Genomic DNA, 140382 nt, shown 5'->3' on the forward strand with positions numbered 1-140382 from the left:
ATCTGAAATTCTTAGCAGATCACAAAATATAAACACATGTTCACGGTTATTAAATAGACAATAGAAGATTAAAAGACATCACGTTTAAACAAACTGAAGTTTAAAATATCACACACACAAATAATTTAAACATAACTCTCAGTCTTATTGTCATCTAAACTTCTAGTTATTCAATAATGTGTTCTGCCTTTATTGGATACAAGAGCTGTCCTAATACATATGGATTGAAAGCGGTTTACAATAATTTACACAAAGCTTACAAAGACTAACCCCCTCCCCCTTTTTACAAAACCAAGAAAGAGGTTTTAGTGTTGGCTGGCGGGCTGAATGCTCTGCGCTATTCCAGTGGTCATAGAATTGTCAGAGCAGCACCGACTGGCACTAAAAACCTCATACATGGTTTTGCAAAAGGGGGGGGGGGGAGGTAAATTAAGAACAAAGAGTAAGTAAGGACAAAAATCTAGAAATGAAAGGCAGCATTATAAGGCATTACGTGTTGAGCAAGGCCCATTTCTCACAGAAAAAACCAAAAAAGCTCTGTGGAGTGACGATGTTCCTAAATGGACTTTATTTGAAAGTGTCAAAGTTCCAAAGGTCCACTGAAATCATCCACATAAAATAATTCCATCCACATAAGAGCCTTAAAGGACCTAGTTCTCTAGGGATACAGGACCCAACACGGTCCGCGTTTCGACAAAAAGTCTTCTTCAGGGATCCCTGGGGGTCCTATAAAGGTGAATATGTGGGAAACAATTATGTGGTGAGCCGGAAGTGATGCACCTGGGCAGGAAAAACAAGGAGCACCAGAATACCTTATTTGATGCAACTTTGGGCAAAAGCGAACAAGAAAGGGACCTGGGGGTAATGATAGACAGGTCCCTGAAGCTGTCGGCTTAATGTGCAGCGGCGGCAAAAAAAGCAAACAGGATGTTTGGCATGATAAAGAAGGGTATCATGAGTAGATCTGAGGATGTAATAATGCCGTTATACAGAGCGATGGTGAGACCACACTTGGAATACTGTGTCCAACATTGGTCTCCCTATCTAAAGAAGGATATAATACTACTAGAGAGGGTGCAGAGGCGAGCGATGAAGCTAGTAAAAGGTATGGAGAATTTGAGCTACAAAGATCGCCTCAGAAAACTGGGGCTTTTCACCCTCGAGAAGAGGAGACTGCGAGGGGATCTGATCGAGATTTTTAAAATACTGAAAAGATTCGACAAAATAGAACAGGAAACACCTTTATTCACATTGTCGCAGGTGACTCGGATAAGAGGTCATGGACTGAAGCTGTGGGGAGACAGGGTCAGGACAAATGTCAGAAAGTTCTGCTTCACACAGCGAGTGGTGAATGCCTGGAACGCTCTCCCGGAAGAGGTTGTGGAGGAAACCACCATTCCAGGATTTAAGGGCAAGTTGGATGCATATCTTCTTGAAAGACACATTGAGTAACTAAGGTATTCGCCAGGGTAGACCTGGCTGGGCCTCCGCGTGTGCGGATTGACGGACTAGATGGACCCATGGTCTGATCCGGTGCAGGCATTTCTTATGTTTATGTTCACTGCTTGCATTTGCCTTTAAGGCTTTTATGTGGAACATCATCACTCCACAGAGTTTTTTTTGGTTTTCTCTGGATTTTCTTCTTTGTGGATATTTTGGGGTCAATTCCTTTTGTTTTTTGCCATTTCTCACAGAAGCAGGTTTTGAGCAATTTGTGAAAAGAGCAGTGAGTAGGACTAGATCTAATTCCAGCCGGTAGGTCATTCCAGATTTTAGCTCCCAAATAATCATAATGTCTTTTATATTTGACTTTTTTTAAAAGCTGGATATGAGCCTCATGGAGCCTGTGCTCACTTCTTGATCACTTTAAGTGTTCCTTTTACATACGTAGACAGAGGTCACAACAAAAGTCCTGAGGGTTAAGACCGAGACACTTAACACAGCAATTATTGGTGTCAGAGTCTGAAATGGTCCAATTATATTGAGTATATTTCTTGAAGCCGTTCGGCACCCTCTTTGCCATGGAGAGAAAAAGGTCCAACATGAAATCGAAAGGTTCGATGGCCCGGGAAGCTTGAGTGAAAAGTGTGCCAAAAACTGTTGATGCTCCCTGGAGCAACAAAGGTCACGAAGTGGCCTGATGGCTAAAAATGAAGAAAATTGAGCCAAATTTGAGGGAATGACTTAAAACCCAAGAAAAATGAAGACTTACAAAGAAAAGTACAATTAAATGAAAACGGAAAGACACATAAAGATTTGTGGAGAAACCGACGACAGCTTGTCGGCTCTGTGGAAAACTGAGAACTGATGGTCCAGTGGGCCGACTGGTTCCCAATGATAAACTTTGTTTTTGCCTTTAAGTTGTAGTACTAGGATTTGCCCTCTTATTTCTATACATATTTTCAATGGCTTCAGGGAATAGGGAGGCAGAGACTTTTTTAATTAAGCTTCCTTCTATTAAATCCATCAGGCAGTGTCTACATGGAATTCTCTTCCACTTTCTCTAAGACACATAAGGGGTCGAAATCTGAAAAAAAGGCTAAGTCATGGGCCAATTTTTTTTTTTTTTTTTTAGATACTTAGGGGGTCCTTTTATTAACCAATTTATCGCGCACCTTAATAAAAAGACCCCTTAGTCTTAGCAGAAGTATACAACCTCTCCAACCCCACACTGGCTCTGTGATGTAAACAAATATGAACCAAATATCTTCCAAAAATAATAAACTCTTCCTTATTTTAACAGGAATCGCCATCCAACAAATAACATGGAGTAGATTCAACTATAGTTTTTGGTGGAATTCAGTGTGTCATATTTATAAAATGGAAAGAACATTAGCTCTTCAGAAAGGAAATTTTAATAAATTTCAAGATGTGTGGGGGCCATTAACAAATTATTACAATGAATAAATATCATTTCCCTGGTTAGTACAAATGAAATAATAGGGAGGGGGGGGTAAGTTTTTTGAATTTTCACTAGGTGCTTTGAATAAAAGGAAAGCCTTTATTATATGATATGTGTGTTATGATATATTGAAGAGTTGGGAAGGAATAGGATAAAATATATTGAGTATGATTAATTATAGAATTTCAAGTGATATATTTAAGTAAAAATGATGTTACTTTTTGTTATACTTGATGCAACTTATAAAAATGAATAAAGAATTAAAAAAAACCAAAAAAACAAAACCAAAATAAATAAAAAAGGCTTTTCCTCTCTCTTTTAGGTCCTAGACAGGCATGGGGGTCAAATTTTGGATTAGGAAGTCTGTTCTGATTTTGTGTATTGAGGTGGGGGTGGATGAAAGGATATTGTGCATTATTATTCAATAATATAGCTGAAGGGGCCTGGGAGCAAGGGAGTAGGGGTGGGGATAAGGGCAGAGAAGGTTGCGAAGCATGCAGACCGGTGGGTGTTGAAATAATAAAAACTGCTCCCTGGAATGTGGGCCTCCTTGATCTCTCGCCTTCCCTTTAGGAAACCCCCCAAATAACTTTCCTCAGCTGCAGGTCTGCTTGGAACCTGACTCTGCAGGTTCACACGCGGCCTGCAGAGGATCGCTGGGTGACAGTAGCGGTCCTAGCAGGCCGCCGTAGCCTCAGCTGCCCGCTCCCTCTGGCTCGGTCCCGCCTGCACTCCCGTACGTCAGAGGAGGGGTGGGACCGCACTAGAGAGAGCGTGCAGCTGAGGATACGGCGGCCTGCAAGGATTGCTACTGCCGACCAGCGATCCTCTGCAGGCCGCGTGAACCTACAAATGATGCAGGGCTTGTACCGGCGGGCCAGCTTTGGGGAAGATTTTAAATGGGCCAAATTTCAATACCCCGCAGGCCAGAGTTTGACATGTCTGCTTTAAGACAAGAAACCAACTTATTTGTTTCAGAAATTGCTATTTTTTTATTTGGGAAATTTGTATTGTGAGTTATCTAGATATAGATTTTATAGAATTCCTGACGGTTATTCCGCTATCTTTTCTTGTTAGCCGCTTTGAACTCAAATTGGTTAAAGAAAAAAGAGAGAGAGAGAGAGATTAGGTTCTTACCTTCCTTGCTAATATCTTTTCTAGTAGAAAAATGTGTCATTCTGGACAAGTGGGCCATATCAAAGCACTTGCCATATTGGAACAGACCAAAGGTCCATCAAGCCCAGCATCCTGTACCAGGCAGAAACCCAAAGAGTAGCAACATTCCAGAGCTGAGATTGTGATGTCATAAAGCCTCATTCCACCAATGCCTAAGAGCCAATCTCAGCGGTGATGTCACAATGGCTTGATTTTTCCATACTTGGCTCTTATAAAAACTTAAGAGTTGCCATACTGGGATAGACCGAAGGTCCATCAAGCCCAGTATCATTTTTCAACCCAGGTCACAAGTACCAGACAGAAACCCAAAGAGTAGCAACATTCCAGAGCTGAGACTGTGATGTCATAATGCCTCATTCCGACATCACAATCTCAGCTCTGGAATGTTAAATAACATTTAAATAACACCACTTGCTCCAGTTTCTGCAGTTCTATAGATAAAAGTTCTCTGGCCACTGGGAAAGTGCTAGATCTGTTCATGTAAGCGCTTAACCCTTACTTTATGTAAATGCCACTGGACTCAATTTGCTTTTCTTGCTCTTCCTTTAATTAAAGCCTCAGCACTGAAGTTCTATCGCCTCTCCAGGATACTCTGGTCAATGGACCAGCAATATTCATGCAAATCTCTCTCCTGCATTGGCAACCCTGAAAACTGAGAGTGAAGACCAGGGGACTAGATGCCAAGTGTTGCAGTGGTTATATCTGGACAAATCTCCCCTCTTAATGGTTCCATGACCAGATGTTATCAGTGGTATTCATGAGATCTAACTGGTGATGACGTAGATACCAGTTTCATATGTGGAGACCTTTTGCCACCTTTATCAAAAGCATGGGGTTAAGGACCCTCTCCCCCTGATCAGATGCCCTTTGCAGGCTGTCTCTTGCCGTCTCCGACCCTCCCTTCTCTCCCAGTGCTACGGCCACCGACTCCCAGGGGTGCTCCGGGGCCCGAGAGCTCTCCCAGCCGGGCCTCGCGGTGCCCGGTAGGGTCAGCATGCGGACCCCTCCCCCGCCCCGGCTCTCTGCCGTCCCCCCGACGGCCTCGGCCGGGGCTGGGGGCGCTGCTTCCCCGCTCCCGAGCGCAGATGGTGGCAGCCCAGCCGCGGACGCTTCCATTGCGGCGGCCGGAGGAGGAGAAGGCGCTGCCGGGCTCCGAGAGGCTCCGATCCCGCTGATCGGCCGAGGTAAGGCGGCGGCAGGGCCCGGCCGGCGGGCCCCCCCCCCACCTCGCATGGGAGATCGGGCGGTTTTAGCACGCTAGAAGGGCCCAGCTGTTGGCAGATGTTCCCCTAAAGGGCACAGGAGGGCTGCAAGAGCCAGGCAAGGGATTGTTCTTTGGCTGGATGCCTTTTTCATGCTGTCCCCAATGAAATGCACTTGGCCAAGGAAGTGTAGACATGAAACTTTCAGATATTGCCACTCACTAGCCACCGGCTAAATGGACCATTGGTCTGACCTAGTAAGGCTAGTCTTAGCTTCTTATAGTTTGGGTAGCCCTTTCAGGACCAAGGGACATATTTGTCCCATAACTTTAAAATCCTATAAATTTTGATTGGGATAGTCTACAGTTCTAAATTTGATATGTACGGATTCCATAGGATACTGCCTTTATGTAAACAAACTGGTTCCGACATTCATTCATTAGCGTCGTTGCCAGATTGACGAGAAGATTCACTTGCCACACTGTCCATAAGCCCTTAAAAATAATGATATTTCACAAAAAAAAATCAATTTTTTGGCATCTGCAAGCCCTTTTTACCATAAAAATGTCGTCAAAACCACAAAAATTGGCCTACGATCCTTATGGTCCTGAAAGGGTTAAAGCAGTGTCTTGCAAACTAAACGCAGTGGCTGCGGCTTGAAGCATCCGGAAGTGCGTAGATGTCGACAAGATGATGTCATAAGCATGCATGACATCATCATCACATCAATGTCCGCACATGCGTGCCCCTGAGCCACCAGTGGGGGGTGCTGGAAGGGAAGGAGAGGCGCTTTCGCCGGCATCTCGCAGCACACAGTTTGCGATACACGGGGTTAAAGCTATGACTACGTCCTTCTGATGGGAAGGGGTAAAACGCGGACCTGACGGATCTAAAACCGCACGTTCTTAAAAATCTGAGGTCCGTGTCTGTACCACTCGTAGTTTCTGTCTCTTACAGACCTTGATGAGATTTTAGCGTTGACGGATCCGTCTCAGCATAGAGAGGGAAAAGTATTAGGATCCGTCATCGAGGTCTGTCAGAGCCAGAGGCTCGTGCTGGAGTTCGGAGACTTCTTTTCCATAGCGCACGTCCGAAACCTATGTCCCCGCTCTCTTGACTTCTGCTCTGCCGCTCCAGCACTAGTCTCTGGCTCTGACAGACCTCGATGAGATTTTAGCACTGACGGGTCCTAATACTTTTCCCTCCCTATGCTGAGATGGATCCGTCAGCGCTAAAATCTCATCGAGGTCTGTAAGAGACAGAAATTATGAGTGGCAGGGACACGGACCTCAGATTTTTAAGGACGTGCGGTTTTAGATCCGCGAGGTCCACGTTTTACCTCTTCCCCCTTCTGATTAACCTAAACTTAAAATAATGGAAAATCACATGCTCACCCCTTGAATGCATCCTGGCTATTGCTGAGAAATCTCACCTCTTGTCTGAGTCTTTCCTTAGCCCAACCTCTGAGGAGTAACACTGGCAATAAATATCTCCTGCTCCGATAATAATTCAAGTGGGCTTAACTCCGTGGTTTGAAGAGGAAGGGAAGCCCACAAAATTCAACCTCTTCCGTTTTTGCGTTTTCGAAGTCCAAACTTAAACTTAGGTCTTAGGCCAGGACTTGATGTACACAGCACTGTACAATGGTGATATGTATTCATGTGTACTCTAATTTTACGTTAAACATAGAAACATAGAAAAGTGACGGCAGAAAAGGGCCAAGGCCCATCAAGTCTGCCCACTCTATTGAACCTCCCTCCTAGCTACCCTTTGAGATATCGTGCTCTGATGACCCATCCCCTTAACTCTACCCTCCTAGAGATCCGACCTGGGCATCCCATCTGTTTTTTAAATCTGACACGCTGCTGGCCTCGATCACCTGAACTGGAAGCTCATTCCAATTGTCAACCACTCTTTCGGTGAAGAAATACTTCCTGATGTTGCCATGAAACTTCCCGCCCCTGATTTTTAGCGGATGCTCTCTTGAATCACCTTGGGTGAATCTCTTTCTTAATAAATCCCAAAAATCTCTCCCCCAAAAGCTTACAATCCTACATCCTCGTTTATCAAGCTGGCGTGGCAAATACACCTAAGCCCACAGGGATTGAAAGGGCTTCAGTGCATTTACCCAAATGGCTACCTGAGGTAGTGGGACATAAATTCTGTGACAGTGTAGGATTTGAACTCTGACTTTGCTGGTGCTCTAACCCAGTGGTTCCCAACCCTGTCCTGGAGGACCACCAGGCAAGTCAGGTTTTCAGGCTAGCCCTAATGAATATGCATGAGAGAGATCTGCATATAATAGAAGTGTCAGGCATGCAGATCTGCTTCATGCATATTCATTAGGGCTATCCTGAAAACCCGACTGGCCTGGTGATCCTCCAGGACAGGGTTGGGAACCACTGCTCTAACCAGTAGGCCACTTTCTCCTTTTTAAGGAGGCACCAAGAATCTCATGAAAAAGCCAGGAAGAGCCTAAGAGAAGGAAGAGAGAAAACGGAAAAGAACTGAAACCGAGATACATCTGGAGGAGAGAACAGAAAAGCACAAGGACAGATTCACACGGGGAGAGGGAGTAGAAACACATGAGCGAGAATATAAACAATCTTGAAGGTTGAGTTTCATTGTCAAGTTTTTGGGGGGAGGGGGCTAGGGACATGAAAGACAGCTGATTGCGATAGGCAAGAAGGAAGAGAGAGCAGGAGCAGACTCAGAAGGAAAAATAGACTGAAGAGAAGACACGGAAAAGCAGAAACATATGAGGGAGAGACAGAAGGGGGGAGGGGGACAGTGTCGGTTTAACCATTAATCTAATCTAATCCTTAGGTTTGTATACCGCATCATCTCCACGTTCGTAGAGCTCGACGTGATTTACAGTAGGCGAAATAGGAAGGAACTACAACAGAGGGTTAGAGGTAGAAGTGTGAAGAAAATTTAGAGGACTTGGGATGCCAAGAGATAAGAGTTTCCTTGATTCCTAAGTTGGAGGGAGACTTACATTTTTTGAGAAAAGCCAGGTTTTCAGATGTTTGCGGAAAACTTGGAGAGAGCTCAAGTTCCGAAGAGGGGAGGTAAGGTTGTTCCAGAGCTCAGTGATTTTGAAGATTAGGTAGACTAGGTGGATGTCTGGGGTAGCAAATCAAAGCAAAACAGTATTACTACTATGCACTACCAGACATACGCAGCGCTGTACAGTCACGAAGGAGACAGTCCCTGCTTGAAAGAGCTTACAATCTAAACAGACAAACAGGATGTCATGCATAGAGTTAAGGGGAAGGGTTAATCTTCTGGCTGGGTTGGAGGACAGAGGGGAGTACAGGACAATCAAGCCATTGTGACATCACTGATGAGGCTGGCTCTTATTGGTGGAATGAGGCATTATGACATCACAATCTCAGCTCTGCTTCCCAAAGACTGAATCTCTTCACACTACTACTACTACTACTACTACTACTACTATGAATTATTTCTATAGCACTACCAGATGTACGCAGCTCTGTACAGAGTCACAAAAAAGACAGTCCCTGCTCCAAAGAGCTTACAATTTAAACAGACAAGATAGACAAACAGGATGTCATGGATACAGTTAAGGGGAATTATTAATCTGCTGGCTGGGTTGGTGGGCAGTGAGGAGTAGGGTTATGGATTGAAGGTGGGATTTCAGTCTGCTTTTAAACAAGGGAAAGGAGATGTATAGAGGGAGAAGTGAGGGGAAAATAGCAGAGACATAAAACAGGGGATAGGACCCAGAGGGAGATAAGAGAAAGTAGATGAATTTATGAATAAAAACAGGAAAGACACAAGGTCACAGCAAGTGAACAGATACAATGGGATGTTTTTCTTTGAAATTACTAGACGAGACATGTAGTAAAAGTGTGTTGGGGGGGGGTGGGGGCTCAAGAGGAAGCATCAGTGGTAGGGTTTGAGGTCAGCGTGGGGTAAGAGAAAGCCAAATGGATGGAGTGGGTCCAGAGGAAGGCTACTAAAATGGAGTGTGGTCTCCATCATAAGGCATATGGGGACAGACTTAAAGATCTCAATCTGTAGACTTTGGAGGAAAGGCGAGAGAGGGGATATGATAGAGACGTTTAAATACCTACGTAATGTAAATGCACATGAGTTGAGTCTCTTTCATTTGAATGAGGGCATAGGATGAAGGTAAACTAAACTAAACCTTAAGTTTGTATACCCGCATCATCTCCATAAAGATAGAGCTCGGCACGGATTACAGGTAAATTCAATAAATGAGGGAAGGACATAATAAGAAATTAGAGGTTATGAAAAGGATAGCTAAGAGGTTAAGGCTAAGTTAAGAGGTGATAGGCTCTGGAGTAATCTAAGGGTGGTAGATGCATGGAACGATCTCCCGGAAGAGGTGGTGGAGACCGAGACTGTGTCTAAATTCAAAAGGGCCTGGGATAGGCACGTGGGATCTCGGAGAGAGAAAGAGATAATGGTTACTGCGGATGGGCAGACTGGATGGGCCATCATATTTCTATGTTTCTGGTTAACTTTCTGCAGCTGCAGCACTGCTGAGATATTTCTCGGGTTGCAAAGCCTCGATGAACTGTTACTGATGATAAAGGAAGCTTAAAGGAAAGCTTATGCTTGGCTCACACTTTTCACAAGTTGCTCTCCCACCAAGAAGTGCTGCTGTTCTGGCCAGGGTGGGATTTCATAATCTTAAACTGTCACAGAGAAACCAGGAGGGATGTAGGAAGGACTGCACCCCCAATTATCATTCCCCCCTGAAATATTGATAATGAAACATGTTATGGTGGTTATTATGTGTGCTATTTGTTTCTGGTTATCCAACCTAAGTCATGAATACAGGCAGGTTACAAGTAGCATTTTTTAATCCCCTCCCCTCCCCCACCTCCAAAAAAAAGACACCTGTTCTAAGCAGCATCAGTACTCCAAAATAACAAGCCTGCTCTAAACAGCATCTCCCTAAATATCTACCATTGTAATCATCAATGCATTCCCTGCCCTCTTTTCAAAGCAAATGTATTTCATGTGCAGCCTGCCATAGACATCATTAAACCCTCACCTCCCCCCCCCAAGTTCAGCTTCTTGGATTTGCTGTTGATGGAAATGCAACGTAACAGAGAGGGCGTGCCTTTGCCTTTACTGGAGATGAGTGACATGTTTATGACATCACTAGCAGCCAATCAGGGATCAGGTTTTATACCCAATGCCTCCGGATTTCCAAGGTATGGATTATGGAGCCCAATAACTGAGGGACTGGACCTGGGATATGCTTTGAGCCTTTTCTAGGAATCCCCCCTCTGAGAGGACCTCTCCCTCGATGTCTTCGTAAAACTGAACCCAATAGCAGCAGATGTGTCCTAAGGATGGAGGCACGTCCACCCTCCCTGAAGAAGATACTAGTTATCCCCTGGACAAATATTGACGAGGATTAGAGACCAGTTCCTATAAATAGCTCTGATTACTGTGCCAATGACAGTTGGTCCTTTAGCTGGCAGCTACACTAGATACTGTATATCATTAACAGCTGAAGTACACCGTCTCTTGTGTAATATTTATAGGATTAGTGAATTATGCCCAGAAACACAGGCCTGAACTCCTCCTCCTTGTCAGGTATGTCGGTTAGTCTAGCTCATGCCATGACCCTTCTTTACCTGTAACTCACTTCCCCTGTGGAACACACTATCAGTCGCATTACGTAATGCAGATGACATTGATGATTTTTGTAGGTTTCCGAAAACCTATTTATTTACAATTCCTTATTTTGATAGCCTTTATTTAATGCCCATCAGTTTTTTCTGAGTTTCTCTGTTATTATATTTTTGTGCATTGTAAATGTTTGCTTGTCCCTCGACCCATAGCAGTTTAGCAAGTTATAAGCTTTGTAAGTGCGTAAATAAATACATAACAAAACGAAACCTAATAACATCACATCACCTGATATTAGCAACAGCAAAAGTCAGTCCTGTTTGAACATTTGATATCTGGCAGATGGTCTTTCTTGCTGGTATTTCATCTTTTGACCAGTGTCTCCTTATGAAAGAGAAGCAGTTTGCAGATACTTCCTGTACGTATAGATAAATGGCATGATCTGAGACCATAGTCCTAAATTCATGAGTGCATTTTTATGCATAACAATTTTTCATCATGTTTTGTTTAATGAAAAGACAGGGCACATGAATTGAAGGACACAATGGAAAAGTAGTTATGTGATTAGCACAGAACACACCACAACCAAGGGCAGTCCTGCAACACTTATACTCGTTCCTGTCACAAAATAATGCACTGATTCTATTAGTTATAAAGAATTGCATGTGTAATAATGATGATATGTCCCTTCTCAATATATTATAGTTAGTTACATTGAGTGGATCAGCTGGTAATGCAATGTGTGGGTCCGTGATAGGTTCTGACCGGCACCCTTACTCAAAGGAATGAAATACTGTAAAAATATATATATATATCATTCACTTAAACAATTAGAAGCCAGGAGATGGTTGACCTGGTGACTACAGCAGACAGGGGAGGAGCCAAGAGAAACGGCTGCATCACACAGAAGACCAGAGGCTGGGGAGGATGAGCAAGGGACTGTAGCAGCCTAGGCAAAGGAGCCAAAGCAAGGGATGGGATTTGATATACCGCCTTTCTGTGCTTACAATGAAAGCAGTTTATATTATATAGATATAGGTGAATATATTTGGTACCTGGGGCAATAAAGAGTATAAGTGACTTGCCCAGAGTCACAAGTGGGAATTGCAGTAGGCAGTAGAAGCTGGAGAGGCCTCAGAGTTTTCTGGCGAACGACTTCTTTTTAAGGAAGTTACTCTTGGTTACTTCATTTGCCTCTGCAAATAGCCTCCTAATAAATTTAAAGTTTGTTTCATTAAACCGAACGTGCTGTTCCCCTGCCCTAAAATCCTGCGTCCCGATGTTCTAAACCTACCATGCATTTAATGATCGATGCTAAACCAGTTTACTGATTCAGTGTCAAAGTATTTTACCTACCAATGCACATAATGGCTTACTGCGGTCTTTTTCTGACTCTGCTATGTAAATGTAGTACAATGAGGTCATTAATATTAAAATGAGCACTGAGGGATGCTCTGACATCACCTGTTGCTGCACAAAATGAAGCGCTGACTTTTAACGCTTCAAAATTACTGGCTGGTCGGGGATGCCGGTAGTGTTAAAGAGGCGGCTTAACTGTGGGGAAGGGGTAAAACGCGGACCTCACGATTCTAAACCCGCACGTCCTTAAAATTCTGAGGTCCGTGCCGCTAGAAGTTAGTTTCTGGCTCTGACAGACCTCGGTGACAATTTAGCGCTGACGGATCCGTCTCAGCAAAGGGAGGGGAAAGTATTAGGATCCGTCAGTGCTAAATTGTCACCGAGGTCAGAACCGCGGATCTCAGATTTTTAAATTTACTGGGGCTGCAGGAAACCAGTTGAAAGGATTCGTTTTAGAGCCGCTCCAGCACTAGTCTCTGGCTCTGACAGACCTCGGTGACATTTTAGCGCTGACGGATCCTAATACTTTCCCTCCCTATGCTGAGACGGATCCGTCAGCGCTAAATTGTCACCGAGGTCTGTCAGAGCCAGAAACTAACTACAAGCGGCAAGGTCCTCAGATTTTTAAGGACGTGCGGGTTTAGATCCGCGAGGTCCGCATTTTACCTCTTCCCTTAAGGGTGCGTGTTGAAGGTGCGTCTGAGCCGCGTGTGTTGTGCATTGCACGTGAGGTAGAAATTCATCATTTTTTTTGTGTGTGGGGGGGGGAGCATTTGTCCCGCTGAAGCAGTGTAAAAAACTGTTTTCACATTTTGCCCCCTTCCCTCCCCTCATGACATGCGCCTATGATGCGCTCCTAAAGCACATATTCATGCCTCTTTCCGTGGCGTATTCTGCGTGGGTGTCTCCAGTGACTGATCGGATGGGATTTCCTCCGCAAACGCCAGAAGGGGGGAAGCCACAGGGGCCATGGCCTCCACCCCCAATTGGTGCCCTCCCACCCTTCCGTCTACTTCCAGGGGCAGGCCTGCTCATTGGCTGCCCAAATATGTAAAGGAGGTGCTGCAGGATTCGGCTAGGGCGGAGCTCCTGAGAGTCCCCCCCCCCCCCCCAAATCAAACAGAATTGGGCTGCCTATGGTTTGTGGTTTTCAAATCAGACAATTTACTGGGCGGGAATAATCGATTGCCTCAAGAGAAGCTACGCTGGCCTTTCACGTGCCGCTTGGGGGGCGGAGCCTCGCTCATTCATGAAAGCGCCGGCCTTTGGGCGCGTGCGCTCAGCCGGAGGGGCGGGGTCAGAGCTGGGCGGCGCCCTTCGGCTGGCTCCTGCCTGCGTGCGCGCGCCCGCACGCGTACGTCGGGAGCGCCGCGCCGCCGAATGTTGTGAATTCAAATGAGTCGTTCTGTCGGGCTCGGCCGCGGCCCTGCCGCTTCTTAAAGGGGCCGTAAGCGGGCTCGCAGGCCGGCCCTGCCGCACCGAGGAGCGGAGGGGGCAGGGCGAGAGACCCTGCCCCGGAGAGCTGAGTCCGGGCGGCCAGGTAAACGCGGGGCCGCACGTGCTGAGCGGCGGCCTTTGTTGTGGCTGGGCCTGCGCCCTCGCCTTTGTTGTCTCCCGCCCAGCACATGCCGGGCGGCGCTCGAGGCCTGGCGGGCGGCGCGCGCCAGCGGCTCGAGAACGTCTCGGCTCCGTGGGTGACGGCCAGTGGCATTGTGACGTCACGGGGCATTGTCAGAGGCGGCCCTGGGATTGGTCAGTGGCAACAATGGGCAGCGGACGTTCCAAAGCTCATTCCTGGCATGTGGGACTTGGAAGCATTTTGCTGGTGCTTTTTTGCACCTAGAATTTGTCAAGTTTTGCTCATTTTGGAGCATCTCGCGTTTGCGGTGTACATGTGGATCGCATTGATTGCTTTAACACAGGCGCTTTGCTTATTACCAATTTTTATTGTGGTTTGTTCTAACCCTTACAACTAATGGACCCCTGAAGAAGGCGTGTTCTCCGAAACACGGACCATGTCGGGTCACAGGTTTTGTAAAAAAAAGAGGGTGACAATAGTTACCGCATTTTATACTTGGTTTAATAAACACAGCCTGCAGTTTGCTCATTTTGGACACACTGAAGCCGCGTTAGGATTTTTCATCACCAGCTACTGCGGTAAAAGCTGAGAAGCTCATAGAATTGCTTTTACTGCGGCGGCCGGCGGTAAAAAATCCTAACGCAGCTTGATAAAAGGGGGCCTTAGTTGTATAACCGTAAATTCAATAACCCCCTCATTTACGAACGCATAGTGCGGCTTTTAGCGCGGGCAGAATTCCTATCAGCGTCAGAGCACTTACTGCCACTGCTATGTGTTCGTAAAAGGGGTATAAAAGGTCTCACTTAATAATCTTTTTTTGCTTTGGTTTTATTTCTATGTATTACCTTTATCTGCAGACTAATTCATCTGTACATTTGTTCAGAAACTGCATGCTGTTACCACCCGGAGCCCCCACACTGACATTATTTAGGTGATGTTTCTAAGATGGGGCACGGAGGTTTCTTATGGTAGAACCCCTGCGAGAGCCCTGTCTGCAAGCTCAGAAAGAGGGAAGTACACCCTCTAAGCTTCTCCTGCCTTTATTCTTTCTCTTTTCTGTTCTTTAACCACCCTTTACGGTGATTGTGGTGTGATGCACTGCCCCCTTACTTGGTGCCTCGTGGTATTAAGCAAATGCAACCCACATTTGTGTAGAGGGGTGAGTGGTTTGTAAGTCTAAAATAATAAAAAAAAAGCATTGTCAGGTAAAAGAGAATAAGGGGAGAAACTTGTTCTGAGCTAGAGATGCCCTAGGGCTGGCTACTCCAGGCCCAGATACCAGCTCGTCTTTGGAACTAGTAGGTTTGTGGGAGCTGGAACATCTTCTAAGATAAATGCAGCACTGGCATGGTTCTCCTGCAACGTCTTAGCTTCCCTGTGGGAAAGGGGCAGATAGCAAGAGGGTGATGTAAACTGCGGCTTCTGAGAAGTTAGTCTCTGTGGCTACTAGAATATCCTTATGATGGTAAGTAAGGCAGATGCTCCGCCAAACTCCCCCTCCCCCTTCCCCAATACAGAATGGCTGAGCTATGTGAAGAGAGGGTGACTGCTGGCCTCCCTCTTTCCACCACTGTGCCAAAAAGTGCTTGTCTGGGATTTGCTGGAGGGGAGGGCTGTACTTTGAGCTGCCTTCTGGCTGCTGGTGTCTGTCTGCTCCCTATCTTCAGTCTCATGTCTGCTCTAAATTCACAGTTATTGCTCGCTGGCTGACATGGACAAGAGCGCGCACATGAGCACAAGAGCTTCATGTCTCATTCCTCTGTGCAGTAACGTATCAGTTGGTAAATTGAACAGGTATGAGCTGAAGAGGCAGTAGGTGTGCACTGACCAGCCCGAAGTCTCCCAGGGCTCTCCCGAATCTTGCCAGAGAAGGAGATTAGGTCTCTCACAATAAGAGTGAATGAATGCACTATGGAGGAGGCAGTGTGGGAGGATCTGAGCTCCTCCCCCAGTTGAGAAATTGGGGCAGAAAAGATGCCGGGTGGAGTTCTGCAAGGAAATCACCAGTCTTGAAGAATGTGGACAAGTGTTCTCGGGTCCCCCAAAAACATGGAACAATTTTAGTTCTTTAGGGCAGACCCTAATGTCACCTCTCCCTCACTGTCACTGTGATATGGATTCAGGGCTGCATTTGAGAGTTGTAAGGAGCACTAGACAAGGCTGCCATGGTATAACTGCTGCCTGCGCTGTTCAGATGGCTTAATATTGGTGTTTTGCACACACAGGAATCGGAGGCTGCGCTTGTGGACTGCAGTGTCCAGCAAGGGGGTGTGGTGAGCAAAAAGGGATTGGCAGAGCCCTTGGTGCTTCGTTCAGGCCTGCTCTGTGTATCTGTGCATGTTGTGTTGTGCTTAGGGTCGTGTTCAGCTTTGGGACTGCTTCAGCTCTGTCTTGGGTTAGGGACTTGGTGGAACACTGCATCGGGTCTTCTGCTGCCAGTGGTGTGGCCACATGCCAGAAGGGTCAGATCCTTTTGGTCATCTGTGTTCATCCAGTTTGTTGTTCTGGAAACCCTACAGCTTGCAGCCAGGAGTAACTTCTTAGGCTGAAGGAAGTGGCCCAGTTCTGTGTAAGGTCTGTGTGGTTCACTCTGCCTGCTGTACAGTTCTTCTGAGTTGGAAGTGTTGAGGCTCCTGCCTTCTGGAGCCTGCTTGGCTAAAGCCAGCTAATGATGGCTCTTACCATCTAGGGTTGAGTTTCACTGGGTTTTGATTCTCAACAGAGCGAAGGCAGGCAGATCCGAAGTACCAGTGTCTGGTCTGTACTCGGAAGCTGAGGTCCAGCACCCCTCCGCCTCTCAGACGTCACCAATGCGACCATGGGAACTGGCAGTGAATAGGCGGCCTCCCTCAACTCCCTTTAACCAGCGGAGATTCTCAGGGGGACCCTGCAGCACCCCTGCACACCTCAGGCGAAGGTATGGAACCCTGCTTGGACCCCAGCTCCAAAAGATCATGGTGGATGAAGCAGTGTCCCCTTCTCCCACCCAGGGAAGCTGAGGGGCCGTGTTAGAGCAGGGGGGGGCAGACCTGGGGTTATAAAGGGCTTTTAGGATGGATCATCCCTGAATCTCCCCTGGTCCATAGTCTCCATCACCACATTCAGTGCTTGCGTGAATGTTCTCTCTTGTCTTCCCTCCATCTTTTTCCCTTCATGGTTGATCAGTGGTCTGACCAGTAGGCGACTGTTTTCAGCATCCTGACATAGCAGGTGGATAGGAAGTAGTGTATTCTCAGGGTGGTTTGGACCTATTTTAACACTCTGTTCTAAGGGAAGTGTGCATTTGGTTTACCCATCTCTGACCTTGCTGTCCTGCACCTCTGAAGCTAAGTAGCAGGGATGTGCACGTCTGCAAGGAAATTCAGACCCTGGGGAGCTCCTAGGATGTGTGTGCATGTTTGTTTTTCTTTCTGTTGTCAGATTGGTACTTGCTTGATCAGGATGATAGTTTTCATGAAATCATTTTCTGTCTCTTTCTGGCACGGTGCTGCAGCCCTCCCATAAGGCATCAGTGGGGACGACGGGACACACCTCTGCACAACCTGTTTGCCTCACAGAATGAGAGCTTTGCACACTTAGCCTTGATTCAGCAACACTTCCCAGTAGATGAACCTCGAGCTTTTCCACTGGGCAGCACACAGGCCCGAATGCTTCATCCGCCAGCACCACCTCCTCAGCAGAGTCCATTCATGGTTGACCTTCACGAGCAGGTAGGTGGGACAGAGCCAGTGCGAGGTCATACCTCTGAACACCAAGCTGGGGGTTAGTACAGGAGTGTCGTAGTGTTAAGGGCAGGATAGAGCTGGGTGTGGGGGGAAGGGGGGCTTGGTCTATTTGGCGGGGGAAGGGTTCATTTTTAGAATAGCAGGGGATGTTTCTGTGGAGTGTGCAGTGTCTAGGACAGTATATCAAATAAAAACAAAACTTGAATCATGGGGGGTGGGAGGGGTCTCGGCACACTCATAGCAGGGGATACTGCAGGGCAGGTGGGGCTCAGTACTGAAATAGAATGGGCTGCTTTTTAAGAACACCACCTGCCCTCCCTCAAAACTCCCACCTCATTGGAGCTGACTTGAAACAGGAAATGTCTTCAACACACTGACTGTATTATTCTCTGTTGAAGGTGCACCAGGGACCTGTCCCTTTTTCCTACACAGTTACCACGGTAACTACCCAAGGCTTCCCGATCCACACGGGCCAGCACATCCCGGGGTGCAGCACCCAGCAGCTCCCAGCATGCTCAGTAATGTTCAGCGGCCAGCACTATCCGCTCTGCTGCCTTCCTCCTCCGGTGAGTTGTTGCCCGTGTTTGTGCTGATGGGATGCACTCGCTTCGATGACAACCATGGGAGCTGATTACTGTTCTGTAGTTTGTAGACAGAATATCAGGAAGGAGTGTGCCTCCATTGTGCTGCTCTAAGCCTGGGGGGGGGGGGGGGTGCCGGTTGGTATATCCATCCATTCTTCCTGCCATTGGTAATGTGTACACTCTCCCCAAGTAGAGACAGGAGGAATTAATAATCTTCGTGCACCAAGGCCAGGACTTCTCACCTTGGTCCTCTGGACACACCCAGCCAGTCAGGTTTTCAGAATACCTACTATGAATATGCATGATAAGTTTGCATGCAGATCTGTCTAATGCATATTCTGTTCTTTAAAGGATGTTTTTCTTGGCTGTAACAGCCCCTTTCACTTTGCTTTTTAACCACATCAGCTCTCGTTTTCTCTTTTCACCTTTTTTAATACATGGAATACATCTGGTCTGGGCTTCCATGAAGGTATTTTTAAACAACATCCAAGCCTGGTTTACACTTCTGACCTTTACCAGACCCTTTTAGCTTCTTTTTAACCATTTTCCTCATTTTACTATGATAGGTATTCTGAAAACCTGACTGGCTGGGTGTTTTCCTGAGGACCAGGCTGAAAACACAGGTCTGAGCTAGCCTTTTCTGAGTGGATTTACGTTTTTCTTTTTTGTCTGTGAAATACTTGAGGTGCTTCTTACCTGTTGGAGTCTATGGTAGCATCACCCTGATATTTGCAGATCTTAATAAGGTTAGATACAAGGCTAAAAAGATCTTTAGAATCCACTGGCCCTGCAAGACAACAGATGCTCTGTAGGACATAGAAAAGTTGTAACTTGTGTCTCCTCTTTTGCAGTTGATTCAGGCGTGCAGCATGCACCAGCTTCCGGTCTCCTACCAGCCATTCACACCCCTTCTCTCCAGTGACCATTACATCCTTCATCCTCCACCCCCGCCAGGGCCCCCACACCAGCCACCTCACATGGCCCCCCTCAGCCAGTTTGTTCCCGTGCAGCCTCAGCACCCACGAATGGTGAGTGTAACAATGGTAGGGGATGCCCTGCTGTTAACATTCAGTCTTTCATCAAACAGTTTCATTACAATATGTGTAGAGTCTCTGTGTGAAGAAAGTCAGGCCTCAAAATTATAACTATAAACTTTTTTCCCCCCAAATATTTAATTCCATCCAAGCACTAACAATATAGCGTAAAATACAGTTTTTAGAGAATCCTGGTAGTAGCTAACCCTGACCCCTTTCCCTCTGTTCTGAGTGTTTGGTCAGACAGGCAAGTCAGAGTGAAGAGAGGCTGCACCCAAATCATCGGACCCTGCTCTCGAATTACTGCAGCAACCTGGGATAGGCTCTCTACCAGTACAATGCGAAACCAAGACAAGACTAGCTTTGGGCAGGTCTGTGGCTCTTTCATGGCTGTGTCCTCCTGAATTAGGAAGGGTGTTAAGCTTGGGGGTTTTCAGACCCCCAGGTGCAAGACTGATATTTGTGTACAACATATAGGCTGGAGGAAGGAGGTATGATTTGAGACGTAAATACCTCTGTGGCATAAATGCCAGTCGAAAGGAAGCTCTGGAATGAGGGGACATAGGATGAAAGTGAAAGAGGACAAGATTCGGGAGTAACTTGAGGAAATGCTTCTTCATGGAATGGCCTTGTTGCGGAGACAAAACTGTATCTGAATTCAGGAAAGCTTGGGAGATGTGCAGAGGGTCTCCAAGGGAGAGGAAGGGTTAGTGGATAGGCCATATAGTCTCTGCCTTCATTTTTGTTTTTATATGTGACTGGGAAGGAGATTTTTAAAAGCAGCAGCCCGTAGATTCCTAAATGTGAATATTTTATTTTCTATGCGTCTAAATCAATAGATAGCATTGAAGAAAAATGAACAGTTTTTGGAAACTAAGAGCCAAGGAGGGAGAAACTTAACAAGTGTCTTGCTGAGTTGGAGCAGAGGCCCATTGAGCCCACCATCTTGATCGTGGCCATTTCAGGTCACTGGGATGTGCCCAGAAGATGGTAGGGAGTGATCATTTCCTGATCCTGAAGTACGAGGCACTGAACCTTGTCTGCCTGACTAGCAGCTCTTAATACTCTGCTCTCTAGATATTGGTCTAAACCAGGGGTTTCAAAGTCCCTCCTTGAGGGCCGCAATCCAGTTGGGTGTTCAGGATTTCCCCAATGAATATGCATGAGATCTATGTGCATGCACTGCTTTCAATGCATATTCATTGGGGAAATCCTGAAACCCGACTGGACTGTGGCCTTCAAGGAGGGACTTTGAGATCTCTGGTCTAAACCCTTTCTAAACTTATTTTCGCCTCCATGCAGTGGATCAGTGTAAAGTTTGGGTGAGCCAATGGGGATCTTCCCAAGCCTCACCAGTTGAAAGCCTCCTTGAATGTGGCCAAGACTGTCGAATGTGGCTCCACAGTTGCCTGCTGTTTTCCTAAGTGCGCAATGCCGGCACATGGCAAGAAAAGAGAGCACGCACCAGGTGCTGGCAATGGATGGTTCAGGAAAGCTGCAAAGAACTGCAGTGTCGCATTAGGGAGTGTCTCGGTTGTTGATTGTCAGCTGCTATGGCTTGGGACTCTCAGCTGCAGAAAGAGTGCGCCACTGCTGGGGAAGACCGCTGCACATCCAGGTTTGGGTTTTTTGTGCGGGGGGGGGGGGGATAATTGTATTAACCATACTCAGGTGACTTCTATTAAATTCTTTATTTGTTTTTAAACTTTCATCAAGTGTACAGAAATCATAATAAACACTATCAATTAGATCACTTGAACATCTTATCATTGTACCTTATAAATATAAATGCAACCCTCCCTCTAAGCCCTCCCTCCCATTAAACCCTTCTCCTCTTTCATCACTAAGTGGTGTATAATTAATAGAAAAATGGCATTTAATCATGACAAAAAGATGTTAATGGCTCAGGTGACTTCTGATAAATTCAGACTACCATGTTTTGAAAGATAAAACAAATTTAGCAGCACATACTGGTAATTAATTTAATAAGGTCATGAGGTTAGGCAAAAGGGTTGGGTGTTTGCTTTGGAAGGGTCAGTAATGCTTTTACTTTATCTGCAGCACATAAAGGAGAACACTTTGTGGCCTCTCATCGGGGGAAGGGCAGGTGGCGCTGTTTTGGAGTAATAACCCTTTTTGAGGGTACGGGGGTGGTGTGTGTGTCAGCCTTGCTGATTTAAGACACACTTTCTGTTCATCTTGTGACCAACGGTTTTCAGTTTCTTAATCGGCCATGTTAGATTAGCGGGAAGTGTTTCATCCTGAATGATCCCTGAGAGTCCTCTACTTACCAGAATAGAAAATTCCTAGTTTTGGGGGGTTTTTTTCCTCTACTTAGAGCATGCCACATTGAAAGAAACAGATTTTTGTTTTTTAAGCTTTTTTATTTTCATACTATGATTTATAACAGCTCTTTACCCTCAAATTTCTGATGTCTCCCCCTCACTGTTTTTCAGCCTCTGCAAAGAATAGAGAATGAAGTGGATTTGCGAGGGGAACATAACCCTTTGGGGGGCTTCAGTCACCCTCATTCCCAACATGCCCCAGCCTTGGCCCCTGCTGTCCCTCTTCATTACCTCTCGCATGACCCCTTGCACCAAGACCTGCCATTTGGAGTGGTAAGTCATGAAATGTCACTTGGATAATGGGATGGCAGGGGCTTAGGCCCTCCATCTAGGGATGACCTGATCTACATTCCTTGCTTTTTTTGGTCTGTTGCAGCCATACCCACATATGATGCCACGACGTCTGAGCACGCAGAGGTATCGGCTGCAGCAGCCTTTGCCCCCACCACCTCCGCCACCCTATTATCCCAGTTTCCTGCCATACTTCCTGTGAGTAACCTAAGTCATCATTGCTTTGTGTCCAACTAAAATACGGTACTGTGAGCGGAAGGGATCGTTTTGCCCATGGAAGCCAAACGCCATAGATGCTAAATGTTTCAATGTCCTCTTTGTAGCTCCATGCTTCCTGTGTCTCCGACTGCTGTGGGGCCCACCATCAACCTCGATCTCGATGTGGAGGATGTCGAAATGGAGAATTATGAGGTACTCTAACCACGCTTGCAGACTCGATATGCGGCATATACATTTGTGTGTGTGCATACTGTACCTTTGTCTGTCCCTCATAAATTCCCTTTCCATCCCTCAAACCTGCTCCAGTTTCCAACAATCACAGTAACTTTTATAATCGTAGCAGAATCTATAACTCATCTATAGTAGTTGGAAAAACGGTACCTTGGTGTTTTAGTACTGGAATAATATCCGTATGATAGAGGATTAGATATTGTTTATACAGCTGAGTGCCTGTAGCTCATGAATTCAGATCCATGGAATCTTCTTATAAAGGCAGCTCCTGAGGGATTCGGCACACGGTGTTTGGGAAATGCTGAAAAATCCTGCATCAGTAAGAAATCGGTGGCTTTGTCAATTGAAGAAATGGGCAGCAGCATAAATCTTAAATTGTACATTGAAACAGTTGAAAGTCCACATAAAAGTAACATGAAGCCGCTAAACAGGAGCCCTTGGACCACCTAGATCACACTTAGAGACACTAAAACTCTTCCATCAGACAAAAAGGATTTGTACTACAATCCTACCAGTCCTGATTTCGGACACTGTTACGATCACATGATGGATCATATCGGAGGTTGCTGGGATATCGAGAGAGAATGTTGCCCCCTGTCAAAATCAATTAGAACGCAGGAGAGTCTATTATGATTGGCTCAAACATCATTTGGCACTATTTTCTCAGAATACCACTACTCGCATCGTGGCGCATGTGTCCCGGTTTGAGCACATTACGTCTGTTCTAAAAGAGCTACATTGGTTTCCCATCGGTGCTCGTATTGAATTTAAGATACTTTGGTTTAATATTTAAGCTATTGCATGATGATGGTCCCGAGATGGTGCGGTCGTTGCATATTTACCAACCGTCACGGAGGTTAAGCTCTAAGGATAAGTTATGTCTCGATGTGTCCTCTCTGACTGTACTTAAACTTTTGAGTTATCGCAAGGTGATGCTCTCTGTGCAGGGCCATATTTGTTGGAACAAGCTTTCTTTGGGTGTCGGCCAAGCTGCCTTGGTATTGCAGTTTAGAAACGGCTTAAAACTGTTTTGTTTGAGCACACTTTCTCCAAATGAAGCAGTAAGTGATGTGACAATGGTCATTTCTCAGGGAGAGAGAGGTTGAAGGGTTTTTTAACCTGTTCAGTATGATAAGGTTGTAATTTGTTAATTGTATGTTTTATTTTTATTGTACTCTGCATAGAATTGCAGGATATATACATTTTTAAAATAAATAAATAAACTATTGGTTCAAATGCTGTTGTTACTTGAACTCGATTACTGTAATTCTTTATACTTCCATTTAACATCAAAACTGGCTAAAAAATTACAGTTGCTTCAAAATTCTGCGGGGAGGATAATATTTGGTCAAAAAAAATATGAAAGTGTTGCTTTGGTGTAGAATAATCTTCACTGGTTATTGGTTGAGAGGCGAGTTTTGCTTTTTTCTCATTTGCATTCTTATTCCACCAGATTATGTGAACTGCTGGGCGCGATGGACCACTGGTCTGACCCAGCAGTGGCTATTCTTATTACGTTAGCCACAGATTTGAGGAGGATGGTAAAATCAACAATTTAACTTCTCTTTTGTTTAAGCTGTCATAACAATTTGGAACGATTTACCTGTTCAAATAAGGACGGAAGTTAATTACTTAAGGTTTTGGGGAAAAAAAATTGAAAACCTTTTTTATATGATTAATATTTACTGTACGATGATCTTTTAAGTATTGATGTATTTTCCTATAGAGGCTTTAGATATAAATCGCTTTGAACTTGTTTGGTACAGGGCGATTCATAAGTTCTGTATTTGATTAGAATGGAAAACCAAATTGAGTTTGATCAAGCCAACTGTGACAATCCAGCAAATCAACCAAATGGTTTTATATCAAATCTTAAATTATTTTATGTATTCCACAAATCCTGCCAATACCTATAGGCTGTTGCCAAATTGAAAAATCTTTACTTTTTATATATATATACACCATGGAACTCAAGTATCTGCTGGTGTCACCCTTAGAACTAGTCTCGGTGAACACCCACTCCGCAGACTTTCATTGATCCAATTGTCTATTTTATGAAATTCTAAAATTTTTCTTTTGTTAAATTTTCTTCTTGTTTATTTATAAATACATCCATAGATGGTAAATTATGTACAGTGTATTACGTAGCTTCTTAACCAGCTCAGGGTGGCTGGTTAAGAAGCAACATTAATAATTTACCATCTATGGATGTATGGCATCTATTGGCTTTTATGTATTTATAAACAATAAGAAAATTTAACAAACAAACAAAAAAATGAACAGAAATGAAGGAAGTTAGTCAATTTGGCAATATGATTCTTTTTTTTTTTTTAAATCTTTATTCCTTTTTATTTCTTTCAACAAGTGTACAGTATTATTACAATTAATCTACATAACACACTTGGCATTCTTAAATAATATTATTATACATGTTTTAATTCCCCCCCACCTCCCACCCTTTTCCATATCAATAAAATATTCCTTCCAAATTTATATATAATTATACATCCCTTTTTGATAATACAATTAATCTGACATGAAATCTGTCCCTCCCCCCATCCTTCTTCCTCAAACACTTTAAACATTTTATTATACCCAGTAATGCACAACAATAAATATCCCATCCTATTACATATATCTCCTTATTTTTCATAACAACATCTTTCCAATATTTTTCCCTCCCTATCCCTCCCATCCCATCCCATTTCTATATATTATCCCCTAAGGAAAAAGAATAAACTTTACTCGTTATAATATTCAATTAATGGCCTCCACACCTCTTGAAATCTTTTAAAATACCCCCTCTGTATCGCAAAAAATCTTTCCATCTTATACATATGACAAACTGAGTTCCACCAAAAATTACCGTATTTGCCGGCGTATAAGACGACTGGGCGTATAAGACGACCCCCCAACTTTTAGTTAAAATATAGAGTTTTGTTATATACTCGCCGTATAAGACTACCCCTTCTTCCGCACACCTTCTCTACCGCCCCGGGTGCAGCACAGCCGGCCAGGTCCCCTTACTTTTGTGGCACTTCCCCGACCGACCGATAACAGCCCAGGTCCGACAAACCTCCCTGCCCTTAACCGCGAATCTAAATTACCTTCTTACAGCTGCTGTAAGAAGGTAATTTAGATTCGCGGCTAAAGGGCAGGGAGGATTGTCGGACCCGGGCTGTTATCGGTCGGTCGGGGAAGTGCCACAAAAGTAAGGGAACCTGGCCGGCTGTGCTGCAACCGGGGCGGGGCGGGCCATTCCTCTCCTTTGGTAGCCACTCGAACCACGAGGCTACTCTCCTTCTCCTTATCTGCCCTGCCTGCAGCACAGAGCCGAACGAAAGTCTTCCCGACGTCAGCGCTGACGTCGGAGGGAGGGAGGGCTTTGTTTAAGCCCTCCCTCCCCTCCGACGTCAGCGCTGACGTCGGGAAGACTTCCGTTCGGCTCTGTGCTGCAAGCAGAGAAAGTAGGGAGAAGAAGAGCCGCGTACATCCAGAAGACTGAGTATCCTGAGAATTTTCCAAATGTATCTATGACCTTCAGTAGACATGGGATTGTTGTTTCCGGATTCCTCAAATGAAGCAAGATGTCATCTGCATAAGCAGATACTTTATATTCCACTCCAGCACATGGAATACCCTGTATGTCCTTTGCCTGTCGAATAGCTAATAATAAGGGTTCAAGAACTATATCAAAGAGCAAAGGAGATAATGGACAACCTTGTCTAACTCCCCTCTGCAACTTAAAAGCATCCGAAAAATTATTATTTATATATAAGCGAGCAGTTGGGGAGCTGTACAATGCTTGTATCATTTGTATAAATCCGGATCCAATACCAAACCATTCCATAGCTTGATACATGAAACTCCATTCTACACGATCAAAAGCCTTCTCAGCATCTAGTGAAACCGAAAAAGTCGGATCATTAATTTGTTTTGTTAAATAATACATCTGAAATGCCAGTCTAGTATTATTAGAAGAGTGTCTTTGAGCAACAAATCCAGTTTGATTCATTCCTATTATATGCGGAAGAGCTTTAGCCAATCTTAATGCTAAAATCTTAGCTAATAATTTACCATTTACATTTATTAAAGATATAGGCCTGTAGTTTGAAACCAATGTTGGATCTTTATTTGGCTTTGGCAAAACAATAGTTAAAGATTCTGCCATAGTGCCTGATATACAACCTTTATTCAGTTGATCCTGATATAATTTTAATAAATACGGTAATAGGAAAATTTGAAATTCTTTATAAAACTCTACTGTAAATCCATCTCCACATGGAGCGGTCCCAACTCTAAGGGATTTCAATGCCATTTGTAACTCTTTTAATGATATAGGTTTATCTAAACTTCTTTTTATATGATCAGGAACCTTAGGACCTTCAACTAAACTCAAAAAATCCATCCCATCTTTCTCTTTATTTAAATAAGACTCCGAAGAATACAATGACTTATAATATTTTAAAAATTGTTTTAATATATTTCCAATTTGAGAATGAGAATTTCCTAACTCATCTTTAATTATGCTTATTTTCTCCTTCCTTTTCTTTGCTTTTAAATAATTTGCCAATAATCTTCCAGCCTTATTTGCACTACCATAATACACCACCTGCTGAGCAAAAATATCTTTCCTTACTAACCCAGAGGAAATTTCATTATATTCACATTTTTTTTAAACAATATTTGAAATGTCTCCTGTTCCCATTTATTAACCAATTTTAATTCCAAATTCTTAATTTCTTTTTCCAAATTCACATATTGTTTTCTTAACAGTTTCTTTTTATATGCAGAATATGATATAATTTGTCCTCTCACAGTTGCTTTGAAAGCATCCCATAAAATTCCAATCGAAATTTCCTCTAAATCATTAAGTCTAAAATATTCATTTATTTTATTTTGAAATTCTGTGCAAAATTTAGAATCAGCAAGCAATGTATTATCAAACCTCCATACAGGTTTGGAATTATCTGGCTCTACTAAGTTAACTTCTATCCATATACCACCATGATCAGATATTACTATTGGTTCTATGTCAGCTTTTATAACTTGCTGTACCATCTGATCTGAAACAAAAATATAATCAATTCTTGAGAACGATTGATGAACATGTGAACAAAATGTAAATTCCCGATCATTAAAATGAAGAATACGCCATATATCTTTTAAATTACATACTTGTACCAAATTATCTAATCCCATTGATTTCATTATTCTACTAGGCTTTTTATCCATTATTGGATCTATAACAGCATTGAAATCTTGTCTGAACAAATATGCCAGGAAATGCTAGGGAGATGAAGTTCTTAGCTGGAATAAGTCTGATTCATGGAGTAGCTAATTCAGGATCTGAACTGACAAGAGGAAGAGCTAGATTAGATCTGATCTTTGGTGAAAAGTGGGAACAGTAGTCAAGACGTGAGCAAATTTGAGATAACTAGAGTGAATACCGAGGAAATCTATTGCATTGGCATCTAACTTCCAAAAGGGGCAAATTTGGTTTTAAAAAGAAATTGGCTGCAAGGAGCAGCAGTCAGAGGTAGGACTTTAAATCAGGGCAGGGCATTGTTTAAAAATACCACCTTGTATTCTAATCAAAAAAGAGGGTAGGAAGGTCCAGTGGCAGCTGGCATGGTTAAAACGTGAAGTGAACGAGGCTATTAGTGCCAAAAGGGAAAAGATATGAATGAAGAAACAGGCATACACATTAACAAGTTCGATGCAAAGCGTTGATGAGGCTAAAAGAGAATTTGAAAAGAAGCTTTTTGTTGAGGCAAAACTCATAGCAAAAGATTTGTAAATACAATGCATTACAAGTAGAAAGTCTGTAAGGGAATCGGTTGCACCATTTGGATTATCAAAGTGTTAAAGAGCACTTGGGGAGAGCTTGAATGAAATATTGCTTTTATCTTGACTGTGAAGAAGCTACCTGTGCCAGAAATGGTATTTTAGATGATGATATGGAGGAGCTGAAATTGCATTGACCCTGGAAGATTGTAGTAAACTAAATTGACAAGTTATAAAGTGCAGCAAATTACCTGGACCAGATGGTATACGCCCCAGGGTACTGAAAGGACTCAAAAATGAAATTGCAGATATACTGCTTCTAATCTATAACCTATCATTAAAATCATCCATGGTGTCTGAATATTGAATGGCAGCCAATGTAAAAAAGAATTCCAGGGATGATCCCAGAAACTACAGGGAGAATCTGGGGAGGGACTCGACCCTTCCGAGTGTGGCACTCCTAAGGTTGCTAGGATCCCCCCAAGCTCTGTCCGACAGCAAAGGGACAAGAAAGACTCACTAAATCACATCCAACAGGCCCAGACAAACCTCTGCACAGACTGCACAAAAACTTACCACTCCATCTGCTGGAGACTGAGAAAAGACTGATTGTAATAGGGACTGCACAGCCCACTTGAACTGTAGCCAAAAGTTAGTGTGTCAGTCTCCACCTGCTGGCAGAGGAGAGAAAACCCATCTGTTTCTGTGCCGGTCTGGAGGGATGCTAAAGAATGTATATTTTACGTAATGTGCCACTTTTCTTCCACTCATCCTACCCTGTCTTCCCTAGAAACACACAGAAGAGCTGCTGCTGGTGAATGCTACTAGATGTACACAGTTATGTACTTTCTCTGTCCCTTGTAGGCTCAATACATAACAGTTTCTCCCTCTGAATATTAGAGGGGCTTTGAGCCCAGGTGGCATAGGTCATTTAGTTGTACAGCTGGGACTCGTGTCCAGTCCCAGCCTTCTTTACTGGCTTTTGGGGTATTTCCTGAGGGTCTTGTATTAGCTCCTCTCTAGAAATACATTTCAGTTATGGAGTACATCAAAAGAGCAAAGCACCACTGGGATTCATTGGATCTGTGCTACCAGCTGGACTTTGGTGTAAGGGTTTAGATAGCAGATAGGTCTTTTCATTTGGTTATGCACGCTGTTCTAATATTCCCAGAAAGTTTATAAACCTTTGACTTCACTTTCCCACAGGCATTGTTGAACTTGGCAGAGCGTCTGGGAGAGGCAAAACCACGGGGGCTCACCAAGGCCAGTATAGAACTGCTTCCTTCGTATCGGTTTAATCCTGAAAGCCACCACTCGGAGCAGACACTGTAAGTATAGAAGGGGACACAGTGCAGAATGCTGAGATGAATTCCAAACCTCAGCTCATGTTTCTTATACCCTGAAATGGGTACGCAAGAGTTTGGTGTCCTAGTCCCTCTGCGCAACACACGTGCTCTATAATACCAGCTCCTGTGACAGGTGTAGCAAAGTGGCCACTGCCTTCTTGGACCTTGCTGAGGAAGAGCAAGTGACTACATCCCTGCTTAGCCTGAGCTGCATGTTGACCCAGCATTCCCTGACTACCTGGATTTTAATACTTGAATGGAAAGGGTAGCTCGCTTCTTGTTGCATGTTGAGAAGGGGTGGGGTGAGTGCTTTTGTATATAGTATGACGGCTGATTCTCATCTTACTTCAGGTGTGTTGTGTGCTTCAGTGATTTTGAAACTCGGCAACTTCTTCGAGTTTTACCGTGTAACCACGAGTTCCATGCAAAGTGTGTGGATAAGTGGTTAAAGGTGAGTGGCTTCTATTTGCTCACACTTGAGTAAGGATTTCACTGTTACAGAGCTAAATTAACAGACATCCTTTTATGGTCCAGAGTTTAATGTTCTAAATGTGTGTGCAGACGACAGAACCATTTATGCTGTTGGCAGGAAGTGTTTTATCAAGTTTCCTGAACTATGGATCACTTAAATTCTGGATCTTGAGGTTGCTGAATGGCTAGACTTAATGTGCTCAGTTGGGCTGGGTTTAGATTAGGCTCTCTTTAGAACTTAAAAGGTCGATGTTGGGCCAATTCAATACAAAGTCTCCTAACCTTAAACCTGTTTTTTTTTCTGATCAACTGTTTAACTGGGTTGTATGGTCAAAGCATGCATGGGGTTTGTTGAAATGGTAGAAAATTCAAAGGCGAGGAATGGATTCCAAAACAAGTGACTGTCTCTAAAACAAAGACAAGGCCACTAAGTCTAGGTCAGCAGTGGCCTCCATGTGTACATCAGTTTTGCAATTTGCATTAATCACTCTGAACTCTTATTTTCTGTGGCTTTTAAAAATGTTCATTTCACCCCTAAGGCTCAAGTTCTTGCTCGCTTCCAGTACAAGTGCATGAGAAATGACATACTGCCCCTTGGCTATTTGTCTTTCACAGTGGTCAGTGTGGGGTGGGTTTTTGGCTTGTTTGGTTTTTCTCCATAAGGACTCTTAAGATCATTTTACTGAGTAGCAGTAACACTGCTCATCTTAGAGATTGCAGAAGGAAGGGTATAGAGAAGAAAGACCAGCAAGTTTCTGACAGCTTTCTCTTTCCCTGCCTCAGGCGAATCGCACGTGTCCAATCTGCCGGGCGGATGCATCTGAGGTGCATCGAGAGACAGAGTGAGGCCCTGAGGAATCAGCTGCACAATTCTCAAGGATGAGGACCTGTGCCCCACTTGTATGCTTCTGCTGCCCCTTCCCTCCTCAGATGTTAAGTCGTGAGAGTAGGAAGCGGCTTGGGCTCTAGGACCCCCTCCCATGTCCCGCAGAGAGCTAGCTTTGCTCTGCCCTGCTGCCTGGATGGCCACTTACCCACACTCCAATGATTTTAGTGCTGGGTGTGTGTGTGCGCGCGTACAGCTTTTGTTTAGCGGGGAGGGTTGGTTTTCTTTTTTGCAGCTGGATTGGTGATTCCTTGTTCCTCTGACATTCAGAGAAGTTGTTCTCAGTCCTGTATGGGTAAATCACGGTGAATCTGTTAATGGGAGGCAGTGTTATCACACGTGCAGCAAAGGCTGCTGGGAGCTGAGGTGAATGTGGGCTGTATTAAAAAGGAATCGGAGGTTGTTGTATCTGAAGAACCACAGCCACCTTCCTGACAGTTTTTTAACTGGGACTCACTAAAAACATTTTCCATCGTTCTACATTTGCACTGAATACCAGAGGAAGTGTTTGAATTTCTAGTGTTTTATTTTCTCTGGCTAGGAAAGACAACTATTGATTTGTCAAATTTTTGAGGTGGGTATAAGATCAATATTTAAGGCCCTCTCCTCCCACACTGCTTTAGCTCCACTGCCTTCTAGCCCCTGGGAGCAGGTGTCTCCAGCTGAGAAGAAATGTGGCAGGGAAGTTCTGGTTCTGTCTAGATCATGCTTCCTGGTTTTCAGAGAGGAGGTATCCCTTCTTGTAGCATAGGAGGAAGGAAGGGATACAGATACAGCAGAATGCCCCCCACTTTCCAAAAAGGCATCTCAGGCTTGTCAAAAATATACTTGGAGGTTTTTGGTGTTATACTCTGAGAAGCTGACATGGAGGAGTTTGCAAGCAGGGCTTCTAAGGGTTAAAAAAAAAAATAATAATAGTAATGATTAGTTGTGTTGCATGTTTAACATTGTAACTGGGTGGGATTCAGTCCTGGTACCTTTTATCATGTAACAACCAAATACTTTTAGAATGCAGCAATCTTAATCATTTGATAACAAATTCACATCAGTAGTGACCTGCATGCACCCACGCACATACACCCTTACATGCATGCAAACATTCACACACAGATGGATCTTAGACAAAGCACCTCGTTGTAGACCTCTTCCTTTCTTCGACCTGTGGGAAACTAGCAGAGTGTTAATGGCCATCAATGAGTTACTGTGGTTAAGGGCAGTGCTGAGTACCAGCTTGGTACCCCGAGGAGCAGCGCAAATGCCCCAGGAAGCAAACACTTCTATCCCAAGTCTGTTTGCATGAAAGCAGAGTGGGAGGCTGAAAAGAGAGACAAAGATCAGTCTTAGTGTTCATATGCATGCCAGAGGAGCTCAAAAATTAATACTGCCAGAGGGTTTCTGCTATGCATGATACTGCCAGGTGGGCAGTGCCCAACTCGAAGCACCCTAGGGTTTTTTGGGGAGATGGGGGTAGTCTCTGTACATAAAACAGACCCTACTTCTTTACAAAAGTCTACAGTAAGAAACCAAATCATTGCAACTATTGGACAATTTTTATTAACATTTCTTTAATTTTAAGACCATAATCCAAAGCTGTAACAGAGCACAATTTGTGCCTTTCAGAACACTTCTACTCCTTTTATTGAAGGTTGAGGGGACACGAGTGAAGACAAAATTATTTGGTGGTGGGCTTGATCAATGAGCCATACTACAGTTGTCTGACATGGGACTTTAGACTAGAGAAAGTCAGACATTGATTGACTTAGACTGGGTTGGTAGCAGCCATTTTAAATAGGGAGGTGGAATCCTCGTGTTTTGGGGACTCATGGACCTAATGGTGCAATTACAGTCCTTTTAGGATTTACCACATTGTACATCTCTGCAATATAATACCCTAAAGCAAGGGAAAGACAAGAGAAAAATGAAGGCAGATACAGACCATGTGACCTATCTAGTCTACCTAACCATGCCATCTCTTAGCCCCTCCTTTCCCTTAGAGATCCATTGTACTTGGCCCAAGCTGTCTTACATTCAGGTATACTTTTCATCTCTACCATGTCATTCCAAGCATTTACCAACCTTACTGTGAAAAAATATTTTCTGAGATTAATTCTGAATCTACCGTATTTCCTTTCACCTTCATCCTACTCTCCCTTCATTCCAGAATTTCTTTTCAATTGAAAGAGACTCGCCTCATGCACATTTATGCCACATAGGTATTTAACTATATCATATCATACCTAGGTTTGCGGGAAATGTTTTGCTCTCAGCCAGGGCCATAAGCACCCATTAATCAAGCACAGAAGAGAAGAAGAAATGAGTCTGTGTTGATAAGTCACGGCGCCTTAGCATTTCTAAGCCAAAAGTTGCATGGGTCAGAACCAGACCTCTATTGTTAGTGGAACACAGGCAGGTTTAGTTTGCGAAGATCTTTGGCCTCAGGTTCCATATCACCAGCCTAACCAATAGCCAAAGAGAAAGAAATGAAGGTGGAGACAGCTAGGGGGGTCAAGAAAGTAGGAAACACATTAGCAACTGGTTAGACTTGCTTTTGAAATGAAGTTTCAGGTGACGTCAGAGTCTGCAGGACAGGCTGACCTATTGTCCTTGTATTCATGGAGTCCATTACTGTGAACACACCAAACTGCCCTCCCTAGAAGCCTCACATCGATACCTAGTGCCCGAGGAAGTCATTGCAATGGAACGCAGAACTCATATGTTGCCACTTGCAGACTACTGTGAGAGCCCTGACCCAGGTCAGCTTCTAAACGCAAGCCCAAGTTTTGTACCAGTGAATGTTAATCTTCCCTCTCCCTCTGAGAAGTGAAGCAGCTATTACTGAAAGCCATAATGCTGCATCCGGAGGTGTAGCTTTTGAGGATAGGGGCAGTTTCAGAAGCACAAACTCAGCCATAGTCTGCTTCCCTGCTTGGTGTCTTACCATGCTTTTACCCTATGAATTACAAGGGCTTTCAGAGCCTTCATTCTTGCTTTGGAACTTCTGAAATCTGTTTTTCCACAAAATATGAATAACCAAAGCTCTTCTTGTACATAATGTCTGGTCAAAATTTATACTGGCTTGGGACAGGGTTGATGGTCTTCTGCTCCTTTCTCCTCTCCTGCACACAATCATAGTCCTTCTATTTCCCCCAAAAGCCCCCTGCAGGGAGGGAAGCAAAAGCTCACGGTTTGCGTGCTGCAGAATTTATTTCAATGAGCAGCTAGACTACAATGTAAAAAGAACAAAAATGAAAAAAAAAAATAATAATCTGTGGGATGTTTGTGATTGCTGTGTAGATACCACTTCTGACCAATGATTTTTCTGTGCTGGGATAGTGGTTTGTTTTCTTAGAGCCTCTGCAGGGAGGAGTTCCTCCTAGTCAGGGGACAGGAGATTTGTTCTGTGTTTAGAAATTTTTTTATATATATAAATATATATATATAAAATCTATAATTTTTTTGCTTTTGGTACTTGCACATTCTACAGTTTACCTCATTTTCCCATGTACGTATTTGAGAAATGCTATAATATATATAGAGAGAGAGACCAATGGTTCTAAAGCTCCAAGTGTTCTTCATTCCACTGGAATCATTTTGGGTTTGTAGCATTTAACATAACTAGTCCTCTTGTATTATATCTGTGTATACTGATTGAAATTTTTAACAGATTTGTACTTTTTTTAAAATGAAAGTTGCTAGTTCCGCTTGACCAGCTAGTGCACTCATCATTTTTTTTAATGTTGTGGCTGAACTGAGGACGTTCACTAATAAATGTATCATGTATACCAATATGAACCAGAGACCTGTTGCACCCTGCTCTTTTTTTTCAATGGTGGGGGGGGGGGGGGGTGAAGCCTACACAGGCAGCAACTCAGCTAAGCAAGGGCTCACAGAAGGAATGCAACTTCTGCAACGGATTTTAAACTCATTGCTGTCTCCCATCAATAAAACAAAGTGGGAAGATCGAGATGTTCCAGTCTGGGTATTTGACAATAAACATTCAGTGACTCAGTGCTGCATCAGGAGTCTGAAAGCAAACACATAAGTATAAAATCATTAGCTAAAAACATAGGAACATTCAAAATCATAAATGAGATAAATCAAAACATGTGGAGACCATTGAATAAACCATCAAATATGGAATACAAAGGAATAGACCATAAATAAGTACAAAATATACATATGTAAAAGAATTTTAATAGTACCTTGAAATTTGTTGTTTTAAAGGTACATTTTGAAAAAAAAATTTTTTGCCAAAAAAAAAGACAATTGTACTGCCACGGGGGCTGTTTCGCTCAAAACTCATCTTTTATAAAGAAGATTTAGACTGGCTCTCTATGAAATTTTCCTGGAAAAGGGATCTAAAGCAGATTTTAAAAGAGTGCCCCGATGCAAGAATTCCTATGGGAAGAGTGATTTGATGCCCTGGCATTGAAATGACATATTTAAACATAAAAAAAGTCTTAAGAGCATGATGTTCAACCCAGCGTCAAAGGAAGAAAAACGAACACTCATGCCATACTACATCCATAACGAAAACTACAAAGCGGCTCACTGAGCACCTGAATAACAAACAACTCTTTTTTTGGCTCGTTTAGCTTTTAGGCAACATTTTTTTTTCAAAATGTACCTTTAAAACATAACCAATTTCAAGGTACTATTAAGATTATTTTACATGTGTATATTTTGTACATATTTATTGTCTATTCCTTTGTATTCCATATTTGATGGTTTATTCAATGGTCTCCACATGTTTTTAATATATTTCTCATTTATGATTTTGAATGCTCCTATGTTTTTAGCTAATGATTTTATATTTAATTTATGTGTTAGCTTTCAGACTCCTGATGGAGCACTGAGTCACTGAATGTTTTGATGTTACTGACAATAAAGACCCCGACTGGAACATCTCGATCTTCCCACTTTGTTTTGCTGATTTGATTGCTTCTGTGGGGATTTCCCATCAGATGAAGAATATATCAGGAGGGAGTTAAGATTCCTACAAATGTCACTGCTTTTCATTTCATTTCCTAGAGAAATTGATGGAAAGGTGTTAACCCCCTCCCCCCCCCCAAAAAAAAACAAACAAACCCAGGCAAAATGTAGAGACATTAGTTCTAGCTTCCCTGAAAAGGAATGACAGCAACCCAGCAATGCCCAACATGACCTTAATTCCTGCCTCAGGAAAAGCCTCCTAGAGTGTAAGCTCTCTGGCACAGAGAATCATCATACCTGAAACATGTTGTAAAGTGACTTGAGGAAAAAATGGGAAGGTTGTCTAGAAATACAATTAGTATAGTAATATATTTAGTTATACAGAAAACCAAAACTGGACAAGAAAAGACAGTATGGGAAATCCTTTAAAAAAATATATATCGATGAAAAAAAAAAGCAAACTTCTCTTTGTGGGGCAGCACACGGATTCATTTTTATAAATATGCACATAGAACCAAACAAGACAAACACCTGTTTGAGTTACAGTAAAGAGCAAGAAAAAGAGAAATAAAAAAACAAAACAAAACCTAACAACATGTGTTTGAAAATAAATTAGCAGAAAGTAATGGGAAACTAAAGTTGGGACGCTATGTGTAATTAAACAGCTACCCAGAGGGTGAAAGCTTACTCTCATTTAAGCAACATTTGCCAGCATGTATCCCAAATTTAGTAATACTGGTACACTCAGAGGAGCTTTAAGTTCTGGAATTAGTTTTGCAGATTTCAAGTAGCCCAGTTCAGGAAAAGCTCCCGGCGGGCGGGCAGGCATGCAGAGGCTTGGGTGACCCATCCTATACTTTAGGAGGGAACAGAGTACTTTGCATACAGCAAAAGTCTAAATGTTTAATTTATAGCTGAAATAAATTATATCTGCAACGTGGGTAGCTTGTCTAGATGAGAATGCAGTGAAAACTGAACAGAGGCACAATATAGACTGCCTTTATTCCACTGCCCAGGGAGCAAGATCCTCCCCACCCCTACAATTTTTGACAGATCAGTACCACTGCCCATCACTCCTTTGGTCTCTTACATAACAAAAAAAAAATTGTGTTGTACATAGGAGGAGAGCATAAGAAAGTACTACTGTCCATTGAGCTCTCCTGTTCTCCCCTCGCCCAACACAAGAATCTTCACTGGTTCGCCAGCCGGAAGCAGTTCTCGGTCTTGTACCCAATCCTCCTCCCAAAACTGGCTCCAGTTTCCAATACCAAGAAACTGCCTTGTGCCATTGGCCACTATGTGCAAGAATCCAGATGTGGGGTTCTTCTTCCAATGCAGGAATAACTGTGCCCTGCCGGCACTACTGCTGATCCCTCGCTGTCCGTAGCAGTCATTAAAAAAAGATTGTACAATAAGAATAGAAACTTTTCTCTTTTCAATAAAAAAAAAAAAAGAAAGAAAGAAAGAAACTCAGTCGTCCGTTAGATCCTGCACAAACAGCACCTGAGAGCGAGCGAGTCCAGCTTCTTGTAGTGTGGGGGGAGTTGGCCGCTCTTCAGTTGGGAGGCAGGGCAAAACCCGGCGAGGAAAATTAGCCACAATCTGAAATTTTTCAGGGCTTTCTTTCAGAGAAAAGAGGAAATCATAGATCACCTGCAGAGAAGAGACAGCCTGTGTTACTTTAGTCAACTGCAAAAAGGATTGTGCCCAAGGCAGGCAGACTTTTAGATTTAAAATATTTAAGAACATAAAGTATGAGGGCTGCTCCTCTAACCCACTAGATTAGTCAAGTATGACTGCTACTGCGTAAAAGGCTGGTTATTCATGTCTATTAATACTGTAACTGATTGCTTTTCAATCTGTGCTCCTTCACTAAAACAGCTGTATACTGCCTTTTTGTGGCTTTGGAGGATTAATTGACTTGCTCAGGGTCACAAGGAACAGCACTGGGATTTGATCTCACAACCTCTGGGTACAGAGCCACACCTTCCCATCACAGCTGGGGGATTTCCATGGCACCACATAAGAAACCTTTATCTTAAAATCTTAATAATATACGTTGTTCTTTTACAAACAAAATGTACTTGATAAAATTCATATTTATAATAAAATATATATCTTTAAATATCTGCAAAAATATTAACTTTAAGTGTAATTGTTATCGTCAACTACTGCCCCAAGCATCTCTGGCACCCACTACTGTACTTATGCACTTTAAAATCCTAATCTTCCCCGCTACACACGCCTACCGTTAATGGCTGAGTAAAGAGGAAACATCTCTCCACTCTAGAATCATTTGGCATCTTGAAGATGATTTTTACACTGTCTGGGTCATCCGGGAGAGGTTCTGGAGGAAGACATTCAGACCGTCGTTCTTTTTCCTGCTGCAGGTTCTGAGGGTGAAAGAAAGAAAATGAAACAATTTTGAGTCTTGTCAAGACCCATGCGACAAAAATCTACTCCAAAAGCAGCTGTCAGGGCGGCACCTTCTTCCCCTACCTGCTGTCTCCTTTCCTCGGCCAGCATTTGCTCATAGGCCGCCTCTTCTTCTCGTCTTTTCTGCTCCTGTTTCTCTCGCTTCTTTCGGTCCTTTTCTTGATCTGCTCGGAGGGATGCTAGATATGCCTCATCCTGTTGCTGCCTCAGCACCTGAGTTTGGTTCCGTTCTTCCCTGCATACATATATTGAGAGCCCATGAAGAACCCAAACACATACTATACTACAAAAGTGAGGGGAACATCAGCTCCACAGTAGAGAAATCCCTCGGAGGCAATGCAAAATACAAGAAATTGAGCAGACACCATAGGGAGAGCCTTCTGTTTGTCATACTTATTGTGAATACCTTTCCAAGCGCTCTGACACAAGGTAAGTCTGGTTGGAATCCATGATAAAGGTCAACTGGGTTGTGAGGTCCTCAGCCTGGATAAGGCCTTCGAGCCGGCCTACCACTGTCATTCTGCGGTCTTTTAGCATGATCATGGCAAGGAACGGATATGTGTTTTCACGCAAAGCCTGGGAAACTGCAAAATAAAGACAAATGCAATAACAGATCGGAACAACTTACTGTGCCTCTTTACTGTGGGATGCCAAGGCCAGACTTCCGTCGCTTCAGGACACTAATGACAGGGTGAGAGAAACAGAAGAGACATGTGCTTGGGAGCTAAACACTGTTCATTCTGGAGACTCGGTAACAGATCAGCCACTGGCCACACTGCTGTTCTGTAGCAGGACTCTTACCATTATCACACATTCATTTTCTGCATCTAGCAATACAAATTCTTTTTAAATTCTGCACTCGCATCAGTAACAGAAAATGTGCAGTCCACACAGCATCCAGAAACATGTGCTTCAATGGCCCCAATCTGTTAAGGTCACAACAGCAAAGGTCCCCAAACTTTTCAAGACATGCTAAATCACCAGAGGTGTCAAGTGGGATCCTCAAGGATGGCCAATATCTGGCTCTTTGAATGTTTCAAGTCCTATGGGGGGGGGGGGGAGATGAGAGGTGTGTGAATGTGGCACACTCCCCCACCCCCCTTGTAACATGCTCTTCACTCTTAATCATCTTCCTTTCACACCTTTTCTTCATCTTTGCCTTATGACATGCTGCATCCAGTACCCACCAACCCCTGTCTCTGGCCGCTTGCTCCAGCCTTTTCCCACTCCAGATGATGACTTCTCTAGGGATCAGTGCATACCATCAGCCTCTCAGCATTGGAAATCTAGGGGAAAGTGCTCCCTACAGGAAGCAGCTGGTGGGGCCCGGAAATACAGCAAGCCTGTCATATGAGAGAAACACACCCCTTCCTCTGACTGCTGGAAGGATGATTATGGTAGGTTCGAAAACTAAGTTCCCTTGCCTCCCAGTGGTTCACTCTCCAAATTCCAGAGTGTTACAAACAAAAGGAGCAAAGAGACACTCACCTCGGTATCCCTCTGGCTTGTTCGTGGAGCATGCCCAAAAGAGCATCCGGCTGTTAATAAAATGGACCACCTCAGGTCTGCAGAGCGTGTTGCTACAGAAGGAGAAAATGCACTTTAAAGATGAGAAGCTTTGATGGAAATCCAGTCAAACCAGCAATCAGTCGAGGGATCAAAGCCCATCAGATGCAGATCACCTACCGACAGAATTCATCCGAATCTTGGTGATCGTCGCCATGAAGATAAACCAACAAAAAGCGAAGCTCCCGTTTGGCATCATTCAGTGCCTGGAGATGGGGAATGGAGAAAGGAGGAAAGGTCACAAGCCTCAGACTAAAACACTGGGCAAAACATGAGCACACTGCCGACCCCTTTTCTTTCCGACAGTGTGCACAACAGAAAAGCTTTCAAACGTTACGGTTCCGAACCCCAAACAGAATGCAGAACATCCCTTCCAGCACAGGAAGACACTGCCTAATTTAAGCCTTCCAGGCAGCAACTTGATCCAAGACTTCCTGAGCACCACAGCAATCCTTGCCAAGCCCTTACTTCCTGTGTTGGGTAACCTGTGTCTAGGCCTGACGACTGCTGTTTCCCAGCCACATACTTTACTATCATTTCCAGGCAAAGAACTGAAAACACCATATAAAGAAGCAAATACAGGGTAACTTAATAAACTATTAAATTAACATGTTCATTGAGGCGGCCAACACCGCATATCCTCTGTTTATACTTAGCAATTGCATTTGATTAAATATTGTAAAATACATTACAAATCACTGTATATTAAATATTTATTGTTAAGGAAACAAATGCATCGAACATTACTCTTGCGTAACTTCCCCTGCGCCAGGTATATTAAAACATCACTTAAGGTTACAAAACACCTCTTTCATCAATTCCACTGACTTCAGTAAGTTACCTCAAAAATGAAATTAGTAGCTTGTAACTTATTATATTTCTTATATACCGCCTGCAGGCCTATAAAGTATAGGCTCAACAGGGCATAGAAAATCTGACCACTGCTGACCTCTGTTTTTAATGGGATCCTAGAGGCACTTGCAGATCACCTGATGTGCCCAAGTCACAAAAACTCTGTGGCAGGTGGGAATCTTCCACTCTACCCTCCAGAATCTCTCTTAAACCCCATGATGTGCAGCGTCTTTGCTGACCTGGCTGTATGTTCCCTGGTAGAACACAGGGTGGCCCCGTCCATACTTCTCTTCAAATAGCTGGATAAAGGAAACAATGTCTCCTATAGGATCTGTAACTCGACTGCGAGGATCAGGACGGAAAAAACGGAGTGCAAACCTTGGAGAAAAGACAACACTATCAGAAAAACTCAGTCCAAGACAGTAACTACCCTATACTATCTTCATAAGGTAAACATTTACATTTGCAGAGAAAATTAAACAGAAGAAAACGTGTCTAAAGGCTGTGCACACTGGCAAGTCTATGATCCCCATCATCTGCTCAGCAGCACTGCCAGAATCTTTGATAGCATAAGGTCTGATCTCAATGGTGGGTCAATTAATGCAGTCATTATATAAAGAAAGTATTATCAATCTATAAAGAATAGTAGGAGACCAGAGAGGGTGATTTAACAAAATACACCTTTAAACCAAAAACTGAATATTGTTGAAACATAGAGTCATTGGTGTCTATGTAAGTTAACGAAGCAAAAGCACAGAAAACATTACTCTATGTAAGAAAAGCAAAGGGAGTGAGGTAACCAGAAAGCAGAATCAGAAGAACTGCTATCCTGAGACAGACCGAAGGTCCATCAAGCCCAGTGTTCTGTTTCTAATAGTGGCCAATCCAGGTCACAAGTACCTGGCAAGATCCCAAAAGAGTAAAACAGATTTTATGCTGCTTATCTTAGAAATAAGCAGTGGATTTCCCCAAGTCCATCTTAATAATCATCAACCCAGCTGTAAAGAGAAACAGAGAATAAATACCAAAGGCAAGACAGAAGTAACAGCTCTAGAGGAAGCAATTTATAAGCAGAGGGAGGTTCTCTCACTAGCTGTTACTTCATCATTTATAATCAAAAGACAGGGTGACAGTTTCAGACAGGAAATGGGAAGAGCAGCATCTCTTCAGAGACATAAAGAAAACAATTAAAACCAGTTAATACATTTAAAACTGAACCAAGAATGGCACAATAGATGTGACACTATGCTTTAAAGAACGGCCTGAGTAATTTTCCAGCTCCTATAATCTAAAAGGCTTTAAAGAATGACCTGAACCCCCCCCCCCCCACACACACACACATACATACATACACAAGACTCATCCAGTCCATTAAACCAATAGAAAAAAAAATGTTTTTCTTTATCGTCCCTCCAGACCGGCACAGAATGGATGGGTTTACACTCCTCTGCCAGCAGGTGGAGACTGAGAACACATTGACTTTTGACAGTAGTACAAGTAGACTCAGTCTGTTTTCAGTCTCCAGCAGGTGGAGGTGGTAAGCCTTTGCAGTCTTTCCTCTGGTTGGTTAGAGCCTGTTGGATCCGATTGGTGGCCTTTTGATTGTCCTGTTTTTGCAGGGGGACCCTTTTGGGGGTCTGTCCGACCTCGGGGGTACCACACGAGTGGTCGAGTCCCCCCCTTTTCCCCAAATTTTAATTAGAGGTGCCTCAGCTGTACACCTTGCCACAGTTCAGGCACAGACTACACCTTTGAGAGCCTGTGGGGTCTGCTCCTTTACTTTAAAAAAAACAAAACATCCTGAGGCAGTGCCGGTCTGAAAGGAAGCATTTAATTGAGCTTAATTGGTTTTTATTATTAACTGGCACTTACTTTATTACCCAAGAGAACAAATGGAAAGAAAAGATAACTCTCACTACATAAGAACATAACTTAAGAATAGCCTTACTGGATCAGACCAATGATCCATCTAGCCCAGTATCCCATTTCCACAGTGGCCAATCCAGAAACCCAAATAGTAGCAAAATTATGTGCTACCAATCCAGGGCAAGCAGTAGCCGACTAGACTTTTTCTCCAGGAACTTGTCCAAATCTCTTTTAAAATGAGCTATGTTAATCGCTCTTACCACATCCTCTGCCAATGCATTCCAGAGCTTACCATATTTTTTGCTCCATAAGACGCACTTTTTCCACCCCCAAAAAGGGGGTAGAGAAATAAGGTTGCGTCTTATGGAGCGAATATCCCCCCTCCCCCGTACCTTTTTTTTAAGTCCCCTTTTGGCACTCCTGCCTGTCTCCCTCGCCGGAAGGCTCTTCTTTGGTTCGGGGCCGGGCAGAGCGATGTAGAAGGCATGCACGTGCTGTTTGCGTTCTTTCCTGGTCTGGTGCCGCTCCCCAATTAAACATAGAAAATGACAGCAGAAAAGGGCCAAGGCCCATCAAGTCTGCCCACACTAATGACCCACCCCCCTAATTTAACCCTCTTAGATATCCCATAGCCCTTCAAGTCTGCCCGCTCTGATTGCCCTCCCCCAATTTACCCTCTTAGAGATCCCACATGTGCATCCCATTTTTTTCTTAAAATCTGGCACGCTGCTGGAAGTTCATTCCAATGATCAACCACTCTTTCGGTGAAGAAATACTTCCTGGTGTCGCCATGAAATTTCCCACCCCTGATTTTTAGCGGATGCCCTCTTGTTGCCGAGGGTCCTTTAAGAAAGAAAATATCATCTTCCTCCTTTATACGACCAGTGATATATTTAAACGTCTCAATCATGTCTCCCCTCTCCCTACGTTCTTCGAGAGAGTACAGCCGCAATTTAGACAGCCTCTCCTCGTATGAGAGATCCTTGAGCTCCGAGACCATCCTGGTGGCCATTTGTTGAACCAACTCAACTCTCAGCACATCTTTTCGGTAGTGTGGCCTCCAGAATTGTACACAGTATTCCAGATGAGGTCTCACGATGGATCTGTACAATGGCATTATGACCTCGGGCTTCCTGCTAACGAAACTTCTATGGATACACCCCAACATTTGTCTAGCCTTGGATGAAGCCTTCTCCTCTTGATTAGCAGCTTTCATGTCTTCACTAATGATTACTCCTAAGTCACGCTCTGCTGCAGTCCTAGTTAAGGTCTCCCCATTTAGGGTGTAATTTCTGCACGGATTTCTACTGCCAAGATGCATGACCTTACATGTCTTAGCATTGAAGTTAAGTTGCCAAGTTGAGGACCAGTGTTCCAACAGGAGTAGGTCCTGTGTCATACCGTCAGGCAAATTGCTATTACTTACTATGTTACATAGTTTGGCGTCATCGGCGAATAATGTTATTTTACCTTGAAGCCCCTTATAGTCAGGTCTCCTACGAATATGTTAAAGAGGACTGGGCCTAAAACCGAGCCCTGCGGCACTCCACTGGTTACCTCTGACGTTTTGGAGAGGGTACCGTTAACCACTACCCTCTGAAGTCTGCCACTTAGCCAATTTTCGACCCATGTAGTTAGTGTTTCTCCTAATCCCATCGATTTCATCTTCTCAATAACCTATGGTGTGGAACGCTATCAAAAACTTTACTGAAGTCCAAGTACACGACGTCCAAGGACTCTCCCAGATCTAGTCTTCTTGTGACCCAGTCAAAGAAGCTAATCAGGTTGGATTGGCAGGACCTACCCTTGGTAAATCCATGTTGGTGGGGATCCCGTAGATTCTCCTCGCTCAGGATTGTATCTAATTCAAGTTTAAGTAGTGTTTCCATAAGTTTACTCACTATCGATGTGAGACTCACCGGTCTGTAATTCACAGCTTCTGCCCTGCAGCCCTTTTTGGCTGCAGTCAGTTCTTGTGACTCGCGAGGGCTTTTGAATGAGCATGCTACCCAGATAACTTAACAGAAAATGAACCCAATTCTCGGTTTCCTCCCTTTCCCCAACCTTTTTATTTTTATTGTAATCCGCTGATTCTCTCATTCCTCATGTTTTCTTTCCCACCCTATTGAATTTTCTTGTTAATTTTAAATTTTTATTGTAAACCACTTAGATTTACACTTTGGTTTTATATTTGCAATATAGTAAATAAATTGAACTTATAATACTGCACCCCTTCCAGGCCACTCCTTCATACCATCCACTGGCGAATGTTCTTGTGGAGAACACTGATAAGGGCTGGGCTGGAGCTGAGACAGCAGAAGATCCTGCATCAGTGTCCATATCATGTTTAAAAAAGAAAAGCATGAGATGCAGGTGACAAAAGACCCCAACACTCTTCTAAAGGTCTGCTTCATTTGCATATGTGCCTGCCTTCTTTAAATGTAGGTCTGAAAGGTGTTTCACATGGAAACTTTGGTTTGTGTTGGGTTTCTGCCAGGATTTGCCATAGTTGGAAACAGGATACTAGGCTAGATGGATCATTGCTCTGACCCAGTATGGCTATTCTTAGGTTTTAACAAAACCTATATACAGGAGGTTCTGAAGAACCAAAATATGTATAGTGAGGAGAAACAGGGAAGAGGCATTTCAACATTTGAAAGGTATTAATGTACAAGCTGAAGCTTTTTCAATGGAACAGTTATAGAGCAGAAAGACTTTAAAGGTTAAGAAAATAAGTAAATGCATTTTTTGACCAGCTCTTGGAAGCCAGAGCCCCCTTCCTCAGGTTAGGATAGTATGAACAAAAAATGAATTCAAACAATGAGGCTAGAAGTTAGATATACTGTATGGAATGACAGCATTTCACTGGGATGGAGCTCAGTTGTGCTCAGGACAGATATGAGAGCAGGGCTTATGCTGGGTTGCATTTGGAAATTTGACATCTATGTCTACCATGAGGATCCTCTCAAGCAGCCAACTTGGTCTTTAAGTTCAAACTTTTTATTGGCAAAACATGGCATACAAGCGATGTAGAATGCATGAAATACATAAAGAACAAGTGCAACGCGAAGAAAGACCAGTATCCTATGGCATCCTTTATATGCATCCAGACTTAGAATCGAAACAAAAGATATGTTTGTCATTTTAACTGTATACAATAACCCTACACACACATAATCAGAACTTCATGCCAAATCATTGAGTATCAGATTTCTGGCTTTATGTGGTAAAGTCAAATCCAACCAACATACAAAAGGACTATGGCAAAAGTCAATCCTTGCTGGTTATCATACCGCTCTCAGAAATCTGTGCTGTCCTCACACTGCTGTGTTAGGAACCACTCTCACAGATATAAGATATCTTTCATTGAGTCGGTATTTTATGCAAAGAACATATAGCCACGCAAGCTCATATAAAGTGCTGAGTGCAATAAATAAATGACTTTTTTTCTTTTAAAAATAGGTATCAAAAAACTTATGCACTTATCTTATAGAGAGCTAACTCGTAGCCCGTGGCTGTTCAATATATGGCTGAACGCCCGTTGTTCATTTTATGGCTGAACGCCCAAAACAAACTTACAATTCAAGTAAATAGAATAACACAAGGACTTCTTTTCAATAAACAATAAACAAGACGGATGTACTCACTGTGCTACAGTATTAGCATTAACACAAAATGGCGCTGGCAGATTACACACGCCGCGCCTGCGTCTTATATGCCCTTCTAAAAAGTGACATACGCATGCGCTTTAATTTCGTCTCACTAAACTAATTTTTACATAAACTATAAAAAATAAAAATAAATGATGAATTATCAATGAAAAATCAAAAAAATTAGGAAAAATATTAGGAAAAATATTAGAAAAAAATTAGAAAAAATTAGAAAAAAGAATTAGAAAAAAGAATACCAGTCAATACCAGAATTTAACCCATTTGGTTTTGTCGTATTCAGTCTGAATATCCATCGGGACTCACGCTGATGCAATCTACGTTGCCTATTCCCCCCTCTCATATGTTGTTCTTCTCTATCAATTCCAAAGCTTCTTAAGTCAGAGAAGGAATGATTCATCTTAATGCAATTTTAAAGAGAGCCCTGAAGCGAACTAAACATTATCAAAAAGAATGGTTGTTTCACAAAAAATCAAAGGAGTTGACACACGATGATACCATTATGACTTGTGCACTCCGTTATTCCAATGATGGGAATTATATTGCTCAGATTTTGAAAGAGAACTGGAAGATTATGGAAACTAGTCCCTTATTTGAAGAAGTCCACCTTAGAATAGCCTTCTCTAGGAATAAGAACTTAAGAGACATCCTTTCCCCTACTGTCTGTAATATTATGAAGCCACTAAGTCCGGGGTTGGTTGGTTTTTTTAAATGTGGACAGTGCAGCGTTTGTAAAATTATGGTTTCCCTTAGTGAATTTACTAATCCACTAAATGGGAAGATTTATAAAATCAAACATTTTTTAACATGTTCCACGGACCATATTATTTATGTGATCCGGTGTCCGTGTAATAAGTTATACGTTGGGATGTCCACTAGATCACTTAAAATAAGGTTGGGGGAGCATAAATCAAATATTAAATGTTTTAAACGTAATGCACCTATAGCTGAACATTGCATTAAGATGAATCATTCCTTCTCTGACTTAAGAAGCTTTGGAATTGATAGAGAAGAACAACATATGAGAGGGGGGAATAGGCAACGTAGATTGCATCAGCGTGAGTCCCGATGGATATTCAGACTGAATACGACAAAACCAAATGGGTTAAATTCTGGTATTGACTGGTATTCTTTTTTCTAATTCTTTTTTCTAATTTTTTTCTAATATTTTTCCTAATATTTTTCCTAATTTTTTTGATTTTTCATTGATAATTCATCATTTATTTTTATTTTTTATAGTTTATGTAAAAATTAGTTTAGTGAGACGAAATTAAAGCGCATGCGTATGTCACTTTTTAGAAGGGCATATAAGACGCAGGCGCGGCGTGTGTAATCTGCCAGCGCCATTTTGTGTTAATGCTAATACTGTAGCACAGTGAGTACATCCGTCTTGTTTATTGTTTATTGAAAAGAAGTCCTTGTGTTATTCTATTTACTTGAATTGTAAGTTTGTTTTGGGCGTTCAGCCATAAAATGAACAACGGGCGTTCAGCCATATATTGAACAGCCACGGGCTACGAGTTAGCTCTCTATAAGATAAGTGCATAAGTTTTTTGATACCTATTTTTAAAAGAAAAAAAGTCATTTATTTATTGCACTCAGCACTTTATATGAGCTTGCGTGGCTATATGTTCTTTGCATAAAATACCGACTCAATGAAAGATATCTTATATCTGTGAGAGTGGTTCCTAACACAGCAGTGTGAGGACAGCACAGATTTCTGAGAGCGGTATGATAACCAGCAAGGATTGACTTTTGCCATAGTCCTTTTGTATGTTGGTTGGATTTGATTTTCACTTGAGGACTGGTTTGCCTATTGGAGTGATTGAGTATGTTACTATTTATGTGGTAAAGAACATAGATATGGATCCCACAATTGTAAAAAGGTTTGTCTATGCGTTACAGACAAACGAGCCTCCATAGCCTCGAATAGTAAGAGTCGCTAGAACTGATTTCTCCACTGCCAGAATCCCGGTGGTGAGTCTTATAACCAGCATTGCATTATACATTTGTGACCCACCAAACAAGCCTTCTAGAAAAGCAAATGTCTGCCCTTCCCAAAAATCCCACAAGCAGCAGCAGCCTTCCCAAACAGAACCCCAAACGGGAATGAGGATACCTGGGAACCCCTATTTGATCCCAAAAGGATTTAATCTTCGGCAATCTCCAAACTGCATGAGAGAAAATTTAATACATAAAGTTGTCAATGCGAGCCCCGAGTATGCTCTATGTAAGATCCTATAGGTGCATTCTCTCCAGACAGAACTAGTTATGCATGTAGGTTTATGCACAATTGCCTGCCTGATATCAAGTTCTTATTATAGGGCAGGGGTAAGCAATTCCGGTCCTCGAGAGCAGGAGCCAGGTCAGGTTTTCAGGATATCCACCATGAATATGTCCTTGAGATGCAAATCTATCTCATGCATATTTATTGTGGATATCCTGAAAACCTGACCTGGCTCCAGCTCTCAAGGACTGGAATTGCCTACCCTTGTTATGGGGACTCCCAAATCCTTCCCCCATTTATGGACCAAGCCATCATTCAATTTGGGTGGTACTAATCCCCAGATAATTTTGCATAAATAAGAGACAGACAAGGGGACCCCAGCATTTTCTGCAAACGATTCTTGTACCCTCTTTAAGGACCCCAAAAAAGCCGCCAGCCGCCTGCAGAGCGCAACTGGATATTATCTGCCATCATTTATTGAGTTCTTAGGTTTTCCCTTTGATTACCATAAATCTAGACAGGCTTAACTCCTCCACCCTTACCACATGGTTTCAATTGCTGAGTGAAAGATGTACTCACCGAAAGATATCAAGAAGCGTATAATATGTAAATCGGAATGGAAGCATTATCAGGTAGTAACCCCATCCTAACAGTCCCTAAAATTTCAAGCACATGATGTTAGGACCAACTGCTAGCAACACACATAAGAACAAGCTATTGAAGAGACACTACTTTCCCAAACAGGAAACATTACCCTGGGCTGTGGCCTTGAGACGACATAGCTGTATAGCCTCTGGTCTGCGGTATTCACCTGAAGTGGCCGGGTGGGAGGAGGGTTAAATACACTCGGAACCCCCTCTTGTTCATTCAGCCTGTCTTGTACAGCTGCCTGGGGTTAAAAGAAAAGAGCAGGAGGTTACCTATTGCACAATTCACTCAAATGTGTTGCCTACATTTCCACACCGAATCCTCAGACACAGAGTAAAAGGAGGCAGATAAAGACCATATGGCTTAACCACACCATCTACTATCCCCTCTTCTTCCTTACAGATCTAACTAGTGTGTCCCAAACTTTCTTGATGTTACATACACTTTTGGTTTCCACCGGGAGGCTATTTTAAGCATTCACTACCCTTTCTGTGGAAAAGTGTTTTCTGAGGTCTACAGTATCCCCCACACATCAATTCTTTTTCATCAAACTGCTGGTTAATGAAATACCTCAATATTCCAGTTATGTTGTTCAAGGGTATGGCGACATTGGTCCATAGATTCTATTCCAGTCAAGTCCTAAGGGAGGAAACAAAGAACAAATAAGAAGAGTATAACCTGCAGCTCCTAACCAAACCTGCTAAGGGGTAGCAGAGCAGATTTTTCAGTTCCTTGAGAGTGCTATGAATGCATGGTATCAACATCAGCTAGTCCAGAAATACTGCATTAAAACGTGCAATTGAACACAACCAGCAGTCTGCACTATGCTCTGGTTCCTCAAAGACAGCCCAATGCATTTATTTATATTCTGACTATCTGAGAGATGTCTCCCACAGGCAAAAACAGGAGAAAGCCCAGAGTAGAGCATTCAGAATTGCCTTGAAAGAAAATTAACATCCAGAAACCAACCAACCGTCACCTCTGAAGAAACGACTTAAACCCACTTTGTAAACCGCTATGTTACCTATGCAGAAGCTAGTGTGTCATATATCAAGTGTCATAAATAAACTATTTTCCTATTAGGTAGACAGCTAAGATCTGTCGATACAATGGCTGGCCTGTTCTTTAAAAACCATTATGAAAATTTTTTTGAGGAAAAAGCCCTTGCCAATTGTGAACAAAGGCTCATGGCATCATAGTCCAACACAGGCTAGCCAGTAGTGCTTTGGCTGGAAGTCCAAAGAAGCTGGCAAAAGATGATAAACCAAATAAAACATGTTCTCTCAGACTGCCATGGCTGGCATCATAATTGTTGAAATTGTCCAGGTTTTGCCATTTCAGAGTAAGTGAAATTGACATGTCAGCTATCGAGTTGTGGTTTTCTTCAGAGTATGGCCGGAATGTCAGTTCACTTATTGAGACGAGGCAAGACCAGGACAACCACAACAATCAAATCAAACATTTTTTTGAGACAACTCATATTTCAGTGCATCTAAACCCTCTCCTGAAGGCACACCTAGCCCGATGGGATTTCTACAGTAGACACAATGAATATACCTACGAAACATTTTCTTATATTGGAGATGTGTTTTATGCTAATTTATCTCAAACATATTCATTGTGGTTATCATTAAAACCCAAATGGCTAGATATGCCTCCAGAAGAGGGTTAAGAAAACCAGTTATAGAGTTATGATCTACACTGCATCATAACTTCACAGTAACTGAGTATTTATTTATTTAAAATATTTATATTTCGTAAAACTAACAATGCTAAGTGGGTTCCAAAGTAACATACATAATCTACTATAATACAAAACATTAATTAACAAACCATCACCAAACAGAATCTCTCTGGCAAAAGCCAGAAAAAGAGAAGAAAAAAACAGTAACACATAAAATTAAAACAGCCTAAAAACTACATAAGAAAAGCAGGTCCTACAGCTTTCAGAGAAATCGATAAGACCCATCTCAGACAAATTTATAACCTCATAAATCGCCGTGTAAATAAGGCTGTTTTGAAACCTTTCCTAAACTGGATCAAAGTAGGGGCCTTCCTTAGCTGCAATAGAAGAGCATTCCAGCAAACTGGACCCTGCATGGAACAGGAACAGAGAAAGCTGTCTATGCAGTGGAATGGGGTGGGCCACGGGAGTCATGGTTCCACCAATATTTTGCCCAACACAGCATCAGCAACTAAAGAACTAGGGGGCAGGTCTGGAGATTTATTTGCTAGCCCGCTCCAACCAACAGTATATTCCACTGTCCCTGGAGAGATGACAGGAGAAAGAGGAAAAGAGAGAGTTAAAGGAGGATGAATAAAGAGATAAAATAGAATGGAAATGCCAAGGCAGAAATATACAGAAACTCAGATGTGCAATGGAGAAGAAAAAAGAATACACTGGAATGATAAGAAACTAACAGAATATTCCCTCCCTCCCCCCTTTATGAAGCCTTTTTTTATTGCCAGCCACTGCGGTATTAGCTCTGACACTCATAAGAAGTCTATGAGCATCGGAGCTAATACCGCCACGACCGATAATAAAAAAGCCTAACACGGCTTCATAAAAGGGGGGAAATGAAGAAATGTTAAATAAGAAAAATCAAAATGAAAGATGAAATTGTGCAAATACATATGAAAAGAACATATTGTAAGTAAGCCAGCACAGAGAGTTCAGCCAGTTTAGGAAGTGACATGCAAGATAAAATTGTGAACATATAGTACTGGCCATCAACAGAGGCAAGAGTATGATTTTAAGATCTTGCCATTGACTTCAACTTTTGGGTCAGTGAGAAGCAACGGTGCAAAATATCTGATTTAGTCCTTGAGGTGACACTGTTCTTCATACTGGAATTTACAAAAAGGGTCTCTCAGTGATAGCATAAGAACATAAGTATTCATGTTAAGGACTAAGGGGATTTGAGAAGAATCCAACAAGTAAAATCCTTTTGGTGTCTATCAGATAGAATAAATATTTAAATAAATTAATAGACTCTAGCTAAGACACATCTAATCGGATAGGTATCTACTTTAGAGCAAGAAATAGCTTTGGTTTGACAGGATGAGACAATGAATGTGAGAATGACAGGTAAAGTGGAAAGGGCTGAAGAAACACTTGTTTCACTAATTTGCCAGTAAACACAACCATTGGCAATAGTCATAGCTGGAAGGCTACAGTGACCCAGAATAGAACAAAACAAATCTAAATCAACCAGGAAACCCCCAACCCGAGTCCAACCAGCATTAATACATCATAAGCTGAGAAGGTATTTGTTTCCATTACAAACATTAACATAAGTCATACTGCATCAGACTAATGGTCTATCTAGCCTAGTATCTTGTCTTCATGATGGCCAATCCAGGTCACAAGTACGAGCATTGGCTTCCCTCATGTCTGTCTCAATATCAGACTATGGACTTTTCCTCCAGGAACTTGTCCAAACCTTTTTTAAAACCAGCTAAGTTAACTGCCATTACCACATCCTCTGGCAATGCGTTCCATTGAGTGAAAAAAATATTTCCTCCTGCTGGTTTTAAAAGTATTTTCCTATGAGTGACCCCCTAGTTTTTCTTTTTTTGTAATTTTTGATGGAACAAAAAATTGATTCACTTGTATCCAGTTCTATATCATTCAGGATTTTGTAGATATCTCCCCTCAGCCATCTCTTTTCCAAGCTGAAAAGCCCTATCCTCTATATGAGAGGCGTTCCATCTCCTTTATTATCTTGGTCACTCTTCTTTGAACCTTTTCTAGTTACGCTAAATATTTTTTTGAGATAAGGTGACCAGAAGCATTATAACATTCTTAGTCTTGTTTACTATCCCTTTTCTAATAATTCCTAACATCCCGTTTGCTTTTATGCCAGGTTTCACTGTATTATGTACAATGACATCCCAATCTTTTTCTTGGGTGCTAACCTCCAAAGTGGACCCTAGCTTCTGGTAGCTATGATTTGGGTTATTCTTCCCAACGTGCATCACTTTGCATTTGTCCACACTAAATTTTATCTGCCATTTGGACGCCTAGTCTTCCAATTTCCTAAGGTCCGCCTGCAATTTTTCACAATCCGCCAAGAGTTTTAACAACTTTGAACAGTTTAATGTCATCTGCAAATTTAATCACCTCATTTGTCGTTCCAATTTCCAGATCATTTCTAAATAAGGTAAATAGCAGCGGTCCCAGTAATAATAATTTTATTCTTCTATACCGCCAAAGCCATGATAGTTTGAGGCGGTTTAAAATAAGATGAGCTGGACAAGCAGCGAAGAGGTTACAATAAAGAGTTACTGAATATTAGTCAATACAACAAAAGGAGCTGGACAAACAGCAAAGTGGTCACAATACAAAGTCATCGAATCGATTAAACAAAATCGTTCCATTTGCCTGCCTGGAAGGCCAGAGTTCAGCCCGAACAGATGACTTCTACGGGGGGGCCTAATTCAATGGAGAAAGCAGGTAGGTGGGGGCCAGACCAAATATTGATACAGAACTGGCGCTTCCAGGGGCAGTTCAGACCCCACCGGCCGGCCTCGTAGGGAATCGGGCTCTAGCTGAGCCCAGGGACTCTGAGCAGGGCTGCAACCGGGCTTTGGGGCCGCGTACAGCTGCCTAGAGCAGGAGAAGACGGACCCTTTGGCCGCCGCGAAGAGGCCCGGGGGTGGGGGTGGGGAGCGGCCCCGGCTCCGTCCCAGTACCTGGAACTGCAGCAGCTTCTCCGTCTGCTCCTGGGACAGATCCTGCTCACCTGGCGCCGCCATCTTGCCCCGCCGCCTCTGTCCCGTCACTCGCCGGAAGTGACGTCACGACGTCAGCCGGCCAGGCGCGCGCAGAGCCCCGGCCGTTGCGGGAGGAGGAGAGGGAGGGCGGGGCGCGACTTCTGACGCTCGTCCGAAGCGGGGTGGGGGGGGTGGGGGCGCCCGGCCAGCCCGGCCCGAAGCCCCCCCCCCCGCGCCGCGGCCTCATGAACGCTTCCGGGATAGGCCGCTGGCAACGCGTCAGGACACGTCATGTGACGGCGACGCAGCGGCACGGCTCGTGTGACGTGGGGTTGGGGGCGGAGTCGGCCTTTGAAGCGTGTCCTAGCCTTCGTTGAGCGCCCTAGGCTCGTCTCCCCTTTTGCCTGCCCACTTTGCCATGTGGCTTGGAAGTTGTATTCTTAGAGAAGAGCCATGTGCTGGGTGGGGAGCACTGGGTCATGTGTGAGTTGAAGAAGGAAGTTTTCTTCTTAGATCGTTGAGTGGACCCTTGAAATGGATTCTCTTGTTACTGGCCCAGTAGCCCAAACAGGAGCGACATTCCATACAGAATCCCCAATGGTTATCCTACACCCCAAAATCAACCCTAGTAGTCCAGCATCGCCTCCTTACCTCTCTTTCCCTTCTATGGGTCTGGCTTAGTTTTCCTATCTTCTCAAGTATTGGACAGCACTGCTGGTAGTGAGTGCACCAAACTCTCTCTCCAGCCAGCTCAGGAGCCTTTCCCTATGTGGAGGAGTGTGTGGTGCAGTGGTTGAAGCTACAGCCTTGGCACCCTGGGGTTGTGGGTTCAAACCCCGCACTGCTCCTTGTTACCCTGGACAAGTCACTCAGTCCTCCACTTATCCAGGTATGTTAGATACAGACAGACAGGGAACATCTTTGGGTGGATTGTAAAACCGCTTAGATAACCTTGATAGGCAGTATATAAAAGCCTAATAAACTTGAAACTTGTAAATTTCTGTGGCCAAGGGGTCTAGATGTAAACACTGCTCCCACTGCAAATCTATAGACCCACAGGGAGGGGGACAGTGCAAGGTAGGTAAGCCGAACCCATGGTGGGGAGGGGCAAGAAACTGCGCATGGATGGAAAAGAGGGGCAACACATAGGAATGGGATGGAAGAAAAGGGAAATGGGGAATTCACATAGATGGAAGAAAAGAGAAAATTCTGCAGATATCTAGAAGGAAAGCATGTGGTAGGCTAAATGCATATGGATGAATCTTAGCAGGCCGTGAGATGAAAAAGATTGAAAATCACTGGTTCAAACAATGGCTGGCATTTGCTTTCCAAATTTTAGTGGAATCCCTAATCCTATCTCGCCTAGAACATGAAACTACATTGGCTGCCCATAACCGCAAAGATCAAATTTAAATTAGGCAACACCTCCAACCAGGGCAGACTCTAAGAAGGGGGGCCCCAAAGCTTGCTTGCAAGTTGTCCCTTTTTTTAACCAGACAGGTTTGAGGCCCCCAGTGACACCCCTAATTCCAGCCCTGCCCCTAATACCTAAGAGTTGGACACCAACAACAGATATTCCACCAGAAATCTTGTCCACTTAAAATTCCCAGCATGTAACAGTATAAAGTCTAGCAGGCAAATTACCTTATCCATCCAATATCAATTAGCAAAATGCTGGACCCAACTAACACATATTCTATGATCTTGTGACCACTATCTCAGGTTCAGAAAACTTTGAAAAGCATTTCTGTACCAAGACAGGGAACCAACCCGGAAGTAACTGAAATGGCAGCTTGTAAAAAGCCCATTGTTTAACTGTTTAATGCAACTCCTGGGATGAGCCAACAATGACCTACTTGACCTTGAACTATGTATTTAGATCTATGACCTAACTGTATTAATAACTACTGATCTACCTGGGTAACTGACCCAACCTCTTGTAATGTAATCAGACCTTGAACTGAATAGGTAAAGGCGGGACTAGAAAACCTCTGCCTCTTTCCATTTGCAATTCTTCCATATCATCATCTGATGTCAAGATTTTATCTAGCGCTTCCTAACAAGTAATATAGTAGATCAGAGCAGATAAAGACCTGCAATAAGATAAACTCTTGATTTTGATCTGGCCTTGACACTTCCAGGGCACAGACCAGTACTGGATCCACTCCCCAACTACTGGAGCTGCTATCAACTTCTAGAGAATGACAGGGGAACAAATTTTCCCCCGTCCCCGTCTCATTCCTTTAAGCTCTGCCTTAACCCTTTCAGGACCATAAGGATCGTAGGCCAATTTTTGTGGTTTTGACGACATTTTTATGGTGAAAAGGGCTTGCAGATGCCAAAAAATTGATTTTTTTTTGTGAAATATCATTATTTTTATTTAAAAAATCACACTTCTGGCTTATGGACAGTGTGGCAAGTGAATCTTCTCGTCAATCTGGCAACGACGCTAATGAATGAATGTCGGAACCAGTTTGTTTACATAAAGGCAGTATCATATGGAATCCGTACATATCAAATTTAGAACTGTAGACTATCCCAATCAAAATTTATAGGATTTTAAAGTTATGGGACAAATATGTCCCTTGGTCCTGAAAGGGCTACCCGCACTTAGGATTTTCAAGTGTTTGAGGCTTGTGCAGATGAGGACGGAGCTTGCAGGAATGGGCCAAGGACAGGAAAAGAACTCACTGGGCTGGGAAAATGAGTTCCCGCGGGGACAGGGAAAATTTGGCCCCCTTGTCATTCTCTATCAGCTACTGTAGATCAGCCCCCCCCCCAAAAAAAAAACCACAAAACAAAAAACCAGGCTGCCCTATCACAGGAGCAGTGATTGGACCTAACCTGAGAGTCTGGAGCCATTCCAAGGAGGGGACAACCATGCACAGACACTGCCAGGGCCACCTAAAAACCCCAAAAGAGGGACTAAGAAGTTGTTACTAAGTTAACCGGATTGTGTGCAGGAAAGATCCTACGATCCAGTTGGGTTTTCAGGATTTCCCCATGCACTGCTTTCATTAGGGAAATCCTGAAAACCCGACTGGATTGCGGCCCTTGGATTGGGCGTGCCTTACTTGCCACCACTGTGGCTGAGGCAGGAGCAGGTGAAGGGCTGCCCCGCGTCCCCTGCGCCCTCTGCTGGCGGCGGGGGGCATCGGTCGAGCCAGGCTCCGACTGCGCCTTTGCAGGAAGACGAAGCAGAGGGTGGCACCGGCATGGCTGATGACTTCGGCTTCTTCTCGTCGTCCTCGGACAGCGCCGCCGCCCTGGGGGAGCCCGACGAAGACCCGGCCGCCGCCTTCCTGGCCCAGCAGGAGAGCGAGATGGCCGGCATCGAGGGCGCCGAGGGCCGATCGGGCTACTCGCACGAGCCGGCCGATCCCGGTGAGTGGCCCGGGGGTGGGGGGGATCGGACCTGTGCCCTGGACTCGGCCTCCCGGGGGTGGGGGTGGGGGGGGGGGGAGGCCCGGACCTGTGCCCTGGACTCGGGGGACGGGGGGTTAGAAGCCATTCATTGCCTGCTGTTGTGCCTGTCCCGATGAGTCAGGGAAGGGGGAAGAGGCTTCTTTCCGGCTGGTGAAAGTTGTTTTCGGGATTCATCCCCTTTTATTCTTCTGGCATTTTGCCAGGTTCTTGTCACCTGGCTTTGCCCATTGTTGCAAACAGGATGCTGGGCCTGATGTCCTGTCTGAAGAAAGAGCCAGGTCTGGGGTATTGGACCTTTTTGATATGGCCTTCGGTCCTGAACCCTCCAACCCAGCCAACCGATTAACTGGTCCATTTAACTGTATCCATGACATTGTTTAGATTGTAAGCTCTTCCGAGCAGGGACTGTCTTCTTTGTGACTCTGTACAGCGCTATAGAAATAATTCATAATGTGGTTGTATTTCTATGTGAAAGGACATTTCTGCTGCTCCCTTCAGAACACTCAGTTGCACAATACAGGAAAACATTGGTTCTGAAAACATGCTTGTAATCCAAAACACTCGTATATCAAAGCAAATTTCCCCCTAGAAAATAATGGAAACTCAGACGATTTGTTCCACAACCCAAAAACTTTAATACAAAATACTATACTACTCTGTATTGCAAGACTTTGCTTGTTTAGAACAGTCACTACACTCTTGCAGTGTCAGAGAGAGAAGAACCATCGGCTCAGTTGTGATGTGTGTATACCAGTGGTCTCAAACTCGCGGCCCGGAGGCCACATGCGGCCTGCCAGGTCCTGTTTTGAGGCCCTCAGTATGTTTATCATAATCACAAAAGTAAAATAAAACTGTTTCTTGATCATATCTCTTTAGCTATAAATGACAATATTACTATTAAGACTTAGCCAAAAGAAAAGATTTATAAACTATAAAGAGTTTTACCTCATGCAAATTGTCATTTCTTTAATAAGACATTAACTATTTTTTTCTGCGACCCTCCAAGTACCGACAAAGGGTTTGAGTTGGAGACTACTGGTGTATACTGTATGTGCTTGTCTTGCAAGACATCGCTTGTAGATCAATTTAAAATTGAATCAAATGTTTTGCTTGTCTTGCAAACAGTTGCAATCCAAGGTTTTACTGTACTTGGACTGGGCAGAGTCACTGAGGTGTTCTGAAGCCACTCTCAGGATCAGGAGTGAACATCACACACCGCCAGCCACTTCCGCTTATCCTGCCCTGTAAGTTAGTCCATACTAAATATTTAAATTGGACCCGGGCTTCTGGCAGCTGGCGACGCATTTTGGATTTCCTGTTTGATCTGCGGCTTGAAAGCTGTAAACTGCACTACACAGGAAAGCAATTTGAAAACTGCAGTGAAAGCAAAGTGGACAATTTGGAGCGTCTGGTGGTCGCTTAAATTTCTGGAAAGCTATTTGAAAACTGCCACCCTGGGTCCTTTAATTTAACGTTCCTCCTGATGACCACTCCCCATAATGATGGCTGCTCCGGAACATTGAAGCTTTAACTTTGTGTCATAAAGAGAGTTATTTCTCCCCTGTAGGGTTTTCTCTCTGACAGTTTTTCCCTGGAGTCTTTAAACCTCCCTTTCTTAAGTCTTGGTACTTTAGGGACATATCCTTTGGATTTTGAGGTCCTTTGGTAAAATATTTTCTGTTGTTTGCCGGTTCTGCAACACCCTGCATTAAGTTTTGACACACTATTTTCTTATGGTCTATTAGTCAGTCCATACTGACATGACTCCGTTTGTAGAGGTATCATTTCCATATGCTTTCACTTAATAACTTTATCTTCTCTTGTTTGCAGTTGGTTTTGAGGATCTGGTCACCACACCAGTGAATGGGGACTTCTTTCCGGTGAGTTTGAATCTTTCCTCTAGACTGGGCACAGGATGTCGGGATTCTGAAATATACGAGGGCGAATCAAAAATTAAAGGCAATTATTAAATGATGTGATAAGCAGAACAGAGCTCAAGAAATGCAACATATGTACTTGTACATTGCCTGTTGGATAGTTCGTCCATGCACAGTGCAGCACTTGATCTTTGGTCTTGTGGCTGCCACGTGGTCAGAAACATGGTCGCTCCACTGCAAGATTGCACCATCGAAAAATACATGCAGTAGTGCACTTTCTTTGGGTAGAGGAAGAGAAACCTGTGGAAATTCGCCATCGGATATTGACTCGGTATGGACATAGCACCATGAATGATTATGAGTGGTTAAAAAGGTTTAAAGCAGGAAAAATAGATGTAACTGACGAAGGTCATTCTGGTCGCCCATCAACATTGTGTATACAACAGTGGATGCCTTGATTAGAGAAGACCGATGGATTGAGGTGTCTTAATTGGCTGCATATTTGGATATCAGCTATGGATCTGCATTTGCTGTAATGCATGAGGACTTGAGATACAGGAAAGTCTGCACGATGGGCTCCAAACACAGCCCATCGTTGTGACCCAATTCCTGAGACGGTAAGAAGATCCGAGTATTCTGGAGAGAATTGTCATCGGTGACAAGATGGTGCATCACTATGACCCAGAGAGCAAAAAACAAAGCATGATGAAGTAAGTGATGCTCACCTGGCTTTGGGAGCAGCCGAAAAACTTCTTCTCTGCAGGAATGCAGAAGTTAGTTGAACGATACAACAAATGCGTCGTCTTGCATGGGGACTATATGGAAAAGTTACTTCTATTAAAGCCGTTAAATGTATTTTGCCTTTACTTTTTGATTTACCCTCGTATGTATTGGTAAACCCACCCACTGACATTTCCAGCTTACTGTGAATGTCCATGAGAGATCGGAGGTTGTGATAGGACAGAGTACGCTACGGGGTTTTAAAGAAGGATTGGATAAATTCCTGAAGGCTATGGGGATTGAGGGATACAGATAGAGGTAGAGATAGGATTATGAAAGGATAGATAGAAGCATAAAGGGGAATAAAGGGTTTTAGACAAGGATCACCTTACAGGTCATGGACCTGATGGGCCGCCGCGGGAGCGGACTGCTGGGTGCGATGGACCTCTGGTCTGACCCAGCGGAGGCAACTTCTTATGTTTACTTAATTTTATTTTTGTAAACAATTTATGTATTTCACCAATGAAATAATTTGTGTAATTTAGTACTGAGTTGTGTGTGTGTGTATTGGGGGGGGGGGGGGGGGGGAAGACGATGACAGAGGTTTCACAGCTCAACAGAGTGTGTGACACAACTGAGAAATTCCAGGACAATACACCCCCCCTATCCTTTCATTCCTCAACTCTCAAGTTCTTCATGGTATGGCTCAGCCCTTTAAGATTCATCCCCAAAAGATTTGTTGTTCAGAAAGAACTTCAGATGATTGTGCCTGAAAGTTTCAATGAAAAACAATTTCTTCCGTTCTTTGCCTTTGTAATCATGATGCTGTTGGTGGCCATGCCAAGCTCTTTTACCCATTATGTTATGGTCTTACTTGGTATTTTTGGGGGCTCCTGTTTCATTGTTTATGTACTTAGGGCTCTTTATACAAAGCTGTGGTAGAGGTTTCTACTAGAGAATGACACGGAACAAATTTTTCCCTGTCCCCGTGAGTTTTGTCGCTGTCCCTGCCCCATTCCTGTAAGCTCTGCCTTAACCGCACAAGCCTCGAACACTTAGGATTTTAAAGCGTTTGAGGCTTGTGCAGATGAGGACGGAGCTTAGGCATTGGTGGAATGAGGCATTATGACATCACAGTCTGAGCTCTACAATGTTACTACTTAGGATTTTAAAGGGTTTGAGGCTTGTGCAGATGAGGACGGAGCTTAGGCATTGGTGGAATGAGGCATTATGACATCACAGTCTGAGCTCTACAATGTTACTACTTAGGATTTGAAAGGGTTTGAGGCTTGTACAGATGAGGACGGAGCTTGCAGGAATGGGGCACAGACGGGGACATTGAGTTCTTGCGGGAATGGAGAAATATTTTTTCCCCGTATCATTCTCTAGTTTCTATTGGGGGCCAGGAAGGAAAATGCTCCAACATTTATCTTGCCGACTCTTGATAGAAACATCCACTGCGGCTAGTTTTCAAGCTTTTGTTTCTCACCTAGAACTGGATTGGTATTCAGTACAATACAATGAATTGCATAATCAAATAGTTCTATGCGGTTACAAAAGAATGATAAAAATACAAACATCTGAGAGTAGAGAATCTAATTTCTCAAAAAGAAACGTCAGGATGTAGTAAAGAGATACATTAAGTTGACATTTACATGTTGCCCTTATATGACTTAACAACTCTTCTGACCTTGAATTCTAGTCTATAGAACATTAATAGCCCGCTCTAATCTCCATTCAGATTTTAGGCGATAATAGTATTTAAAAATAATACATCAAAGTCCTCAGCAAATTTACAATAAATCAAAATAATGAGTTTTAAAAAATGTTCGAAATATAATAGGAAGAAATTTTCCTTAATTCAGGAGGAAGATCATTCCAGAGTTTGGTTCCTACATATTCAAAAGATTTACTCATCAAAGATTCAAATGAATATATTTTCTTGTTAAATAACTGAGCTTCAAAGAATGCAGGAAACGAGAAGCAATCCTACTTGCTGGAAAGGAAAATATATGAATAAACCTTCATTTTATATATCTGTAAAAATGAATATGCAAGAAAGGAAGGACATTTTTACAAGGTCAGGGATTCAATGAAGTCTGCCTCTAGAACCCACAGCTGATTCTTGGTTATGAGCTTTCTGCAGATAAATTGCCTGGGTGATTTACTTCTCAATAAATAGTGATTTATCTTTCCTGACTTCTAATGCCCATTCTGTGCTGCTTGGGTTTTAGAGGGCCCGAGACATCCCCTCCTCAGGAAGAGTGACTGGAGGAGGACAGGCTCAGGGTGAAGTAATGATGAGTCCTAAAAATCTTCTGTGCTTTGTGTAGGAGTCTGACAAGCTTACTGATGGCTATTCAGTCATAGCACAGGCTGACAGGTTGGCCCAGGAGCCTGAGAGCATTCGCAAGTGGAGGGAAGAACAGAAGATACGCTTGGAGGAGCTGGGTAAGAAGAACATCACTTGCAACCCCAAATAAAACAACTGGGCAGGGGGAAGCAGAAAAGTATAGAGCAATACAGTGGCATGATACAGAAATTGGTGTCAAAGTGCAGCAGCTGGAACAGGGAGAAACTGGAAAATGAAGGAATAGGGTGCAGCGATCAAGGGTTTGAGGTGCAGCATCTGTGATTCAAAAGAACTCTACCACACCTTGAATACTGTGTGCAGTTCTGGTCACCCTATTTCAAAAAAGATGTAGCAGAATTAGAAAAGGTACAGAGAAAGATGATGAAAAATGATAAAAGGGGATGGGACAACTTCCCTACGAGAAAAGGCTAAAGCGGCTAGGGCTCTTCAGCTTGGGTGATAATGATAGAAGTCTATAAAATTTTGAGTGGAGTGGAAAACATAGATGTGAATCGCTTGTTCACTCTTTCCAAAAATACCAGGACTAAGGGGACGAAGCTACTAAGTAGTAGATTTAAAACAAACCAGAGAAAATATTTCTTCACACGTGTAATTAAACAATGGAATTTGTTGCCGGAGAATATGGTGAAAGCAATTAGCTTGGCGGGGGTTTAAAAAAAGGTTTGGTTAATTTCCTAAAAGAGAAGGCCATAGGCCATTGAGATGGTTTGGGGAAATCCACTGCTTATTCCTAGGATAAGCAGCATAAAATCTATTTTACTACTAGGGAACTAGCTAGGTACTTGGAACCTGGGTTGGCCACTGTTGGAAACAGGATCCTGGGCTTGATGAACCTTCAGTATGGCAATTTTTATGTTTATGGTGCGGAATAGAGTTAAGAGCTTTGTAATCAGAAACCCTTCATCTCCTGTTTCTAGATGCAGCTGCAAAGGTGACTGAGCAGGAATGGAGAGAGAAGGCCAAGAAAGATTTGGAAGAATGGTATATCCGCCAGAATGATCAAGTGGAGAAAACAAAAGCCAGCAACAGGTGGGTTGGTGGTTGCATAGGAAGAGACCATCTTGGGGGAGAGGGGGGGGGGCTGATATTCTGAGAGCAGGAAAGACCAAATGAGCCCATCCATTCTTCTCGGTTGTGATTTCACTTTGAGATGACCAGAAATACTCATACCAGCCACTCTCCCTCATCTATATCTCTCATCTCAGCTTTCAGTCTCTAGTAATGTCCTCCAGTATGCCCAGCATGTGCCTCATCACTGCCACTGGTAGCTTGTTTCAAGCCATGTCATCTTTCTCTGCGATTCTTAAAAGATCGAGACTAAATCCAACAATCAGGTGCTCTGCCTTCTTTCATTTCCAAGTTTGGTTGCATAAAAGAGATTTGCAGTGAGGCTGTGGGATGAACTGGAGAAGATTGACACATTACGTTTATTACTGCCTTTTCCAACTGTAGTGCAGTGTGAAAGATTGTGGTGCAGTGGTTAAAGCTACAGCCTCAGCACCCGGAGGTAGTGGGTTCAAATCCTTGTGACCCTGGGCAAGTCACTTAATCCCCCCCTTTGTCCCAGATACACTAGATAAATTGTGAGCCCACTGGGAGAACAGGATAGAAAATTGAATAAATGAATAACCATCAGATTCAACCCAAGTTGCATATATGCTCTGGACTATTACAGTGCTCTGTCTAACTGAAAAGTAGCTGCTTGCTGTGAAATTAACACACTTTCTCTCTTTTGTCTTCCTTCCCTCTCTTTTTAACCCTTTCTGCCTGCCTGTCCGCTCTCTAGGATTACTGACAAAGCTTTTTACCAGCAGCCTAATGCTGACGTGATTGGCTATGTGTATGTGGGTTCTTTTTTCCTTTTATCCTTGCAACCCTTCTTTAATTGCCTGATACCTACAACATGGCAGTCAGGAGAAGGGCTTCTCTCATGCCCTCAGAACACACATCACACAGCATGTTCCTATAGGTCACAGAAGCATCTGCTTTAAACCAAAGCAGTGTTCAAACAACAGACAAAATAAGCAAATACATTTACACATCAAAATAAATGAATTGTTGGCTAATCTGTGATTGCAGTAATTGGGGTATGGACTGATTACAAAGAGAGTTCCTGGACAAACCAGGACTATTCAAGGAATGGCTTAACCTGGACGTTCTGCTTCTCTTCAAAGGCAGCAGGGTGTGATGTTGTGGCAGATAGAGGCAGCCAGCTTAAAGCCTCGTGTCTGCTCCTGCAATAAAAATTCAACTCCCGTCCATACCCCATAGAGATCCCCTCTCATGGTGTGTGCATGCATGGTGGCATTTTTGTAAGTTTGGAGCTATAACATCTCTTTTACCTGCCTTTCTGCTTTTCAGGGCATCAGATGAGAATTTCATCTCAGAATCCAAGGATGACGCACCGGGCTCAGAATGGGAGAGAGTTGCCCGCCTGTGTGACTTCAACCCCAAGAGTAGCAAGCAGTCAAAGGATGTGTCTCGAATGCGCTCTGTACTCATCTCACTGAAGCAGAGCCCACTGACATGCTAATCCTCTGCAGGGCAAGCAATATTCATAAAGGAACAGGAAGATGAAAGGGGGTGGGGTGGGGAGCAGTCTTGACCCTTCAAGCTTCCATTGTAACCTTTGGGGAAGAGAACCACTCCTTCAGTATGACATGCTTAGCACTTTGAGGGTTCTCTCTATGCAGCCCTATGCTTTCTCCCTTTGATTTCACTAGTTTTGGGAGTGGGATGTTGTGATGTATTGTGTGTATGTGTGTGTGTGTCGGGTTTAGATAATGTTACCAAAGCAGCACTACATCACAACTGAGGTTGATAAAGGGGGCCCTTTAGTATTAGTTGACAGCAATCTCATCTATGTTGTAAAGCTTTCAGGCAGGTAATCACACACTCGTAAAATCTCAGATCCCAGGGCTGCACTACATCACCATTCAGGTGGAGACTTATTTCCCCAAGACCCTCGGTATCACACCCAGGCCAGAGAAAAGCCGCCTTCAAACTGGGGAGAAAGATTAAGAGAAAACTGTGTGTTGAGTTCAGGACTTAAAAGCAGTTTCCACATTTGGAACTAGCTAAAACCCTTCCAAAGAAGGGACTGGACACCAATTTTGTGGTTAAGGCATGGTGCTGGCTGCCCACACTATGTTTTGAAGGTGAAATAATACTGTGCAGCAGAGATCCTGGTGTTCCCTTCTGAAGGATAAGAGGCTAGTTTTATTAAGCATGCTTACACGACTGTGTTCAATAACCTGAAATCATATTCATCACTTCCTCTGTGGGGCACAGCTTTAACACTACAGATGGTGCTGCTGACGTGTGCTTGTATACTTGGAAGACTTTAGACAGAAAGTGACTTCAAAAGATGTCCTTTGAGCTCTGCTATTGAGACAAACATGGGGGAAGCCACTGCTTGCCCTGGATGGTAGCATGGAATGTTGCTACTCCTTGGGAGTTCTAGAATCTTGTTACTCTTCGGGATGCTGGAATTTTGCTATTCTTTGGGATTCTGCATGGAATGTTGCTCCTATTTGGGGTTCCGGAATCTTGCTAATCTTTGAGAGTCTGGAATGTTGCTACTCTTTGGGTTTTGGCCAGGTACTAGTGACCTGGATTGGCCACCGTGAGAACGGGCTACTGGGCTTGAAGGACCATTGGTCTGTCCCAGTCTAACACATACAGCAAACAGAAGAAAGTACTTTGAGCCGATGTGACTTTAGGGGGGGGGGGGGGAAAGCAATGAATTGTAAGTGAGCTGAGGAAGCAGCTGTAAGAGAGTTATGTCCCCTGTCTGCCCACTTTGGGCCATCTCTTTTCCAGCTGCTTGTGCAGGATTCCTTGCAGATAACAGTGAAAAATGTGTGATGCCTTTAACCCTGCCTCTGCTTTGTTTTACTGTTGCATGAAATTATCAGTTTCTCCTCCTCAGGATCACACTCTCTATGTATTACAATAAAATGAGGATTGTTTTATTCTGGTCTTCCAAGGAATTACATGAGTACAGTACGTAGTTTATTTTACAAGTGTATAAGCTATCAAGGAGGAATGCCTCTTCTCAGCATAAAACAAGCAAGCTAAAACCCTTCCCAAACTCATCCAGCTGCTAACACCACCACACTCCCAAACAGGGAAAATGCTTCATAAGCTGCCTTCATTTTTCTTCTTTCCACCCATAATGGCTGGGGCAAATTATTCCACCTCCCAGTCCATGTGGGAAAGGGCATAGTCCTGGCCATGAATTGAGAACCAGCCAATGAAGCACATCATGCTGCACTATTTGTAATCGTTTTGGTTCTCATTCTAGTGCAAATCCCATCACCCTATGTAAGTGAATTGGCACATGTGATTGAGCTGCTCCGAAACGTCTGGGCCCTGAGATTCAGCTCTTTCCTTCCTAATGTTCCGGAGGGAATAGAACAGGAATGTTCTCATCAAATCCAGTGCATGACTGACTGCCATACAGTGGACGTGGTACAATCTCATGGATTGCCTGAAATCCTGACTGGATGTGACTGTGCAGGGAGCCAGTGATACCACTTACACACAGAAAGGAAAATGAGAAGGAAGCTCACAAAGTGACACCATTGCAAACTTAAATCCTCCATATTAGAGAATGACATGGGGACAAATATTTCCATTCCTACAAGCTTTGCCTTAACCACACAAGCCTCAAACACTTATGATTTTAAAGCCTTTTAGGCTTGTGCAGATGAGGACAGGGAAAACATTTGTCCCTGTGTCATTCTCTACTCCACATCAGCTGTAGCTTAGGCTCCAACAGTGCTAGCTTTCTCTCTCTCACACACACAGCACTCCAAAGAACAGGACCAGCACAGGCAGCAGCAGTGTAAAGTATCATTTTAATCACAATGATTTTGTATTTATATTTCATTGCACTCTTTAACAAACAACAGGTCACTGAACAATTGGCATAGGTTTTAATAATACAAATTTTACACAAATGCCTCAGTTATACAATACTACTGTCTAGGTACCCAAATTAGCTGGCATTCCAGCTCCTCAGCTTGGTCTCTTAGCTCTTTGGGGCAAACAGCAGCTCGCGAAGAGACCGATAGAGGTAATGTAAAGTTAAGGTTTTAGAGACCAGGAGGGAGTCCAAGAGCCAAGTCCCAACTGATGCTAAGCAGCCACTGTCATGCAAAGAGGCTGCTGGATTTCATGGAAGAGGCTGAATCAATGGCGCGCTTTCACAGCAGACGCAACCACACCCACCATGATAGCAGCAATGGTAAAGCCTTGAGCTAGGATACGTGCCCGCATCAGCAACTGTGACTGGCGAGTCTTCCCCTTCTTGAAGGCAATAAGCCCATAAGTCAGAATGCCTGCTGTAGCTAAGCAACCTAGGAAAGAGGAAAGAGAGGGGTCAAAGTGCAGAGGGCGACATGGAAAGCAACGTCAGCTTCAAGGTTTTATTTGACTTTTTAAATATTTTATAATTACAAAACTTGGCTGTAGTGAAATACTACCTCAGGCACAAACCATGTCGGTGCTAGAACAGGGTCTTAAAGGCAGCTCTAGATGAGAGGGTTCTATGCTCTGTATATGGCTCTCCATGATTTTCTGAGCACAAAACCAAAATATTCTGAAGCATGATCATCTCTGTACAGCGCTGACCTCTTTAGCTATCTCAAACATTTATGAACCATATGAAGTCCTACTATAAAAGCCGCATCTACACTCCAAACCAATCTTCCTTACATAAAAACACAGGATATCAGCAGATAAGGATCATTTGGTCCACCTAGTCTGCCTTGTTGCATTATAAACCTGACCTAATCTGTAAATTTTTATCTGTCACTGATGGTAAGATTAATTTTCTTTGACTGGGTTACTAGAGAATTGGACAGAAAATGGTAGATTTAGATTTTAGCCAAGCCTTTGACAGTGTCCCACACAGACATAATTTGATATAAAAGATGAGAGGCGGAAGAAAGTACTTAGCCCTTGGAGGTCTTAACTCAAAAGTAGGGCTTTTCATTTTGTTGGCTTAAACTTCTGAGCAATTTCCAATATTTTGAGCATTTAATTTCTGTCTTCATCCCCACCCGGTGTATTCAGCTGCATGTTTTCTTGTTATGCGCAAGCACTTTGCTTTTTCCCCCTTCCCAAAGTCATTTAGAAAGATACAGAAGAGATCAATGGTATCAATCGATTCTCTCCATTTGGAATGATTTCTCAGGGAAGAGTGGCCCATGGTGAGCCTTGTTCCAGGGCTGAGTAGAGAAATCACAGCTGCCCATAGGAGCCAACTTTTCCTAATTATTGGGGGCACTAAACCCAGCAGAACCTCTCTGCCTGGATGCAGTTCAAGGAGTTTGTTCAATATTGGGGGTGCTTGGAAACAGGATACTAGGTCTGTCCCAGTATGGCAGTTCTTATGTGAATGAAGCCATTGTGACATCAGTGCTGAGGTTGGCTCTTAGCCATGGGTAGAATGAGGCATTGTGACGTCAATCTCAGCTCTGGAACATTGCCAATCTTGGGACCTGGGTTGGCCACTGTTGGAAACCGAACGCTGGGCTTGGTGGCCTTTTGGTCCGTCCCAGTGTGGCAGCTCTTATGTGAGTCAAGTATGGAACAATGACACCACTGTGACATCACTGCTGAGGTTGGCTCTGAGGCATTATGATGTCACAATCTCAGCTCTGGAACGTTGCTACTCTTGGGACCTGGGTTGGCCACTGTTGGAAACCGGACGCTGGGCTTGATGGCCTTTTGGTCCGTTCCAGTGTGGCAGCTCTTATGTGAGTCAAGTATGGAACAATGACACCACTGTGACATCACTGCTGAGGTTGGCTCTGAGGCATTATGACATCACAATCTCAGCTCTGGAATGTTGCTACTCTTGGGACCTGGGTTGGCCACTGTTGGAAACCAGACACTGGGCTTGGTGGCCTTTTGGTCCGTCCCAGTGTGGCAGCTCTTATGCTCCAGTTCGGGTTATCGAAGTTGCGCCCATGGGCGCTGTTAGTAGGTAGGATAGCGTAGGCCAGGGGTGTTAAAGTCCCTCCTGGAGGGCCGCAATCCAGCCGGGTTTTCAGGATTTCCCCAATGAATATGCATGAGCTCTATTAGCATACAATGAAAGCAGTGCATGCAAATAGATCTTATGCATATTCATTGGGGAAATCCTGAAAACCCGGCTGGATTGCGGCCCTCCAGGAGGGACTTTGACACCCCTGGCCCATGGGCGCTGTTAGTAAGTAGGATAGCGTAGGCCAGGGGTGTCAAAGTCCCTCCTGGAGGGCCGCAATCCAGCCAGGTTTTCAGGATTTCCCCAATGAATATGCATGAGCTCTATTAGCATACAATGAAAGCAGTGCATGCAAATAGATCTTATGCATATTCATTGGGGAAATCCTGAAAACCCGGCTGGATTGCGGCCCTCCAGGAGGGACTTTGACACCCCTGGCCTAGGGGCAAGAGGGAGGCGCCAAGGGCAGAAGCGGGTGCGAAGGGCAGCAGCCGAGGCCCCGCCCCCTCTCACCGACGGGCACGAACGGATTCTCCGCCCACTTGCGCGTCAATTTGCCGCCGAAGGTCTCGGGCTGCTGCGGGGAGAAGCCCTCGATGTCTGGAGGTCCGCTCGGATCCATCACGGCGTCTCCTGACGTCATCACTCGGCGACGGCGGGCGGGGCCTGGCGCGCCGCTTCCCAGGCGTCGTTTCCCAGAGTCCTCTGCGCCAGAACTCAGGCGGGACGGAAGCGGCGGCAGCAGCAGGATGCCCAAAGCCAAAGGCAAGAAGTTCAACTACCGGCTGGACAGGAAGAAGCTGCGGCGGAAGGCGCGCAAGAAGGCAGCGCCCCGCATCGTCTGGTAGGAAGACGGAGCCCCCGGGCAGCCGTTGAATTGGGCCTAGTTCGTCTCTGGCCTCATGGCCCCGCCCCCTTAAGGCGTGCGATGACGTCACCGCGTTGCCCGTGGCCAGAGGAAGTGAATGAGGGAGCGCAGTGGAAAAGAATGCCATCAGAGCAACTGAGTCCAGTCACGCTTAATGGAGGCCAGAAATCCTGCTACTCTTATGAAAAAGGGCAATCAGGAAGAATTTAAAACTATATACAGTATATTTATGTTTTGGCCCGGGGTTGTTTTTTTTTTACCACAAATTAAAACAAGTTTTACATTAGAGAATGACACGGTGGCGGTTACCTGCAGCTAGCCGCGTTTAGCTGCAGGTAACCCGCCAAAACGGTGACCAAAAAAATAGTCACCGCAAGTTTGGGGACAAGGCCATTCACCGCCCCGTGGAGTGGTGAATGGTAGCATGGGGCGGCGGTGAACAATCTTGAACGAGCGGTGACCGAGCGTTCGAATTGGCAGCCCACTCTCTCCCGCCGGCCGTCCATGTATCTCCCTCCCTCCTTTTCCCTTACCTTTTCTTCTTAAAATGGCGATTTCTATAAGGCTACCAGCTGTATTTCAGCCGGAGCCTTGAAGTCGCGTTGCGTTGCCTGCTGGTAAAAGTCTCCTCTGACGCAACTTCCTGTTTCCGGTTGCATCGGAGGAGACTTCTAGCAGGCAACCCGACGCGAAGCCTTATAGAAATCGCCATTTTAAGAAGAAAAGGTAAGGGAAAAGGAGGGAAATGCACGGCTGGCTGGTGGGAGGGAGCTACTGGACCGCGTGAAGGGTGCTGGGGGTGGGGGGATGGAGAGGAGAAGACGCTGAAGATGGGAACGGGGCCGGGGCGGTGAAAGAGAAAGCGGGGCGGTGAAGGGGACGGCAGAGACAGGGATGGGGCGGTGAAAGAGACAGCGGGGCGGTGAAGGGGACGGGGATGGGGCAGTGAAAGGGACAGCGGGGACGGGGCGGTGCAGAGGATGGTGGTCCAGAGACGGGGCGGTGACGGGGACAAAAATTTTCCCCGTGTCATTCTCTATTTTACATTAATACACAGTACTAATCTTTGACTGCCAATCACATAACGGCGCCGGGTGCAGTGTTGAGATATACATAGGCCCAGATTCTGTAACCGGCGCCGTTGTCGACCACCTTAAAAGCAGCTGCCGATCACGTGTCAATCATGTAATGGCGCCGGGTACAGTGTTGAGATATACATAGGCCCAGATTCTGTAACCGGCGCCATTGTTGACCACCTTAAAAGCAGCTGCCGATCACGTGTCAATCACGTAACGGCGCCGGGTACAGTGTTGAGATATACATAGGCCCAGATTCTGTAACCGGCGCCGTTGTCGACCACCTTAAAAGCAGCTGCCGATCACGTGTCAATCATGTAACGGCGCCGGGTACAGTGTTGTGCCTCTGGCAAAGGTAGGTATTGAAAATGTAGGCCAGGGGTTTCCTGTGATGTGAATCGTGCCTTAGCGTTAGGTGGCCAGAAGCATCCACAGAAGCGCGGCAGTGTTTTCTTTACTGAGCTTGGGCTTAAAAAAACCGGCGCTGTTTAGAGAATCCAGGCCATAGAATGCTTAAATCATTTCTGGGAACTCTATGCAAAATCATTGATGAGGGGTAGAGGCTGCATCACTTTGAATATCTGACTCAAACATTTAAAATATAATGAAAAGCTTCTCAGTTAACCTCCACATTAACCTGTAAGCAATACATATAGAGCCATATAAAAGTCCACTGTGCATTGCTTAATCTGTGGCCTGCTATTTCTTGTACAGTGTTGTGTGCGTCTGGTAGCGCTTTATAAATAATAAATAGTAGTATCTAATGTTAGTTACAGGGAAGGCTCTAAGCTGTGGGTTTGAATCCTTTAGTGCAGATACCAGTTCTGGTAAATAAAATCTAGACTATTTCATAAAGATCTGTTTTTGCTCTCTCTACTTATGAACAACTGTCTGTTTTCATTGGTCAGTGAACAGATCCGAAATGCTTGGGATGACTCCAAATCTGTGGCCAGAAACCTGGCAGAAATGGGTCTGTCAGTTAATCCCAATAAGACTCTTCCCATCCAGCAAGCAAAGGTGAATGACTGCATGTTTACGGTTACATGTCAAATTCTCCCTTTAATAGAATTTCAGATATATTTTCTCTTGGCTTACCCTCTGAAATACTGCATGAATTGCTAAAAATTAAAGGTAAACCCTAATCCAGAAGTCTGTGTAGAAAGCGTCTTGTATTTGCTGTAGTCATTTGGGAGCCTGATTGGATAGAAGGTGGTGTTACAGGGAAATGGAGATGGGTCGAGGGGCAGACTTAGAGGCTTGTTACAATTTGTGGCTTCCTCCTGGCAATCTGGAGTAGCAGAAACAAAAAGTATTATTTTTGGACAAGTCTGTTGGAGAATACCAACATTAACACACAAGGTTTGCAGATAACGTCCAGGTCATCCTTGCATATGGTTGAAGGGAACAATTTGGTTACTTATCGTGTGTGTGTGTGTGTTTGGCACAGATGATTTGTAAACAGAAAGCTGCTTTGAACCACTGAAGAGTGAAGGTGAATCTGCATCTGAACAGATGGGGGGGGGGGGGGGGTATGACTATGGTGCTTTGGACCTACTCTGTCCAAAGGAGGTGGTAAAGCTGGCAGTTGCCGCCAATAAGACCCAGAGAATTCGAATTACTGTCACTTACTGGAACATTTTGTTTTTCTTATGATGCAGGTGACTGAGATGGAGGTTGATTGTACAAAGCCTGGGGTGGTTATCCGGAAGCCTTATGTGTTAGAAGGTGTGTCAACAGTCCCTGTCCTGGGTGTCTCTGGAAAGTGCCTCCCTTGTAAACTGTTCCTAACATTGAGTGGTTCCTTCCTTTGGTTGCAGGGCTGCTGGCCGAGGCAAGTCTTCCTGAGAAGAGCTCCAAAGGGATCTCATCTGACATGGTGGAGTATGTGCGTTACATGATTAGGAACTATGGCAAGAACTACAAGGTATGTCTGGTGGCTGGGCCGGTGCTGCATTCTAAGCCGGAAAATCTTAGCTTGTGATGGGTTGTTTAAAATTCTATTCACCAACCCAAGTGCTTTGATTGCAGTGAATTAACATAAAGACTACCATAATTGAGGTAGAGACCAAAATCAAACTACAGAGCTTAACATCAAAAGATTTAAAGGAGTGGGCTAGATTATTCAAAGCCTCTTGAAAGGAGTAAGTCTTTATTTTTCTTCCAGAAGTGCACGTAACATTTCTCTGGCAGAAAATAGCAGTGACCAGAAGAATGTGTTGTGCATTTGGTAAATGAGGAGACAGTTTATATAAAGACAGATGATTCCAAGTAGGCTTGTGCCTTACAAAGCAGATGTAGGTTATTTGGAAGCAGGCAGTCTTGCAGTTCAAAATATCCACATTACTAGTTTGAATTGCCCTTTCTTTTTTTTATAGCGTAAAATCTGTATTAAATTTTCAAATGAATAACTTGTTCATCAAAACAAACGATTGGGGCTAGACAGGTGCTGTCTCAAATCACTGAAACCTCGTGGTACTAGTATGCCTAGTAAGCACTCATGATTCCTTGATACGTTGAGGCAGCACTTATCTATGGAAAATAGGGTTGTAAATCTCTGTTTTACTTCAGAACATTGCAAGAATGCTCTATCCTCTTTACATCAGAGGCTTGGGAGGGGGGAGATCTGAAGATGGATATCTTTTCTGCTTTCTCACTTCAGAGAGGTGTTTGCCCTTAATTGTCACTTGTAAGTAGCTGGGTTTGACGGCTCTAGGAAAAACTGAAGCCAGTAGGCTGCAGAAGAAATTCCTCTGCCAGCACCTGAAATATTTTGTTTGCTTTTAGAAAATGGCCCGGGATGAGAAAAACTATTACCAGGATACACCAAAACAGATCAAAAGGAAGATTGAGATGTACCAGCGTTATTTACCAGATGACTTTAGCTCTCTTTCTGCGTCTTGTGAACATGGAGAGATGGAGCAGAAACTGTCTACGTGAGCTAGCATCACTGGCACCAGAAGTTGTTGCCCAGAAACCAAGATGAATGTGTGTTAATTTCCCTGCTCTGGTTTTTGTCTAATTGGGTTGGTTCAGGGGCCAGAACTGAGGGAACCTCTAGAATGGCATGTACCCTATCCTTGCCCGCAACTTTGTGATAACTTCTGTTTGTTAGAAGTGGAATAGGCTAGAGTTTTTCCTAATGCCAAAGCTCAAATCTGTCACTTGCTAACTTACTCCAGCTTGGATAAATGCCATTTCTTCTGAGTCCTTTTGATCTGTAATCTTGGGGGGTTTGGCTCTTTAGTTTGAACTGAGCCTGAACTCTACCAGAACTCCTGACTACTGTACTTGCAAGGCTGTGGTGTGAAATTTATCTTACTCAGCCTGGTTACTGTGTTGTGGAAATGGGGAATCTAAATTCTATAATGAACTGAGATGTATTTTCTTTCACAAGAGAGGGGGGGGGGTCATAACATTTGTCTGATAATTTTAACTTTCTGCCTGTCCCTTTTGCTTCCATTTTTCTTTATCAGGGCCCTAGTAAGTAAATATCCCACACTAGCATAAAAAGATACTTTTAATAGAAGATAACGTACATACATTTTTAAACTTTATAGCTATTTAAAAATAAATAATACAGGGCTAGAGTGAGCCTAGAGAGAAAACCTCAATGACTTGCTGGCCCAGTAAGTTTCAAAGGCTGCCCTCCCCATTACAAAATAGAACCCAGTAGGCCAAGCCTTCAGTTTTTCCAAATTTAGGACAGAGGTGGCCTCCACTCTGACCTACCCTAACAGGTCTGGTGCTATTTGACAACAGGGAAATGCTGGGGCAGGACAAAGTGGGGACTGCTGCCCCCTTCCCCCAACCTGAGCCCTGGACAGAGCTTATTGTGGCACTAGAAGCTTAAAGTTTACCTTGGAGTCCCTTAGCAGAAGCCCCTGTCTTTGGTTAACTGAAAGCTGGGGTCCCTCACTGATCACCACCTCCTTCAGGATATTTCATTTATGTAAATACTTTTACATCCTCTCTTGGTTGTCATGAAGAGGTGAAGTAAGGCTCTCATGGTTTTTTTTCTCAACATTAGACATAATTTTTTTGTAAAAACAATTTTTATTGATGACTATATAAGCACCATAACAATAAAAATATAATAAACAATACAATGGTAGTCATCTGTCTTTTTCTGAAGAACAGACTTACCCCCTCCCCCATGCATGTACACTGTAGAATTGGTGTTCTGAGGTTACAGGCAAACCTAATGAATGGTACATGACAGCAATAAGATTATAATGTATCAGCCTTAATTCTATCTGAAGGGTGGTCAAGCAACTATCAAACCATCATGCAGCCCCTTTGTATCAAACTTGTAACACTTTAGCTTTAATATACATTTTCTTTCTGCACTGGAACACAAAAAAGTGTGGTAAGCTTGGAGTGGCCCACTGATTAGAGCAGCTGCCTCAGCACCCTGAGGTTGTGAATTTGATTCCCACTGGCAATTGCCCTGTGTAAACCACACAGCAACAGCATGTCTCGAGCACTGCCTCTGCTAGCCAAAGGCAAGTTTGGGGGAGGGAAAGGAATTCTGCACAAACCTTCCATTCTACCCCCTCCCTTCCATTCTGGCCTCTCCCTCCAACTGACTCCCCCACCGTGAGAACCAACATACCTACAGCCTCCCAAAGAAACAGCAGTGCTGTGAACAGGCAGATTGTTGGCTGGCCCTGTTGGGGCCTTCCCTCTGCTGCAACACTTCCTGTAGATCAGGGATCTCAAAGTCCTTCCTTGAGGGCCGCAATCCAGTCGGGTTTTCCCCAATGAATATGCATTGAAAGCAATGCATGCACATAGATCTCATGCCTATTCATTGGGGAAATCCTGAAAACCCGACTGGATTGTGGCCCTCAAGGAGGGACTTTGAGACCCCTGCTGTAGATGGATGACATAGCAGAGCAAAGGCCCCGGCCGTGAGCAGCCTGTTCATGGCGCTGCCTCTTACTGCTCTGGGAGGCACACAGATATGTTGGATCTGATGGGGGAGTTGGTCGGAGAGAGGCCAGACCTGCATGGGGGAGGGGAATGTATGCTAAACCACAATTTGGTGGTGGGGGGGGGGGGGGAGGAGGGAGCATGAATGCTAGGCCTGTGGGGGAAAAGAAGAGGTGACATGGATCTTGGACTGCAAGTGGGGGAGGAGAGGACATGGATGCTAAACCTGTAGGAAGAAGGGAGGGGATATGGATGATGGACCAGTAAGTAGAGGTGAAAGGGGATGAGAAGGAAGAGATGCTTGATTAGAGAAAGAGATGTCAGATTATGGGGACTAGAGAAAGGATTCAGGGTTCAAGCAAGAGATGGTGAGGGGACATGGATGCTGTACCCGCAAGGGGGGTGGGGCTGGTTGAGAAAGAGTGACCAAGACCAGAAACGGTGTGGGAATGGAGGAAGAGATTCTTAGTGGAGAGAGAGATGCCAAGTAGGGAGGGGTTGGAGTGGGAGAAGGGACTGAGGTGGCTGGAACCTGAGATTGGAAAAGGCAGGAATGAATTTCAGGCTTCAGGATAGGAGAATTCTATGAAAAACACTATAACTAAACTGCAGAATTCTACCAGGAGTAATAATAGACTTCAGAGGGAGGTTTAGCTAGGATTTTATACCCCCAGAGGGATCATCACCAGATAACCTAATTTAGAGCTTATATTTGGATTTACTGTATATACTCTAATATAAACCTAGATTTTGGGGCCAAAAATGGGGGGGGGGGTTCGGTTTATATTTGAGTCTTACTACTGGATGGTGGTGTGCAGGGAAGAAATGTGAACACTCCCAACCCCACCAGTTCCCTAAAACATCAGATCTGCTCTACTGTAGGGGACAGCTATGAAGTACTGTTGGTTCTGGGACTGGCCCAATAAGATGTTCTGTGGAACTGTCACAAGAGAAATTCAATAAGCAAAGTTCTCAGATCCTGGATGCTTTTGGCAGTCCCTATTCCACTCTGCATGAGACTGGTCGCTAGGATGGCAAACTTGCGTTTCCTCTGCACCCGCTGTAGTGCCAACTCTTGATGCATCTGGCAAGGACTAAGTGCATCACTCTTGTCCTGGAGAGAATGAAATAAATACATATCAGAATAGAAATTAAAGGTGAAGTCATCTGTCCAAGCACCTACCCCACCCCTAGTCCGTGCTTGCCTTCCAGAACTCTCCTCTGCTCACTTGCTTGTATTGAGAATGTGCAAAACCTAGCAACCAAAACAGCTGAAAAGACTCCAGAGTGGACATCAAAGGTAACTGAGCTCATGTCTTCCTGGGGCTTCCAGTCAAGCAGTGAGTCCCGATTTAGATGCGCGAGAGGAAGCCTTCATCACCTGTTTGTGAGCGAGCAAAATCAGTGCGAGTTCAGGCTGTTCAGCCAACAGCAGGTGCAGCTCATGCTGGACAAGGGGAAGGCGCTTGCTATCTGCAGAATCCACCACGAAGAGCAGCACATCAGCTTTGCTGAGGTATAAGTTCCAATATGTGCGCAAGTTTGGGCTGCCTCCAACTATCGGGCACATAAGTCAGACAAACAAGTTAGACTATATACTATCCCTTGCATACTAGCCAAACAACACTTTAATTTCAGTCTGCAATTTCTGTCCTTTGTAAGAATATTTCACTATTTAACACGAGACCCCCCAAGAATATTTATGCCTTAGCCTGCTGGAAACCATAGACAAGCTATCTCTAGACACTGCTATTTTGTACCTTAAGGCCAACTAGTAAGCATCACTACTGAGTAATAGCAGAATGTACTGCCTGGAGAGGCTTAGGACTTTTAAGCCAGGTATTCAGTGCATTTCCCCACCTCTCCAGCAGAAGTCAGATTTATATATCTAGCTTGCCTTTTCTTGCCAATTCATATGCCCAGCACTGTGCTGAACTGTTGGGACAATCTCTTACAAGACTACCCTAGCCATGGAGAAGGGTGCGGTATCTAATGCTAGTAATCAACTTTACACCAGCTTTCTCACTCCCCCCTTCTTTTCTATTGATTTTTTTTCTCTTCTGTTATAGACATTACAACTCTTCTACAAGATTGCAAACCACTTTTTTGTTCCTTTACCAAAGGATGCAAGGTCGTATAACATGTTTTAAAATAAATGATTGATTTTAAAAGCAAGGCTGTTCACTGATGCAGCACCCCACCATTGCCCAGAGTATGGCCTAAGCATACTAAGGTTATGAGTTAAAATCCACACTGCTCCTTGTGACCCTGGGCAAGTCACTTAATCCCTCCATTACCCCAAGTACATCAGATAGATTGTGAGCCCACTGGGACAGACACGGAAAAATACTTGAGTAACTGAATAAATTCATATAAACCATTCTGAGCTCTCTTGGAAAATGGTATAGAAAATGGAATAAATACATTTTGTAATACTAGCCTGCTGTATGCTTCAAAGCCCAGAATAGAGTGAGTTATGAGCACCGACATAATAAAGAGATAAGGAGAAAGGGGTAATTTAGCTAAGACACTGATTCTAACATTTTGTCCAAGATATTAGGAGTATTCTGGTTATACTGGATAAAGACTGATTTGACAGCTCCGTCTCCCATCAGAATAGATGCCACTGATGGTTTATATTATTTCATAAATCAAAGAAAACATGGAAAAGCATCATTCAGTGCTAATAGCTCCGTACATAACCTGGATACACTGCGCTGATGTACATTGCATTGAGCTGATTAGGTGCTACTGATTAGCATAATACTAGATGTATGGAGAAAGGAGATAAGAAGTATCAAAAGACTAGTACTTACTCTCTAGAAGGTCTATTTTGAAGCCCTCTGTGTTGACAGAAAGTGAATTAAATCCATATGTGGTCCCTGGGTGCTCCTTGACAGTATTGGTGGTCAGACAGTGCAGGATGCTGCTTTTCCCAGCTCCATCTAAACCCAGCACTAGGACTTGCCTGTCATAGGAGTCTTTCTGCTAATAGAGCACAAGAACAAAATGGCAGAGTCACATAGTGCTAGGATCAGTGCAGGAATACTCAAGATGGTAAAGAGCAGAGATTGACACGGGGACAAATTTTTCTCCGTCCCTGCGGGAATTTGTTTTCCCGTCCCGCAAGTTCTTTTCCTGGGGAAGGGGTAAAACGTGGACCTGACGGATCTAAAACCTTGCGGACCTCAGATTTTTTAATTTACTGGGGCTGCAGGATCCGTCTCAGCATAGGGAGGGAAAATAAAGGTATTAGGATCCGTCAGAACTACAATGTCATCGAGGTCTGTCAGAGCCAGAAACTAACTACAAGCGTCACGGACCTCAAGATTTTTAAGGCCTTGCGGTTTTAGATCCGCTTTTTACCCCTTCCCCTTTTCCTGCAAGAAGAGAATGACACGGTGACAAAATTCATCACCGTTCCCGTCCCCGCGGATAACAATCCCATGTCATTTGCTAGTGTCTATTTCAATCTTAGTCCTTCTACACCAGCATTCTTCAAAGCAAAGCTTGAGGGTCAGTGGTTGTGGCCATTCATACTCTGATTCTTATGTGAGCCAAGGATAATGAAGCCATTGTGACATCACTGATGTGATTGGCTCTTAGGCACTGGTGGAATGAGGCATTATGACATCACAATATCTGCTCTGGATACCAGAGACTGTCATTCTGTGGTGTCTGTTTCAACCTCAGTCCTTCTACACCAGCATTCTTCAAAGCAAAGCTTGAGGGTCAGTGGTTGTGGCAATTCATACTCTTGATTCTTCCCTCTCTCCTTAAAGAATGACATGAAGATGGTTTCCCGCGGTTATCCGCGGGGACGGGAACGGTGATGAAGTTTGTCACCGTGTCATTCTCTACCTGCAAGCTCCGTCCTCATCTGCACAGGCTCAAGCACCTTAAAATCCTACGGCTTGTGCGGTTAAGGCAGAGCTTACAGGAATGGGACGAGGAGAAATGCGCATTTGGATGCGAAGGCACTGGAGACCGAGCCAATTTGTCCCCTGCTTGACTTTTCTGTGAGCAGCAGCTGCCTCATAAGTGTCTTCTTTTTATTGATTTCTTCGAATCATTTCTAGACCAAAACCTAAAATGTTAAAACAAAAGCGCGCCCCGGGAGGGGGTGGGGCTGCTGGTGGGACCTGAGGCGGCGGGTGCCGGAGCTGGTAACGCCTCGTCCCGCTGCAGAGGCGCCACCTCCAGGCCATGAAGAGCGCCGAGCCCAGGGTCGCCATTACCGCCTCCAGCACCGCGCCCAGGTGCCGCAGGGCCGCCATGCCGGCCACTTCCGGGTCCGCCTGCGTCCGAGGGACGTCGTCCCGCCCCTTGCGTACAGCACCTTAGACGCGGCTGTGTCTTGCGCACGCGCAGTCCCAGAATGCACCAGAAATGCAGGGCTACGTCTAAGCATCAAGGGCCACATCTGTGGGCTCTTCACTCTCACTAGAAATTGTGCAGTGTCCAGGACTCACCCAGGATCCAGATTAAGGCGATTTTGGGCCCCACGTGTAGCAGAAGTCCCTCCCCCCCCCATTTAAAAGGAGCAAGATGCAGCAAAGGGCAATTGTAGAAAGGATTCACTGGGGTTGATTCTCTTCTCATGCATAGAGATGAACTATGGCTCACTTCCCCTCATCATCTACAAAGGCTTGAGCTCCGAGTTCTCGCGAGAGCGCGGTGGGGCCGCGCCTGCGCACTGCGCCGCCCCTCTGCTTCCGGCCGCCATTATTGGCGGGGCCTGGTCTGCCGAGCGATGGCCGCCGCGGTGTCGCTCTGGCTCTGGCTGCGGAGCTGTGGCGCTTCCAGGGAGCCGGTCGGCGCTCTGTGATAGCGGCTGGCGGCCTGTCCGCCCATGGAAACTCCCTTCGCGGCAGCTTCGTTGGTGGTGAGCGGCTTTTCTCGAGACGGACAACATAAGAGCCCCCGGGGAGGAGCTGAGATTGTGACGTCAGAATGTCAGCTCTTTGGCCCAGGACACTGGGCTTCATGGCCCTTCGCTCTTATGCGAGCCAAGTCTAGGACAGTCGAGCCATCGTGACGTCACTGAGGAGGTTGGCTCTTAGGCATTATGACGTCACAATCTCAGCTCTGGAATGTTTGGGCTTCTGCCAGGTACTGTTGGAAACGGGATACTGGCAATGCCTAAGAGTCAACCTCATGGCTCAATTGTCCTGTACTAAGCTCACAGAAGAACAGTGGTCTCCAACTCAAACCCTTTGCAGGTCCACATTTTGGATTTGTAGGGCCGCAGAAGAAAAAGTTAATGTCTTATTAAAGAAATGACAATTTTGCATGCGGTAAAACTCTTTATAAATCTTTCCTTTTGGCTAAGTCTTAATAATAATATTGTCATTTATAGCTAAAGAGACATATGATCAAGAAACGGTTTTATTTTACTTTTGTGATTATGACACATACCGAGGGCCTCAAAATAGTACCCGGCGGGCCACATGTGGCTCCCGGGCTGCGAGTTTGAGACCACTGCATAAGAACATAAGACCAATGGTTCATCGAGCCCAGTAGCCCATCTTCATGGTGGCCAATCCAGGTCACTAGGACCTGGAAAAAACCTAAAGAGTAGCAACATTCTATGCCACTGTTCCAGGACAAGCAATGGCTCCCCCCTTCCAAATGTCTGCTGCAGAAATCAAATTTAAGTTCTGATAAAATAATATACCATGCTAATCTTTGGGTTTTTACTAGGTACTAATGCCTTGATTGGCCACCGTGAGGACAGGCTACTGGGCTAGATGGACCATTTATTTATTTTAATCTTCTTTCATTCTTTCTGTTTTCTATTTTTTTGATCTTGAAAAAGTATTATATGTTGTTGTTACATATTTTTATTTTAATCAGGTACTTTAGATAGATTTTGAGCCTTCAGGACAGATAGGGTAGTTTTTCTCAAATACCTAACTTCATTTTCGTTTGTAGGCCGCTTTGAACTATTGCATTAAGCAGGATATCAAAATGTATAATAAACAATAAACCATTAGCCATTCTTATGGTACGTTAAGAACATAAGACTAGCCATACTGGGTCAAGTCAGTTGTCCATCTAGCCCAGTATCTGTTTCCAACAGTGGCCAATCCACATCCCAAATGCCTGGCAAAACCCCAAAGAGCAGCAAGATCCCACATTAACGAGCCCAGGGCAAGTAGTGGCTTCTCTCGTGTCTGTCTCAATAGCCCATGTCTCAGCTCTGCCAATAATGCATTGATATCTCCATTATCTTAAATTCTTTCTGGGCTAGAACAGCAATACCTGTGATGTGAATTGGAAAACAAACAAACTTATTTTGACTAAATGACTGATTTTAAAATATTTCTGCAATAGCTAAAATCCACATCTGCCAGCTGTCATGGAACCAAGACAACCAGATTCTGGTAATTTTTTTTTCCTTATCTCCTACTTTCATTAGCTGTACTAAAATACCTTAGTCTTAATAATTCATATGTGTTTATATTTCATCTATTGTCCAGTGTAGATAATATCATTTAGACTCTTTAGAATACACACAATAGTTTTGCGCTGTTTACTACTCTGAGCCTACTTGGAACAGAGGGAAGAAAGAAGCTCTTGGTAGTTTATGCTGTAGTCAAACATCTTATTTAATTTGAAACACTTCTGTTCTAAAGTATAGTTGTAATATTGAAACCCATGAGTGGCTGCATATTATTGGCATTGCCTTCTCTTGATTGTTCAACTGCTTCCTCTGCTGCCTCCATATTCAGCGTAAATCTTTCCTGTGGTGTTTTCCCTCCACCTGTTTTGCTGTTGAGATACTTCTCCCTGAGTTTAATTTTCGTACTTCTGAACCCTAGCCATAGAAGGCAGGTTTACTTTACACAGAATTTGAATGCAGCTTATCACAAGGACCATATTGTCTCCTTTTTTCCCTGGCTGTAGTCCTTCATTTCCTTTCCCACACTTGAAGATACTCTGCATTTAATCTATGTTGAACTTGATTGCATTATTTGTTGTCCTTCTCCTTTTAATCTTAGAAAGGCTGTATTGCAAAATATCCATTTTTTGGTTGTGCAGAGGGAGATGCCTGGTGTCAACTCCTTCCCCAACTTCAGTTACAGCTGGTTTCTTTTATGCAATATCTACCCTTCTAAGTTAGTCATTGGTCAGGAGCCACAGGCTGTAATTCCCTCCAGAAGCCAAAATGAATGTGCTCTGGATCCAGGCAGAGATTCCTCAAGCGGACTTCGAGTTGTCCTTTTGCCTTCTATGCCTGCTTCATCATTTGCTATTAAGTTTCCCTTACACATTTCCTTTCAACTTTTTTTTCTGGTGCTGGTAGAGATCAAATTTTATTACAAGCTCTACCTTTTTCAACAATAAAAAGCAAATCAATTTTCTTATTAGTATGTTTTCGAATAGGTGGGGGTGTTTCATAGAAATAGTTCCTGATTGCTTTCTGCATTGCTCCCGTATCTGTTTCAGTTCTTCTGTTCATGGTCAGCTATGTTGTATAAGGAATAACAATTTAGGAAGAGAAGATCTTATGAAGACCTAAGGCTAGTAGTCATACCTATGCTTTGGGTTTACAGTAGTACGTGGCTTTAGCAGGCCGTGATAGATTTTCTTAGGACTTATGAGTCAGTGGCAGAGATCTCTCTCCTTTCCTTACCAGTATTGTCTCCATTGAAGTGGAGAATGATAATGGTGGTGGTAGTGGGGGGGATTCAAGGGAAAAGAAAACTTAATAAAGAGGCCTTCAGCGCATCCCTGAACATTGCTGATAAAACACCTAGCCAACAGCTCCTTTTCCACCCAGTCATCTTTGCTTTCTGCTTGCTCCTCCTACCCTGTCATCATCTTAATCTCACTGCAATGTCTAGCCATCCCAAATAGCCCACATCAGTTGGCTGCCATTCCTAGCCTTTAAAGCTACTTACCCCTAACTCTGTCTTTGACTACCACTGGAAGCAAGAGGCTGCTTCTTTGCCCCACATGGCTCTGTGTGTTTGAGGCACTGTCGTCTCGTATTCTCTCACACTGGTCTCATGATACTTAAGGTTGACATGAGATTTCTGCACTGTGAAAGTGCAGGAAGGACAAAATTCCTGTTCTGGCAGTGGTTGGAACAAAAAAAAACCCAAAACCTCATAAATGCCAAGTGCCAGAGAAGCACTTTTCTAATTGCCGTGGCAGTCTGGTGCCTGAGTTGAATTGTGGGTTTAGCATATGGTTTAATGGATCCTGAAGCAATAATTTAAAGAAATGGTATTGATTATATATAGTTTGGAAAATTGTGACCATATGAAATCATGTGAGGCTCTCTGTTCTTAGCTATTGAACACAACACAGGTGGGCTTCTGGGTAAAATGTCGCTCCCGATTGGAATGCATCGTCGAGCATTCAGTTATGACGATGCCTTGGACAGCACTAATCCAATGACACCTCCACCTTCAGACATGTGCAGTAATGTCCTGTGGAAACAGCCTGTCATCCCAGAGCGCAAGTACAAGCAGCTTTCTAAGGTATGCCAGGCTGCCTGCTGTGCCATGTCTTGTTCAAGAATTGCTTTTAATGACTTTTTTTTTTGGGGGGGGGGATTAGTAGATCAGAGGCTGCTTTTATACTAGTGTAGAAGTCTTATAGCATTTACATGTTTAAAAAACTCATTTCTCATTTCCTTCCTCATGGAACTGGCATTAAATTGATCCTATATGTTGTACAGGTCTCTTCTGAATAAAATAAACCTTCTTAAAAATAGGTGACTTTGGGCAGCACTTGTCCAAATTGTAGAGCTTTGCAGGTGTGAGTAGATTAGTTTCCAGGAGCTTCAGATTGTAGAGACATTGTGGAGGTTCCATCTTTTGAATCATAAGTTTACACCAAAAATATCCCCAGTGTAATTGTTAATTTAGAAATTAATTAACAAACCTTAACTGCTGGTACTGATCAGTTAAGATGAATTTAGTTAGAATGAGTTTAATCAATGGGCTAGAACTATTTAGGTTTCTTTCATAATGAGGATAATTCATATTTCTGTGGTGGTACAGGATTGCAATTATCAGACATTAAGAGGGTTTGTGTAAGGTCTGTTCTAGTGCGACAGACACTCCATTCCTGAACCTGTGGGTAGTCCATCCCTTCTCGCGAGAATTCTTGTAGGACACTTCATTAGCATTCTTTTGCTCTGCCTCCCAAACTTCTGGGCTGTCCCCCAGTTGTCTATCTATAAGCGAGATGGTAGGAGCTGGTCTTTTCTCTCTTGTTTATTTTCAATTTGTTGACCAATTTCGAGGCTTTTCAGTGCTGCAGAGGATCCTATTCTTGAGACAGTTCTGACTGTGGGAGAGCTCAGACTTTGAGGTCAAGTGTCTGCTTCCATGATGCAGACTGCTTTGCAGTGCACCCATTTGGAGAGCCTGCACAAAAAGTTTTGAAGGCTCAGGGGATTGTTCCCTTGGGAGCAAGGCTCGCCCCAGGTTTATCCACAGTTGGGCTGAGTGGCTCCAAGACAGTTTTTCCAGGATCAGGGCCGACTGCTTTACTTCCCTCGTTTTTGAGTGCATGAGGTCTAGTGGGGATTGAGGTCTCTGGCCAGTTCGTTGGGCCAGAGAGGCAGGCAGAAGACATAAGCAGTCCAGATTCCAGGCTTGTTGAGTCAGAGGTTCTTCCTGTAAGCTGTTTGCAGCTTCCACACTGTCAGCTTGAAAGAACTTCTACGGTGACAAAATCTCCAGATCCAACAGAGTAGTACACTATTCAACATCTGGCGCTCCCTAACCTCCAAAAGAGACCCCACCGTGCTCCCCTCTTCTCCCTCAGCTGATGTTCTAGCAAAATTCTTCAACGATAAGGTCTCTACCTTGAGATGCTCCTTCCCTCCTTCAGTCTCCTACAACTCCCTGGTGCCCACCGATTCCATTCCCACCCTAACGGTCTCCAACCCTATCCCAGCTGACAGATCCTGGACTACCTTTGAGCGCGTATCTGAATCCCTGGTCCTCAATCTCTGCCTCAAACTGAAATCCTGTAACTGTTCCTTGGACCCATTCCCCTCCCACCTATATGAGAATATTCCTGCACAGGCCATCTCTTCTATCACCAATCTCATAAACTCTGCCCTTCAGTCGGGCCTTTTCTCCCCAGAAATGGGTCATATTGGCCCTTGACCCTACTACTGAAAAAATCTGACCTTGACCCTTCCATACCATCCAGCTATCGCCCAATTGCAAATATCCCTCTCCTAACCAAGATGCTAGAGTCCATCATTTCTACCCAACTCTCATCATACTTAGAGAGATTCTCTATTCTTTTATCCTATCAATATGGCTTTCATCCTAACTTCAGCACTGAATCCCTACTGTCCTCCCTGATCTCAAAGGTTCAACAACTTCACTCTCGAAACAAGTTTGCCGTCCTCCTACAATTTGACCTTTCTGCTGCTTTCGACGTCGTCCACTATGATATTCTTGTTTACCAACTCTCTGAGAAAGGCATCAACTCCACAGTCCTAGACTGGTTCTCTAAATTCCTCCGCTCTCGTTCTTACATTGTCAACATGAATGGCACCTCATCCTCCCCCTGGAAACCGAATTGTGGAGTCCCGCAAGGCTCTCCCATATCTCCTATCCTTTTCAACATCTATATGTCCTCCCTAAAACAACTCCACCTATCCCCCCTTGAAACAATCTACACTTATGCCGACGACATCCTCGTCCTCCTCGAGACCGATTCGAACCTCACCAACCTGTCTAAGAACATATCCTCTTGTATAATGAACCTATAATCCTGGGCCCACACTGTGCAAATGAAACTGAATGAGTCCAAAACAAGACTTCTTTGGCTCGGCCCAAAACTAGACCAACTACCCACCTCCATCCCACTACCCTTTGGCTCCTCTCTGCAGCTTGAGTTCTCGAGCAATGTCTTGGGGGTCATCATTGATTCCACATTGTCCTTCAATGACCACCTCCAATCCTTGGTAAAAAAAAAAATACTTTTTCAGCCTTCACATACTGAGGAAAGTTAGATCCTGCTTCCATCAAAAACATTTTACCCTCCTTGTCCAATCCATCATCCTTTCCAGATTGGACTATTGCAACTCCATCTACTTAAGCCTAACTAAGAAAAACCTCCACAGACTTCAGCGGATTCAGAATGCCGCGGCCAAGCTCATCTTCGCTAAAAGTAAATTTGACCATGTCTCCCCGCTCCTGTCCAAGCTTCACTGGCTTTTGATAATCGCCAGGGTCCACTATAAATGCGCCTGCCTAGCTTTCAAAATCCTACACGGTATCCTCCCTCCCTTTGTCCCTCTTTCTTGGAATTCCTCAAACCCTGATACCACCAGACCCTCCCACAAATTAAAACTATCCTTCCCCTTGCTAAAAGGCATTTCCCATACAGGAAAGCTAGGGACCTCCCTCCCCTTCAAAATCACTGAGCTCTGGAACAACCTTACCTCCCCTCTTCGGAACTTGAGTTCTCTCCAAGTTTTCCGCAAACATCTGAAAACCTGGCTTTTCTCAAAAATGTAAACCTCTCTCCAACTTTGGTATCAAAAACTCTTATATCTGGCATCCCAAGTCCTAAATATTCTTCATACTTTTACCTCTAACCCTTTGTTGTAGTTCCTTCCTATTTTATCTACTGTAAACCACGCCGAGCTCTACGAACGTGGAGATGATGCGGTATACAAACCTAAGGATTAGATTAGATTAGATTAGATTAGCTCATATAACAAAATCGAAGAGGTCTTGCAAAGTGTATTTTTTGGGGTTCTGGTATTAAAGTCAAGTTCTCCCACTTCTAAAATTGCTAGTTTTGGACCCCAGTGTAGGACCTCCATGTTGTTTTTGGCACATTTGATTCTTCAGTTCTGACAGCAGGCTTATCTGTCCCAGCCTAAACTTGGGGAGAGCTTTGATACGTCCCACAGGTTCATGAATGGAGTGTGTCTACTTGAAAGATTACTGAGATAATAACCTAATCTTTCCTTCTAGAGAGACAGACACTCCATTCCTGAAGTCCACTCTGTCAGATGTTCATTTGCCTGTTTACTGCTTCAAAGGTGCCGGGGAATCTGGACATCTTGTTTCTTTCCTTTGTCCAGCCTTGACAAGAATAGAGGATGCAAATGCCACATTAAAGGAAAAAAAAAAACCTAGGGGATATCTATAAAATCTCTCACACTGATGGCAGGTGGTGCTCAAGTTGATGACTTGTTTGCTTTTCACCTTGTTATGTTTTGCCAGTGGTTAAGGTTTTTGTTATATGTTTAATGATATGATGGGCAGAACAGACATGTTTTTTGGAGCGTGTCCCTTTACCCCTCCCTCTTCTGTTTCCTTTCCAGGCCTGACCATCTGCTTTGATACGAACTGAAGGATTGGAGGACAGCCCAGAAGGATGGTAGGTGGAGCAAAAAAAAAAAAAAAGCTAATGAAGTTCCCTACAAGAATTATCGCGAGAAGGAATTGACTACCCACAGGTTCAGGAATGGAGAGTTCGTCTACTAGAAAGAAGATAACCGAGGTAAGAACCTAATCTTTCCATATTCATGGTACTAATGTCTCCTTTTTTGTTTTGTCTCTTGCCCTCTTTAAAACCTCTTCCTCTGCCTTGTACATAGATTGAGGAAGGGGAAACCTTGTCCCCTCCTTCTATAACACCCTCCTCTTCTAATGAATCTATCAGCAAGGTCCCTGTTGTGAAAGCCAAGGCCACATCCATCATCATGAATTCACTAATAACAAGTAAGAACTCTCCTCATTATGGGGCCTGTGCTGTGAGGGTAGGAAGAGCTACGTTCTTGGGGAATGACTCCACTTCAGGCCTTTTGTCATTGATTTACTGGCCTGACTAGATTTCAGAAGACCTTTCTCTGTTCATATTCTGCCTACTAACCAGCATATGTATGCTGTTACACTTCCAGACTTTGGTTTGGTTCCTTTTGCACTGTCTTAATCCAGGTCAGGAATTGAAGTCCCAGGATTAAGAGGAAAACTGGTGAATTGTGGGTTGCATAATGGCCTTGGTGGTAGAAGAGAGGCAGTAACTATTAGCAGTATTTAGTTTTCCCTTGTGGGAAGGGCTAGAAAGAAAGAGAGGGCTGGGTAAAGCATTGGATGGCTCATCTGTCAGCTACAAACCTGGTACAGAGGTCCTTTTTACTTCAGTAGTGTGATCATGGGTTGAAGTGCTATTTATTTTACCAAATGAAAATCAGGGTTGAACATTGAGACTGTAATCATGGGGGATTATACTTTTATATCCTGTTTATGGTTGTAAAAATTTTATGTGGCTGGTTGTATTATTTTTATTGTGTATGTTCCCTTTGTACTCCGCTTTGATTTAAAGTGGATTATAAATAGAAAAATCCCCTGCATCTGTAAGCAGCCCTGTTCTTACACAGCAGTTCCACTAGAAAGAGGACAATTCAATTTCTGTTTAAATTAGAAAAGTAAGTGGGCTGAAGGAATTTGTTATAGCAGTGATGAGACAGAGAGAACAGAGTTGACTAGTAATTCATGAACTTAATATGACGTCGTGGAGTTCCAGTGACTTAATTTCTTCTTTTCATTATTGTCTTGCATGAATGCATTTGTGATCCTGTTCCTCTTGCAGAGCAAACACAGGAGAGCATGCAGCGTTTTGAGCAGCAGGCTGGCCTGCGAGATGCTGGATATACCCCCCACAAGGGCCTCACTGCGGAAGAAACCAACTACCATCGTGTGGCGGAATCACTTCATGTAAGGCATTGGCTGGCATTTCTATTGTAGCCATATCTCGTGGCTCTCTGCACATAACTTAATGCACCTCTCCATATTCGGTCAGGCTGTGATTGCATCTGTGGCAGGTTACCAACATACTACAGGCTGAAGGTCTGACTTCCTAATACAGTAACATTTTTGCAGAAAGACAGGGTACTTTGCATTCGGTTTCAAAGTTGGAGAGAACTTGAGCCCCAAATGGGAGTTCCTAAAAGGTAGTGTACTATGAAAAGGTTTAGAAGTTTTGGTGGTTTTTGTGTTCGGACTAGAGGGACTTTTCAGCTATGACTTGCGCATTTGATGTCATTTTGGAAATAGCTTCCCATAACCATCCCATCCATTAAATAGTCCAAAGACTAAGCCATTGTACTTTTCCTTTGTAAAGCATTCGTAAATATTTTTGGTATATTTCTCAGTAGGAAAGGTGCAATTCTCTTGGAAATGTCCAGTTATCTTCTTTGTAATCCTAATTCCCAAACTGTAGTTTTTCCTGGAAATATCCAGTTAGCTTCTTTTGTAATCCGCCTAGAACTGCAAGGTACGAGCGGAATAGAAGTCACTAATGTAATGTAATGTAAAAATGTAAGATTTCTAAATTGGACGTATTCTCCCTTATGATTCAGTCTGCAGTTCTTCTTAATTGCATGTTTTCTATTGGAAAAGGTAGAATTCTCTCTAGTATCAAATGAATCGGTTCATATTTGTTTGGTCGGCCACATATGGGTAGTGTTATCTGACTGTATGTCTTTTGCATGTGCAGGACCCACCTATTTCCCCAGCTATAGGCAGCTTCATCTGATAGGGAAGGCAGGTGGGTTTGTATGGCTGATGAATCCTTGTTACTGGAAATACCCTCACATCAGGATTAATGGGTGACTCAAGCTTAGAGGTGTTTGTATTGGGATTTTCCATTTAGTATGCTGTGGTAGGATGAAGCTGTGTTTAAGGTATCAAGGTTGACCATCAAGATAGAACAAGGGTCCCCCAAAGTCCCTCGCTGAGGGCCGAATCCAGTTGGGTTTTCAGGATTTCCCCAATGAATATGTATTGAAAGCAGTGCATGCACATAGTTCTCATGCATATTCATTGGGGAAATCCTGAAAACCCGACTGGATTCGGCTCTCAATGAGGGACTTTGGGGACCCCTGAGATAGAGGGAACGATAGGAGCTTCATGAAGTGGGTGAAATGTGCCATGCTGTGCTGGGCTCAGGATAGGGTTGGTATGTAATGTAAACCAGAATAAGCTGGAGTCACCATGAAGCAGCAGGAGCTTTGGGTCTGAGGTTACGCAGCTGAAAGGAAAGAACCGATGAACATGTAGTGAATGTTAGTCCCAAGTCTACTACCCTGCAACCTCATATTATGTCCTTAGTTGTATCGCTTCTCCATCTCTGGAAAAGATTTATTTGTAGATTAATACCATTCAAGTATTTTAAACATCTGTATCATTTCTCCTCTAGGTTATATATATGTTCAGATAGTCAAGCCTCTTTTCAATCATCTCTTGGTGCTTTGTCAAAAAACCTCAAGCTTAAAATATATTATCTTCCTACGTTTGTATAAAATTGTGGCACACGTAGACAAACATGATTTAATGAAACAGTCGGCATGGGTTCAGCCGAGGGAGATCTTGCCTCCAATTTGCTTGACTTTTGTGAATAAACGTGTGGATAAAGGTGAGCCGGTTGATATAGTGTATCTAGATTTTCAGAAAGCTTTTGACAAAGAGGCTCTTGAGAAAATTAAAGAATCATGAGATTGGAGGCAAAGTTCAGTTGTGGATTAGGAATTGGTTATCGGATAGAAAACAGGGTAGGGTTATATGGTCATTTTTCTCAGTGGAGGAGAGAAAACAGTGGAGTGTCGCAGGGGTCTGTACTGGGACCGGTGCTATTTAACTTATTTATAAATGATCTGGAAATTGGAATGAGGTGATTAAGTTTGCAGATGAAACTAGACTGTTCAAAGCTCTTAAAACACATGTGGACTGTGAAAAATTGGAGGCAGACCATGTTAACTGGTAGATGTGTGGGCAGAAAGATGAGTGACTGGGGTTTTTAATATTTTGATTGAAGTAAAAATCTGAATTCTGAGCAGATCTCTGGATGAAGAAAATTCTCTTTAGAGCCACTTTTCAGCGCCGACTTGTTCTTGCCTTTCAAAATGACTGTGGATAGCAGGGATTATGCAGAATATGGCTTGCTGTAGTGTTTTTGTTTTCGTGATGTGCAGATGATCTTCTAGTTACTGCTGCTTGGTGTGAAATGAACAGGAACCTCTGTATATATCTGTGCTGCTTTATTCAGAACCCTCTTTTTCTAAATTAAGGGGGGGGGGGTTGTTTTGATTGCTGAGGCCAAAGAGTGATTTCTGTCATGGTTTCTATAATGCATTGTTCTAGGAGATTAATTGGCACTTCACTCTCTTTTTTCCTGACAGAAATTAAAGATGCTGAGTGGTGAAACAACAAAAGAAAGAGAAGAGAAACAAAACTTGTCTGCCCAGTCCTCAGCGAGTAACACTCCATCCTCCTCTCCCAAGCACAAGCCCAGGTACAGCTGGGACCAGCATAAACAGTTTAACTTGTAGCTTTTTCTGTGCAGCATTATATGTGGTGTGTCTGATAATGTCAGTTCTAATACGGATTGTTTTAACATAGAAGAACATAAGAATTGCCGCTTCTGGGTCAGACCAGTGGTCCATCATGCCCAGTAGTCCGCTCACGCAGCGGCCCTCTAGTCAAAGACCAGCACCCTAACCAAGTGCCTGATTTCTTGACAGATGTAGAATGATGGCCAAAGGCTTTAGCCTGTACCACATACTTGAGAACCTTTAGAGGTTGTAAAGTTGATGAGCTTTATTCTGTTGAAAGAGAGGCCTGTCATAGCCTTCTGTAATCTAAAGTAGGCCCAGGAAACACCTGCAGCCTCAGCCACGTGACTTTCTTGCCAGAAGGTTTAGCTACATCTGTGAGAAGTTGCATGTCTCCACACCAGTCGAGGGGGGAATGTAGCAGTCAGCTGTGGTGTTGGTCCATAGTTGCTGTTGCTACTGCCCTGCCAGGTGGCTCAAGCAGAACGAATGTCTCTGAACTGGCTCGGCCACTGCTAATCTTGAGCGTCAACTGGAGCTTATATCTGCCGTCCTGCCTTGTGAAGGAGCCCTGACAGGATGTGATGTAGAACTACTCTCTGGGAGATCTAATAGAATTTCACTTTTAAGATGGTAGGTGTCGGGGTTTGATGGATTTAGGATCAGGCATGCAAGTGATTAGAAATTGTGAAAAAAAGATAATAGACATACTTGGGAATGAAGTAGTGAAAAACCGAAGAATAACCCCCACCCCTTAAATACCCAGGTGATTATTCATGGTGAACTTAATTTTGGTACTGCTATTTTTTTTTTTATAGGAGTGGTTTATAATATGAAAGTGAAGGCACAGACTTTTTTTTTTTTTTTTTTAAATTTAGGCTATTTGACAGAATCCCTACGATCTTTAAATTTCTTGTTTTTAATTGGTGCACTTTTGAAGCATGGGCCTGGGGGTTCTCATTCTGATCTGTTTTGAGGGTGACGCATAGTTAAATGATTTGCAAAAGGCCAAGGAACCAGATAAGCACTCTGGATTTTTCTTGTGTTCTGTGGATGAGCTCCCCAGCCTCACATGATCTGACTTGTACCATTGGCCTTCCTTGCTTTCAGTGTGTGTTTGTTTGTTTCTTTCCTATTGCCAGAGGCTGGTTCAGTCACGGATCTATAGCCTCTCTTCCTGGTGCTGAATGTGGCGCCATTGACACCATGAGTGGAGACCGTGGCTCAGCAGAGAAATGGAGCATGTTTGGGCCTGTTCAGAAATCCTCTACAGATCCAGGTAAAATAAGTTCTCAAAAGCAAGTGCAGAGATTTGTGCTTGCTAGTAAAGGAGCTTTGCCTGTTGAAAGAGAGGCCTGTCATAGCAACATGTGTTTTAGACCTTTTGGCTCTAATGCTGGACATGGTGTTAGGGTACTTTGCAGGTTTGTAGGGCATGTGAAGATGTATTTTAAAAGAAGTTCCTGTATGCATGGAATTGTTCACCAGAGGAACAGGCATGGTACCAGGTATTCTGTTCCTTATTACATAATGCTGGCCGGTTTTCACCAAGCTTGTCAATACAGATTTTGCAAGGAAGTCTCAAGTGCCCCATATTGCCTTTAGGACTGCTTGAAGTGCTTTATGTATAATGTACATTTTTTTTGTCTGTTTGGCTGTTGTAACCTCCGCATTTCCTCTATAGGGGGCTTCACTGTCCAGTCCTACAAAGGTGCTCAGAAGCCATTGCCTATGGAGCTGATTCGTACTCAGACCACCAGGATGGCAGAGGACCCCAGTATCTTCAAACCCCCCAAGATGGACATCTCAGTGGCAGAGGGGAAAAAAACGGCTGCCCATGCACATAATCTTAAGCATCGTGACTTGAACATACTTACCCCCACTGGCTTCTAGGGGTGACCTTACGCTGCACCCTTTGTAGAGAGAGACACTAGCATTTTCCTTCTTAACCTCGGCATTGTGCTGTGCAATCTGTTGCATGGGACTGAGCACTATGAACCTGATGCTCTTCCTGGAAACCTGCAGCTTATTAGTATTTTGAGAGTAGGGGTTTCTAACGAGTTTCTCTGGTACTCATTTTACGTACAAGAACAGATCAGGTTCATTGCTGAATGCGATAGACAGTTATCCATGTGACTCCTCCTTAATGCCATTAATTTTGTTCTCCCATAGCAGGCAGGCTGAATGAAATTGGTCTCAAATGTGTCTTGTGGTCTTAGAACAGTTATGGCTGATAGAGCGGGTTCAGTTAAGTTCTGTGCACTTGTGCCATTTCAGGTGCAGATTTGTAAGATTACAGACAAATATTCCTATTCCCTTGTAGTTTGATGTTTGTTCTGTATGTACGCATTCAATTCCAACAAGAGAAAGTGAAGATACAGAAATGATACTGGCTTTACCTGTGTATATAGAGGAATCCTAATTGGGCTAGTGCTTTTACTTGGGACTCCAGCTTTCCTAAAAGTCATGAAAAGTTTTAAAATGGTGCATGGTCTCTTGACGAGTCGCCCTGGCGGATGCTGTCATGTAGCCCTCAAACTGAATGACATTTTATGGCCTGCTTCATGATCTGGGCTCAGATTCTCCCAACTTGAAACCCTATTGTTGACTGCCTCATTTGTTCAGGGATAACTAGAAATGCCTTTCAAATTACTGAGTGATCCAAGTATTTAATTATTGCATGATACTTGTCTGACAACTTGGTGAACTGGGTGAGACTTTGTCTTAAGAGGTAGAGTCCTCTGCATTACATAAGATTTAATTTGCCAACCTCGTAAGGAAGATCTTTTAGACTTGCATTTGCAAGCAGCCTTTTGTTCATGAAGAGTTTTCTCTGCAGTTGCAGGAGATGTGTTCTTTGTGATGATTTTGACTTGTGGGTTTCTGCGGAAACTGTGCAGCTTTCCAGGGGGCTGATGTAATATGGGGTGTGAGACTTGTTTTAAAACCTGCCTTATTCTGGCTGTCCAGTGCTGGTGCTTAGGTAGAGGAGGTTCAGACTTAGAGCCCTGGGCTTTTATTTGCTACTAATAACCATACACATTTTTTCAATAAAGTTCAAATTTTTTTTTAAAAATGGTACTAATGAATAAATTAGCATGAGCACAGGAGACCTCGTGGTCGTGTGTGCAGCTTAGGTTGAGGGTTTTTTTCCTCTCTAAAACATTTTATTCTAATTTCCAAAGGTAAATACAAACCCATACCAGATAAGATAAAAATTCCAAAGAAATCCTTGGGAATTATTTCACACACAACGATCCAATAATTGTACTCGCTTTTTCCTTTAGGAACCGTAAGGTCCCTGTCTGTCTTTCTAAATAGGCAGACCCAAGGCCACCATAAATTGACATGCACGTCACAACTATTCTTCCAATGATTTATAATAATCTCTAGAGCAACTTGGACTAAATCAAAAAGACATCTTGTAGCAGCGGGAGAAATCAAATAATTGCCCTAAGAGTCAGTGGAACATTAAAACGCAAGATGCCTGCAATTCTTCACCACACCTCCTCCCAGTATACTTTTAAATTAGGGCATTCATATGCCATAGGTAGTAAAATCCCCAGTGACCCTTTACAAGAATGAGGGGTTTTGTGTTCCGAGAGGTAAGTTCACTCTCTCTTGGGAACGTCACGCCTGTCTCTTGTTCTGTAAGCACTGAGGACCTCTGTAGCGTGTCTTTCTTTTCTTGCTTCTTAGAGGTAGGTTGCTGAGGATTTAGTGAGCAGCAGAGCACAATTATATTAACATACAGAAGAGCATATGTGCAAAGGGGATGTACTGAGAGAGTATTTTTGTGCATAATGGTAAGTGGTATGTTTAAAATGTTTGCACATATATGGATGCTTTTACTAAGCTGCCTTTGTGTTTAGATTTGCATAAAATTTGTTTAGGAACCCTTGTACAAAGCTTCGGCATACAGCTTAATCGATTAGTTTTTGGCTACAATTGGGTTCTATTGATTTAGGCCCACCACACTCCTTGGTCCAGGACTTTCTCGGAGCAGCCATTCTCTCAAATCACAGTCTCAGAACTTATGCAGATTCTGTCTTGATGTTCGTTTTGTTGTGCTCATGTGTCTTGTGCCTAATTTAATTGTCAGTTTGGAAAAATAAAATGCAAGTAATGAAATGGTAAAAACTGCCTCTGGCTAAGTTTTGTGTGATCACTTAGAAATTTTACATTTTATCTTTTTGTCTGGAATATTTCCATTTTAATATATTTTACTTTGTTGGGATTAGCCCTGATCAAAGTTGTTAAACACATGCAGACTGTGAAAAACCGCAGGTAAAATGTAATGTGGACAAACGCAAAGCTCCAGGGTGAAACCTCACCTTAAGGCGAGCAGAATTCTCTCCAAGATAAAGGGAAGATAAGATGGAAGTCTACAAAATCCTGAGTGGTGTAGATCAGTTTTTTACTTCATCCAAAATTACAAAGACTAGTTACAGGGAAATACTTTGAAAATCAAGAGGGAATATAGTTAAGCTCTGCAACACATTGGTAGAGGAGTGATTAACATAACTGCTTTTAAAAAAGGTTTGGCCGAGTTCCTGGAGGAAAAGTCTATAGTCTGCTATTGAAATAGAAATGGGGGGCAGCTACTGCTTGTACTTGTGATCTAGATTGGGCTAGATGGACCACTGATCTGACCCAGCATGGCTAATCTTATGGTATTACATCAGAGCCCTGGTTCTGGTTGGTTACAAAATGCCTCAGTTCAAAGCAGTGATCATTGGGGTCTACCACTTAAATAAAGCAAGGCACCTACCTTAGGAGTCCAAGTACCTGAGTGAACACGTTTGCTTCTTGACAATATGATTAATAAACACCAATCAATATTTGACAGTGGTTATAATTAAATACCTTTCTGAAGAAAGATTCACTCAAGATGGTGTATGAGAAATGCCTACTTGCCCCATTCCAATAGCAGAGATGAGATAAAAATCTCTTTCCTGGCCTGTACTTGATACACAGCTTTCTAAAGCACTAGTATATGGATAGCCTACAACAGTGATCTTCACTAATTTTTAAGCGAGGACCGTTTTGGATCCAAAAGGAATGAAGGAGAGCTGACAAATATCTTCCCTACTTGGGGCCAAAATGCCAAAAGCACTTCTCAACATTCATTCCTACCAGAACACCTGGCCTTGGTCACACTTGTTTTATGGACCACAATGTGGTCCTGTACTTGCATGGGATTCAAACTAAAAATCCTAATATACACAAATTAAACCTTAACATGCCAGGCTCTGCATGCCGTACAACCCCGGAGAAATAGAAACAAATCAGTAAACTGAAAATAAAATCACTTCCCCTACCTTTGTTGTCTGGTGACTTTTTCAAACCATCTTTTCCCAGTCTTCCTTCTGTCTGTGCTCTTAACTATGTATCCATTTGTTGTTCTTCTCTCCTTCACTTTCTGCCCTACATCCATCTTTGGCCTTAACTTTCTTCCATTTTTCTGCTTCCTTCTCATTCTGTCGACTTTTCCATGTACACCATCTCCTTCCCCATCTTTCTTGCCACAGAAGTCTAGCATCTTCCCCTTTCCCACCCCTCCCATCAGATCCAGCGCTGTAGTTTGAATGAAGTGGCCCCGGGAGCTGTCCCTCTGCCACAGCCTCTTGTCCCTGCAGCAGCATGTTTACTTCATTCATGCTTCCCACAATCCAAAGAGTGCAGGATTGCAGCGCTGGAAACAAAAAAGTGCCGCCGGATCTCAACAGGGGGTGGGAAATGATATTCTGCCAGAGAGGTCTCGGAGGGCCTTACAATGAAGACCACTGGCCTATAATCCTAACGGGCTGTTTTAGACCAAAGTTTGTGTATGTTTCTCTCTATAATTATAAAGTATATATTTAAGACAAAGTGAAGGGTCACCTAGCTGAAAAAATAAACTAGCTCCAGTTCCCAAAGAAAGAAAGCAGCTCTTGCTAGGTTTCTTATGAACTCCAGAAATAAAGCTCTGCATCAGGTCACATTCAAGAATCTAAGATTATAGTTTAGGAATGAGGTTCATTACTGTAATCTTACACAAAAACCCACACTCTTATCTCGTGTAGGCGTTGAGGGCTTTTCTCCATTTTCTTAGAGAGGACTTTAACACATTCATTAATTACAGACTGTTTTCTTACATAATATTGATTTTTCTTTTCTATACCCTTTAATAGTTTTTTTTTGTACGCAAAATTAATATATAGCAAAAATAAAAAAGCAGACATTAGCACATTCCCCGAGTATCAAAAGTATATAATTGGAGAGTGCTCCCAAAGAAACCATCTTAGTGCAGGCTGTTTATTTTAAAAAAGCATTTACAAAATATACATTTATATTTGTATGTCAACAGTGCAAAGAGCAAATAAAGATAGCTGCTGCTAGGCAGATTTTTGTACATTGAAAATGCTCGATATTTCCCCTGGACACTAACTATAATATGCCTCAGCTTAACACAGTTGTGCTGTGTTTGAGAACTACAAAAATATTGATTTAGTGTGCCAGAGCAGCCCTCAGTATATGAGCAGATTAAGCGAAATGTGGAAGCAACAGAAGCTGAGAGCTGAAAGATGCTTTGCCAGTGACAGAACTTGTCACTGTCCCCGTCTCCACAGATCATCATGGGAAAACATCCCTGTGCCATTCTTTAAGGAGAGAGGAAAGAATCCGAGTAAGAATGGGCCCAGCCACTGACCCTCCAGCCTTGCATCGAAGAATGTTGATGCAGGACTGAGGTTGAGACAGACACTAAGAAGGACACACAAAGCAGTTCAGTTGCACCAGTGAGATCAAAAATAGATGCCCGAGAGCGAGCAAGGGTGGGGATGTTTTAATTAATACCTTTATGTGCTGGGCTTTCGGTTACATTTTATGAGCCTGACTTTGCAAAGCTCAGCTTATAGCAAAATGCAGCAAAAGTAGTTTGATCTAAAATTAAAGTAAAACTATAACATAAAAACAGTTCATATCTAAAAATGAACAGGTTCTGCGCCCTCAGTGATCGGCAGAGAATAAGGTATGGGAAGGGGAGGTAGCAAATGATCTCTGTAGTGAACAAAAATGTATAGACTGCTAAAGCTCATGGTTGTAGCAGCATCAGTGTCTGGATCTCATCATATCTTTTCACTCAACTTCATTGTTAATACGCGCTGTCAGGAGAGATCCAGGTTGTATAACAGCTGCTCAAGAAGGAGGGTGCTCCTCATGAACAGAAGCTGACCTGTTTTGGGATTTGGCCATGTTTAAGAGAGTTCTCAGGACAGAGATCCTCCTTTGAAGGGTTGGGGGCAGCACCTCTCCTTGAAGCTGTGTGACCCTATTGCAGAAAGCATTCAGGTGCAGTTCAACATCTTGTGTGCTTATGTCATCATGCTGGGTCTGCTGAGGCTTGACCTCCTGGATTATTAAATTGATCCGCTCAGTCACTGCTGTTCTCAGATGTTCTGAAACAAGAAAGGGAGGTGGGGGTAGATTAGTGTGAGTAACAAAGGTAGAAGAGACAGCGAAACGATGAGATGAGAACTCTTACCTGTAAGTATTCTTTGATAGCTCAGAAAGAGCAAACACAAGAGGTGAAGCATTTCATCCCAGCGCTGCCAATCTCCACTACTAGCCTAAACATGGAGACAGGAGAGAACAAATGATCCCAAGTTCAAGGCAGAAACAACAACAAAATATGTCCTACCAGCCTCTGAGATTAACAGCATGGCCAACCAATTCTAATTAAGAGTCTGTAGCCATCTGGTACCTGATATTCCAGGAGCAGTGTCGAGTGTTTGAGGAAATACAGGATCTTAGCCAGGGACAGTGGCAGCGGCTGGGAGGGCATGGACTCACAGCTGTGGTCAAACATGATAGTGATCACTTTGGCTCGAAGAAGGGAGCTCTCCAGGCTGTTAAAGAGGGTCTCTCTGAGAACAAGCAGAGAAGAGAGAGCTGTTAAAAGTGCCACATAAAGAAGCCGAAACCAGATTCCTACTCGATAATCACTAAAACACAAACTGAACAGCCCAAGTTCTGGACCTGGAATGTGTGCTGGCACTAAATATGATCCATCAATTCCTGAAGCAGTCCTTCCACTAGATCAAGTTGTTTGTTTGATACTTGATTTAAGATAAGAGAAAGAGTGTGTGATGACCGATATTTTCTGGAGGGTTGTGGGTTTTTTTGCCGATGAAGTAATTTAACCTTTCAAGTCTGAGACAGGTTCTCCGTTTTTTTTCTCCAGTAAAACTGTGTTAGTAACCTTATTTCCTCTTGCTCTCAGCCTTGTGTTGTTGACTTTAGATGAGTGATTAAGGTAGTGGACTCGAGTGTTTTTTTGTGACTCCCCCTCCTGATTTTCCTCATAGACAGCAATAGACTGTACTCTCAGTTCTATTGCAGTTCTTTCAGTACTGTGTCTGCTTTAGCTGAAAACTGCAGCTAGGGAATGGAGAAGACTTCTGCTTCAGACAAGCATGTAAAGATAATCCAGATGCTTGTTTCTTTGGGCTGCCAGTCAAACCCTAAGAGCCCAGACCCCCACACATCCTCCAGGGACCAACATGGGGTCACACAGCCTGCGCTCAAGCTCCAGTACTGGGAGTGAGCCTTGCTTTCAGAGGAAAAGGACTACAGACTTCTACCAAGAGTGTCTCTGTTTTCTCTCATGTAGAGCTGCCCCAGTAACACTTGGAACCTCTGGAGCACTGAAAAGCCTCTGAATTCATATAAACCCCCCAGATAAAAAATAAAGTATGATCAGAAAGACGCCTTCCAACTCACGTGTAGAAGGAAAAAAATGAGCAGCTAGAGCCGAGAGAGAAACAATGTAAATATCCTACCCATAAGCCTTTTGCACTAGAAAAAGTTTTAGTATGAAGTGCTAAATGGGAAAATGTTTCCCCTGTTTTTTACTCACTCAATTCATTAGTAGGATTAGGTTTAAAAGCTGGCTTTCTAAACCTTCCGTAACATTGGTCCATATTATCAGAGAGAGACTGGTTAAGTCTAATCCTTCGTGTGGGCTGCATTGCAGCCACTTAAAATGTCATGTTAGTGGGCCCTACGTCTACACTGTAAGTGGTATTCTGAAGTAATTTGAGAACTTTGGAATAGCCTACGTCAAGATTTAAAGGAAGAGGACAAGTCACTGTTTGTGATCACATGAAAACTGTATTTTGTCCTTGGGAATATGCATGGATTGATGGCTGATTATTGTTAGGTTATGTTTTAGTATTTTGCATTTTTGGGGGGTTTGTTCTTAGATAAGCACTAGAATGGAATTAAATATTGACTTATGAATAATAAACTGCCTTGAAATGATGAACTACTAGGTCAGCCCAGCATCCTGCTTCCTAGTGACAATCCAGGTCACAGGTACCTGACAGAATCCCAAAGTGTAATAGAATTCTGTGCTACCATCACCAAACAAGCAACTCTTACATCTACAGCCCCAAAAAATTTAGAAAAGTTAAGAGAGGCTGGTCGAGCAGTCAGGAAAACAAAGATTCAAATGGAAGAAAAAAATAGTTGACATGGTAAAAAAGGGAGACATTTTCTAGATATATCAGCGATGGGAAGAAGTGCAAAAGTGGCACTGTGAGACTCAAAGGTGAAGGGGAGAAATATGTTGAAGCTGAAAGAAAAGGCTGAATCACTTAAATATTTCTGTTCTGCGCTCACAGCTGAAGCGCCGGAGTGGGACCACAGAAGACAAATGCGAATAGGGATGAAGGAGTGGTAGACCATGATCGATTTTCAGAAGGTTCTGTTTGTGAGGAGCTAGCTAAATTAAAGGTAGACAAAGGGATGGGGCTAGATGGCGTACACCCGAGGGTGCTGAAGGAACTTAGGGAAGTTCTGGTGGCTCCACTGACTGATCTTTTCAATGCTTCTCTACAGTCGGGAGTGGTACCAAAGGACTGGAGAAGGATGGATGTGGTCACTCTACATAAAAGTAGAAGTAGGGAAGAAGTGGGGAATTACAGGCCAGTAAGTGACTTCTGTGATAAGAAAATGAGTAGAAATGCTTTTAAAACAGAGCATGGTGAAATTTCTGGAATCCGGTGGATTACATGACCAGAGGCAACATGGATTCATTAGAGGTAGGTCTTTGTAAGACAAATCCGAACAATTTCCTTGACTGGGTGACCAGAGAATTGGATAGAGGGAGTGCACTAGACGTGGTGTATTTAGATTTATAACATGGCAGTTCTTATGAATTAAATGTAAACATGCTCTAACGTCTACAAAGGCCCTATCTTATCCAAACAGATGCAGATCATAACTAGCAAATTTTCTCCATGGAAGTTACCATACCAAAAAAAAAAGATACAGATACAAATTCTGATACTCATATCATCTGAGTAATAGCATCATAAATCTCTCCATTACTAGGCACATTGTGAAATAATACAAAACCTGAAAAAAAAAAAATCCTAATTCAGCCTATATATATAGTAAACAAAATTAACACTAACTATAGCACTAATTCCTATTATTTAATATGCATAATATGAACCATACTTAAGAACAAGCAGCCCTAAAACACCTACTAGTAGTAGAACAGCAAATGGGACTGCTAGAGCTCTACACAAACCGAATAGCACAACACAGAGCCTCACCAAATATGTTGTGATTGTATATTAGGCCTTCTGTTCCCACTCGAGAGCCATGAGTAAATAAGCTTGCACCTAATATTGTAGAATTCTTTGCTTACTGAGTTACAAGAGGATCTATCTTTGATTTATTTATTTTTTTTAAAGCTTAAAGACATAACAATAGCCTTCCTGGGTCACACCAATGGTTCATCAAGCCCAGTAGCCCATTCTCACAGTGGCCAATCCAGGTCCCTGGGCTGGGCGGGCGGCGGAGGGGCCACTGGAGGAATCACGCCCCCGAAAGGACTGCATTCACTGAAACGGCCCCTGAAAGAAACGTGGAAGGATCCCACTGGCTCTCAAAGCTATATGCCTTACCAGTATCAATGGTAAGGCTTACAGCTGAGGCACCTCTACAGTAAAAATTGTGGGGGGAGGCCAATATAAACAAATTCCAACAGCCCTACACTAAACTAGGGAAGACTGCACAGGCTTACCAGCTCCACCTTCTGGAGACTGAGAGAAGACTGATTGTACTTGGGACTGGAAAGCCCACTTGTACTACAGCAAAGGTTTGTGTCTCAGTCTCCACCTGCTGGTCATGGTGAGCTATTACTCATCAGTTGCTGTGTCGGTCTGGAGAAAAGGTAAAGAAATGCCTATTAAGAGCAACATCTTAGAGGAATTAGGAATGTATTAGGGATGGAAAGGATGGTTAAATTTCATGATTTTCAGATGATATTTTAGCAAATCAAATGATCTTTTACAATTCAAATGTTATTTCCTGTTACACTTGTTGTAAGTTATAAAAACAAATAAAAATTTAAAACTAAAAAAAAAAGAGCAACATCTTACCTTTGGCTGCGTTTAGGGATACTCAGAAAAATTGGAAACATTATGTCAGCGATTTTATTAGAACTGAGAGTTGGAGACTTGTCCACTTCGACAGCTATGGAAAGCATTCGCTGTAACAGGCAGACCACACTGCAAAGAAGGCAGGAAGTTCAGAGAAGAGGGCAAGCATGCATGCTCTAATATACTCACATGCCAACATCCTCTTAGTACAACCAGCCAGCAACTGCTCTGCAATGCTTAATACACATCTCCCTGCAGACAGTGTGCAGGATATGAGCACTATGAGCCCGATTCATATAGGACGCTGATTGTCCTATTCAAAATCATGTCTACACTCCTTGGCATTTTGCAGGCCTACATTTAAGGTGTCTGTTTCATGTCTACGGAGACGTGTACTAGTACTGCTATTAATTATTTCTACAGCGCTGCATCGCATGTTTGAAGGCAGCAGGGACCGTTGCAGTGGAAAGAAATAGATTGAGAATATAGCATATGGGAGGGATAACAATGTTTTTTTTTCCAAATTCTTTATTCATTTTTCCATCATGCATCAAGTATACAATATTACATCAGTTAAAACTTGTATACATCACTTGAATTTCTTTCTAATGTCATCTTACATACATAAAATTATACCCTCCCCACCCTCCCTTCTCACATATATTTTAATCAAAAATATCATATAACAATATGTGAGATGGGTAGAGTAGAGGGGTGGGAATAGGGTCTGAAGGGCATGTACTGATGCTTAAGCCTACCCAAGGCCACTTCCAAGTGAAACCACACCTCACCTTGGGCGTGCTTAAGTGTGGGTATGCGTCTCCGTATTACATGCAACAGAGACTTACAATGTTTTTTTTTTAAAGTGTCCGAGCTAGGAAGCCTACATTGTAGGCTTCCTAGCTCGGACACTTTTTAAGAAAAACATGCATCCCAGTTGGCAGCCAGGCAGCAGTAGGATGCCAACCACCACCTGCAATTGGGACGCACATTTCGAGAATCATGCCCTATGGGATTATGAAGAATCCTACAACGCTAAAAAAATGTCACCTCTTTCACTAAGATGTTCTTCACTGCTGCTTGTAAAGTGGATGACTAGGAATCTAGAAGCACACAAATTGTGTTTCTCTTCAGCTGCAGTCAGCCCTTCATCTCTCTTGCAGCCAAACATAATATGGAAATGTCCCCGTTCGGGATCAAGTTAAAGAACAAAAGGCATCCTAGCCAGATCTGCTGGAAGCACCCATCAGATGTTAATGTGGACATTCAAGTCCTGTTGAGCCACAGGGAGCATAATGCCGTCTATCAAGAGTTGGTCAAACCTCCTTTGCAATGGTCATCCATACCTCTGGACCCTGTTCCTCCTTAAATCAGTTACAGGAAGTACAGCAGTGCCAAGATGATCTTCAGTGACATCCGAGAAAGATAATTTCACTGCATTAACCAGCCACTCAATTACATTCCTATAACATTAGAAAGACCAATCAATATAATAGAGATGTCACCTTCTGTTTCTGGCCTGTATTGACTAGAAAGGTAGATGGACGAGTTCATACGAATATAGAAGAGAGAAAGATTCCTTTTCTTTAATAGCAAAAGGAATAACAGAATTCTCAGCTGCTGTCCAACAATAACCAATGGCACATACGAGATAGGAGGACTGGATGTAGCCTAAAACATTTGTAAAGTAACACTTTTGAGGCTAGATTTCCTACAGTACGCTTTATGGCTAATTGGCATGCTTTATTAGTAAATAGGCCCTGCTGCATACGATAGGGCCTGAAGTAAATATGGCAAGTTAAATTAATGGAACAATTTCAGTACACCTAACCCTCTGCCCTCTACTTCTCAAGAAGGTATGAATGTGGGTCAGCATCTTAGCTATTGCAGGATAAGAGGCATTAAAATGATCCCATTACCTGACATTGGAAAAGTGCTGGTCACAAGACAAGACACTTTTGGCAATAGATTTCTGTAGAAAGCGCCGCCGCAGGGTCACCTGAAAGTCATCCTCTAGTGTCTGTATTACATACTGAAGGAAGAGAACTTGCGAGGGAAGTGCCTCCTGCAGAAAACAAAAGAAGAACTTAAAAACCCAATAGAGGAGCGACTGTGTGTATATTTCCAAAATAGTCATCTGAAACGTTTTGTACATTCCTTCACCGGAAATATGGGCTTGTGTTAAAAGTGATATGCAGAGTGAATAAAATCATTAAAGGAAGGTAGACCCACATTTCCAAGGTCGCCAATGTTCTCCCAGGCAGAATTCCAAAGGACATCACCCAATGTGATTCCAGCTAACAAGCCTGCTTCAGACTTGCCCCCACACTGGAATGCATCCCCTGAAAGCTTTTGCTCAACAAAACATCTCTATTTCAGGAAGCTTGGCTCTGCTCTTAAAGCCTCTAATGGAAGAGACACGTAACTAATCACACACATAAGCACCAACACCAGTCATACATATTTTAGCAGGATCCTGCTCTGAGATCATCTCTCTGCACCTTATCTGCTAACATCTCTATATGTTCTACCTCCTCTTGCACGCCATGCTGTCTATTAAGATGTTTTTCTGTATATTTTGTTAGCACTGTCAGGAGCATCCTAAGGCATGAGGACGAGTTTTGCTGAAATGGTTGCCTTTGTCCAGACTGTTCTTCCTGTGGGCTGCCTTGGGTGAACTTCTTCAAAAAGGTAGTAAATAAAAGGAGACCAACAGTCACTACAGGGTGGAATGACCTTGCAGATTTACCATTTTTTCCATCACATGTGACAACAGCTTCCAGTCCCAAGTCACTGTTGATGCATTTGCTGGGTGAAGCCTACAATAAATATAAATATTTATTTGAACACGTATACCCACTCTATACTTCTCTTCCCCAGCAGCCCATATGAGGAGGAGTACATTTATTTTTCTGATTCTCCCCCTAAAAATCCTAGCTTCACTCTAGTAAAGGGCCATTTCCTTTCTCCCCATCCCTGTCAATAGAGTTCGCTGTGTTCAGAGTGAACTAACTGATCCCTCTTGATATTTAAATTAAAACGGAAGCAACCAACATGAAAATGCCTTCAAGTATCACTCTCAGATCTCTTCTCTGAGCACACCAAGAATTTTTGAGAATAGCCCTGGTAGACTGACACTTAGGATCCCTCAAAACCAGCCTTTTAAAATCCCACAGGCCAATCAGTGAGGAAGAAGTACACAATGCTTGCTTTGGATTTTGCTGGGATTCAAAATCACATACTTTTGAATTTTCATTAGTAGCATGTAGGCATCTGTATGGATGTCTGGGCTGTGTGCACCCAGCAGAATCTTGTTCACCACATGGGAGATGATATCTTTGGGAGGATAATGTTGAAGGGATACAAAGTCTATGAGGAACTGAAGGGTTCCCTGGGGAAAGTTCTCCTCAATGGTGGACTGGACCATTCTTAGTCTGCGATCCGGTATTGGTTTGGGTTGCTGACCTGGCTTCTGAGAAGAGAAGTTAACAAGAGAACAGTGGGATCAAGACCCACTCGACAAGTAGACATACCATGTGTTAATTACTGGTATATAAAAAAAGGTCTTTAGCAAAATACAACTAATATGCCAAAGGGAGTTCTGCACTTAGAAAATGAAGTTTCTAAGCAAATACATGCATTATTTTTCAAAGCTTAATTTTGTAAATTTATTTTCAATTGGAACCTCCCCACAAGCCCGCAATGGCCACAGTGGGAGCCTTTCTTCACTCCGTTTTTTGCTCCTACCTTTCTGACGTCCACATCTTGTTTCAGATTCTGGAAGAAGAGATGATTCACAGGGGGGTTCCAGAAATATTTGAGCTTGTTCAGCCATGCTCTGTTAGATGGACTACCAAGTTTCTGTTCTGTAACCACACTTTTCCTGTCCACTTCCAGGATAATCCGCTGCATGATCTTCAGGGCATTGCTTTCTTGGGAGGAAGAGGAGTCCAAAACTGGAGGGTCTGCGAGCCTTACTGGGGATAAATCAGATGGTGGTCTTAAAGAAGTTGAGGATGATGACTGATGATCAGGTTGGATAGTCACAGAATTTTCATTAAAGCTCTTGGAGGCAGTATCCCGAAGATCATCCAATAGCCATTCCTCACATATGTGCATGCCTGGGCTGTTTGGTGAGGACAAAGACTCACCATCAAGCTGCAGGCTATCTAGGGAGCCAATGTCACTGTTAAGCACAGTATAGGTACTACCAAGCTCCAAGCTGTGGGGCGACAGCCCATCACTGCTGTCATTACAGTCGATGGAAGATGTGGATTTTGGAGACAAGTTGCCCTTTTGCTCACAATCTTCAGCCTGTAGCCTGGCATCAAAAATGCATCCAGATGTCTCAGGTATCTCATCTTTGATGTGTATACCACTAGTGAAGTATGAGTATTTTCCAGCACTGCTAGGCTCACTGTCCAGTTCCACACCAGTGTCATCACTGACATCCATTCTCTCAGGTAACGTCAAGTCAATCACAGTGGAATCATCTTCTGTAAGATCAATGAAGTCCTTCTAAGTGAAGAAAAAAAAAGAAGTCATTTTAACTAGGAGCAAAACACATATGATCTCCAAGAAGCAAATGAATAGAAGTTAGAGAAACATGATAGCAGATAAAAGGCCAAATGGCCCATCCAGTCTGTTGCTCAGACTAAGTCATCTTTGGCTTTCTCCACAAACTACTTCCAGTGGCATTTAGAGTTCAGTATAAGGCAGTGATGATTTGCCATCAATTTTTGTATGGTACAATCCCAGAATTTTTCAAGAGCAAGATGACTAATTATCATCCTAAAAGATCATTGTGTTCTGAAAATTGTGCTCTGTTAAAGGCGAATGCCAATCCAGCGCAATGACTTTTTGCTGTGCAGGGGTAAAATTGTGGAACTCACTTGTAGGACAGATACAGAAATGTATTGATAGAGGTACATTTAGGAAACTACTTAAAACGCAACCGTTTGTACGATAGGGTCCAACTTCTTCTGACTGTACATTTTCTGAGGCTCTAATCATTGATGTTTATTTGTCTTTTAATCTGTTTTACTTTTATGTATGCAATATTTTGTAAACCATCTAGGTTTAAGACAGTATAGAAATGTTTAAAATAAATAAATAAATACACAATTCAATTTTTTCTTTGAATATACTTTTTTTTCCTGTAGGAAACCAATTAAAACTTTGTTTTGTTAATGGTTTTGTTATTTTTAATACTAATGTGATTTTGTAATTTGTTTTTTATTATTTCATTTGATTATGTTTGTGTTAATATGACCTGTTCTGGGTTTTATTGGGAAGACAGGCTAAATATGGAAAGACAGTAGTAAGAATATTTCAGTCTTTCTTTGATCCATTTCATTTGAAATCATTTAAAATGCTTACTTTCCTTTCCCTTGAACTTCTCTATTTTTTTAATGGTGTCACGTGGCTGTACAATGACCTATCAATCAAAAACTGCAGGCTATTGAGACAATTTGTGTGGAGTAGCAGAACTTTCATCTAGACTCGATCAATGCACAAAGGCTATACATCAATAGATTTCATCGACTACCTTCAAACTGTGAGCATGTTCTTTTTCTTCTCCTAAAAGCTGCATAAGAAAGTCAAAAGATGACACACCAGCCATTTAGCTCACCAGTGGAACTCCCTTCCTTTTAAAAATGGCACTGGAACATGAGTTCAAGCAGATTCTGCATTAGAATGTCAAGTTTTCTCTTAGCAACAAGCTTCCTGTTCTGTTCCTTAAAGACCTCTCAAGCAAACTCAGGAAGGTGTTACCTCTACAAAGTCAGGCAGTGGGAACGCAAGAGGATTGTGAAAAATTACAAGAGGACCTTGTAAGCCTGGGCACCAAAATGGCAGATGAGCAAGTGCAAAGTGATATATGTGGGAAAGTGGAACCCAAACTATAGCTATGTGATGCTGGGTTCTGTGTTAGGAGTTACTGCCCAGGAAAAGGATCTAGGTGTCATTGTTGAGGATATGTTGAAACCCTCAGATCAATGTGTGTCTGCTGCTAAGTAAGCAAATAGAATGTTAGGAATGATCAGGAAAGGAATGGAAAACAAAGAAGAAAATGTTATCATGCTCTTGTATCACTCTATGCTTTGGCTGCACCTCGAATACTATCTAATCTAATCTAATCTAAACCTTAAGTTTATATACCGCATCATCTCCATGAGAATGGAGCTCGACACGGTTTACAAGAACTTAAAATAGTGGGTAGAGAAGAAGAAAAAGGATTACATGAACTTATGTACAATTCTGGTTGTTGAATCTCAAAAAAGAAATTGGGGGAGGAACAGCCAAATGTCCCAGTGGAAGTACTACGACACGTGAGGGACTAAGTTCCCCTTTCCAAATTAGGGGTTCTGAGGAAGAAATACTGCAGTGTAAGTGTTCACAGCCTTTGTAAGACCATTACAACAACAAAATGTGCTAAAAATCAGGAAAGACTCTGGGTGACCAGGAAGGCTTAAGGATCCTTAGTCATTATCAAAGATTACATGTTTCTAGACTATGTTAGCAAAGTCAGCTCGTAGGTACACAGTGTTCAATTTAAAACGTTGATACCCTTAGCTTGGAAGAGAGAGCAGGGATGTGTACCAGAGTGCCATGCAGTAGCGATTCCTTATAGGACCCAAAGTGGTGAACTGGATTAGAACCTGGTTGATGGACAAACACGAACGGTGGTGTTGGTTAGTGGAATTCATTCAAAGGAAGGAAATGTAAGTACTGGACTGCCTCAAAAATCAGTGTTGGGGGCTAATTCTGTTCAATATGTTTGTCAGGTATATTGTGGAAGGGTTAGAAGAAAAGATTTGCCTTTTTGCGGATGATACCAAGATTTGTAACAGAGTGGACACCATGGAAGGGGTGGAAAACATGAAAAAGGATCTGCAAAAATTAGAAAAATGGTTGTCGGGCAACTAAAATTCAATGCAAAGAAGTGCAGAAACCTGAGGAAGCTTGGAGGTGAGAGGCTGATACGCATGGATGGGGACAGGGACCTTGGGGCGATAGTGTCCAAAGATCCGAAGGTGAAAAAAATGTGACAAGATGGTGGCTATAGCCAAAAGGATGCTAGGTTGTATAGACAAAGAGGCATAACCAGTAGAAAAAAAGGAAGTGTTAATTGTGTTCAATTTTGGAGACTGTATCTGGCAAAGGATATAAGAAGACTTGAAGCAATCCAAAGGAAGGTGATGAAAAGGGTAGGGGATTTGCGCAAAAGACATACAAGAAGAGACTGAAAGACCTGAACATGTATACTCTAGAGCAGTGATTCCCAACCCTGTCCTGGAGGAACACCAGGCCAATCGGGTTTTCAGGCTAGCCCTAATGAATATGCATGAGAGAGATTTGCATATGATGGAAGTGATAGGCATGCAAATTTGCTTCATGCATATTCATTAGGGCTAGCCTGAAAACCCAATTGGCCTGGTGTTCCTCCAGGACAGGGTTGGGAACCACTGCTCTAGAGGAGAGAAGTGATAGGGGAGATATGATCCAGATGTTTGAAATACTTGAAAGGTATTAATACAGAATCAAATCTTTTCAAGAGAAAGGAAAATGGTAAAACTAGGGTGCATGAGGTTACAGGGCAGTTAAGAAATTATTTTTCACGGAGGGGTGGTTGATACCTGGAAAGCCCTCCTGAGGGAGGTAGTGGAGAGAAAAACATTGATGGGACTCAAAAAAAGTGATGAATGCACACAGAGGATCTCTAATCAAAAAACAAAGGCTATAAATTGAATAACTAAGGTTGCTACTGGGCAGATTTGCACAGTCTGTGTCCTGTATATGGCTATTCAGTTTAGGATGGGCTGCGGAGGGTTTCAACAGGAACTTCAAGAATTTGGAGATGGTTTAGATAGCCTGGAAAACTTTGACAGCAACTGCAATAGTTGGAACCTAAGGACAGTACTGTGTGAACCTGTACAGTCTATGGCCCAGAAATATCAAATGAAAAAGACACTTTAATTTACCGTGAATTTTTAATGTACCTATTGGGCAGACTGGATGGACCATTGTAACTGACTGTTACAAACAAGGCAAGCAGGGCGCAAAGTTTGTTGAACTTGGGGTGAATATGTGGAATAACTTGTAAGTTTCATGGCTTCTTGTTTGGGCTGAGAACATTTCAGTACCCTGCTTGCTTTACTCTTTTGTCAGACAGTAAATGGCAGCAGATAAAGTCATAAATGGTCCATCCTGTCTGCCCAATAGTGTGAAGTTTCTGCAACTCTTCCCAAAAAATACTCTGCAGTCTGGTCACTGAAACACTGCTGCAATCACTCAAAAATTGAAGATAAGAATTGCCCTATTGGCAAAGGTCATCAAGCCCAGTATCCTGTTTCCAACAGTGGCCAACCCACTGGATAGAGAAAATAGATCGGGTGTCAAAGTCCCCCCTCGAGGGCCGCAATCCAGTCGGGGGTTTCAGGATTTCCCCAATGAGATCTATTAGCATACAATGAAAGCAGTGCATGCAAATAGATCTTATGCATATTCATTGGAGAAATCCTAAAAACCTGACTGGATTGCGGCCCTCGAGGAGGGACTTTGACACCCCTGCTATAAATGCAGTCCCAGGTCTTGCTGAATGGACTATTCTGTAGTGGCCAGTGGAATTTGAGTTACTGGTGTATTCACAATACCCCAGTTGTGATGTCTTATTAAAACTTTGCTTCCTGGTTCTCTCACCCTTTTCTAGGTCTCTGGGGTGGTTATTGCAGAGGTGTCAAAGTCCCTCCTGGAGGGCCGCAATCCAGCCGGGTTTTCGGGATTTCCCCAATGAATATGCACGAGATCTATTTGCATGCACTGCTTTCAATGCATATTCATTGGGGAAATCCCGAAACCCCGACTGGATTGACAGCCCTGCTCTATGGCACAGGTGTCAAAGTCGGTCCTCGAGGGCCAGAATCCAGTCGGGTTTTCAGGATTTCCCCAATGAATCTGCATGAGATCTATTTGCATGCACTGCTTTCAATGCATATTCATTGGGGAAATCCAGAAAACCCGACTGGATTCCGGCCCTCGAGGAGGGACTTTGACAGCCCTGCTCTATGGAATGAAAGCTCAGTGCATTAAAGCAGCCTGTGAGAAGCGCTTTTCTTCTTCCAAAAGGCCAGTCGGCTTTTCAGGATAGCCCTAATGAATATGCATGAGGTGCCAGGCATGCAAATTAGCTCCATGCATATTCATTAGGGCTATCCTGAGCCAAGAGGTGCAAATGGCGCTTCCTCACCGCCTCCGTGTCCGAGATGACGATGACGAGGGGCTCAGCGTCGGCCATGGTCTCCTCTTCTTTCTGCGCCGCCTCCGCATCAGAGCCGCTCTCCCGGCCCCTGCCTGGCGCCTCGGCCGCCTCCTTCCGGGTTCCGGCGCAGACATCGCCGGAGGAGCTGCGCGCGACCCAGGAGCTCTCGCGCTTTCCTTCCGGGGCGGAGCTTATTTTGCGCGGCATTATCGAGCTCTTCCGCGAGACGGCAGCCCACGTGACCGCAACGGCGAGTGCTACGTCCAGCACGTTGAGAACGAGACGCTTCCCCCAAGCCTCGCGCTCGCCGGTTCCCCCTCGCGCCCTCCGAACCACGCCCCCTGCCGTTGCCATGGCGTCGCAGTACATGCTGGAGATGTTGAGCCACTTCCGTGGCAACAGTAAAAGCCGCGAGTTCCCGGCGCACAGCGCGAAGGTTCACTCGGTGGCCTGGAGCTGCGACGGCCGCAGACTGGCCTCGGGCTCCTTCGACAAGACGGCCAGCGTGTTTGTGCTGGACAAGGACCGGCTGGTGAGGAACTGCAGCGTCAACTGGCTCAGCCCAGTGGCCCGACTAGATAGACCAGGCCACGAGGCCCCAGAAAGCAGCAACGTTCCGGAGCCCCAGAGAGTAGCAGCGTTCCACGCGGAATTCCCACAGAGTAGCAGCATTTTGGAACCCCAAAGAGTAGCAAGATTTTGGAACCCCAAAGAGTGGCAGCGTGCCACGCAGAATCCCCAAAGAGCAGCTGCGTTCCACGCGGAATCCCCAAAGAGCAGCTGCGTTCCACGCGGAATCCCCAAAGAGTAGCAGCGTTCTACGCGCAATCCCCAAAGAGTAGCAGCATTTTGGAACCCCAAAGAGTAGCAAGATTTTGGAACCCCAAAGAGTGGCAGCGTGCCACGCAGAATCCCCAAAGAGCAGCTGCGTTCCACGCGGAATCCCCAAAGAGCAGCTGCGTTCCACGCGGAATCCCCAAAGAGTAGCAGCGTTCTACGCGCAATCCCCAAAGAGTAGCAGCATTTTGGAACCCCAAAGAGTAGCAAGATTTTGGAACCCCCAAAGAGTAGCAGCGTGCCACGCGGAACCCCCAAAGAGCAGCTACGTTCCACACGGAATCCCCAAAGAGCAGCTGCGTTCCACGCGGAATCCCCACAGAGTAGCAGCATTCTGGAACCCCAAAGAGTAGCAAGATTTTGGAACCCCAAAGAGTAGCAGCGTGCCAGCGGAATCCCCAAAGAGCAGCTACGTTCCACACGGAATCCCCAAAGAGCAGCTGCGTTCCACGCGGAATCCCCAAAGAGCAGCTACGTTCCACACGGAATCCCCAAAGAGCAGCTGCGTTCCACGCGGAATCCCCAAAGAGCAGCTACGTTCCACACGGAATCCCCAAAGAGCAGCTGCGTTCCACGCGGAATCCCCACAGAGTAGCAGCATTCTGGAACCCCAAAGAGTAGCAAGATTTTGGAACCCCAAAGAGTAGCAGCGTGCCAGCGGAATCCCCAAAGAGCAGCTACGTTCCACACGGAATCCCCAAAGAGCAGTTGCGTTCCACGCGGAATCCCCAAAGAGCAGCTACGTTCCACACGGAATCCCCAAAGAGCAGCTGCGTTCCACGCGGAATCCCCACAGAGTAGCAGCATTCTGGAACCCCAAAGAGTAGCAAGATTTTGGAACCCCAAAGAGTAGCAGCGTGCCACGCGGAATCCCCAAAGAGCAGCTACGTTCCACGCGGAATCCCCAAAGAGCAGCTGCGTTCCACACGGAATTCCCAGAGAGTAGCAAGATTTTGGAACCCCAAAGAGTAGCAATCGTCCACGCGGAATCCCCACAGAGTAGCAGCGTTCCACACGGAATCCCCAAAGAGTAGCAATATTCTGGAGCCCCAAAGAGTAGCAGCGTTCCACACGGAATCCCCACAGAGTAGCAGCATTCTGGAACCCCAAAGAGTAGCAGCGTTCCACCCGGAATCCCCAAAGAGTAGCAGCGTTCCACCCGGAATCCCCAAAGAGTAGCAGCGTTCCACCCGGAATCCCCAAAGAGCAGCTGCGTTCTATGCGAAATCCCAAAAGAGCAGCTGCATTCCACATGGAATTCCCAGAAAGTAGCAGCGTTCCACGCGGAATCCCCAAAGAGCAGCTGCGTTCCACACGGAATCCCCAAAGAGTAGTAGCGTTCTACGTGCAATCCCCAAAGAGTAGCAGCATTCCATGTGGAATCCCCAAAGAGTAGCAACCTTCCATGTGGAATCCCCAAAGAGTAGCAACCTTCCACGCGGAATCCCCACAGAGTAGCAGCATTCTGGAACCCCAAAGAGTAGCAGCGTTCCACGCGGAATCCCCAAAGAGTAGCAGCGTTCCACCCGGAATCCCCAAAGAGTAGCAGCGTTCCACGCGAAATCCCCAAAGAGTAGCAGCGTTCTACGCGCAATCCCCAAAGAGTAGCAGCGTTCCACGCGGAATTCCCACAGAGTAGCAGCATTTTGGAACCCCAAAGAGTAGCAAGATTTTGGAACCCCAAAGAGTAGCAGCGTGCCACGCGGAACCCCCAAAGAGCAGCTACGTTCCACACGGAATCCCCAAAGAGTAGCAGCGTTCCACGCGAAATCCCCACAGAGTAGCAGCATTTTGGAACCCCAAAGAGTAGCAAGATTTTGGAACCCCAAAGAGTGGCAGCGTGCCACGCAGAATCCCCAAAGAGCAGCTGCGTTCCACGCGGAATCCCCAAAGAGCAGCTGCGTTCCACGCGGAATCCCCAAAGAGTAGCAGCGTTCTACGCGCAATCCCCAAAGAGTAGCAGCATTTTGGAACCCCAAAGAGTAGCAAGATTTTGGAACCCCCAAAGAGTAGCAGCGTGCCACGCGGAACCCCCAAAGAGCAGCTACGTTCCACACGGAATCCCCAAAGAGCAGCTGCGTTCCACGCGGAATCCCCACAGAGTAGCAGCATTCTGGAACCCCAAAGAGTAGCAAGATTTTGGAACCCCAAAGAGTAGCAGCGTGCCAGCGGAATCCCCAAAGAGCAGCTACGTTCCACACGGAATCCCCAAAGAGCAGCTGCGTTCCACGCGGAATCCCCAAAGAGCAGCTACGTTCCACACGGAATCCCCAAAGAGCAGCTGCGTTCCACGCGGAATCCCCAAAGAGCAGCTACGTTCCACACGGAATCCCCAAAGAGCAGCTGCGTTCCACGCGGAATCCCCACAGAGTAGCAGCATTCTGGAACCCCAAAGAGTAGCAAGATTTTGGAACCCCAAAGAGTAGCAGCGTGCCAGCGGAATCCCCAAAGAGCAGCTACGTTCCACACGGAATCCCCAAAGAGCAGTTGCGTTCCACGTGGAATCCCCAAAGAGCAGCTACGTTCCACACGGAATCCCCAAAGAGCAGCTGCGTTCCACGCGGAATCCCCACAGAGTAGCAGCATTCTGGAACCCCAAAGAGTAGCAAGATTTTGGAACCCCAAAGAGTAGCAGCGTGCCACGCGGAATCCCCAAAGAGCAGCTACGTTCCACGCGGAATCCCCAAAGAGCAGCTGCGTTCCACACGGAATTCCCAGAGAGTAGCAAGATTTTGGAACCCCAAAGAGTAGCAATCGTCCACGCGGAATCCCCACAGAGTAGCAGCGTTCCACACGGAATCCCCAAAGAGTAGCAATATTCTGGAGCCCCAAAGAGTAGCAGCGTTCCACACGGAATCCCCACAGAGTAGCAGCATTCTGGAACCCCAAAGAGTAGCAGCGTTCCACCCGGAATCCCCAAAGAGTAGCAGCGTTCCACCCGGAATCCCCAAAGAGTAGCAGCGTTCCACCCGGAATCCCCAAAGAGCAGCTGCGTTCTATGCGAAATCCCAAAAGAGCAGCTGCATTCCACATGGAATTCCCAGAAAGTAGCAGCGTTCCACGCGGAATCCCCAAAGAGCAGCTGCGTTCCACACGGAATCCCCAAAGAGTAGTAGCGTTCTACGTGCAATCCCCAAAGAGTAGCAGCATTCCATGTGGAATCCCCAAAGAGTAGCAACCTTCCATGTGGAATCCCCAAAGAGTAGCAACCTTCCACGCGGAATCCCCACAGAGTAGCAGCATTCTGGAACCCCAAAGAGTAGCAGCGTTCCACGCGGAATCCCCAAAGAGTAGCAGCGTTCCACCCGGAATCCCCAAAGAGCAGCTGTGTTCCACGCGAAATCCCAAAAGAGCAGCTGCATTCCACACGGAATTCCCAGAGAGTAGCAAGATTTTGGAACTCCAAAGAGTAGCAATCGTCCACGTGGAATCCCCACAGAGTAGCAGCGTTCCACACGGAATCCCCAAAGAGTAGCAATATTCTGGAGCCCCAAAGAGTAGCAGCGTTCCACACGGAATCCCCACAGAGTAGCAGCATTCTGGAACCCCAAAGAGTAGCAGCGTTCCACGCGGAATCCCCAAAGAGTAGCAGCGTTCCACCCGGAATCCCCAAAGAGCAGCTGCGTTCCACGTGGAATCCCCAAAGAGCAGCTGCGTTCCACATGGAATTCCCAGAGAGTAGCAAGATTTTGGAACCCCAAAGAGTAGCAATCGTCCACGCGGAATCCCCACAGAGTAGCAGCGTTCCACACGGAATCCCCACAGAGTAGCAGCATTCTGGAACCCCAAAGAGTAGCAGCGTTCCACGCGGAATCCCCAAAGAGTAGCAGCGTTCCACGCGGAATCCCCAAAGAGTAGCAGCGTTCCACCCGGAATCCCCAAAGAGTAGCAGCGTTCCACACGGAATCCCCAAAGAGTAGCAGCGTTCCACACTACTGATCCCAGGGCAAACAGTGGCTTCCCCCATATCTGTCTCAATAGCAGACTATGGACTTTTTCTCCAGGAACTTGTCCAAAACCTTTTTTTAAAACCAGTTACGTTAACCGCTCTTACTACATCCTCTGGCAATGCATTTCAGACCTGCTGGGCAGGTTTCTATTGTGATAAGAGTTCAGTTATTTAGATGGACTCGGGATTAACAATGTCTATGCAAGTTGAAGCTGTTATGTCCTATCATGTACTTTCTGGGTCCTTCTCTTTTTCCTGTAGTTATTCAATCTATTATGAACTTTTATTTGTTTTAATATTGTGTATTTAGGGCTCCTGGGTAAACAGTTGTAAAGATTCAAATTATGCGTAATGAAGCAGCTAAACTGATTTTTGGTGATGCTACAGCTTCCTTGCTGAAAGTACTTTGGCTTTTGTGGAGGGCCAGACCAAAAAGAGCCCTTAGATAGTCCAGGATGTCAGACTGTTTGTTTTTTTCAGTTGATATCTACATTTTGCCACAATTGACAAACTATGAATACAGCTATATCTGGAAAGGTCTCTGGAACTCCTTGTCAATGAACATTATTGTTATGTTGAATTATGAAAGTTTTAGCCAATCTGTAAAAACCTGGCGTTCAGAAATTTTATGTATTTAGTGTTTAGAGATTTAGGGCACTGTTTACAGAATCAAGTTTATTAAAAATTTGATAAAACGCTAGTCATAAATTCTAAGCGTTAAACAGTATAATATTTAAAATAGGGTCCAGTTAACAAACTCTTAATGACATAACTTTACATACATGGAACAATAGGATGGTGGGGAGAAATACAATTGTAAAGAAAGAGAGAACAATTAAGGATAATAACATAGGGAAAGGGGAAAGAACAAATTTTATATAGGCACCAAAAATGTAGGCCAGGGTTTTACAGGGTCCTTGTAGAATCATAGCCAGTGGTAACAGTAGATGACGGCAGATAAAGACTCAAATGGTCCATCCAGTCTGCCCAACCTGATTCAATTTAAATTTGTTAAATTTTTTCTTCTTAGCTATTTCTGGGCAAGAATCCAAAGCTCTACCCGGTACTGCCGAAATCTCCGTTAAAACCTACTCCAGCCCATCTAAACCCTCCCAGTCATTGAAGCCCTCTCCAGCCCATCCTTCCCCAAACGGCCATATACAGACACAGACCCTGCAAGTCTGCCCAGTACTGGCCTTAGGCGCCTAGTCATATCGAAGTCCGGTGCTGCCCCTAAACACATCTACTTCTGGGCTTCAGCATCACTAAGTGCTGCTAGGCACCAGTCCTGGAGAGCATGTGAAAACACACTACTTAAAAACAAAACACTTAAGTGAGGCACCTGCCAAAGTCTACCTTTTGCCAACCTTTGCAGATTCAGGCCCTTACTGAGTACATGATTTATATTGTTTTTTAAAAGGAGGTTTGTGTGAATTAAGAAAATGTTTGTAAAATACATAGAAACATGATGGCAGATTAAAAAAAAAAAAGCCAAATGGCCCATCCAGTCTGCCCATCCACAGTAACCATTATCTCTTCCTCTCTCTAAGAGAATTTCACGTGCTTATCCCAGGCTTTTCTGAACTTAGACACAGTCTCTGTCTCCACCACCTCTTCCGGGAGACTGTTCCATGCATCTACCACCCTTTCTGTTGAAAAAGTATTTCTTTAGATTACTCCGGAGCCCATCACCTCTTAATTTCATCCTATGCCCTCTCATTCCAGAGCTTCCTTTCAAAAGAAAGAGACTCGACTCATGCACATTTATATCACGTAGGTATTTAAATGTCTCTATCATATCTCCCTCTCCTGCCTTTCCTCCACAGTATACTCCATCCTTTTTATATCTTTTTGAAGGTGCGGCCTCCAGAATTGTACACAATATTCTAAATGAGATCTTATACAGGGGCATCAATACCTCCTTTTTCCTACTGGCCATACCTCTCCCTATGCACCCTAGCATCCTTTTAGTTTTCGCCATCACTTTTCAACCTGTTTGGCCACATACAATCCCACCCAAGTCCCGTTCTTCTGTCATGCGGATAAGTTCCTCACCTCCTAAGCTGTACCATTCCTTTGGATTTTTGTTTCAAACTACTTTTCATCAAGCAGAATAGAAGTGCTCAAATTAATTTAAATGCACCCCCCAGCACACGTACAACTACCAATCACCTTCACTCACTCAGCTATATAATGGGAGGGATGTTATTGAGTGAGAGTACCCAAGAAAGGGACTTGGGGTAATTGTGGACATGACAATGAAGCCGACGGCACAGTGCACAGTGGCCGCTAAGAGAGCGAATAGAATGCTAGGTATAATTATGAAGGGTATTACAACCAGAACGAAAGAACTATCGGGCCATTGTATCGGGCGATGGTGCGCCCGCATCTGGAGTACTGCGTCCAATATTGGTCGCCGTACCTTAAGAAGGATATGGCGATACTCGAGAGGGTTCAGAGGAGAGCGACACATTTGATAAAAGGTATGGAAAACCTTTCATACTCTGAGAGACTGAAGAAACTGGGGCTCTTTTCCCTGGAGAAGAGGAGAATTAGAGGGGATATGATAGAGACTTAGAAGATCATGAAGGGCATAGAGAAAGTAGAGAGGGGCAGATTCTTCAAAATTTCAAAAACTACAAGAACGAGAGGGCATTCGGAAAAGTTGAAAGGGAACAGATTCAAAACCAATGCTAGTAAGTTTTTCTTCACCCAACGGGTGGTGGACACCTGAAATGCGCTTCCAGAGGGCGTGGCGGTACAGAATGGAAAGTATAAAAATTTCATTAAAATATGGGAGCCATTAACATCTTTTTGTCATGATTAAATGCCATTTTTCTATTAATTATACACCACTTAGTGTTGGGTGGGGGGAGGGTTTCAATTGTAGGGTTTATGATCTTATAATGAATAATGGGCTTAGAGGGAGGGTGGGGAGGAGGGTTGCATTTATATTTATAGGATACAATGATAAGATGTTCAAGTGGTCTAATTAATAGTGTTTATTTTGAATTTTTGTACACTTGATGAAAGTTTAAAAATGAATAAAGAATTAAAAAAAAAACCAAAACCAATGCTAGTAAGTTTTTCTTCACCCAACGGGTGGTGGACACCTGAAATGCGCTTCCAGAGGGCATGATAGGACAGAGTACGGTATTAGGGTTCAAGAAGGGATTGGACAATTTTCTGAAGGAAAAGGAGATAGAGGGGTATAGATAGAGGCCTTCTACACAGGTCCTGGACCTGTTGGGCCACTACGCGAGCGGACTGCTGGGCACGATGGACCTCTGGTCCGACCCAGCAGAGGCGCTTCTTATGTTCTATGTTCTCATTACAGGTAAAGGAAAATGCCAATTACCGTGGGCACGGAGACAGTGTGGATCAGCTGTGCTGGCATCCGACCAGCCCTGACCTCTTTGTTACAGCATCAGGAGACAAAACCATCCGGATATGGGATGTGAGAACCACCAAGTGTATTGCCACAGTCAACACCAAGGGTGAGCAGTACACTTGTGCATGGGAAACAGCTCAGTTTAAAGCTAAAGTCTGTTAATTTTTTTTACATCTCTCATTTGCTGCCTGATATATAAGCTTGAAGCATTTTGCAGTAATAATGTCACATTTATTTCATGGGATTAAGTCTCTGCTTTCAGTAACTGTGGTATGGATCTTTGTGCTAAGCCTATGCTGCTATTATTAGACTCTTATTATTATAAGGGTGTAATTGTTAAACTTCTCAGTACTGGTTCTCTCTCTGAGATTGATTATGATCTAATTAGGTTGTTCTGCTTTCAGCGCTTCGGAATACACGTAGCTATTTCGAGAAATAGAAACAGGAAGAAAAATAAGAACTTGATTTGGTGTTTGTGCTGTTCTGGCTTTTGTATTTGTGTAAAACCTGTTGGAAGATTCAAAGCTTTTGTTCTCATTCCAGGAGAAAACATTAACATATGCTGGAGCCCTGATGGGCAGACCATTGCTGTTGGAAACAAAGATGATGTGGTCACATTCATTGATGCAAAAACACACCGCTCCAAAGCTGAGGAGCAGTTCAAATTTGAGGTGAATGAAATCTCCTGGAATAATGACAACAATTTGTTCTTCTTGACTAATGGTAACGGATGTATCAATATCCTCAGGTAAGCAGCGTTTGTGGCTAACGGGATGTGCTGCCTCTAGGACCGGCCTTAACACCTCTGTTCCTTATCTTGATTTGATTAATTTACTTGATATTGTCAAAGAACAATAAAACAAAATAACATACTGTCATTTACTCTCTAGTCTGCCTAGTTAGGGGCCTAAAGCTCTGTGAGTTTGAGCCCTTCTGTTATTTCTAAAGAGTGAAGATCATTTAAGTTTTGCTTGATTCCATTCTTTTGCTATATAGGGATCGTCTGGGTTTATTCCATGTCTTTTAATTCTGCCATCATTTTTGTCTCCACAACCTCCACCTGGTCCCTCTGATATCACACACCATCTCTAGAGCCTCTCTAATGTCCATAAGTCCCAACATAGTCAGGCTGCTTCATTTGTTTGGGGGTGGGGGGAGCTCCAGCAGATTTTCTGTGTGGCGTGGAGGGACCTCTTAATTTGCACAGCAGGATCATGGATGTGTTGAAGTACACGCCTTAAGTAATTATGAAGTTGAAAGCCAAGTGAACTCTGCAGTATATAGTAGGTGCACTGGTCTTTCTGCCATCCTCTACCATGTCTGCCCATTTATTTTGCCGTGCTACTAAGGACACTTCCTCGTAGCTGTCACTAAGCCCAAGATGTTTTCTGTATTTCTCCTTAGTATACCACTATTTGGATAAATACATATACAAGATTCCCTAGAAAGATCTCTAAATGGCAAACTATACAATACTAATTCGACTGTTGCCCTACCACTGGTATCCTGCACAGCTGCTAGACAGACCTAGCTGTTGGTTTACTGTGTTACTTCTAGTCGCTATAATTATTGCAGCCTCTTGAACATAAGAATTGCCATACCAGGTCAGACCAAAGGTGTATCCAGCTCACTTTTCTTCAACATTGACCAATCCAGGTTACAAGTACCTGGTAGAGCCCAAAATCTAGAATGGAATCTTGTTATGACCTTAGGGGTAAGTCTTGGTTTTTCTTCTGTCTATCTTTAATGGCATTTTATGGACTTTTCCTCTAGGAACTTGTCCAAACCGTTTTGAAATTCTTATGTACTAATTACTTTTACCACATCCTCTAGTAATGAGTTCCAGAGCTTTGTATAAAAAAAAACATTTTCTCTTATTTGTTTTGAAATTATTACCATGTAACTTACTGGAGTGTCCCCCAGTCTTTGTAATTTTTTTGAAAGTTCTATCATCTGCAATTTTAATCACTTCAGTTGTTCCCATTTCTGACCATCTGTTAGTTTGATTTTGAGTTAATAAGAAAAGTCTTGTGACTTGCCTGCTTAGATGCTGGACAAACCTAAGTTCTGTATTCTGGAAAGGAAATTGTAAATCATAAGGTGAGAGGACTCAGCAGTAACAGAAACCATTTCTTCTCAGAAAGGCTGGTGAATATATGGAGCAGATTCATTGCAGAGAGGATGGTTATAAATGAGTACTAAAATAGGAAAAAGCCTGGGTTAAGCACAGAGAATTTGCCAGAGATCTGAGATGCTGAAGTAGGGTAGGGAAAGGGACCTTTCAAACTTCATCTGCTGTTGTGTTCTTTAAAATTGTAAAGGCTTTAGATTTGTAACATCCTGTCTTTGGATTCCACAGCTATCCCGAACTGAAGCCAGTTCAGTCGATCAATGCTCACCCATCCAACTGCATCTGCATCAAGTTTGACCCCACAGGGAAGTACTTTGCCACGGGCAGTGCGGATGCACTGGTGAGCCTATGGGATGTGGATGAGCTGGTGTGCGTACGCTGTTTCTCCAGGTGCTCAGACTTAAGTTTAGAATTCTGTCTGCTGCTTTACCTATATACTTTCGCTGCTTGCTGGAAGGGGTATTCAGCCAATCTCCTAGTGTGTGTGTGGGGTTTTGTTTTTTTTTAATTGCCTGACTGTTGTATTGCTATCCATTTGGCTCTTGGTGTCAAGCATACTCAAGAGAAAGAAAGCAATAGGTTCACCCTTGCAAACTCTGAAAATATATTGAAAATTGAGTGATTTTTGCTACAGTATTAGATTGCCAGGAGCATTCTTGACCCTATAAAGCACTTACTAAGTTTGAGATGTACAAATGACTGGGTAAGAGGAATAATCGTATTTTCTGGTTGGGTTTTTTTTTGACAGACTGGATTGGCCCGTGAGAACATTAAGCTTCAGTCATGATGGCAAAATGTTAGCATCTGCCTCTGAAGATCATTTCATTGACATTGCTGAAGTGGAGACAGGTATGGGTTCCTTTTATATATTTGTTTGTTTTTCCCTCTTACCCATTGGTTTCCTTCCAATTGCTTGCCTCTTCTGGAATAATAGGGACTGCTGTAGACATGAGCGGGGTGCATTAGAGAAATGTCCGAGTGGGTGGGACATTTCCTGGTAGAGTGATGCAGACGGGAGTGAGGAGCATGGTCAGAGATATTTACAAGTGGGCGGGCTTCTGTTGGATTACTGGGGATTGTTGCAGGAGTAAGTGTGAGTGGTGTGACCCCTGTTTAATAGCAGAGGGGAAGCAGCACTATAGTAACAGGGTGTTGTATAAGGCTGGCATGATGATTATAGAAACATAGAAGATGACGGCAGAAAAGGGCCACAGCCCATCAAGTCTGCCCACTCCAACAACCCTACCCCCTTGAATTTACCCCCCTAGAGATCCCACATGTGTATCCCATTTCCTTTTAAAATCCTTCACGCTGCTGGCCTGAATCACCTGAGGTGGAAGTTCATTCCAACGATCGACCACCCTTTCGGTGAAGAAGAACTTCCTGGTGTCGCCATGAAATTTCCCACCCCTGATTTTCAGCGAATGGCCTCTTGTGGCAGAGGGGCCTTTAAAAAAGAAGATATCTTCTTGTGCGTCTTCTCTTTCCACATGCCGTGTGCTCTTAGCGATGGTATTTTAATCTGTGTGAGTCAGTCTTGTGCTTTTTGTAAGCTGTGGCTCCACACAGGATTGTGACAGGTGATCATCAGTCAGACTGGCTGGGAGAAGCAGTAGCTCCTTGGTGCACACCTTTGCAGTTAAGAACATAAGAATAGCCTTATTGGGTCAGACCAATGGTGCATCAAGCCCAGTAGCTCTGTTCTCATGGTGGCCAATCCAGATCCCTAGTACCTGGCCAAAACCCAAGGAGTAGCAATATTCATGCTACCAATCCAGAGCAAGCAGTGGCTTCCCCCATGTCTTTCTCAATAACAGACTATGGACTTTTCTTCCAGGAACTTGTCCAAACCTTTCTTAAAACCAACCATGCTATTCGCTTTTACCACATCCTCCGGCAATGCGTTCCAGAGCTTAACTGTTCTCTGAGTGAAAAAATATTTCCTCCTATTGGTTTTAAAAGTATTTCCCTGTAACTTCATCGAGTGTCCCCTAGTCTTTCTAATTTTTGACAGAGCGAAAAATCGATCCACTTGTACCTGTTCTACTCCACTTAGGATTTTGTAGATTTCAATCATATCTCCCCTCAGCTATCTCTTTTTTGCCTGCTTGTGCTGATTGATTGACCATAAGAGTAAAATGGGTGACTAGGATGCAGCCATTGCCTCTGTTGCTTTGTTTTGCCCAGTTCAAAGCAACAAAGGGATCCCGGGTGGCAGAGGATAAGATTGTGGCTCATGACTGGCCTGATTAGTGCAGTTTAGGAAGAGGGGATGGGGAGTTGTGGAGGGTGTGGATGGATATTGGCATGAGATAGGAGGGAAAAGGGGAGCCCTAGGAGGTGGTGAGGGAAAGCAGGACTAGAGCCCTGGGGAGGAAGCGCCTTCTCTTTTCCTTTTTCCCCTTCGCCAATCGGTTTTCTTTTTCTTCTCCTCCTCAATCATTCCTTTGTTCATAATTTTCCTCTTCTCCCCAACACTGGTATCAAGAGATCCTTCAGAATACACAGATAGTTTCCATCCTTGCTTGCTTTTGTATTTTAATGGATTATAAATGCTGGAAATGCCTAGACACATTTGTTTTCAGTAGCAAAAATAATCAGGAAATGGTTTACAAAGCTATGTAAATCAATAGAAGAACAAAAGAATAGGATACATTTTAAGAAAATGCAGAAAATGCAAATATTTGCTCATGCTTTTCTATGCTAATGCTTATTCCATCTGAAAATATCTTCAGAATACTCTGACAGTAATGTATGATTTAAAGCTCGTTTGCACTTCTGAATTACATGTATTTGAATTTGATTTGATTTGTTTTGCCTGTATATGTTGATTGGTTTTGTCATCTACCATGGAATGGATCATTTGATCTAATGCTTTTTTTGCTTCCTTAATTGTTGAAATCTGATTGGACTTGGTATATCAACATTTTATATCAGGGCGATGTTAATGATGTTGTCTAGTTATGTCTATGTTATATGTGGAAATCGCAGGGAACGTAAGATTTTATGTATGTGATATGTAAACCGCATAGTTGTATGCGGTATATAAATTTTTTAATAAATAAATAAATTCAAATGTATTTAAATGTGCCACAGTATTGATCCCTGGCCTATTGCAGAAAATTGCTGATCCTTCTTACTTCAGTTCAGAAGGACACAGAGCAATTGAGATTGGCAGGATTTAATCTGCTTGGTATTTTGTTTACTTGATTTAGGTGAAAAGCTGTATGAAGTTCAGTGCGAGTCCCCCACATTCACAGTAGCATGGCACCCCAAAAGACCTCTGCTGGCATTTGCTTGTGATGACAAAGATGGGAAATATGATAGCAGTCGAGAGGCCGGCACTGTGAAGCTCTTTGGACTTCCAAATGACTCCTGACAGCATGGGAAATGGTTCTGTTTGATCTGGGATCCTCGGTACCAGTGACAGAAAGTGCTAGAAAGCTTTTAACCTGTAAAGAAAAGCTGTGACTTAGTGGCTAGAGCAAAGAGCTGGGACTGCTTAAGCGGAGATGTATAATCAGAAACTTCCTGTTGTATAATTTGTGTTTTAAGGCTGCCTAAGATTTGGAAACATCCTATTTGACTGTGGCTACTTGAGGCATCATTTTGCCCATCCATGGAACTGTTCTGAACTATGCATGCAGCCTGCTTCTGTAATTAGCCACTTAGAGCATGAATTGTGTGAAAATGAAGAAAGGAGAAGGTGACTGGAATACTTGCTTACATCACATGATGGCAGCTATCTAGATCTTATCACCTGCACCCTCATATCATGAATTTTGCTGTTTGATTGGCTGGCAAGGTCATGGCATGCCTGATGGATATTGTCCTATACCACAGGTCAAGGATGGAAAATTAAAACACCAACCAATAATGTTTTTTTGCTTTGTAATTTACTCTGTGTGTTTGTGTGTGTTTTTTAAACAGCACATTTCTTCACATTCCTTCTCTTCTCTTCCTTCTCTGTTCTTTGCCTAATTTTTATTTTCCAGAACTCCTGTATAATCTTGAAGCATGCCCCCTGTGATACGGGTTGTGCTGAGATGGTTCACAGCAGCATCAAAGAACCCGTTGAATAACTGGGCATCTGGGAATTTTGACTTGCCACAGAAGCCAAGGCTGGCTGTTTCCCAGGGAACTTTCAGCAGCAAGGTTTCAGTGGTGGTAACTTAATTTATTTAGCCTTCTAATATATCCCCCTTCCATCCAGGTGGACAAGCATGGCAGTTCCTAAGCATTAAAATGCAAGAAGTGTGAAGAAAAGGGAACTATAGCTCATGTTCCTGGCCCAGACACTCCACAGCATGCCGATGTGTATGCTGACCCAAACAAATGTGTTTAGTGGAGCTTTAGGACAAGGTCTAGGGGCCTCTCAAGATACGGGTAAGGTGTGTTGTACTCTTCTACACTTTGGGACTTTGACCACTGCTGGACCCAGATAGCTAATGCCAGGCCGTATCCAAGTCGGCAGCAGCACCCGGACGTTCTGGGAGTGCAATTCAGTGCTGTACTTGTACTTTTCCTCCAGGTCCCTGTAAAGAGGCTTATTCAGTTTGTTATTTGGATAAGATAATGCTGTTTGAATCCTGTTATTCGATTCCCTTTATGAGAAGGACTTGCAGGGACCTTTCACTTTGTCAAATGAAGTTGACCGTGTAGGGAAGTTGAGAAGGTATCTGCATTGATTCTGGCTTTTATTTTCTCTTTCCTGTACATAAGAATTGTGCTGCAATACGTAGATTTCCTTATTTTCTTGGGTTGCTGCTTTATAGAAACAGAGTGTTTTCCTGCTAGAGCACACGGCATTCTCATTGGTTTTTAGCCAGAGATGGTAATTTTTAAGTAATGATTGCATATAAATAATTTCAGCTATCCTATTCAATCTACCATTAAGGTTTTGGGAATAATACTGGACCAGGGCTTGACTATGAAGAACCAGGTGGACTCTTTGGTCAGAAAGGGTTTCTTTACTCTTTGGGCGTATTTTGATGTTTAATCATTCATTGTTTTGGTACAGTCTCTTATACTAAGCCAGCTTGATTACTGCAATATTGCCTATTTGGCAGTTTCCCAGAAGAATATGCAATGATTGTGATTAGTACAAAATGCGGCGGTCAGGCTGATTTTTAGGTTGAAGAAATTTGATCACGTAACACCCTCCGATCGAATACTGCATTGGCTGCCAATGGAGGCGCAGGTGAAGTTTAAGTTTGGTTGCTTCTGTTTGATTTAGCTCCCAAATATATAATTGAGTTTTTCTCTTTTGCAACCAACAGACATAAGAGAAACTCACATCTGAATTTTGTTTTTCCACCTATTAAGAGGATGTAAACTTAAAAAACTTCATCAAAATCTTTTTTCCTATCAAGCAGTGTTATGGAGTAAGGATTTAGAACAATTGCTTTTGCTTACTGACATTTATGGGGAATTTAGGAGACATCTAAAAACATATCTGTTTTCGAAGTATTTAGACAGCTAATTTGTAAAAATGTTGTTATGCACTATTTTGATCATTTTAGTGTCTTTAATTATTGGCTTTTAACTCTTAGTTCTATTCAACTTCTTTTATTGGTTTTTTTTAACTATTGTAAACCGCATAGAACTTTTTGGCCTTGTGGTATATAAACTGATTATTATTTATTATTATGATTTAAAATTGCTGGTTCGGTGGTAAAGCAGCCTTTTGGATTCCATTGATGCATTGTGTTGCAAGCAGGATGAACCTTAAGTGTAAGGGGATTCACTCTGGCACATGTTAGGGCTCCGTCTCTGGCAGTGTTCAAGGCCCGGTTAAAAGCCCATTTCTTTGAGAGTGCTTTTGACTCCTAACTCCTCTCACCTTGGGTTCTACATCTCCAACCCTCTATGTTATGTCTGTCTGTCCAAGTTAGATTGTAAGCTCTTCCGAGCAGGGACCATCTATAAATGCATATGCCTTTCAGCGCTATAGAAGTGATAAGTAGTAGTAGGGTTACAGGTCTTTTTCCCAGCTGGGTTATTGTCAGAGCATTGCACTGTAGAAGAGCAGGTCCTCTCACCCTCTGCTCCTTAGTTCTCATGAGCTGTTCAAGAGAATTCACCACTCCTAGAGGTCACTAGAGGGCAGTATCAGCACTGCTTATACAGTGGTACCTCGGTTTACGAGTGCACCGGTTTGCGAGTGTTTTGCAAGACGAGCAAAACATTCGCAAAATCGGCGCCTTGGAAACCAAGCGCGCTTCGATTTGCGAGCGCCCCCCCTGCGAAACGGCACCCTCCCCCCCCCGCGATCCGGCACCCCCCCGCTGCAACCTGAGGTCCCCACAACCCACTCGAACCCTCTTCTTACTTTGCTTTAGCCTCCGCAGCGGCACCGGCACCAGCATGTCCTATGTGTGGTGCCGGTGCCTGAAGATCTGCTTCCTGTGCTGGGCCTTGAGCATGTGCGCATGCTCAAGGCCTGAGAGTTCACGTCGAACGTGTACTCTCAAGGCCCAGCACAGGAAGCAGATCTTCAGGCACCGGCACCACGCACAGGACATGCTGGTGCCGGTGCTGCTGCGGAGGCTACAGCAAAGTAAGAAGAGGGTTCAGGTGGGTTGGGTGGACTTCAGGTCGCGGCGGGGGGGGGGTGCCCGATGGCGCCGGGGGGGTGCCAGTTCGCGGGGGGGGGGGGCCTTCGGGGGGAGCAATGCCGGTTCTCGTGGGGGGGGGGAGCAGTGCTGCTGGCCTCGGGGGGGGGGAACCTATCAAAGCGAGTTTCCATTATTTCCTATGGGGAAACTCACTTTGATAAACGAGCATTTTGGATTACGAGCATGCTCCTGGAACGGATTATGCTCGTAATCCAAGGTACCACTGTATATGCCTCACTGTTCAGACTTAAAGCTGGAAGTGCCAGTCTAATGATGCATGATACTCTCTCTTTCATGTTCAAAGTTTGTAGATGTATTGTCATGCCAAAGAAATGTTGGGATAACTTAAATACAAAGCAAATTCCATCCTTCATTCTTGTAAAACCTTTTGCTGTGGCCAAGAGACCAGCACTGAAATTCTAATTGCTCTCCTGGGAGCAGCCAGCCTCAAAGTCAGAAATGAGAGTTGAACAGTTGTGATGTGTGGATATCGTTGGTGACTTTCTAGTTGGTTTGGGATGAAATGATTAGTATATGATCTCAGGAGTGTAGAGGAAATTCAGGGTTATTCTGGTCTTGCACAGTAAGTATCTCATCGGTACTCTTGACATCCGAGAGTCTTGGGAAAGAAAACTGAGCACCATATTCATCCCTGGAAAAAGAAGGCAATTCAACTGACTGACAGACAGATGTGGAAAGTGGAAACCACCTTTGGGAGAACAAATGAATACCTGTAAATGGAGACTACAGCTTCTATAAATCAGATAAAGGGATCTGTACAGGAAAGCGTGTGAAGCTCCAGGACTCTATTGGACAGTTTTCAAGGTAAGGGCCTTTCAATTGTAGCTATTTTTAGGAGAAAGTTGTAAGGCTTGAATCCATCTCAGATTCCATTGAGAACAAACAACTTGAAGAAGGAGATGAAGATGAGCATCCCTTTAGAAAAAGGGTAACGCCTGGATATGCAGCCCAGGAAACGTTAATGGATTCAACCTCCTGCAAGTTCTGGGTTGGGCTGGGAAGTGCTAAGGATAGGAGAATTACCAGTCTGCTTCTTTAAATTGTCATAAGTGATAACTGCAGAAGGTTAGCCGTTTTGCTGAAGATAGGAACGTTGGGGGATGATCATATCTAGTGATCGTAAGGTGGTTAAAAAAGATAGATTGGTAATTTAGCACCCTATCTGTGTTTCTCACTGTATGTTGAAATTTCAATGTGGGAGGCGTTTTCTGCTGCTAGATCTTTCTGTTTGGAATGTGCTCATTCTCAAGACTTCATTTTCTCTAATCTGCCTTTGGACTAAATTACCTTCCTCAGTGAGATTGACTGATTTGTTAGGATATCGAAGAGCTATTAAAACTTATCTGTTTAAGAATTGTAAGGTTTTTCGGAAGTTGTTTTACATAGTAACATAGTAGATAACGGCAGATAAAGACCCAAATGGTCCATCCAGTCTGCTCAATCCTAGCCACTCTTTAAATTACTGTTTTAATTTAAATTTTCCTTCTTCTTAGCTATTGCTGGGCCAGAACCTAAAGTTGTGCTGGGTTCTATGCTTAGGTTCCATCTACTGAAGTCTCCATCAGAGCTCACTTCAGCTCATCTAAACCATCTCAGCATCGAAGCCCTTCCCAGCCCATCCTGAACCAAACAGCCGTATACAAACATAGACCGTGCAAGTCTGCCCAGTACTGGCATTAATTTTTTCTGAATTGAGATCCTCCGTGTTCATACCATGTTTTTTTTTTAACTCTGTCACCATTTTCCTCTCTACCACCTCCCTCGGGAGTGCATTCCATGCATCCATCATCCTCTCCGTAAAGAAGAATTTCCTTACATTGCTCTTGAGTCTACCACCCCTCAACCTCAAATTATGTCTTCTGGTTTTACCATTTTCTTTTCTCTGGAAAAGATTTTGTTCTATGTTAATACCTTTCAAGTACATGAACGTCTGAATCATATCTCCCCTGTCCCTCCTTTCCTCTAGGGCAGGGGTAGGCAATTCCGGTCCTCGAGAGCCAGAGCCAGGTCAGGTTTTCAGGATATCCACAATGAATATTTACGAGATGGATTTGCATGCACTGCTTCCTTGAGATGCAAATTTATCTCATGCATATTTATTGTGGATATCCTGAAAACCTGACCTGGCTTCGGCTCTCGAGGACCTGAATTGCCTACCCCTGCTCTAGGGTGTACATATTCAGGGCTTCCAGTCTCTCCTCATATGACTTTTGGCGCAAATCTTCTACCATTTTCGTCGCCCTCCTCTGGACCGCTTCAAGTCTTAGGTCCTTCACCAGATATGGTCTCCAAAACTGAACACAATACTTCAAGTGGGGCCTCAGTTTTTAAGATTTGTGCTGGAACTGTTACGTTTTGTATGTTTAATTTTTTATTTATTCAGAAATATGTTCAATTTTATATACAATTGATTTTAATTATTACTTTCATTTTATGTTTATTTTTATGGTGCATGTGATTTTGTAACCTCTTCTAGATGTTATTAGGACAGTCTAAACCAGGGCTGCCCAAGTCCGTTCCTCGAGATCTACTGGCAGGCCAGGTTTTCAGGATATCCACAATGAACATGCATGAAAGAGATTTGCTTACCAAGAAGGCAGTGCATGCAAATCTCTCTCATGCATATTCATTGTGGATATCCTGAAAACCTGGCCTGCCAGTAGATCTTGAGGACCGGAACAGTCAAAGTGTGGAGAGAGTGGAACTTGGCCGGCTTTCCAGTACTCCCACCCTGAAGGCTGAATATGACCGAAAGAAGTAGGAACAGCAGTCTTGCAATTTGATGGCCCAAATATTCTCTACTACAGGCAGGGGGAGCATGAACACTGCTAGTGCTGCCACTTGTGTTTGTCGAGCAGCTCTTATGCAAATTGATGCTGAGTAGTTGAGACAACCTTAAAATCAATAAGTAGACACAAAACGTGACTGTATTTAGGCTGACTGCTTGTCAAGTTGACCAGGAGGATAGGCTAAGCCAGTCCTGCATTTGCACTGATTGCATCTAGTGCAAAGTTAGATTGTGAATCCTCCAGGGACCTGGCAGAGTCCCAAGAAGAGCAAGATTCCATGATAACAATCCCTAGGTCTAATTTAAGAGCAGTTTATGGACTTTTCTTCCAGGAACTTATCCAAACCTTTTTAAAACCCGGATATGCCAACTGCTTTTACCAAATCTTCTGACAACGCAAAATAAAGTATTTAAGAACAAAGGGGAAGGCCAACCCCCCCCACACACACACACACAAAACACAAAACAAGAGACAAAAAACAAACAAAAGAACGGGAGTGACCAATCCAGTGAACCAGAAGTATGAAATTGAAATTCTAATAAAAGCAAATAGGATGCTAGAAATTATTAAAAAAGAGATGGTTAACAAGACTAAGAATGTTCTAATGCCTCTGTATCGCTCCATCTGGAGTATAGCGTTCAATTCTGAAATCATGTAAGAAGTACCTAGACAGAATGCTAGCATTCCAGGCAGCTAAACTGAATACATGGCTAGCAAAACCAATACTCGAAGCCACATCATATGCTGACTTCAGAAAATCACTGAAGACCCGTCTCTTCAACACTACCTCTACCAATTTTAACCCCCGAAAGCCCATTCTCTACCATTTCCCTTCCCCTTTTGACGTATATTGCTGTAATCCTCTCTTATTCACACTGTAAATATCTTCCTGTAAACAGCTTTGATCTCTTGTACCATGTTCTAAACCCTTCGTTCTATAACCTGACCCAAAATATCTCGCTTCATGTTGCTATCATCCTGTATTCTCATTGCCTGTATCTTCTTGCAAGCTGCCCCAATCAGATGTATCCTGTTCCAAGCTTATGTATTTTATATCTTGTTCCAAACATATGTCTCTTGCTGTAAACTCTGCATTCTCTCACTGCACGACTCCCATTGTAAACCGCTTTGAACTTATGGTATAGCGGTATATAAGAAATAAAATTATATTATTATTATTAATTCTGGTCTCCGTATCTCAAGAAAGATATAGTGGTGCTAGAAAAAGGTTCAAAGAAGATCGACCAAGATGATAAAGGGGATAGAACTCTTCTCGTACGAGGAAAGACTAAAAAGGTTAGGGCTCTTTCAGCTTGGAAAAGAGACGGCTGAGGGGAGATATGATTGAAGTAGAACGGGTACAAGTAGATTGATTTTTCACTCCGTCAAAAATTACAGAGACCAGGGGACACTCGATGAAGTTACAGGGAAATACTTTTAAAACCAATAGGAGGAAATATTTTTTCACTTGGAGAATAGTTAAGTTCTAGAACGCATTGCCAGAGGTTGTGGTAGAGCGGATAGCGTAGCTGGGGGTTTTGGTTTTTTTATATTCTTTATTCATTTTTAAATCTTGCAACAAGTGCACAATATTCAATCAATTAATTCGTACAAAATCACTTGACATTCTTAACATTATTATTATTAAATGCATATAAAAGAGACCCCACCCACTGTTTTTAAGAAAGGTTTGGACAGTTTCCTGGAGGAAAAGTCCATAGTCTGTTATTGAGAAAGACATGGGGGAAGCCACTGCTTGTCCTGAATTGGCTGCTACTCCTTGGGGTATGGCCAGGTACTAGAGACCTGGTTTGGCTACCGTGAGAACGGGCTACTGGGCTTGATGGACCATTGGTCTGACCCAGTAAGACTATTCATTGAATGAAAACATAATTTCTCCTATTTGTTTTAATGTAATATCATGGAGTATCCACTATTGTTTGTACTTTTTGAAAGAGTAATTAATCAATTTACTTCTACCCATTCCATTCCTTTCAGCTGTCTCTTTTCCAAGTTGAATGGCCCTAACCCTTAATCCTTTCTTCATATGAGAGTCTTTTTGTGCCATTTTATCATTTTGGTTGCTATTCTCTGTGCTTTTCTAATTCTTCTTTTTTGAGATGTGGTAACCATAAGTGAGGTCACACCACAGAGCGATAAAGAGGCATTATAATATTCTTTGCTTTATTTTCGGTTCCTTTCCTAATCTTAATATTCTGTTTGCATTTTATGGCTGCCGCCGATGTTGTACACTGAGTGGAAGATTTCAGTGTAGTTTCTATGATTATGTCTAGACCCTCCTTGGGTAAGTGATGTGGAACCTAGCAACATGTAGCTATAATTTGGGTTATTCTTTCCAATGTGCATCACTTTGCACATGTCCATATTAAAATTTCATGCACCATTGAATGCCCATTTTTCCATTCTTATAAGGTCCTTCCTTCCTTCCTCTCCTCCTGCCTCTTCTCTCCCTTTACTCGAATTATTTGTTACTTTGAATCATTTTTAGACATGGAACGACTCACAAATTGTAGATTAAATTAGAATTTCTCAATGTCTGCATATAAGTTAACAACTTTGAATAGTTTTGTGTTCTCTGTAAATTTAATCACCTCACTTGTTCCCATTTACAGATCATTTATAAATACATTAAAATCCTGGTCCCAGTACAGATCCCTGTGGCACTCTACTAGTCACCTTCTTTCAGCCTTGCTCTCCGTTTTCTATCTTTTAACCAGTTCCAGGGTCCACGACTGAACATTGCCTCTTATCTCATGGCTTTTAAATTTTCTCAGGAGCCTCTCATGAGGGGCTTTATTGATACAGTGGTGCCTCACACAACGAACTTAATCCGTTCCAGGAGCAAGTTTGTTATGTGAAACGTTCGTTGTGTGAAACGCGTTTTCCCATAACAATACATGTTAAAAAAAATAATTCGTTCTGTAGCATAAAATATGCTAAGATGACATAAAAAAAGATAAATTTTTGGTTATTATTTTTATTTAGATACATCTAAAAACATAATTGTTTTTTAAAACAACACACATTTTTTAAATTTAAAGACAGACTAAGTAGAGTCTAATTTTACAGTGAGAGGGCAGAGTCTCAGCGGCAAAAACTGGGACTTAACTGTTCATTTTTTTTTTTTTTCTACCGTGTTTCCCCGATGATAAGGCAGGGCCATCAAATAAGACAGCCCCCCCTTTTTAGAAAAAAATGTAAAATAAGGCACCCCCCCGCAAATAAGCCACCCACCGATACCTGCGCTTACCCGAATCGGGTGGTACGGTGGGTGACTCCGTGTGGTCCCTGGCACCCCCGACACGATCGGGGCAAGAGGGAGCTCAAGCCCTCTTGCCCCCCCCGACTCCCCGACACGATCGGGGCAAGAGGGAGCTCAAGCCCTCTTGCCCCCCCGACTCCCCGACACGATCGGGGCAAGAGGGAGCTCAAGCCCTCTTGCCCCCCCCGACTCCCCGACACGATCGGGGCAAGAGGGAGCTCAAGCCCTCTTGCCCCCCCGACTCCCCGACACGATCGGGGCAAGAGGGAGCTCAAGCCCTCTTGCCCCCCCGACTCCCCGACACGATCGGGGCAAAAGGGAGCTCAAGCCCTCTTGCCCCCCCGACTCCCCGACACGATCGGGGCAAAAGGGAGCCCAAGCCCTCTTGCCCCGCCGATTCCCCAACTCCCCGACAATATCGGGCCAGGAGGGAGCCCAAGTCCTCCTGGCCACGGCGACCCCCTAACCCCACCCTGCACTACATTACGGGCAGGAAGGATCCCAGGCCCTCCTGCCCTCGACGCAAACCCCCCCTCCCCCCAACGACCGCCCCCCCCCAAAAACCTCCGACCGTCCCCCCAGCCGACCCGCGACCCCCCTGGCCGACCCCCACGACACCCCCAACCCCCTTCCCCGTACCTTTCTGTAGTTGGCCGGACAGACGGGAGCCAAACCCGCCTGTCCGGCAGGCAGCCATCGACGGAATGAGGCCGGATTGGCCCATCCGTCCCAAAGCTCCGCCTACTGGTGGGGCCTAAGGCGCCTGGGCCAATCAGAATAGGCCCGGGAGCCTTAGGTCCCTCCTGGGGGCAGGGCCTGAGGCACATGGTCGGGTTGGGCCCATGTGCCTCAGGCCCCGCCCCCAGGAGGGACCTAAGGCTCCCGGGCCTATTCTGATTGGCCCAGGCGCCTTAGGCCCCACCAGTAGGCGGAACTTTTGGACGGATGGGCCAATCCGGCCTCATTCCGTCGTTGGCTGCCTGCCGGACAGGCGGGTTTGGCTCCCGTCTGTCCGGCCAACTACAGAAAGGTACGGGGAAGGGGGTTGGGGGTGTCGTGGGGGTCGGTCAGGGGGGTCGCGGGTCGGCTGGGGGGGCGGTCGGAGGTTCTTGGGGGGGCGGTCGTTGGGGGGAGGGGGGGTTTGCGTCGAGGGCAGGAGGGCCTGGGATCCCTCCTGCCCGTAATGTAGTGCAGGGTGGGGTTAGGGGGTCGCCGTGGCCAGGAGGACTTGGGCTCCCTCCTGGCCCGATATTGTGTGGGGAGTTGGGGAATCGGCGGGGCAAGAGGGCTTGGGCTCCTTTTTGCCCCGATCGTGTCGGGGAGTCGGGGGGGGCAAGAGGGAACCAGGCGGAGAGAGGGCAGTTAAGCGCAGTGCCTGCGCGGAAGGATGCAGCTCGGGCGACTTCGTTGTGTGAAACGAAGTTCGTTGTACGGATCAAGACATAAAGTTCGTTGTGCGCAGCGTTCGCTGTGCGAGGCGTCCGTTATGCGAGGCACCACTGTACTTTTCTAAAAATTCTGATACACTACATCAACTGGTTTCCCTTTAGTACTTTTTTTTTTTTTTTTTTTGAAGGCCTGAATAAATGTGGATAAATCGATGAGGCAAGATTTCCCTTTGCTGAATCCATGTCAACTGTCCCATTAAACAAGGTTTGTTCTTTACAGTAGTTTCTTAACATCTTGTTGGGCACTGATGTCGGGCCTACTGGTCTGTAGTTTCCCAGATCATCCCTGGAACCCTCCGCTATACTGATAGCATGGCTGATGAAAATGCTGATCTGTAATCTGTCATAAAAGTTGTTCTCGGTGCATCAAGGATGGCTTAGTTTGAGGACTCTGCCTGCTCAGTTTTGCACCATCTGGATGTATTCTTAGAAGTTGGCTGACCCAGCTGCTAGCTCTGTACATAGAGGGTCTCCTCAGAATCAGATACTCCTCTAGCTCACACCTGCTATTTATCTGGTGCAGTTTATTTTCTGTTTTTATTTTATTGGTTTGATTGACTGCCATTGCTGCAAAAGTTGGTTTATAACTGTAGTACAGTATTCAATTTAACATTTACACAGGAATCTAAGAGAAGTTTTGGTGTCTTTTGCAAGAGAGTTATAAAGACTTCTTTGTTGTCTTTGTACTGAGTGGGGCTGAGAGCTGCATGGCAACCGTTTAGATGCTTCATTTAGGGAAACTGAACATATTGGAAGCGAGATCTATGAGTAGGTGTTGCAGACAGTGAAGCGGGTTGTTGCCTTCTGGTGTAAAACCATAGCCACCTCGTTTCTTGGCAGATGTGGTAAGCTTGAGGATGAGTTCACTGCTAAACCATTTGTGCTTGTCTGAAATGTGAAGGATGGCATTTGGCTCTGCCGTTCTGTTTCTTTCAGTTTGTGATTTCATTGTCTCTTTACTGTTCTCTGTACATCTCTTGTAAACACCCTCCTGATTCTGTGCCTTTGTTTTCTATATGTCCTCTACCCTATTACTCCTTTCTAATTGTGCCTTCTGCCTCCTTTTCTTCTCACCTCCCTTCTTGGTTTTATCCACATTTTTACTCTGCTGTGCCCTGGAGCTCTGACAGCACAAAAGAAACTGTTCATTTTTAAGGGTTTTATTTCTCAGCATTTGCCTCTGGAGCAGTGTCAGTACCACAGCCCCTACGATTGTTGCTGTAGACAGGTAATTCTGTTTTCTCGCAGAGAGAAAAAAAGTTGGAGGTCGCGTGGGCAGACTTTAGGCCTGGAATCTGTAGTGGTCCAATTATGTTGCAAAAGCTCTCACTATTTCATAAAAAGAGAAATGGTGCCTACTGCTATTATAGCTAGCCAAGTACCTCTCAGAGCCAGCTCCTGAGGCAAAGTGACTGCTGCTGTCTAATGAAAGGTTGCATACACACACGGACAAAGCAAAGCACATCCTGGCCTTCCACAGGCAGGCATTAATGGAAGGAACACTGCAAAGAGCTGGGCCAGGTCCAGCTCTTGACTCATTTAAATAATGGAGAATGAAATTGGAAATAATCAGTGTCCAGGTATAGGGAGAAAAAGAACAGTAGTTGACCTGGTGTGTTTGTGTATATAGGTCCTGACATATGAAAGAAGGGTAGCTGGATCCTGTGGGTGTGTATATACTGTGTGTATGTGTGTGTGTGTGTGTATATATATATATATATGAAGGATGGCTGTAAGAAAAATGTCAAAATCTAAATGGTCATAAATAAGTATCCCCTTAATCTCTAAGCCCTCTAGAGCCAGGAAAATACATACTGTACCTGTCCTGAATGTAACTTGTATGAACTATGAATAAGGACATGAGCTAAATCCAAATACCTTTTAATTGTTTTGAATAATTTTGTGCCTTCTGCAAATGTGATCACTTCACTAGTTCCCTGTACTAGATCATATATAAATAGTTTAAAAAGCACCTGTCCCCAAATGAAGTCCCTCCCCTCCTGATGCCTGTATTCTGAAGGCTCACGATCTCAGCCTTCTCTAGGCCCTCGTTTTAATCCCTGGTATCTAGTGGGGTTGGGGTCGGTTCAGTCCTGCCCCTTGCTTATGCTGGGTTGAAAATTGTTATGGTGACCCCTAGCTATAGTCTTGTGATACTACTGCTGGAGGGTCAAACTTTCATGTAAATACCTTTATTTCTGGAGGATTACTTATTATTAGCTAGAGAGACTTGCAGCGTGTCCACTCTGTTCAATTTCCACCAAGTACTTCCTAGTCATCAAGAAAGGCTGTTGTCAGAGGCCTTTCTGAAATGGACTCGGTGGATCTGTAATGTGGTCCAGCATGGTGCAACCCAAAAAAAAAAGTAAGTGGGGAAACTAGAGATGTTTCCAAACACAAACTTTTATTAAAAGCAGAGATGCTGTTCTGTAAATGTAAATAAAGACTCATCGCTGCACAGGGAGTGGTGCTGGAGCCTGCAAGGCTTTTTGGTTGCTTTGCTCTCTCTTTAATTTCATCTCGAGTAATGAACTTACTCGACCCCATTGGTTTATTGAAAAATCTCCTGCAGAGTAGTCTCAGACTCCTGAGGAAGGTACAGTTTTCAAACCGAAACACCTGCAGCGTGGCGCCTTTTTTACATTTACAGAACTGAATCTCTGCTTTTATTAAAAAGTTTCTGTTTGGAACCATCCCTAGTTTCCCACTAGATTTTTCTTTGATCTACGTCTTTGTGAAACATTGTGTTGCTTTGTGTGCTTCCACTTTTGTCCAACATGGTGCACCTTATCTTCTTAACAGGGTAGACTGAAGGAACCAGTTGATCTTTTTATGACATAATTTACTGTATTTCTTTCTTTAGTTTCTTTCTTGGGTCTGAGCATATTGTGGGTTTTTCTCTGTGTCCTGGATTTCATTTCTCTTTTTCTC

At 43.7% G+C, this 140382-nt stretch overlaps 9 protein-coding genes across 18 annotated transcripts; 5 read left to right on the forward strand and 4 right to left on the reverse strand.

Moving 5' to 3' along the window:
- Positions 1-5142: 5142 nt before the first annotated feature.
- RNF44 (ring finger protein 44) lies at positions 5143-34571 on the forward strand. 6 transcript variants are annotated; one of them, XM_033926837.1, is made up of 12 exons: positions 13565-13816; positions 14739-14786; positions 16578-16772; positions 17349-17565; positions 17979-18146; positions 19016-19192; positions 21655-21816; positions 21920-22032; positions 22158-22245; positions 29278-29399; positions 29769-29868; positions 30672-34571. In XM_033926837.1, the coding sequence occupies exons 2-12, from the start codon at positions 14746-14748 to the stop codon at positions 30732-30734; spliced, it is 1446 nt and encodes a 481-aa protein (XP_033782728.1). In that variant the 5' UTR covers positions 13565-13816; positions 14739-14745; the 3' UTR covers positions 30735-34571. The 6 variants fall into 6 exon arrangements, with proteins under 6 accessions (XP_033782733.1, XP_033782728.1, XP_033782731.1 ...); XM_033926840.1 differs by lacking the exon at positions 16578-16772; XM_033926838.1 differs by lacking the exon at positions 14739-14786.
- Positions 34572-36689: 2118 nt separating this feature from the next.
- Positions 36690-53853, reverse strand: FAF2 (Fas associated factor family member 2). 3 transcript variants are annotated; one of them, XM_033926844.1, is made up of 11 exons: positions 53665-53853; positions 49540-49608; positions 49133-49210; positions 48901-48977; positions 40800-40938; positions 39829-39914; positions 39631-39722; positions 38549-38726; positions 38206-38377; positions 37956-38099; positions 36690-37359 (listed from the first exon to the last, which is right to left on the reverse strand). In XM_033926844.1, exons 1-11 carry the CDS (start codon positions 53725-53727, stop codon positions 37177-37179), a joined length of 1281 nt encoding a protein of 426 aa, XP_033782735.1. In that variant the 5' UTR covers positions 53728-53853; the 3' UTR covers positions 36690-37176. The 3 variants fall into 3 exon arrangements, with proteins under 3 accessions (XP_033782735.1, XP_033782734.1, XP_033782736.1); XM_033926843.1 differs by having other exon boundaries at positions 49076-49210; positions 53665-53848; XM_033926845.1 differs by having other exon boundaries at positions 49076-49210; positions 53715-53774.
- A 2914-nt stretch (positions 53854-56767) lies between these two features.
- CLTB (clathrin light chain B) lies at positions 56768-66070 on the forward strand. Its single transcript, XM_033927729.1, has 5 exons — positions 56768-57069; positions 58942-58991; positions 62042-62159; positions 63000-63111; positions 64444-66070. Exons 1-5 carry the CDS (start codon positions 56901-56903, stop codon positions 64613-64615), a joined length of 621 nt encoding a protein of 206 aa, XP_033783620.1. The 5' UTR covers positions 56768-56900; the 3' UTR covers positions 64616-66070.
- An 855-nt stretch (positions 66071-66925) lies between these two features.
- On the reverse strand, positions 66926-69753 carry HIGD2A (HIG1 hypoxia inducible domain family member 2A). Its single transcript, XM_033927569.1, has 2 exons — positions 69593-69753; positions 66926-67445 (listed from the first exon to the last, which is right to left on the reverse strand). Exons 1-2 carry the CDS (start codon positions 69720-69722, stop codon positions 67279-67281), a joined length of 297 nt encoding a protein of 98 aa, XP_033783460.1. The 5' UTR covers positions 69723-69753; the 3' UTR covers positions 66926-67278.
- On the forward strand, positions 69606-74978 carry NOP16 (NOP16 nucleolar protein). The gene is made up of 5 exons (XM_033927566.1): positions 69606-69923; positions 71932-72040; positions 72682-72748; positions 72841-72947; positions 73808-74978. Exons 1-5 carry the CDS (start codon positions 69676-69678, stop codon positions 73958-73960), a joined length of 684 nt encoding a protein of 227 aa, XP_033783457.1. The 5' UTR covers positions 69606-69675; the 3' UTR covers positions 73961-74978.
- On the reverse strand, positions 74528-80269 carry ARL10 (ADP ribosylation factor like GTPase 10). The gene is made up of 4 exons (XM_033927567.1): positions 80194-80269; positions 78772-78943; positions 77337-77512; positions 74528-77069 (listed from the first exon to the last, which is right to left on the reverse strand). The coding sequence occupies exons 1-4, from the start codon at positions 80230-80232 to the stop codon at positions 76899-76901; spliced, it is 558 nt and encodes a 185-aa protein (XP_033783458.1). The 5' UTR covers positions 80233-80269; the 3' UTR covers positions 74528-76898.
- Positions 80270-80488: 219 nt separating this feature from the next.
- KIAA1191 (KIAA1191 ortholog) lies at positions 80489-96428 on the forward strand. Of its 3 annotated transcripts, none has more exons than XM_033927564.1 (8): positions 80522-80540; positions 82292-82341; positions 84257-84447; positions 88554-88677; positions 89549-89673; positions 92136-92248; positions 93431-93567; positions 93973-96428. In XM_033927564.1, the coding sequence occupies exons 2-8, from the start codon at positions 82317-82319 to the stop codon at positions 94179-94181; spliced, it is 924 nt and encodes a 307-aa protein (XP_033783455.1). In that variant the 5' UTR covers positions 80522-80540; positions 82292-82316; the 3' UTR covers positions 94182-96428. The 3 variants fall into 3 exon arrangements, with proteins under 3 accessions (XP_033783456.1, XP_033783455.1, XP_033783453.1); XM_033927562.1 differs by lacking the exon at positions 80522-80540 and adding an exon at positions 80582-80840; XM_033927565.1 differs by lacking the exon at positions 84257-84447 and having other exon boundaries at positions 80489-80540.
- Positions 96429-98571: 2143 nt separating this feature from the next.
- On the reverse strand, positions 98572-106454 carry SIMC1 (SUMO interacting motifs containing 1). Its single transcript, XM_033927223.1, has 7 exons — positions 106255-106454; positions 105643-105788; positions 105070-105186; positions 103724-103852; positions 100033-100195; positions 99814-99898; positions 98572-99727 (listed from the first exon to the last, which is right to left on the reverse strand). Exons 1-7 carry the CDS (start codon positions 106321-106323, stop codon positions 99468-99470), a joined length of 969 nt encoding a protein of 322 aa, XP_033783114.1. The 5' UTR covers positions 106324-106454; the 3' UTR covers positions 98572-99467.
- Positions 106455-112990: 6536 nt separating this feature from the next.
- On the forward strand, positions 112991-127192 carry THOC3 (THO complex 3). Its single transcript, XM_033927222.1, has 6 exons — positions 112991-113517; positions 121109-121268; positions 121706-121910; positions 123522-123683; positions 124042-124142; positions 126509-127192. Exons 1-6 carry the CDS (start codon positions 112996-112998, stop codon positions 126670-126672), a joined length of 1314 nt encoding a protein of 437 aa, XP_033783113.1. The 5' UTR covers positions 112991-112995; the 3' UTR covers positions 126673-127192.
- Positions 127193-140382: the final 13190 nt, after the last annotated feature.

This window comes from Geotrypetes seraphini, chromosome 18 (genome assembly GCF_902459505.1).
Source record: "Geotrypetes seraphini chromosome 18, aGeoSer1.1, whole genome shotgun sequence".
NCBI classification, from domain to species: Eukaryota; Metazoa; Chordata; class Amphibia; order Gymnophiona; family Dermophiidae; genus Geotrypetes; species Geotrypetes seraphini.

What these genes read in the sequence shown, in the direction of transcription:
- RNF44 (XM_033926837.1), top strand. Translation starts at nt 14,746, where the DNA reads ATGCTGTTACCACCCGGAGCCCCCACACTGACATTATTTAG. An exon ending in TCGAAATGGAGAATTATGAG is followed by an intron (nt 22,246 to 29,277) that starts GTACTCTAACCA and finishes ACTTTCCCACAG; the next exon opens with GCATTGTTGAACTTGGCAGA. An exon ending in GTGTGGATAAGTGGTTAAAG is followed by an intron (nt 29,869 to 30,671) that starts GTGAGTGGCTTC and finishes TCCCTGCCTCAG; the next exon opens with GCGAATCGCACGTGTCCAAT.
- FAF2 (XM_033926843.1), bottom strand. Translation starts at nt 53,727, where the DNA reads ATGGCGGCGCCAGGTGAGCAGGATCTGTCCCAGGAGCAGACGGAGAAG. An exon ending in AGAAGCTGCTGCAGTTCCAG is followed by an intron (nt 49,609 to 53,664) that starts GTACTGGGACGG and finishes TTCCTCCCTTAG; the next exon opens with GACTTGACTGGAATAGAATC. An exon ending in TCTTTACTCAGCCATTAACG is followed by an intron (nt 37,360 to 37,955) that starts GTAGGCGTGTGT and finishes TCTTCTCTGCAG; the next exon opens with GTGATCTATGATTTCCTCTT.
- CLTB (XM_033927729.1), top strand. Translation starts at nt 56,901, where the DNA reads ATGGCTGATGACTTCGGCTTCTTCTCGTCGTCCTCGGACAGCGCCGCC. An exon ending in TGAATGGGGACTTCTTTCCG is followed by an intron (nt 58,992 to 62,041) that starts GTGAGTTTGAAT and finishes TGCTTTGTGTAG; the next exon opens with GAGTCTGACAAGCTTACTGA. An exon ending in AAAACAAAAGCCAGCAACAG is followed by an intron (nt 63,112 to 64,443) that starts GTGGGTTGGTGG and finishes TCTGCTTTTCAG; the next exon opens with GGCATCAGATGAGAATTTCA.
- NOP16 (XM_033927566.1), top strand. Translation starts at nt 69,676, where the DNA reads ATGTCTGGAGGTCCGCTCGGATCCATCACGGCGTCTCCTGACGTCATC. An exon ending in GCAGCGCCCCGCATCGTCTG is followed by an intron (nt 69,924 to 71,931) that starts GTAGGAAGACGG and finishes TTCATTGGTCAG; the next exon opens with TGAACAGATCCGAAATGCTT. An exon ending in ACTATGGCAAGAACTACAAG is followed by an intron (nt 72,948 to 73,807) that starts GTATGTCTGGTG and finishes GTTTGCTTTTAG; the next exon opens with AAAATGGCCCGGGATGAGAA.
- HIGD2A (XM_033927569.1), bottom strand. Translation starts at nt 69,722, where the DNA reads ATGACGTCAGGAGACGCCGTGATGGATCCGAGCGGACCTCCAGACATC. An exon ending in GAATCCGTTCGTGCCCGTCG is followed by an intron (nt 67,446 to 69,592) that starts GTGAGAGGGGGC and finishes CCTCTTTCCTAG; the next exon opens with GTTGCTTAGCTACAGCAGGC.
- ARL10 (XM_033927567.1), bottom strand. Translation starts at nt 80,232, where the DNA reads ATGGCGGCCCTGCGGCACCTGGGCGCGGTGCTGGAGGCG. An exon ending in TGGGCGCGGTGCTGGAGGCG is followed by an intron (nt 78,944 to 80,193) that starts GTAATGGCGACC and finishes GTGCTCTATTAG; the next exon opens with CAGAAAGACTCCTATGACAG. An exon ending in TTTTGCTCGCTCACAAACAG is followed by an intron (nt 77,070 to 77,336) that starts GTGATGAAGGCT and finishes CATTCTCTCCAG; the next exon opens with GACAAGAGTGATGCACTTAG.
- KIAA1191 (XM_033927564.1), top strand. Translation starts at nt 82,317, where the DNA reads ATGGAACCAAGACAACCAGATTCTG. An exon ending in CATGAATTCACTAATAACAA is followed by an intron (nt 88,678 to 89,548) that starts GTAAGAACTCTC and finishes TTCCTCTTGCAG; the next exon opens with AGCAAACACAGGAGAGCATG. An exon ending in GAAATCCTCTACAGATCCAG is followed by an intron (nt 93,568 to 93,972) that starts GTAAAATAAGTT and finishes TTTCCTCTATAG; the next exon opens with GGGGCTTCACTGTCCAGTCC.
- SIMC1 (XM_033927223.1), bottom strand. Translation starts at nt 106,323, where the DNA reads ATGCTCCTGACAGTGCTAACAAAATATACAGAAAAACATCTTAATAGA. An exon ending in AGCATGGCGTGCAAGAGGAG is followed by an intron (nt 105,789 to 106,254) that starts GTAGAACATATA and finishes TGTTTTCTGCAG; the next exon opens with GAGGCACTTCCCTCGCAAGT. An exon ending in ATCCCTAAACGCAGCCAAAG is followed by an intron (nt 100,196 to 103,723) that starts GTAAGATGTTGC and finishes GCTTGTTCTCAG; the next exon opens with AGAGACCCTCTTTAACAGCC.
- THOC3 (XM_033927222.1), top strand. Translation starts at nt 112,996, where the DNA reads ATGACGAGGGGCTCAGCGTCGGCCATGGTCTCCTCTTCTTTCTGCGCC. An exon ending in TGCCACAGTCAACACCAAGG is followed by an intron (nt 121,269 to 121,705) that starts GTGAGCAGTACA and finishes TTCTCATTCCAG; the next exon opens with GAGAAAACATTAACATATGC. An exon ending in CATTGCTGAAGTGGAGACAG is followed by an intron (nt 124,143 to 126,508) that starts GTATGGGTTCCT and finishes TACTTGATTTAG; the next exon opens with GTGAAAAGCTGTATGAAGTT.